At 42.5% G+C, this 125,358-nt stretch overlaps 1 protein-coding gene across 2 annotated transcripts; it reads left to right on the top strand.

The window, feature by feature from the left end:
• The first annotated feature begins 11,754 nt into the window (after positions 1-11,754).
• On the top strand, positions 11,755-112,828 carry PTN (pleiotrophin). Of its 2 annotated transcripts, XM_019452879.2 has the most exons (5): positions 11,755-12,039; positions 87,717-87,832; positions 88,722-88,895; positions 91,451-91,612; positions 111,971-112,828. In XM_019452879.2, exons 2-5 carry the CDS (start codon positions 87,718-87,720, stop codon positions 112,024-112,026), a joined length of 507 nt encoding a protein of 168 aa, XP_019308424.1. In that variant the 5' UTR covers positions 11,755-12,039; position 87,717; the 3' UTR covers positions 112,027-112,828. The 2 variants fall into 2 exon arrangements, with proteins under 2 accessions (XP_019308424.1, XP_019308423.1); XM_019452878.2 differs by lacking the exon at positions 11,755-12,039 and having other exon boundaries at positions 111,974-112,828.
• The last annotated feature ends 12,530 nt before the right edge of the window (positions 112,829-125,358 follow it).

Here is a 125,358-nt window from a genome sequence, read left to right as displayed (position 1 = left end):
GCTGGAGTACGTTATGGCGCGATTCGGAAATGAGACCAAGTTGGGATTAAATGAGGTCGTTCCCAGTTATTTTCATTTGCAATGTTCTAGGCCTCTCTGCACGTACATTGAGCCTAATTCTTAGAAAGTAAGTTGTTTCCAAACCTCTGAAACTGAAAGTGAAGAAGTTACACACCATGAACACTGTGGTTTCAAGAGAAGGCCTCAGAACACGCTGGATGTGAATGGATGCTGAGAGCCAACTACTCAGAAAGGAGCTGATTGGGGCACTCGAGTCCCACTAAATAATTCAGAATCCCTAATGGAAATCAAATCCAGTGTTTCCCCAGTGGAGACACAGCCTTCTCGGTTACCCGGTATCCAGCTAGCTCCTCAAGAGCTTTCGAAACAACAATAAAGTAAGAGGTAAAAAATATTTTAATGGCGTTCATATTCTCCTGGGTGCCTTCTTGGCCTGAAGTTCCCAACTTCCTGACAGCTGCTGCCATGGTGAAGAGACAGGGAGAGAAAGAGAAAGAAATCAATATTTAAATCTGAAACAGCGAGAAAGTTCAATGAGGGGTGCCAGTATTAACTGGTTTGTGTATGTGTTCGGCCTTTCAAAAGCCCCCCGTCTTAAGAGGAGACGAGGTATTCTAAGTAAACAACTCATTAAGAATCACACAGCAACACGTTTAATTTAGGGAAGAATATTCATGTGAGGCTTTGTCTAGAAATTTCAATAGTAGAATGAACTGTTGCATACAGTAATGTCTCCCTCTCTCTCTCCCTCTCTCTCTCTCTCTCTCTCTCTCTCTCCCTTTCTCTCTCTTTCCCTTTCTCTCTCTCTCTCTCTCTCAGAACAGGAAGAGAATGTTGATTTCCCAGTCTTGGCCACCAACACCACGCCTTCTCACTATAAGCATTGAGATGAATGCATTGGTGTCTCCAAAAGCACTAAGCAATCTTCAAGAGAGCACCGCTTTCTAAATAAAAAGCTTTATTATTATTGGGTAGAAATGTTAGAGAGAAAGTTGGAGCTCTTATCAAAGGCTGTTGGTGCCCCGGCATTTGCTGTCAGCTCTGAAAAGGTGGCTGTGAAATTCATTGTATCCAATCCTGGTTGGCTTGGGGCCCAGCATACAGTGGGATTTCTGGCCAATGGCCCCGTACAGTGGGACGGCTGGCGCCCAGCCCAGGGATTAGAGAGCTTTCATTTCTTTGTCTCATTGATATTAGTCACAGAATCTCCCTTTTCATGCACAACCCAAGCCCGTGCGGGGGTGCGGGGGGAGAGGGCAGAAGCAGAAATCGCTGTGGACTCTGAGCTCTGGTACCCCTAGGAGTAAGAAGAAAATTTCCATTTCCAACCCGGTAATGCAACATCTGCATCTGTTTCGTTATGCACATTTAGCAGGAAATGGATGGTCTGGTATGTCCTTGAAAGGAAAATTGCTTTATAGATATAAGACACTGCGGGTTAACCTTGGACAAACAAGGTATTGAGTATCTTAAGGCTTCTTGGGCTTTCTCCCTCTCCAATCAACCAATGGCTTCTGAAATTTCATCTCAAGGAGCAATTTTGGTAAACATAATTTGCGGGCACATTTCGTTCAATTTCTAGATATTTGCGTTCACGCCCACATGCGTGTATAGATTTCCTTCGATTCCTTCTTTGCATGTGCGTGCGTGATCATGTACTTGTGTGCAGGCAGTAGTGTATGCTTTGCAGAACCCATCCGTACTAATAGGTCCTGGAGCCACGTTATACTTGAATCTCTCAGAAAATGTTCTGCTGGATTCCAAAGAATAAACTTTGGTCTCAAATAATAATAATCTTGTCTTAAATATTCATATGCAATGGAAACTGAAAGTCATTTCCAAAATAAAACTAGGACTATGAATTGCTAAACAGCAACTGATCTTAAAATAAACCCACAGAGTCCCAACATATCATAACAAAATGACTCAGGCTCACATCTCTTTGCCTGATCCCCCTGAAAAAAACCTTTGATACAAGAAAGGAAGTATCAAAGTCTTCAGGAAGATCTAAACTGAGTACATGTGCATAGGCTAAACTCCTTTTCATTATATTACAGAACTGTCATTAGTGAGAAATTAATCTCAGATATAAAATATGTATATTTTCTGGAACCGGCTGAGTGGCAGAGGGAGTGAGTGAAGGGTGGGGAGAGAGGGCATATAAATGCCTCTGTGAAAAGCTGTCACCCTCCTCTCTCCTTATTAGCCTATTAAACTTCTGCCCCCCCTCCCAGCTATAAAGTAGTAATAATGACATTCATTCTTACAGGGTTCCTGATGTGTATCAAATGAGAAAATACATGTGGAAGGTTTCATAAAACTTACATTATTCGAAGCGGGGTAGGGTTGCATGGCACTTGAAGATGGCAATACTTAAGGGCTGAAATGAAAAGAAAGTTGGAGGAGAGAAAGGATGCATGGCTCAGTCAGTTAAGCATCCCACGGGTTCGTGAGTTCGAGCCCCAGGTCTGTGCAGACAGCTCAGAACCTGAAACCTGCTTCAGAGTCTCTGCCTCTGTCTCTCTCTCTGCCTCTCCCCCCTTCCCCTTTCTCTCTCTCAAAAATAAATAAACTTTTTTTTTTTTAAATGAAAGAAAGATGGATCTTGTTCCAGTGAGTTATGGCTTTCAAATTCCTAAAATTACAATAAAATGTCTAACCCCATACTCACAGTAGCAGGAATCTTAAAGATTCCTGGTCCTATTGTATTTTAAAGAAAATCAAGGTCAAAAGCCATTAGAGATTTATCCAAAGTCAGAAAATAACCAGCAGCAGATGAAGGGAGTCTCACTCTGTACTTTTCAACCCCATACTCTTGCGTCCGCATTCCTTACAAATGACAACTAGCTGGTTTTACTGTTGTTGTTGTTGTTATTGTTGTTTTGATAAAGGGACTATGACCCCTGAGAGAGGTGGTGATGGGGCAGCTCAGTGTGGCTGTGTAATTCTGGAAAGGCTTCATGGCGTAGGAGGAACTTGACAGAAGGGTAGGGTACAGGTAAATGCAGAGCCGGGAAGACCTTATCGGTGCAGAAAATAGCAAGAACCAATGAGGCACAAAGTGGAACGTTGTATGCAGGGGTCACTGAGGACAGCTCCCTGGCTACACTAGAAAGAACTCATTGGAGACCAGAAGAAAAGAAGTGCATTATCAAAGGCCAAATTTTAGATGATGCCCTTCAAATAAATTTTACACGATTCCGTAAGTCTCGGTTCTTGGATGAGAGATTGACCAGATGACGTGTTCTTAATAGATTTTTCCTTCATTTAGGCGGCCTCCATGCTTTACACATCAGTCTTCCTAAGGATTACCGTGTCACCGTGTCCGTCTGTTTTAGAAGCCCCTGTGTCTCTGTTGTGTCTACAACAAACGCTCATTCCAGATCTCCCACACGTGAGCCTCACTCCAGCTTCGGGTGGCTCCCCTACCTTCGCTTCAGCCAAAGGTGTCCATGAACTATCCCCAGTGTCCTTGCTGGACTTTGTGGGCTCCACCCGCTGGAATCACTGCCATCTCTGACTCTACCCATCACTCTCTTCCAAAACCATTCTTCAAAACCCAGTATAAATCCTTCCATTTCTATTAAGTGTTCTTTCGTAACCTTTGATGTGGATCCTTTTCCCTCTGAACCGAGAAAACCACCTTTTACTGTAAACGCTGATGTTTTTATCAGTCATGCGGTACGCTTCATCTCTTTGGCGACAGGAGGCACGCCTTCAGTGCGGCACTGCCTTTTTATATCCCACGCCACCAATGCCGCCAATGCCTCCCTGAAGCGGGATCTCCGGGGGTGGGCTGGTTGGCCATCGACACACCGCAGACATCCTTCCGGTTAACTATCCACTGAATGTCTATTAACAACAGCAGTTAGCCATCTACCTTAGGAAATAGGCAAAGGAAGATGGTTTTCTTAAAATAAAGGAGTTTATGGGGCGTCTGGGTGGCTCAGGTGGTTAAGCATCCAACTCTTGATTTTGGCTCCGGTCATGATCCCACGGTTCCTGGGATCAAGCCCCGCATCAGGCTCTGCACTGACTATGTGGAGGCTGCTTGGGATTCTCTCCTTCTCTGTCTGCCCCTCCGTCCCTCCCTCTCTCTTTCTCTCAAAATTAAGCAAATAAAAACTTTTAAAAATAATAAAAAATTTAAAAAAAAATAAAGGAGTTTACTTTTGAAAGTCTTAAGATATAGCTTGTTTTTATATGCGTTGATTCCTAATTTAACGCAGTGTCTGGCCCAGAATTTAGTGTGGTGATTTTAAAGATGCTTTGTTAATGTAACAAATGATTGTATGGTGTTTATTAATTAGCGAGTAATGTTCTGAACATGTTAAAATCTTTCAGTTTCTTAGCAAACTTGTAAGGCGGGCACTGTTATTATGCTCACTTCACAAATGGTAAAGCGAGGCCCCGAGTGGTCAGGTAACTCACCAAAGGTCACACAGCCAGTAAGTGAAAGAGCTAAGCTTTGAAAACAGGCAATCGGGCTGGAGCCAATGCGGTTAAACACTATGCCACGCTATCTCTTTATTTTCTTTTATAAATAAACTCTATTGAGGTACATCCAATGATTTTAGTCATATACAATAAAAAATACCCATGGGGCGCCTGGGTGGCTCAGTCGGTTAAGCGTCCGACTTCGGCTCAGGTCACCATCTCGCGGTCCGTGAGCTCGAGCCCCGCGTCGGGCTCTGTGCTGACCGCTCAGAGCCTGGAGCCTCTTTCAGATTCTGTGTCTCCCTCTCTCTCTGCCCCTCCCCCATTCATGCTCTGTCTCTCTCTGTCTCAAACATAAATAAACATTAAAAAAAAATCTTTAAAAAAAATATCCATGTAAGGTATACAGTTCGATGATTCTTGACAAGTGTATATTTCTGTGTAATCACCATGTCAGTAGAATATCTCGTGGTTCTACCCAGCTGTCCAACCTCAACTTTTTTGTCAATGTAGATTCTTTTTCTCTAATGTCATATAATGGAATCACCCAGCATGTGCTCACAAGTGTCTGGCTTGTTTGGCTCAGTGTAATGTCTTTGCAGTTAGTCTATGTTGTTGCAGGTTTCAACATTTATTCTTTTATTTCTGAATAATGTCTCAGTGAATGGGATCTCTCAGAGTTTCTCAACACATTCATCAGTTGACGGATTTCCAGTTTGGGGCTATTCTAGATAAGGACGCTATGTGGACATTTAGGTGCACAAAAGTGTGTGGGACACATATCTGCATTCAACTTGAGTAAATACCCCAAAAGGGAGAAGCCTGGATAGATGGTATATGTAGGTTGAGTTATGAGCAGCTGCTAAACTATTTTCCAAAGTGGTTGTACCGTTTTATATTATACTCCCACCGATACTTGGATTGTCAGTCTATTATTATTAAGGAGAGAGAGAGAGAAAGAGCATGAGTGAGGGAAGGGCAGAGAGAGAGACAGAGAGAGAGGGTCTCAAGCAGTTTCCATGCCCAGTGTGGAGTCTGACACAGGGCTCAAACTCGTGAATGGTGAGATCATGACCTGAGCCGAAATCAAGAGTCAGACACTTAACCGACTGAGCCACCCAGGCTCGCCAGGATTGTCAGTCTTTTTAATTTTAGCTCTTTCAGTAGGTATGCGGTGGTATCTCACTGGGTTTTAGTTTGCATTTCCTTGACAAGGAAAATGATGTGAAGCATTTTTTCAGATGCTGATTGGGACTTATGTATTTTTTTGTTTTTTTGTGAAGTGTCTGTGGAGATCGTTTGACCATTTTTTATTTATTTATTTTTATTTTTAAAATGTTTATCTTTGAGAGAGAGAGAGAGAGAGAGACAGAGTACGAGCAGGGGAGGGGCAGAGAGAGAGAGAGGGAGACACAGAATCCGAAGCAGGCTCCAGGCTCTGAGCTGTCAGCACAGAGCCCCATGCAGGGCTTGAACTCATGAGCCATGAGATCATAATCTGAGCTGAAGTCAAAGGCTTAACTGGCTGAGTCACCCAGGTGCCCCTTGACCATTTTTAAGAATTGCACTGACTTCTGATTAGTTACATGAAATCTTTAATATCCTGGATCACAATCTTTGTCAGATATGTGTTTGAGAATATCTGCATTCCCAGGATTGCCTTAGTATTATTTGCAGTGGTAACTTTCAAAGAATAGACTTTTAATTTTTACGAAATTCGTCGGCATTTTAATAACACTTTGTGCTTTTTATATTTTTTCTAAGAAACCTTTTCCTACCCAAGTTAAAAAGATGTTCTCCTATTATTTTCTCCAAAAATTGTACAGCATTTGCTTTTCCTTTGAGTCCACAATCCATCTTGAGTTTTTTTTTTTTCTCTAGAGTGTAGACATTTGTTTTTTCCACATGAATATTCAGTTCTTTTGGGACCGTTTGTTGGAATGACGATCCTTTCCCCGTGAAATATGTTCGAGTCTATTTGTAAGTTGATGGTTTTGTTCTCCATTGATCTAGAAGTCTGTCTTTACGCCAGGATTGCACAATCATCTTGATTATTTTAGCCTTTTTCTGGGACTCGATATCAAGCAGTGTGAGTCCTCCATCTTTGTTCTTTATTTAAAAAATGGTTTGCCTACTTGAGATCCTTTGCACTGCCATCGAGATTTTGTTACCAGTCTGTCAATATCAATGGGAAAATCTGTTGGGATTCGGTTTGGATTACACTGAATCTGTAGATAAAGATGGAGAGAATTTACATCCTAACAGTTTTTAAGTTTCAGATTGATGAACATAATGAATCTCTCCCATTTATTTCTGTGTTCTATAATTTCCATTGGAAATGTTTGATGTTTTTCAGTGTCTAAGCCTTGGACATGTTTTGTGAAATTTATCTCACTAGTAGTTTATGCTTTTGAGATACATGTGTTAATATTTATTTTTCCACTGATTAATTGCTAGAATATAGAAATAAAATTGACCTTTATAATTTGAACTTGTATCTAGGTAAGGGCACTTAATAGTTCTAGATGCTTTTCTATGAATTACTGACAATTTTCTCTCTCTATATATATCATATATATATGATATATATATACACCTCCTTCCATTATTTTTACTTCTTTTTTTTCTGGCCTCATTTTACTGGCTAATATCTCCAGCACAACATCACATAAAAGTGGTAGGAATGGTAATTTTTGCCTTGTTCTGAGTCTTTGATGGAAAGCATTCACTTTTGCGAGAAAGTGTCACATTAGCTAGGGGTTTTCTGCAGACGTGCCTTACCAGAACAAAGATGTTCAGTTATATTCTTAAGTTGCTGAGAATTTTTATCACGAATGGGTGTTGAGTTCTTTCTAGTGCTTTTCCCTGTATAGGTAAATGTGTTCCTTTTGCTCCTCTAATTATTCTGTTAATATAGTGAATTATGTCGTTTGATTTTCACGTGTAAAACCAAACTTGTGTTCCAGGTACAAACATCCAATCTGACCTACAGTCTTCTATTTTTTTTTTTACACATTACAGGCATTGATTTGATGATATGGGTTAAGGGCTTCTGCATTTATGTCCCTGAGGGAGATAGGTGGGTAGATTTTATTTTCTTGTAATGGGTGCTCAAACTCTTTTGGGTGTTTCAGGCTTGATTTTCTGGGGGAGTGTGAATGAGGCCCAAGGCCAGCTCCTGAGCTTTGTCACTTTAGAACCTTGATATTTTAGCAGCTCTTGATGAGAAGGGCGAGATTGAGGGGCTTACATTCACAACACTTAGATTCAGAACGGCCTGATTGATCAAGGGTGAATTCATAAAATTTACAGGCATGGTGGGTTGCTTCCCAAATCCGTTCTACCCCTTCCTTTTGCTGGCGTGAGCTGTGTGGCCACGTGACTGGGGTCCCCTGGGGTCTGGGCCTTCTTTCCTTTAAGCCAGATACACCTGAAGCTCCTTGAAACCCTATTGAAAAGCCTTGGTTCACGAATTGAAGCGAATTGAACCCACTGCGGAGTCAAAACATGGAAACACCTGGTCCTTGAAGGCTTTGAAACCCTGATTTTACCAACCTGTCTCGTTTGAGGCAAGGTCCCAAAATATTTAAGCCATTTTTAGCTGAGTTTTCTGAAAAACAAAATAGCATAATCCTTACAAAAATTATCAAATAGAGAAGTTGGAATCTAGTCACGGTGATTAAGAAAAAATAAAGTTGTTTTACAAATTACCTTTGGAATAGTTCAGAGACGGGAAGAGAAGTGTGTTAATGGGCCTTCTGTCGCGCTGCGTGAGCCTGCTGGATTCTCCTTTTGCCTTGTAGGCATCTTGCAGCACCCGGCATGGTCATCAAGAGCCTAACCGTCCTGCCAGGCAGGCAAAATCCAAGGGACACTCTGACAAAGTTTTCATCAGGTCCCTTCACATTTTTTCACTCCGTGCTGATCACACTTCTTGTATTCGTCACGGCAAAATCAGTGGCCTCGTTTTCCAAAACACCCTTAGGATATGTTATAATTTCTATGGCTTTCAATTGTCTTGCATTGGCTATCGTGTAGCATTCGTGCGGGGGCTCAGTAACTACACCTGGAAGGGCTGGGCACCGGCAGGGAGCAGGGAGGGGCGGGCCTTACCAAGACGCACTGGGGAGCTTCTGGGGGCAGAGGAAGTGTGAAAGGATGTCTGCGATTAGCCATTCTGCTCAAGAGACATGGAGAAGTTCGGACAGTGGATTACCGCAGTAGCCTCCTCTCTGGGGTCTCTGCTTTCATCCTTACCCACCTGTGGTCTTTTCACCATGGACCATCGTAAATCAATCAGATTTTGTCACTCTCAATGGCTTCCCACCTCACTGAGAGCAAAAGTAGAATTTCTTACGTTAGACCAAGGTCGCGCATGATCTGACCCATTACTTGCCTGGCCTGGATGCCTATCTCTACCCACCAGGTTCCTTCCACAGTGGCCTCCTTCCTGGTCCTCTAACGCACAGGGCAAGGGCAGACCCCAGGGCCTTTGCACTGACCGGTCCCTTTGCCTGGTGATTCTCATCCCAAATATTTATTTGGTCAACTCCCTCAGTTCTTTTAAGTCTTCGCTCAGATTTCACCCCAGGGAGCCTTTCCTCTCCCAAATTGGCAATTTTATCTTCCTTCATTGTCTTATTTTTTTTTCCACGGCACTTCTCACATCTTTTTAAAATGTAATTAATTAACCAAGTGTGTTTATGTAAACAAAAATGTAAACTAAAGCATAGTAGGAATGTTTACCTGTTCTTGTTCATAGCTCTGCTCACTCAAAAACTTGAGTCTTCAAGGGGCACCTGGGTGGCTCAGTCTGTTGAGCATCCAAGTTCAGCTCGGGTCATGGTCTCACAGTTTGTGGGTGTGAGCCTGGCATCGGGCTCTGTGCTGACAGCTCAGAGCCTGGAGCCTGCTTCGGATTCTGTGTCTCCCTCTCTCTCTCTGCCCCTCCCCTGCTCATACTCTGTCTCTCTCTCAAAAATAAATAAACATTTAAAAAAAACTGAAAAAAACCCCAAACAACCCTTGAGTCTTCAAAGAATGTTGACGAAATGAATGGAATGACTTGAAATCTTGAATCAGCAGACCCAATTGATGCGGTAGGTTGGATGTGGAGTGACCACTTGAGAGAGCACTTGAAAATATCTTCTCCTTGAACTTTGGATACCAAAATGGTATCCTCATATGCTATCAGCTGTCCATTGAAGTGGTCCTTGCTATGGGGTGTGGACCCACCTAAAACACAGGTCAGGCATAAAGTTTGGAAAATATCTTCTCCTTGAACTTGAACTTCATATAATATTCCATTATATGAAACAAAATATGATGGTTAGTAATTTAGTTAGGGTTTCTTAATCTCGGCGTTATTAACATCGTGGGACAAATAATTCTCTGCCGTGGGGGCTGTTCTGTGCACCACAAGGTAATGGCCTCTGCCTCCTAGACACCTGTTGCAACCCCCTCTCCCAAGCTGTGACAACCAAAAATGTCTCCAGACATTGTCAGATGTCACCTGGAGGGCAACACTGTTCCTGGTTGAGAACCACTGATGTAAATAACCTTCATATATTCCTAGCTGAATAAAGGGTTGTATTTTGGATTCAATTCATGTAATTGTATCCAAATCGTGGGCATGTCATGTTCACTGTATCAACCCTGCAGAGAGAAGCACTGTCCTAACTGGCAGCAACATGTTACATTTGCAAATGTTTAGATGAAGTTTAGGAAGAAATGGAAGAGGGATGACCCCTTGTTTAAAGGCCCAGAAACTCTCCCTGCCGGAGTGACAGCGAATGTGGAGAAGTCTCTTTCAGAAAAGAGCCTTGGCAAAAATAAAACTAATAAATAACAATGGGCATTCCTTCACGGTTCATGCAGGTGAAACCACACTAAAACCAACACTGCTACATCATTGGGAAAAGGGAATCCTAAAAGGCAGAGGGGCAACATGAAATCTGCATGTGGAGGGAAGACAGCTCCTTATTAATTTATTTTGCTTTAGGATAGTGCATGGCCTGTGTATGAAGAGTTTGGTTACGGGGATAAACAGGAGGCTTACATGTGAATCTCTGATGCCTCCCCTTTTGAAAAAAAATAAATAAATAACTGATTAAAAGGTCTACTTGTAGAGATACCTCTTTGTCCCTAGCCGGCGCCTTCACGGGACGTCTGTCCAGGTAGCAGCCAACGTAAGAGCCCGAAGTTTCTAAGAACTACTTGCCACAAAACAATGCTTCTAATTTAGGGGTTTGGTATGGTTCTAAGCAAATGTCCACGTTAAGAGTTATACGAGTCGCTTAGTAGATATTTATCAGATTGAAGGGACGCAACCTGGGAACTGGGGAAGATGGAAGTATATTTTGCCACCATTCGGGGAGGATGCCATCAAATGATGAGCTTCAAGGCAGTAACGGGAAGCAAGAACCGATGAATACCAGAAAATCTCAAAAGTTCCTTCTTGAAATGTTGGGGGAAATTTGTTTTACACTTCGGAATTAGTAATGCAATACTTTTGTCACATCTGTATCAAAAATATCCATCTATGTGTTATTCAAACAACCCCAGCTGTATTACCTTAGCACCGTTTCTCAATGAAACTTTATGGAAATCTAGAAAGCCGCCCAGCGCAGCCTCTGAGTTTTACAAAGCCCAGAGTTTGAGCTACCTTCAGCCCCCAAAACTCTTGGGTGTCAAAGACATGTCACTAAATAGGTCACTAAAGGCACCAAGGAAGCCCAAGAAGGAAAAGCCCCCTAAAGGAAAGTGAAATTTAATTGGGAACCTTCAGACATCTGTCACTCTTTGTGACAAGCGCAAGAAAGGACTGCTCACATTTGTGACGCGCAGGTGGGACAGGACTGACAGCTGAAGAAACCAGAGCTGGGTGCAGGGGAGGGGTTTTGAGCGTGGGGAGGAATGAGGGTGTCCTTTTGAAGATTGGGCTTTTTCATCCCGAATATCATTAAAAAACAAAACAAACAAAAAGCCTGGGGCCAAAATGGTATCCTCATATGCTATCAGCTGTCCATCGAAGCGGCCCTTGCTATGGGGTGTGCACCCACCGAAAACACAGGTCAGGCATAAAGTTTGGAAAAGAGAGGTCGTGCTAAAACAAAAACAAAACACCTGCTAAAAACAAAACACCGTTTCATCTCCCGGCTCCAACCCGTGCCGGGGAGAGCGCGGCCCCGGAGACTCCTGCCTTTAATGAGCTTCCCAATCAGCTCGCGAGGGAAAGGCGCGCTCCCTCCCTCGCCCAGCCTGCGTCCTCGCCCTGCCCGCTCCGCTCATCCCTCCCCTTCTCCATTTGCCTTCCGTTCCCTCCCCGGCAGGGCGCAGCGCAGGCAGAGGCAGGACCGGCTTCCCCGCCCGCCGGTCCCAAACCCCGCCGAGGGATTCGCAGAGCGGAGGACCCGCCGAAGCGGGGACAGGGAAGCGGGACCCCCGGGGGCGTCACCGTCCGGGAGCGAGGGCGCACGCAGCAGCCGCGCGCGGGCAGCGGCCACCGGCACCGGACCGAGCGCACAGCCTCGCCCCGTTCAACAAAGGCAGCCCGGGCGCGTGCGGCGTTCGCAACTCCAAGTAAGTGGGGAGCCGCGCGGTTCTCCGCGGCGGCCCCGGGCCGCGCGCCTTGACCGTCGCCCACTTGCGCGGGCGCCGGCCGCCGCCGGCGCGGGGAGCGGGGAGAGGCTGCCCGGCGTCTTGGCTGGGGGAGGTGGGGGAGCTGCCTCCAAAACGGATTTGCTCCGGAGGACGCCAGCTGAGGCGCATCCGGGGGGAGCCGGGTCTGGGAGTCCGCGCGCCGTGGGTGAGTGGGAGGAGAGCGGCTTTGGCCGTGGGGTGCGTGCGTCCGGACCGTGTGCCCGCTTCCAGCTGGGGACCGTGCCGGGGCTTCGCGTTCCTGAAACCTGCCTTGGGAGGTGTGTCCGTGGCTGCGAGAGAAGTGAGAGGAAGGGAGGCGCCCGAGCAAGCCGGGCTCGTTTTCCCGGCCTTTCTCCGCTGGCACCTGGGCTTGTCAGCTGCGGGTTCTCCGCTGGCTCTTGTGGGTACGGGCGGGGCTGCTGCGCCCAGCCCGGGGGACCTTTAGAATCTCTCCCCGAGCAGCGACGCTCCTTGTCCTGCCCGCCAGCCCAGGACCGGCCCTAGAAATGGTCAAGTCCAAAGTTTAAAAGGCACACCTTAGACCCGGCTCTCAGTTGAATGCTGACTTTAATAATAACTGCCTTGTTCGCAGGCACTTGAACTTGGTTCACTCCTGTAAAGCTAGGGTGTATTTTATTTTACGAAATTTCCCGGATCCTTACTTTTCGAGTTGATGTTTTCTAATTAACGTTTTGAAAGCAAGAAATGGATTCCACTCCTTCCCTCCCCACTTAACATACAAAACGTAAAACTTCCTCTCTTGAACACACACACACACACCTACCTTTCTCCTCAACGAAACACACACACACACACACACACACACACACACACACACACACACACCTCTATACACATTTTGCTGCTGTTAACTCCTTTCTCTGCTAACAGCTGCTTTGTAAGTTTGGGGATAAGCTGGAAGCATAGCGGGGGCAGGGGGTGGGGAGAGGTGGCGGGAGACAGGCGAAGGGACAGTGGGCTGGTTATCAATTTCCCTTTTAGCATCCTTCATCCTGGTAGGCATTTTGCTTTAGCAGCTTGAGAAAGGTGGTGTGTGTGTGCTGGCGTGACTGGCCTGGGAGGAGATTCGGCAACTGTGGAGAAAAGCTTTCCAACTAATAACATCATGAAGCAACGTCTTGATCCCAGGCCAGCGTGAAGTTGATTCAACAGCAGAACCCGCTTAGCCTAATTGATAGGTGGAGATATTACGAGGTATGGGTAGGGAAACAAAAGAAGGGTCTCCCAACACAGAAAATAAAGCACGTATTTTCCATCGCCCTTGTGTATGTTTGTAAGTAAATTATACACTTTAAAGCTCAAAGCCTTAAAAAACACTTGCAGTCCCGTGAAGTTCAAAGGAAATAAGAGGGGATGTCCGCTCTTTCCCCCTTTTTGTGATATAAGGTACCTTAGAACGGCAATGCTCGTACTCCCTGGTTGAAACTAGAGGATGAGATTTTTTTTTTTCTTATTTTATCGTAAAAACCACCCTTTTATTTTATCGTCTTACTAAATATTTTAATAGCCACCGTGATTCTGTGCTATAAGCAACTTCCGCGCTGTGAGTTCTCTAACTGTACCTTACATCTTCGGAAGGCCAGCTTTCTTCCCCTACTGTTTCCGCACCGCCTTTAGGACCGTTTTCATGTCATCAGTGAAATCTGAGGAACACCCTCCCCCGAAGCCGTAGGGGGCCATAAGGTGCTCTGTTTCAGCTGGTCACTTGTGGAGACAAGTGCCTTGCATTTATGAAGCCAGAGCTGTGTTAATGCCCAGTCAACATCCCGTTACGGTGTAACTCATATTACCTGACATTTAAATGAGGTATTATAGTGAATGAGCGTGATTTAACAGTATGTAGAGTATAACATCTGTATCACATAATAATACATGGTTCTGTGGGTCCCTAGACCTCTTTCCATGATATTTGCAGTAATAAATTTACAAATTTATTGACAGCTTCCACATACCTTATTTGGTCTTTGCATACAGCAATATGTAGCAGGATACTTTTTTTTTTTTTTTTTTTTTTTTGGAGCGCACAAGTAGGGGAGAGGCAGAGAGGGCACAGAGGATCGGATGGGGGCTCTGTGCAGACAGGCTGACAGCAGTGAGCCCTCTGTGGGGCTCGAACTCAGGAACCGTGAGATCATGACCTGAGCTGAAGTCTGAGGCACAAGGGCAACCAAATGAACCCCCCAGGTGCCCCCATACTTTTTTTTAAATGCATTTTTTTCTCACTCTAGTAAAGCCAATGGCTTTGTTTGAATTTTCATGAAACTTGATCATTGGAAATAACCTGAGAGAAATAAGGTCCCCAAATAGTGTAATCGCTCTCATCGTGAAGATCCGTCTTAGAAATGAAATAGTTTAAGTTTAAATGTTTTTCTTTTCCTTTGAAGATACTCTTGCTTTCTCATTTAAGTGACTTCTCACATGGATTCTGATCCCATTTCTGTTTGACATGTGTTTTTTTTTTTTTTTTTTTCTGTTACTCTTGAAAATTTTCTCAGGAGACTGAGTTTATTGACCTGATCACCATGGCATGTGTGGTAAGCTAACGGCTGACTGAGGTCCAGAAGTCAGAATTCAGGTTCTCCAAACGCTCGTGCATTTAATACGGTGGCCTAGGGATAAGGGGAGATGTCCTTGACTTCTCTCCTGAAGGTATTGTCCAAATTGAGAGCACCCAAGGGGACCAGAGAGCAAGCTTGGTCTACACCTGAGCACAGCTCATAGCTTTTTCTGGAGCCTCGGCAGAGTCCAGGCTCTCCAATGATGCTGTTCCGTTGCTGGAAGGCTGAATGAGGCTTCTCTAAAAAGTTAAGGAATATTTTCTCCTTTGACTACACTTCTAATGAATCATCAGAAGAATTTTTGTCTTCTCTTGGCACAAGGCCATGCCATTGCCCTGAGGTAAAATAATATGCAGATATGGATCGTCTCTTTGGGAGCTTTGCCGGCTTTTTTCTCTCCGGAGTCAACTAGCCTGAGCAGAATTTGGACCACAGCCTTACTTTGGAAAGTTGTTTTTCATTCTTGATGTTTATGGCCAATTCAAGTTTCCATCCTTCGAGCCATTTTTCCATGCACCTCGTGCCGTTCTTGTATGTGGCATAGTTTTTGCAGTGTCATACGATCTTTCTAGAATGTCAAATATAACAAGCCTTTTGTTTCAGTTTTAGTATTTGGTTAAAAAAAAAAGTTAAAATTCCTGTGGTTTAAAAGAGTAGCTATAATGTAACATTATCAGAGGGCATTATATATATTTATGGTAACATGTGGATTTGATTATGTAGCTCACATTCACCACAGATCCCATTCTTTTTTTTTTTTTTTTTTTTTTTATATGAGAGAGAGAGAGCATGAGTGAGGGAGGGCAGAGAGAGGGAGACAGAGGATCCGGTGGAGAAGTGGGCTCCACGCTAACAGCAGAGTCCAATGTGGGGCTTGAACTCACCAACATGAGACCTGAGCTGAAGTGGTCAGACGCTTAACCTACTGAGCCACGCAGGCACCCCCACGAGTCCCATTCTTAAGGGTAGGCAAGGAATACAGGGAAGAGTTCATGCCTGAGATATTTTGAGAAATAAAATGTGATTTCTTCTACTGGGATTTATTAGCCATTTCTTCACGGTGGGTTTAGGTAAAGTGACATCTCAAAAAAAAAAAAAAAAAAAAAAAGCCTCCTGATGTGTTTCCTGAAAGCAGAATTCTTAGATTCTTAAACTTCATACTTAGTAAAAAAAAAAAAAAAAAAAAAAAAAAAAAAAAAAAATTGTATATTAATTTAAAAAAAAGTGAGTCCTAGTAACTGACACTGTGCTCTCAATTCTAAGAACTGTGTTTACCACAAACCGAAATGTTACTTCAGAGACAAACAGAATGTTGTATTCCTAACCTGTTGCTTCCACTGCTTCCAACTTTAGCCCTTCCCCTTCCCGCCCCACTCTGGCTCTCACTTCTCCTTTTCTCCTTTTCTCCTTTTCTCCTTTTCTCCTTTTCTCCTTTTCTCCTTTTCTCCTTTTCTCCTTTTCTCCTTTTCTCCTTTTCTCCTTTTCTCCTTTTCATTGATCCTGTTGTCCTCCTTCCCATGCAACAAGCCCCACGATGTCTTGCTCAGTTCCTTGGCCGTGTCTGCGGTGGCATATACCCATTCATGTACCTGTGGATCAGGAAGGGTGGCCCGTATCTCGGGATGCATGGAAAAGCTGGGCGTCGCTGGAGGAAATTTTTACGTTTTTCTGATCTGATTCCCTCAACATTGTTCTCGGGGCCAGTGTGCTCTCTGGGCACTTCTGGGCGCTTTCCGTTTTGACTAAGACCCTGGCTGGGATCCGCGTGTGCTTCCGTCACTGCTCACTAGCAGAGGTGTTGGCTTCATTCTCCTCTCGGCTTCTCCACTTCTGTGGAGCGAGGATTCCTTGATTCCTCGCCTCCCTCCGCCCGGGTCCTGCCTCAACAATGCAGTGTTGACTCGCTCCTCTGGCGAGTCAATTTAACCGTAATAAACAACGTTTTTATATACAGGCTAGATGCCTAATACCGTGCTAGACAACGTAAAATAAACATCACGCAGAGGTTCTTTTTTTTTTCTTTATTTTTTTATGTTTATTTTTTGAGAGGGAGAGCATGAGCAGGGAGGGGCAGAAAGAGAGGGGGACAGAGGATCTGAGGCAGGTTTTGCATTAGCAGACTGACCGCGATAACCCCAATGTGGGGCAGGAACCCACAAACCGAACCTGAGATCGTGACCTGAGCTGAAGCCAGAGGCTGTACTGGCTGAGTCACCCAGGCGCCCCTCCAGAGTTGCTTTTCTTTAGGGCTTACAGTTTTACAATTCCAAACACTTTGTGTATGGAAATGATGGTAATTGATGAAATCCTGTATTACAAATTCGCTTAAAAGAGATGTCAAACAGTGAAAATCCATTATGCGCCCCCCCCCCCCCCCCGCCACCCCCCAACTCCACATCTCTGAGAAAAAGGCTTTACACGTCACAGGTCATTTCATCCAACAAATGGCTTTTTACATTTCTTGCTTTTCCTTAGCGTTGCAGCAACATTGCTTACCCACATTGCCTCCTTATGATTCTCTTTTACAGAAACCTCCTTGGCATATTACCTTAATTTTTTCCCCAACTTCCTTGGCCACTCCTCTCAGGTTTAGTTTTGTGTTGTTTACTTCTTTGCCCCTCAACTTCCAAATGTGGACATTCTTTTGGAAATATTCAGGTTCCTCCCAACCCACCCCCCCCGCCCCCTTCCTCCAAATGCTTCAGTATTGATCATGACCCTTTGAGTTTCTCTTCCAATTTTCATGAGAAAACTCTCAAATCTCTCCATTCTCTATTGAGTTTTGGTGTCATGTTTAAAAAAAATTTTTTTTTAAATGAACACTGAAGGGGATGCTTTGAGCACAACCCTACTTGGGGAAAGAGATTGAAGTAAAGGACTTATTTTATTCTTAACACTAACAGACTTCCATAGATATTGATGGTCCTGTTATATGTCAGGGTTATATAGTTATGTAAGCTTCAAACAGCTTATGGGCTACTCAGTGTATGTGTTAATATCCTTAGAATCAGTATACAACACAAGTTAGAGTAAGATATGTACCACAAATTACTACAACGCAAGTTAGAGTAACATATGGACATACAAAATTTTTGTCCTAGACAGGTCCAGCAACAAAGTGATTTAAAAAACAAAAAGAAAACCCATTTTCTTGAGAAAGAGGGAAGTGTAACTCATAAAAGGCTAAATGGAGAAGGTGATAATATTTATTTCGAAAGCATCGCTGTGTTTTGGTTACTTTAATGTCATTTATCCTGGAAGAGAAATTGAACTCCCGATTCCTTTGTGTTTTCATTTCACATTTGCCACATAATAAATAGAGAAGAAAGGAAGTGACTGAAAGTGACATCTTAGAATTCAGTCTGAGTTATTTAGAATAAATATACTGTTAGAGATTTGACACATCACCCTAGATATTCTCCTTAGGAAAACTTATACCAGACATGAGATGATGGTCCTTCGGTGGAAATATAGACATGGAGGAAAAGAGAGCAAATCCTCTAACTGGGGCTGTGGAATTTTGAGTTTGGACGTCAAAGGCGCCCAGGGAAGGTTTCGAAGGCAAATCTGCCCTCTAGGTGGAGCTCTGCTTTTCCCCTGCTCTATCTTCCACTTCTTCATCACCCCTTCCAGTTACTTGCCTTTCGCAGCAGGGTTGGCCCTGAAAGAGCTCTTCCTTTCTCTATCATAATTACTCACCGTTACCACCAGCGCCACCCCATCCACACCACGCACCCTTGAAGGCCGGGACTCTCGTTCATCTCCAGAACCCTACAGTATCTAGCACAGGACCTTGAAAATGACCAATACCGTCTGGCAAAGGAGTGAGGCAATGAACAAATGACTCTGAATACCATTCTCTGTGCCTCTCCTGCCCTGGTCACCTTGACGATCTGTCCTCTAATGTGCGATCCCTCTAAACATCACCTGGTAGCAATTCCTTATTTAAAGCCGAGCACCTGCATTCTCAGCCCCAAACTGCTACAAGAAGCCTCTGCATCTCTCATTTCTTTACCTCCTTCATTCTAAAAGTCAAATAAGCCTTCTAGTTCTCTGGAGTGTCTTCCTAATCCTACTTCTCCTCGTCCACTTTATGCCCAAACCTCGCATGGTATCTGACTCAGAGCTACCTCCGTAACAGAGATGTCCGGCTTACCTCTTCTTTAACCATAGAATTCAAAGCTACAAGACTGATCACTTGAAGTATTATTTTCATCAGAACTTCGACGTGGCCTTAAAACATTTGCTATTCAGAACTTTATACTTTTATTTTTGCATATGTTTGTAACAGTTCTACTTAGGCTGAGCAGTTTTTTTTTTTAATTGATACAGTTAAGCTTTGAGAGGTCCAGGTGACCCCCATTAAATGCCATACAAGTATTAAAAACCAAAGTCTTAAAATTCCCAATTTGGGCATTTTTTTTTTCTTCTCTAGAATATAATGCCATTTCTTCCTTTGGCTGATCAGTTTTATGTCCCAGGTCCCTCTGATATCAAACCCAAACTCCCATGTAGGTACAGTAAGGGGCCCAGTAACCTAGGGTAGTGGTTCCCTGTCTTTAATGTTTATCAGAATAACTAGAGTCATGTATTAGCGCCCAGATGCCTGGGGCCCGTCCCCATGGATTCTGACCTGAGAGGTAGAATCCAGGAACCTGAGCATGTGACAGGTTGTCAGGATGCAGGTGATGCATTAGAAACGTGAGCCCTAACACTCCGGTATTTGAGCTCTAGGGTCTAGAAAGTGAAGGTAGAAACCACAGTGACACTTATTACTAGCTATGTGATCATCAGCAAATACGATGGATTTTCTTCAATTGCCTTCTCTCTCCTTTTAATGTGAGCACTGATGCTTACCTTGTAAGACTGATATGAGTATTAATCTAGAAAATGAGTGTGACGGACCAAACCCAGAGTCTGACGGCTAGGGAGAGTTTGATGAGGATGGTGAAGGGGTTCATTATGGTGATGCAGTACCAATGACCCTGCCCTCCCCCACCGTTTTTATTTCTCGTGCCCAGCAGGGTTCTCAAACATACAGAGAGAGACCTGGGTGAGACCCTCTCCTTCTTGAAATGTTTCTCCTGTCCACGCTCCCTGATCATTCTCTGTAAATGCAGCTACCAAACCTCTTTCCTCTGAGAAGCAACACGCAGACCATGTGGCCATGCTTAAGGCCTGGAGTCTCCAGATCAGACCGTTGACCTTGACCTTTCTTGCAGTGTCTAGGAGGACACTGTGCATACAGCCCCCAGTCCAGGTGTGGCCACCCCATTGCTGACGCTGGTGGTGGTGCCCATCAGCACGTCCTTTTTGAATCCTCCTGCCACCAAGGAGACATCAGCTCAGAGGAAGGAGTCAAGGTTAAGATGCAGAAGCCCACATCATTTCACTGCAGTTTTGCTTGTTGTTGGGTATAGGATGGTGCATATGTCCCCGAATCTCCTAGAACCTCAGGATTTCTTTTAGCTGTCAGATCGCAGTGAGGACGGTGACGACTTTACCTGCTTTGCCGACCTCACGGGTTGGGGACACAGGTAAATTGTGACGTTGCAACGTTTATACACTGTAAACTGTGACGCTAAATGTGAGCTATTAGTGATAAGATCAGTGGAGCCAGTTCTGTACTTCTCTTTCGCCAATTCTGCTGCTTGTCATTGTCGTTTGCTGAGGACACCTAGACACTGCTTAAGGTACCCGAAGGTAAGTGTGACCCGATGGAGTGAGTGGGAGGAGAGATGTGCGAAGGGTGTGAAAAAAAGAGAATCGGAGTCCTATTAAAAGAAAAAAAAAAAAAAGACAAGAAGACAATCCTAAGAAAGTCTAACCTAAAATGGTTTTGCATTCTTATGCTAAATGTTCTAGTTGTTCCTAAACGTTGTAAAGGAGACATACTGGCCTTTTCAGTTATTTTCCCTAAACTTCGGTCTTTGCAGTTGACTAGCAACACCGTGTTTACATGGTACCAGGTGCTTCTCATGCTTGAACGTGCATTTCAGTCACCTGGAGATCTTGCAGAAATGCAGATTCGGATGTGGTAGGCTTCTCGGAGACTCTTAGAGCCCGCCCTTCTCAGGAGCTCCCCAGCCATAGAGGTGCCGCTGGGCTGGGGACCTCACTTGGAGTGGCCAGCCATCAGAGTCAAGTTCAACAAACTTGGGACAGATCAGAACTCCCCAGTCATGACATCCAGAGCTTAATACAAACGTTGAGGGTCATTGGCCATAACCCTTCTTGCTACGTGCACACCTTTCACTCGTGCCCATGCTTCATGTCCAAATATGTACCTTGTGGTTGTTTATGAAAGAAACTTGCAATCACCATCTGAATTACTCGAGGGAAAGGCCTGTTGGATTCAGAGGCCCCCTGCCAGGTGCATACTAGGGCCTCATTCCCAGTGCTTTCCCTGGAGGAGGGAGAATTGATCCAACTGCTGCCTTCTCAGTTTGCCTGAAAAAGCTAGTGAGAAGTGTTTAGGAAACTTCATTCTTAATATGAAAAGGATATAATGTAATTTGTCTTCTTTGTGCTAGAATATTCTCTGCCTTAGGTTTCGAACATGTATCATTGTCTTTGACCATCCCTTCCCTGCTGGAATGGAAGTTGAGCAGGTGCCAGCCATTCGTGTGACTTCCAAGAAGAACCTGGGCTGCCCAGAGAAGGAGCCAGAGACTTTTGCCTCAGAGCCCAGGTTTAATCACTGAGGATGTTCATATGTCGGTTAACATTCTTAGGCAACAGAAACTCTTCACTCAAGCTAAAAACATACGGAGGCCATACAAAATTTTGAAACGGTGTTTTTGTACTGGCCTCCCTTATTTGCTGATAATACATTTTGTAAACCTCGCCCTGAGACGATCGCTCCCAGTAGCAGAAAATCATCCCCCAGGTTTTGATACGTAGGGGTCTTCGTTTCTGATTGTCAGAACATCGGAGGGGCTCCAGTGGGCATCTGCCAGCTGGTCCTAGGGGGTGTCCCTGGTAAGCCAGAGTAGGATCTTTGGCTTAAAAGAAATACCCAGCCGCTTTGGAGAATAGTATGCGAGGATCCATTCTGTCCTTCAAAAAATATGTTCCACAAAAAAGAGAAAAAAGTTGCCTTGGGTGTGGGATACATTTCTTTAGGTATGGTCCAAGGGGTGTAACTGAGGAAGCCCGAAGCTGCTCTAGGAGGGAAAGCAGGCAGTTTATTAGACAATGTTAACAGGGTTAGGTCCTTTAACTTGAAAACAAAAGACCTTCTTCCTATCCTCTTACTTACAATGTACATTCAACTATTAAATTCAGTGCCTTTGGCAATATTCAGAATCTCAAATACAGCTCAATACATGTCAGATGTGTGAAAAGGTTGATTAATTTTAATTCTGTGGAAAAAAAGTGAAAAGCGTTTTTCAATATTATATTTGTTATTAGAAAAACAGAAATATTTACCTGAAAAAACATCATTTTTTCTCATTCTAGAAAAATGTGTTCATGGTATAAGACAATCACATTTTTAAAAATTATTAAAAAACTCATAGCCTTGCTCAAAATAGATGCTATTAACAGTCTGATATACATGTACAGTTTTACTGAAGTAACTTTAAAATTAGTTGTATGAATAATTGTATATCCTGCTTTTAAATCAACATAATGCACGTTACATATTGTTAAAATTTTTTTTAATATTTATTTATTTTTGAGAGAGAGAGAACACAAGCGTGGAAGGGCAGAGAGAGAGAGGGAAACACAGAATCTGAGGCAGGCTTCAGGCTCCCGAGCTGTCAGCACAGAGCCCAAGGTGGGGCTCAAACCCACGAACTATGAGATCATGCCCTGAGTGGAAGTCAGATCTGCTCAACCAACTGAGCCACCCAGGTGCCCCTTGAGCTACATCTTTGATAGCTTTACGCGCATTACTGTGCATTTGTTTTTACTAAATGGGCCCATTAAGATGGAAATTCAATTTATTTGTCTTGACCTGGATAAATATGAATCCTGAAAAAAAAAAAAGCTTAGTACCAACTAGCATTTAAATTTAAAGAAATGTAAACAAAATAATAAAAGCTGAGTAAATTACTATTACAGACTCTCATAAAAAAGTTGGAAGTAGAAAATTGAAAACAAACAAACATAATCCCTTGAAGCAAACAAAAAAATCTTTGTTCCAGCAAAGGATGTGCCGTTTAGCCTGGAACAAGTAATCCTGTGGAACTTACTGCGTGCCAGTGAAAGGTCAAGCTGAGTAAACAGTATCTTCCAGTCTTACCCTTGAGGACCCTTCCAGATCCATATCCTGGGGAAGGGGGCGGGGGCAAAAGTCTCCGCAGGGACACCACAGCTGCCTGATCCCACCCGGGTCCACTCTAACCCCTTGAGCAGCTCCCAGGAAGCTGGGGGACCTTCTGGGCTGTTCTGGGGCTGAGGCTGGGCCTAAGGCACCGCAGGTGGGCAACATGGCAGGCGTAAACCTTTTGACGCCTATGGCTCTTTGATGCACTGGCACCCAATGGGGAGTTGTTTATTTGCCCTGTTGTCATTGGGAATGACTGATGCACAAATTGACTCTAGTTTCAAGCGAGTCTGATCAAATTTGGGTGTGACAACCGCATTCCCGATTGTAGAGGACGCGCGGTAGTTAAGTGCTTTGATTGTCTTTGCTGGTATTGGGCTTCCCAGCAACTTGAGTCTGAAATGATTTTTTAGCCTTTTTTAAATAGCGGCTTTAGTTCTGACAGCTCCGGATCACAGAGCTTGCCCTCTGATACGTGATATCTGGGGATTTGAAGATGTACTTCAAGGCTGTCGTAAATGAATTTGGTTTGGGGAAAGAGATCAAAAGCAATTCGGCAGGAGTAAGTGGGGAGAGGTGGATTTCTGACCGATTTCTCTCAAAATAGATCCACATTTCCTAAAAGCAGTCTAACTCTGGGTTTCTAACGTCTCACCCCGGGGATGTTCTCTTGCAAGAGGTTAACATGAGAGCGGTTAACTTCAAAGGCAGCAGAACCAACAGACAAAAGAAATGGAAGTGGACTGGATCAGAAACTTTAGGGAAAATGTCCAAAACCTGATGGTCGGAAGTCCTGGACTTGCGGAGAGGAACTTCAGGCTTCCCAAAAAATTCTAGTAGATACATTTGAAGTTTCCTCCACTGTGGAGGAACCACAGATGGGAGGGTCCCATCTGGCTCTGGTGGAGTTTGTTGGGTTTCTCTGGGCTGGATTTGTTTGCTTTTCCAGTCCCCTGGGTTCTAGGTGCCTCTTGGTATAATAATGCCATGAAGTCAGTCCAGCCCTGACTGTGGAGCAACCCTGCCCCCTCCTCGTTCTCCGAGAAGCTTTCGAAGAAAAAAACAGTAGCAGCTCTTCCAGTGAAGAGTTCTTACCGCAGATGGAACCTGAACAATCCTGGGTGCAGGACCGCGAGGTAGACCATTCGGTCGCTGGAACCAACGCCTGCCTAAAGTTGCACATCTCTAACCCACCGTTTCCATCCATTTCTCCTCCCCGCTCAGGGGGGTTCGTGAAAGGGGATCAAGGAGGAGACAGAGAAGCTCGCTTCCACGGGCTGGAGCACAGCAGGATCCGGGCCCAGGGCTTAGCCGTACACATGCCAGTGAGCTGCCTGGATTAGTTTTCTCCCTTGCCTTCCATTCACCAGCTAGAATGTGTGATGTTAAGTATCTTGTTTGAATCAGAAAAAAATTCAGGCTTGGCCCTTCCTATTAAAAAGTCCAATTTTATTTCGAAGGACAGATTATCATCCCCCTGGCTTCTTCCCACCTACATTGACATCGTCCTTACCTGATTACCAAGGCCATATCAAGGTGTAGCTAGGTTTACTATCGTCCATTAGGATGTGAGCAGCATTTGAAAACAAGTACAGAGTAGGGCAAAGGTGGGACTGCTCTTCTTAGGGCAATTTCAGTGTATCTTTGGCGAGGAAGATCAGCCTAAGTATTAGAGGCTGTTTTTCTCAAAAGGGAATGAATTTCATTGCTCATCATCTAGCGTGATAGGGGATCCCCTGCCTCTGTTCTCGGTGTGGTGTAAGCAAAGTCACACTCTGTTCCTTGAGAGTGTTCAATATTTCTGTCTGTTATGACTCCTAGTGCTGCAGTGAGCTTGGGGTGTCCTTTAGGCTTGCAGAGAGGCCAGGAAGCCCTGAACTGGAAGAGGTGACCAGTGTGGCAGTGAGTTGCAGACTAACCAGGAAGGCTTTAAGGAACCTCTAACAACACTCTACCAGCAAGTGGAAATGGAGAAACCATGAGACACTGGCTTATCCGGTAAGTTTGACTCTTTCTAACATAAAGATGACCAAATGCCCAATGAGGAGCACCATGTGAATTGAGGGATATCTGAGGAACATACTAGAAAGAATAAGACCTACAGATGTTGACTGGGGTTTGCTGAGGCACGTCTGCAGATCTTCCGATTTGTTCCACAAGAGAGCATCCAGCTGACGACGTTTCTCTTTGTAGCTCTGCGTATGAAGATGCTTCGGTCGTTCAGTCATTTTGGATCATTGGTCCCTTGTATTGAAAGGAACTCGTTGTAGTCTGAGCATCTGTGGTCATGTGTTAGGTCACTGAATCTCCTTGTTCTGGACTCTACTGCTACCTAGCAGTATCTAGTTCTTTATCAGTGCCAAAATAGCAACTGGCACAGAGCAGGTACTCTGTTCACACTTGTTGCCTAGAATTAAGATAACAGTTTACCTAGTTTCTGCTCTCCCCATCCCTACTACCCTCCCTCCACCAACCCTGGCAAGATTTAATATTACTTGGCTGCCCTGCCCAAAAATTGTGACATGAGCGATTGTTTGGTTCAGCATCTCCAGCTTTTCTTTTCTGCTCTATCCTTCATAGTCAGGGTTATTTCCATTATCAATGTTCAGGCACCCAGCGGCCTGCCTTCTGCTCTTATATGAAGACATCTTGTATCCGGGCTTCATGCTGGCCATTGGCATTCCTAGCTTCCCTTGATGTGCTCTAGGGGCGCATGGCAATCAGTCAAGTTCAGGACCTGCCAGCACCTCTGAGGTGCTATTTCTAGGAACTTCCAGGGCCAGACTTTGTCCCTTGACACCAGCTACTTCTAGAAGCTGCAGACCTTGTTTGCTCTTTGTGCCTTATTTCCTCCCGTGCTTCCTTTCCGAGCACGATCCACCGACTGGAATAACGATGTCTAATGTTTGTTGGGTGCTTTCTGTGTGATGGACACGGTGCTAGGACTCTACATTCAGTTCCAGATACAAGGCTCCCAACAACCCTGTGGGAGAAAGACCATTTTCCTTCTTAGTTTCAAAACGAGGAACCGGAGTCTCACAGTGGTTAAGTGACTTGCTAAAGGTCACAAGCTGGCGAAAGGGAGGACTGATATCGGAGTCCAGATGTTTCCAACTACAAAGCTCTTCAACACCGTGACGTTCTACCTCTTTCCGTCTGTCCTGTGACCAGGGGCCAGTGAGTATCTGAAGAGGTTTTGGTGCGATACTCCCTCTTTCCCCTAGCCGGGGCCCAGAAATGGGCCCGTCCTGTGTAATTTATTTCAACCTCACTACAACCGGGAGCGTACCCTCTCTTGGACAAAGAATTCTGTCATTAGGCTAGACCGCTTTGCGTATGAGAGCGTTTTGGTTCATTCTCCATTGTTTTCACAAGCATCACTTTGCCTGGTTTGGTGGCTTCCCTGGCCCGCGCTGAGGAAGGGGACAGGGTGATCGCGGGCAGGAGGGTGTCTGGGGGATGCTCCGTCTGTCCCTGCGGCGTGCTGTCACCTGACTAAATCGTTTGTTCGACTGCCGCGTTCCGGCCCCGGGGGAGGCCACAATGCCGGGTTTGTTTGTGTTCGAGAGCCTCTGGCTTGGATTAGCAGCTAGCTTCAATGCAGCTGAACATACAATAGGGACCAGAGGATGGGGGAAAAAAAAAAAAAATCCCGCGACAGTTTCCCATTGGAAAGCGTTCACTATCAAACTTGGACGTCCGGCAGTGGGGCACAGGTGGACAGAGGCTGGGAAAGACTGGGGGGTGGATTCTCCCTGCCCCGCAGCCCATTGTGTGCGATGAAGTCCCTCGTCTACGTGGGGCGTTGAGCCCTATTCCTCTGGACGTCGCTAACCATTAAGGTTGGAGACTGGTGTTGATGTGGTTTGACGAGCGGCAAAGCCCGGAAGACTGAAGAGCATGAAGGATCCCCATAGTCATCAGTCCCGGGGTAAAAGCAAAAGCGGGGTGGAAAGGATACACCTTCTTAAAGGGCTAGTCCCACAGTAAGGGAAAAAAGAAAGTTGGTACCTTGGCCTCATGGAAGAGGTAAACAGTAACTGTGACCCTCATTTTCTCACTGGAAGAAGTGGGAAGTGTTTTATTTCATAGCATAGGCAGAGGTAGGGATTTGTGTACCAGAGGCAAACTGATAACAGAATTTTATTTCTTCTCATTAAATTAAACCTTTTAGCCTAAGCGCCCTATTCACTGGTAGCTGAATCAGAAGATATCTGCCCGAATTATAGACCCCTCTCTATCCTTAGAGGAGGATTAATTCGGTGAGAATTTTTAGCCATTAGGATATTCGTCTGAGACCCTGTGCGTGTTTCAGAAGGACACCATCCGTTATCTTAGCCCGTAGGTACCTCTTTTGGGTCCTCGTAAGAGGGACAAAGCACACTTGTAATTAGAAACCCATACAGTATAGCATACGATGAATTGGGAAAAGAGCGGTTCAATCAAGTCATCCAGAGGAAGAAGGCATTCTGAGGTGGAGAGGCAAAGGGAGGCTGCTTGAGGCAGTAGGCTTTGCAAAGCCAGGGTGCTTTTGTAGGTGGCAGAGGACAGGGGGAAGCACTCTAGGTGAGGGGTGGAGAAAGGGGACAGCCAAGCGGATGCCAAAATCAGGATATGGGGGAACAGACTGCAGGTGGGTCTGATTTGTGCAGTAAGGACAGAGAGTAAGAACAGAAAGAAGTGTTTGGTGACCATACCAAGGTGGCTGAATGAAGGCCCACCTGCTTGAAATCTACTGGGTTAGTTAGTAGGGAATCACTGAAGGTTCTCCCCAGGCAAGGAAGGGGAAAAAAGTGGTAGAGTATAACAAAGATGATTTTTGCAGAAGTCCTAGACGAGGGGTGGAGAAACTCAGTTAGGTTTTAAAGAGCAGTCCTCTGTGTTCTACCCCTCAAGCCCTTGATCTTTTCAAATTCTGGCAATCCCATTCACGCTTGAGCGTTTTGTTTAAATACCATCTCCTCCATGAAAATTGTCTTTATTTCCCCCTGTTGAAATGAATACTTCTTTTTCTGTTCCACACCTTTTGTGATTTCTTTTAGAGTTTTCATTCATTCATTCATTCATCCATTCATTCATTCATCCATCCATTCATTCATTCATCCATTCATTCATTCATTCATTCATAATTACGCAAAGAACACGATGTGCTGAACTCTATGGTAAGTACTAGGAATACAGAGATGAATACGACCCATTCTCTGGCTTCACATCCCACAGTGTGGTTGGGGGATAGGCTTGTAAGTCAGGGCAGTGTCGGCGCAGTGATCTGGGTATGCGCTTCTGAAAGTCCAGAGGAGAGACGCCTAATTCAGCTGGGGGTGGATTCAAAGCAGGCTTCTGGGAGCCTCTGGTTTCTGGTTTCTCCTGACTTGTGTTTAAAGCCTAAAGAAGATGAGGGAGAAAGAGGGCGTTTTAGGTAGAGGCAATGGTGTGAATCCTGGCTTCCTTATCTTTAACAGTTACTTTAAGTGACCTGTCTCTTCCCTACTGAACTGTGGATCTCATTCCTCAATGCTTGGGCACAGTACCGAATGAATGAATGAATGAATGAATGAATGAATGAATGAATGCATTTTTGATGCCTTGGTATAACTAGGTACCTAAGAGGGATCCTTTCTGGAGACACTATGAAGGAAAAGAAAGGCCATATGAAGTCTAGATGTTAGGAAGAAGGTGGGCACTTGAAGGGTGATTGGAAAATGCGATGTTGAGCTGACCAGTTTGGGAGAATTCTGGTGCCACGGACAGAACAAAGAGATCTAGGGAAAGAGTTGATTTAGGGGAAGAGGCAGATGTCCTGAGCCTGCAGAAATTGTGGCGAGACGGGATTACCCTCAGAACCAAGCTTGAGCTGGACCCACGTGTCCCAGGTCTCTCTGAACTTTTGCGGGCACGCCCAGTGTCTAGGGAGGCCGTTTGATGAGCATGAGCCCCAGGTGTGTCACATGGGGTCAGTGGTAACCAGGCTCCTTCTTGTACCTTCTATCCCAGGAGATCTTGCAACATATCCTACAATGAGGTAAGACCACGTCAGCAATTTTATTTTCTGGAGAGTATTTTTTCATTACTTGGCTTTTTGTTTTAAATTTTCTGTGGGTGTGTCATTTTTCTAGAAAGCTCTGCACTCAGCTCTAGGCACTTCACACGGAAAGGTTTGAAGCTGCTCTTCTAAAAGAGATCAGTTGGCCTCCGAGAGCCTTCTGTAATTCGAGTGACTGCCTTTGAGGTGCACACCAATCACTCACACCGAGATGCCTGCTCCTTCCCTGAAACTGCTCGTTTTCCTTTGCTCATATGAATGATCGTGTGCCCGTCGTGGGTAGAGTCATTACCGTGCAGCCAGTGGAAAAAGGTAGTTACTCATGAAACGCAACACCAGAGTGACAATGAAAGCCAGATTGTTAGGGCTCCACAAATTTGGATGAGAATATGTGGAGAAAAACAGGAGCTGGGCCCTCAGAGGGAGAAGGGTTCTGTGTTGAAAGGGCTCCTGTCTTGGGAGGATGTTTTGCACGACGACGATGGCTTCTCTGCTGTCCACAGTCGGCACCTCTTCCTCCACACACCCTGCTGGGATATGGAGACTCTCCGTTCCTTTCTGGTATTTTCTTTATCCAACCCCAGGGATCTTCTTCAGCAGAGTGGAGGTAAATGGATCATTTTTTTTCCCCTGCTTTAAAAACTATTTTTTCAGCTTTGCTAAAGGAAAATAAAGCTCAGGAAGTCACAATTGTCTGGTTTCCAATCCAATTTGAGTCAGAAGAGGCAGGAAATGTCCTGGGGATAGAGATTAGAGAAGATATTTTCTAAGAAGGCCTTTTAGCCCGGCATATATTATATTTAAAAGTGTTCCAGATTAGAGGTTAGTCTGCAGATTCTGGTCCAAGTAATCTGGGGCTTATGAGGGGGAAATCTTGTGATTTCATGGAGGTTTTGCCTCCTCTGGTTCCTCTGACCGGTAAGCTCTGTCAGGTTGCGTCGGTTATAATACAATTAGGAATCTTTGATCTGCAGCTTTCCCACTTGATCTTAAAAAAATCACATTCTTTAGGCTTCTCTATCATGGAGCCAACAACTAACATCTAGGTTATATTTTACCCTTTGCAAATTGCTTTCATAGGTCCTGTCGCATTTTGTCCTCAAAACAGGTGTATGAGATCAGGCTGAATATGTTTACCCCTTACACAGATGAGGCAAAGGGAGACTTGTCCAAAGTTTGTCCACGAAGGAAGAATTGGAGTTACCGCACCCACTGCATAGGAGAGCTGGGGGAGTTTTCATATGTGTGGAAGTAGTTTGTGAAATAATTCAAGGAAGTTTGGTATTCTTTTCTTTGCGGTATGTAGATTCTGTGGCTTAAAACACTGGCTCATCCAATGCTTTTTAAAGATGGTTCACCTGCACTCGAATCTAATAGAGCCTCATCCTCCACCTTTGAGGTCAGAACCTTTAGGTGAGGGCTTCGGAATGGGAATTTTTAACCAGGCCAATTCGTAATCAGCAAAGTTGGAGAAAGTGTGTGTGCACGTGCGTGCGTGTTACTTTTCACCATATGTCTGTTGAGAACAGAGTCTATTGGGATGCTGGCTCTCTTCCAGAAATTATTGAAAATAGATTCTAGGTTCTGGACCAGACTCTAAGACTGGCTAACTTTGTGTTTGAATTAAACTACTTGAATTTTGCAGGCTTCCATATCCTTAATTGTAGAATAAGGGGGCTCAACTCAAAGATACCCAGAAGCACGTGGGCTCAGTGTCTGTGTTCTTGCCAGATTTTGGTTCCTGAGCCTTTTCTCGATCTCCATGGAATAGCCTTCTGATGGTGTTTAAGTCAGCGGTTCTTTAAATTGGGGTTCCTCAGGGGTGCCTGGGGGGGGGCTCAGTCGGTGAAGTGTCTCTTGATTTCAGCTCAGGTGATACTCTTAGGGTTCATGAGCTCGAGCCCCGCACATAGGGCTCCGCTCTAACAGCACAGAGCCTGCCTGGGATTCTCTCTCTCTGTCTCTCTTTCTCTGCTCCTCCCCCACACTCACATGTAGGCGTGCTCGCGCGCTCTCTCTCTCTCTCTCTCTCTCTCTCTCTCTCTCTCTCTCTCTCTCTCAAAAGTAAATAAACTTAAAAAATGAAAGATTTATTTAAAAAATTGGGGTCCTTCAGCAGCAAAAGGTTCACCTGGGAGCTTGCTAAAAAGGCACATTCTCAGGTACCAACTCAATCCTACTAACTCAGTAACTCTGAGGGCGGGGGCAGCATGCTGTGGTTTCATAAGCCCTCCAGGTGCTTATAATCGATGATTCAAGTTTGAGAACCGCCAGCTGAAGCGTTTCTGATCCTGGCCAGAAAATGCAAATCTGTAACTTTATAATCACAACATTAGGTTTTTCTAGACCTAGGCTGTGACGGAAAATGAGCTCCTGTCTGTTTCTCAGGAAAAGACAATAAGAAAAAGTATAATCTCTCTTTTATAATCCATGACTTCTGAGAGTAAAAACCCAATTTTCCATGTTTCTAAAGTAGCTTCTCCCATACATACAGGTATGTAGAGGTCATAGGAATACTTGGCAGAGGAATGGGATTTTCCATGATAGGCACTGTTTACTTTGCATGGTTCCAGTACGCATGAATTTTGGGGGCCGCAGGTTAGTGAGTTAACACTAATCTCCCAATAACATGGTTTAAATTTTAGTATATTAACCATCAGTAACTGTATGTGGTACACATTTCATTCTAGCTACTCAGTCCACAAGTGACTGCATAAGGAACATATTTGCTTTATAATTGGTGACCAGTCACATCACTTCTTTGATTGTTCATCCAGATTTGTCACCTTGCACCTGTCACTTGTGTTATGCAAGGACAGTGAAGAGGGTAGCCTTCTAGCCTCCTTGTCTCCCAGCATCAACCCACATGCCATTTTTCAAAAATGGATGATTAGCAGGCACTGGGTGGCTCAGTCGGTTAAGCGTTCCACTTCAGGTCATGATCTCATAGTTCGTGGGGTTGAGCCCCTCAGTGGTCTCTGTGCTCACAGCTCAGAGCCTGGTGCCTGCTTCAGATCCTGTGTCTCCCTCTCTCTCTGTCCTCCCCTTCCCTGCTCATGCTCTCTTGCTCTCTCTTTCTCTCTCTGTTTCAAAAACAAACATTAAAAAAAACAATCTGTAAATAGAACCTTAACTCCAAAGTATGATAATTTTTCTTCCATAACTTAAGTGTTAAGCAATATTTTAGTTTTCTGATTACCTATATTTAAATCTAGGATCGTATGTTTGGATTCCAAAGGCTATGGCTGTACTTCAGCTAAGAAGTGAATAATAAATCGTGTCTGGATGAGAAGAGGAAATCATATTCTGATGTCCATAAGAAAAAAAAGAGCCACTGAAACTTTAGTCAATATCTGGCAAAGATAATATTATGATAGAGAAATTATCAACTCACATCTTTAATATCTTTTATCACCTATCATCTAGGAGCTTGGCATCAGTGAGAAAACATTGATGATGGGAGAAATATTGCTACTATTGCCATATAAATGTGTGTATATATATATATATATAGAGAGAGAGAGAGAGAGAGAGAATATATATATATATAGAGAGAGAGAGAATATATATATATATATAGAGAGAGAGAGAATATACATATATAGAGAGAAAATATATTGAGAATATATATGTATTTTACATATTATAGAGAGAAAGCAAGAGAAATCGATATAAAAAAGCTATATAAAAATATTTGGTTAAAAATTTCTGAAACCAAACCGAAATTCAAAGCATATTTGGATTACAGGATTTTCTTTTTACAAAACAAACATGCCTTTGATCCTTAGCCAAGCTGTGAGCAGGTATGAAGCCTGCCCTGAACCCTGGAGCTGGATGGGGAGACAGCATGGGCAGGGCACTTCTCGGCAGGGTGAGCTGTGCACGTGTCCTATACTTCAGCGCTGGCCACGGCACGGACACAAGGTCGGCGATGGCAAGGGACGCTGGCCAGCTGTGGGATTGTCGCTTGAACTGTCCGTCACTTGGATGCTCTGAACGGGACACCTGTGGACACAAAGTGCATTGCCAAAGACTCATTATGGAGCCACAGCACCTACCGCGCACTGCAAAGCTTGCTTTGAGCCTGTGAAACATCAAGCCAGAAGTGAAAGCACAGAGGGGTCTCCCAATCCCAGCTTGCTCTGCAGGACCAATGGCCACATCAGGACCTCTAAAGAGGAATAACGAGGTCTCCCAGGGGCCAGGTTGGCAATAGGCTGTGGGAACGGAGAAGCCAGGGTGCTATTTTGTGGAAGGCTCTTGCTGTTAGGAATAAAATTCACTTGACAAGCTCATGTCAGAAAATCAAGACAAAGTGTATAATGCAAACTTGAAAACGATCCACAGTGTTAGAAACGTTTGTTTTCTCTATTCAGTGTCCAGTGTCCTATTGGATTCATTTGTGCATTAGCTCTTTATGCCATTTAAACATTTTCCAGGGGTGTTTCCCCCCCTTTCTGTCTCTACTAGAGCTTTAAGTTTGGGATGGAATAAGTGTGTTCATAATCGTCAATAAATATGTATTAAGGCAGAGACAGGTATTAAACTCGGCAAAGAAAATGGCAATATGAAATTCCCTAGATTGTCTGAAGTGACCGGTTGATAATCGACTACAGTGGGTGGGTTAGTTAGGAAATACAGTCCACAGTTTTCGTGGGACAGAAGAACGTTCAAGAAAGATTGTACACACCAGTGTGTGGCTCGTAATTTTCTTTCGGGCAAGTGAGTGAGCGTGAGGAAGGGGGCCGTGGGGCATGGGTCAGTGGCAGCGAATGACGAGTAGAAAAAGAAAAAATAAGACTCTTATTTCTCCATGGCATGGAATAACAACAGCAACAACAATAATAATAAAGTTGAGGGCGCTCAAACATTGTCATTTAAATATGAATCTATAGGTTGGCGTCTTCCAAGTAGGCAAGTGCATATTGAACACATATATGTACGTAGCGTGCAAGGGAATTTCAGAGCTGGAAAGAGGGAGGGATTTGTTTTCTGCCTCTTACAGTATTGTGGGCACAAGGACCTGTGGATTTTTTTTAAGTTTATTTATTTTGAGAGAGAGCGAGTAGGGGAGGGGCAGGGAGAGAGAGGGAGATGGGGTCCCAAGCAGGCTCTACACTGACAGCGCAGAGCCTGAGGTGGGGCTCAAACCCACAAACTGTGGGATCATGACCTGAGCTGACCAAGAGTTGGATGTTTAACCGACTAAGCCACGCAGGCGCCCCAACATGTGGATTTTTAATTGGTGGAATGTGTATCCAGGGGGCCTGTCAAGGAAGCCAGTAGTATTGAGTAGAGACTGAAAAAAATGCCCCAGACCATCTCGGCAGTCCTTTTGACCTCTTGAGGTCGCGGAAGTCCTCCCCTACCTGTAGAAAAACACAATGTCGATGAGTCCCGGCGAATCTGGCGAGGCTGGAGAGCGGCACCGTGCCCTGCCCTCTTCAGTGAGATAGCACAGGCCTTGCGCCCAGCCTCTGGGCCCTGGAGTCTGGGAGGCTTGTCCTTCTCCTCATCTGTGCAGGTTAATGCCCTTTGTGGATGCCAAGAGACAGTCTGAGATCTCAGTCAGATTCTGATAAAATGGCAACAAAGCCCTACAGGGGAGAAATCCTGAGTTTTCCATTTCAGTGACTACGGAGGAAGCTGAACAGCCAAAAAAAAAAAAAAAAAAAAACCAAAAAAAAAAAAACAAACAACTGTGAGCTGTGTGAGGAGGGCCGTTGCTGTCTCGGTGAAATGACAAAGAGATGTTTGCTTTCAGTCCCTTGGAGTGCCTTACCGTAATGTCAAGTTTAAGAAGCGATTCAAGAAAGAGCTCTCAGGTTGTGGGTATTCAAGTCACGCCCTCTTTTGAGGCTTAAGCTTCCAGGGAAATGGAAGGGGGGGGGGGGGTGGAAACTAACCTTTGTAACATCTAACATTTTTCTTTTCTCTTTAAAAAATATTTATTTTGAGAGAGAGTAAGTGTGCGGGGGGAGGGGCAGAGAGAGGGAAGGAGAGAGAATCCCATGCAGGCTCCCTGCTGTCAGCACGGAGCCCAAAGTAGCGCTGGATCCCATGAACTGTGAGATCATGACCCGAGCCGAAATCCAGAGTCAGGTGCTCAACTGACTGAGCTCCCCAGGCACCCCATCGTAATAGCTGCCATTTTTCGAGCCGGGCAATCTGATAAATCCTTTATGTATATGATGTCCCTTAATCCTCACAATAGTTCTCTAAGGTGGGAACTAATTAATCCCACTTCAAAGATGAGAAAGTTGAGGCTGAGAGCTCCTAAGTGAAATGCACACGGTGTTTGGGTTAGTAGGTGAGGTGATGGAAAGTGTGTGTGTGCCTTGCTCCAGAACTCAAGTTGTCAGCAGTCTCCCAATATCCCTACAGTACGTGGCTTAGATACTAGTGGCTGGGGGTCGGGGGGAGGGCTGAGGTAGAGAAATAGAGGAATCGGAAAGATCTCCGTTGAGTAATGTGAAAAGAGAGAGACAAACGGCAGTGGTCACAAATGTGCCAGAGAACAAGCAAGGAGACTTGGGTGCTGGTGGAGGCAGGTTGATGCTGCGCATCGAGTGCCATGCTTCTTTTTTCATGGACCTTATGCGGGGTTGTTAGCCCATTTCATCAATAAGGAAAATGAGGTCTCAGGGCAAGTCGATTTCTCAGTCATCAGCTCGTATTCAGCAAAGGCGAGATTTGAACTCGGGTTGTCTGATTCCCAAACCGGCGCTATGTTTCCAGCCTCCCCGTTGAGTGAAGCAAACCCCCTGAAAGGTAGACGGGGAGCAGCATACCATCCAGAAAAGCCCGTGGCCGTTTGTCCATTGACTTACTCGTTCAGAGCACACACATCTACGTGTTGGGTCTCCGGAAAGGAACGCAAAGTTAAATGGAGCAGAGAGCCTGTCATTTGTTGTCTTAAAATTATATATGATGAGCCCAAAGTATATAAAAATTAATATTTAATGTGAAGTCACATATGATAAAAGGCTACAGAGAAGAATCTGTAGAAGGCTACCCAGCTTCCCTATTCTTTGAAGTGTCTGAAGTTACTACGATCATGGCCAGCATGGGACCAATGAGATGGTGCAATTCTTGGCCCATGGCAGACCTTCATCTCCAGTGGGCTCTCTGCCACTAGATTCCTTCTTGTGAACAAAGGGTCAAGTCCGCATTATCCAGAACATCCTCTTTCAGCCCTCCAGCCAACCCGACCATCCATTCCTCAAGCTCCAGCTGTACTTAACCATGTCAACCCTTCTCAGCATGTGCTTTGTCGCTCACTTTCTCATTTGACACATCTTCTTCCTGCAAAGACTGCCAACTATATGCCGATTGAAAAAAATCTCACTAGAGCACTTACCCTACAGGGCGTCACTACGCACACACTGAGTGCTCTACGTGCAATCATTTCACCGTATTTAATTAAGGTAATCCACCAGGAAGGCTCTGTGGAGCCAGAGACAGAAAGAAAGGAAACATGATTACCTATCATGGCATTCACTGGTGTGGGACTGGAACCTCGTGAAGTTTCCAGGTCGCATGAAAAGGAAGTCGGTGAGTTCTGGAGTCTAGAGGATTTCCCAAAGTTGGGACTTCGGTGTGTCTGTGGCCAGGAGTTTTGGGGTAGGGGGGTTGCCATGTTGGGCACCTCTGGGATTCCCCTTACACCCACCGCTCATTTAGGAAGAATGAAGAAGAAATTGTGATTTCAGGGGCGCCTGGATGTTTATAATCCTGGGTTTTTAAATTTAACCCTCGATAACCACCTGGGGAGAAACCTAAACATCCCATTCCGACCCCTGCACCGAGGATACCAGAGAATGGAAGGACAAAAGTTGTTCAGGTCCAGAGACGAGGGCCAGGAGGAGGGGGCCGGAGCCCGAGTCTGCCTTCCCGGCTCTCTGCTCGCCTCACACTCCGCTGGGGGCTCTTTCATCCAGCCTGACATCCCAAGTGATGGATTCCCTTACACAGCGTCAAGCTCTAGGTGGCTGATGTGATTGCTGATTAAGGTTGCTATGCATGTGGGGACATAAGAAAGAGGAAAAGGGGAAAGAGAGGGAGAAAGAAAGAGAGACACTGATCACCAACCTGAGAGGAACCCCATGTCCAGCAGGGAGGCGGGCTTGGTGACAGACAAAGCAGTTAATTGTGAGCAGTTGCACACAGGGGCCTGGGAAACTCCAGCACACGGGGGCGGCTGTGACCCATTTGGCACAGGCCGCGCCGGCCTTGCATATTTCGGCGGCCTGGATGATCAAACACCTGGGTCACCTCGTGAGTGCAGCCCTGTTCTTAGAGATTTATGATGTTTACCAAATCTGGCAGCCGGTTCCTAGTTCCTACAAACTAGGAAAGGTGATGCTTTGGGAACCCGCTGTCCACCCAGTGCTCCCCGGGAGGCCTTCAGGCTCCTGCTTACTGTTCCTGCTGAATTGCCGGCCAGTTGCTACAGCAAAGAAAGTGCTTTCCGCTCTCCCTGGGGCTCTCTTGTTCCTCCGGCACCTGCCATGGGTCATGTTTGAAATGAGCCCCCTCCTGTTTGAAAGACACGAGGCCCTGTCATTAATGTGAGGTGGCCGTGGCCTGTCTGTATGACGTTTCCTTGCATGCACCATGTTACTTGATGCACGGAGTTGTGGAAAATGCTTCACTCTGAGTTTCTCAGCAACGCTCCCTGTTTGTGCCCCCGAGGGATTTTCTTGGGCGATTTGTGTTCCCTTGCTATGGAGCAGGCCTTTCAAGATGGGGATTCCAGGCACAGAAAGTAGAGGGCAGTACCTTGTTCCAAGGGGACGGAACAAGGGAGCGGGAAGGCTGAGCATCACGCCGAGGGGGTTTGACTTCGGAGCCGTGAGAATTTTCATGTTGACTCAGCCTCCTGGTGCTGTGATGTTGCTGGTCCGAGGGCCTCACTTTAAGAACAGGTACGTTAGACATGGAGAGAAAAATCTCCAAAGTCAGTTACCTGTAGGGCGAGAAGGGTGGGAAGAGATGATTTTATTCAGGAGTTGATCGGATTCAGTAGATACCTCAGGGTTCTGGAGACGTGCCTCAGCATAGCCGCAGTCAGCAAGGGGAGGTTGCCATGTTTTGGTACAAGGTACCAGAGCAGCTGGGTTTGATGTGTTTTATAGGCTGGAGTTTTCTATATGATTTTGTGGCTTGCAACCAAAGTGAAACTACCGTCTAGTCTGGTATTTTCTTTCCAGTATGCAAATGCAGGAATGGAGACCGAGGCTTAGTTCAGATCACAGAAGTGCACAGTGGGCTCACTTAAGATCATGGGTCTTTGTGGTGCATGAGAATACCTCCCATCCTCTGGACAGTGGAGCTGCACAGGGGTTCTGGATACAACGCTCTTGTCGCCCAGCTCCGCACCTACCCTTCTACCCTGTGTCCTAGGACACTGCAGACCACATTTCCGTCGTGCCACTTGGCTGTCAGTGAGGGGTGCTCAAGGGAAACTCAAGAGGAGCTTGGAGGTTCAGGAGCCTGAGTTTTAGCAGAGCCCAGGTAAATGTCACGTTTCCAAATTTCGGGAAATTCTACTCCCCAGACAAGGTCCTGACTTGAACACGAGAGAATTGGTAAAGTTGTAACTTAAACATAAATTGCCATTCTGCCCCTGCGTGCGCGCGCAGCGCGCACACACACACACACACACACACACACGCTTAGATGTTGTGCTTGATTTTCAGGGACAGCAGCCCAGAGTTTCCAAGACATCACAGCCTCTTGTAGTACTGTCACTGCGCTTCGTGATAAGAATTTAGACTTGCGCTCATCCCTTCTTTCTGTAGTCTCTCCAGAAAAGTCAGAAGAATCCAGCCCACACCGGAGTCCTCATAGTTGTCATCAGCGACATAATGGTCAAAGACGGCAGCCATCGGGGGTCTTAAGACACTGTCTCCAGTAGGCACTTGGTCACAGTCAGCCACAGGTGTTCATTTGATTAACTGTGAGGCCACTGTATTGTGTAATTATTAGCGTGCTATTTTTCCATTGGCAGGGAGCCCGTCACTGTCTTCAAACCCCAGGACACAACCAAACCAGTCCTACGTGCTGTCTATGAGGGTCTGATTCCTGATCTCGTGCCTGCTATCAATTTCTGTATCAATTAGGATCAGCCAAGAGATAAACCATACCATTTTTTTTTAACAGAATGAATAGAAATATTAGCTGACTATGTCTAAAGTGAGTAATTAGGTAATTGAAAACAAAAAAGTAAGGAATCAGAGCATCACAAAGCAGTAAAAAGAAGGATGGGCATAGGAGATAAAAATAGGCATAAGGTATATTGTCCATTTGTATATATAATTGCCCTTGATGTCTAAGCCTATTAAGTTTCCTGAAGTAGAGTCTATGCTCACTTGGCTTTGTGCTGTAAATAACTTTATACATGTCTATCTTTCATTAACAGTGGGTACCTCAGTGGTAACTCTTGTCTATGGATGTGGAACCAAGAAAGTCAATAAATGTAGAAAAGAATTGTGGGCCATGATACTACTGAACTTTGCCTTAGTTAACGGACACTCTTCTGGGAAGCACGCCTTGGGTTTCTATCTTTCAGGGTATTATATAGCCTTCTGAAAATTTTGGCTATGTTGTATAGCCGGAAGGTAACCTTCGATGACTCCAAACTAGATATATTCTTCTACCTCCGTAGTGTGATTTCCCAGCTCCTGCTCATTCCCCAGCAGCTGATTAAAGAGACTGAATAACAAACCTACCCATAGCCCAGGCCAGTAACACTGGGCATGATGAACATCCAGTGCTGAGGAGAGTTATACCCCAAGAGGGTAGAGGTTGTTTGAGAAACCTCCATACCGTTTTCCACAGTGGCTGCACTGATTCACATTCCCGCCAACAGTGCACGAGAGTTCCCTTACCGCCGTATCTTCGCCAACACTTGTTATTTCTTACCTTTCTGATAATAGACATGCCGACGGAGGTGAGGTGATATCTCATTGTGGTTTTGATTTGCAACTCCTTGATGACGAGTGATGTTGAGCATCTTTTCATGTGCTTGTTCTGGATGTCTTCTTTGGAAAAATGTCTTTTCAAGCTCTCTGCCCGTTTATTAATCAGGTTGTGGTTTTTTTTCTTTTTTATATTAAGTTATGTAACTACTTGATGTATATTTTTTTGGCTATTAACCCCTTATTGTATCTATTATTTGTAAATATCTTCTCATATACAGTAGGTTGTCTTTTCGTTTTATTGGTGTTTTCCTTCACTGTGCAAAAGCTTTTTAGTTTGATGTAATCCCATTTGTTCATTTTAACTTTTTTGCCATTGTCTCAGAAGACTAGTTCAAAAAAATATTGCTAAGACCAATGTCGAATTGCTTATGGCCTGTCGTCTTTCAGAGTTTTATTGTTTCGGGCCTTCAGTGCCTTTGTTTTGTAGTATGAGTCTGTTTAAAGTTCAATATTTAAATATTTTATAAAAAAATAAGTAGAGTTTTCTAGCCCTTTCCTAACCCTACTTTTTTTTGGGGGGGTACACCTCCCCCCACCCCACCACCCCTAGAGGGACCAGATGTTGAAAATCTCTCTCATTTTAATAGCTTCTATTTTGCATTGGGTGGAGTGTTTTTTTTTTTTTAAAGCAAATTAAATTGAAAAAATCCTTCAAAAGGTAGGTATTGGAATTGCATTTGAAAACTGATATAGAGTGTGGCCCCAAAGGAGCCGAGATGACAGCTGAGCATCAGGTAGAGGAAACCAATGCACAGCACAAACCAAATGTAATGTCAAACCAGGCAACATTTGTCTTCTAGCATCTTCCATTTCTCTTGTTAGTAGGAATCCTGCTGCCTCCTTCCTTATCTCATTTACCCTGCTCCCTGTCATTGGTAGAAAAGCAAGTAAAGTATCTTCAGGTAAGACTCTCCTAAGAAGTGTCCACGGCAGAGACTCCCCAGCGAGAAAGGGGCAGGTTCATTTGGCTGCTTCATTGCTGTACTCCTTCATCTATATTCATTTTCACTGGAGAACAATCACAACAGTGTAATTGAAAAATTGGCGGGGCGCCTGGGTGGCTCAGTTTAAGCGTCCAACTTCGGCTCAGGTCACGATCTCGCGTTCCGCGAGTTTGAGCCCCGCGTCGGGCTCTGTGCTGACGGCTCAGAGCCTGGAGCCTGTTTCAGACTCTGTGTCTCCCTTTCTCTCTGCCCCTCCCCTGTTCATGCTCTGTCTCTCTCTGTCTCAAAAATAAATAAACGTTAAAAAAAAAAAAAAAAAAGAAAAATTGGCTTTGAAACCTGCTGGCACCAAAAAGAGACATTAATCAATAAACCACCCTTCAAATTGGAAGACCTAACACTTCTCCCTTGTTGGCAATGTCTGGTAAGTTTTACAGATTTCTCAGAGCTTCAGAATTGCTACCCTTGTCTTAAAACCAGGTCTATCTGCTTTTGTATGACCTGACCAATCCGTGATACAAACTGGTTTTCTCAGGCCTCCCAACTGTCCATTTCCCCCAAGAGAAATCGTATCCAACTCTCATTCTTCACTTTAGGATGCATTTCAGTGTCTTGTTTGTATCCCATCATCTACTTTCTCTTTCATTCCCAGATTCCTATGACCATTTGCATGGATAGAGTGAATCAACCTCTCAAGTCTAGAAGTAACTTAATTTCCAGCAGATCCTGTTAGGTGGCAAAATACCAATGTCAGACAATGAAGGGTAATCCAGTAAACGCAGGGATTTCCAACTGATTCAATCCCTTCTTGCTTTTCCCTAATCTTTATGACCCCCAGAATAGTGTCTGAGTCCCAGGAAACTTATGGAAAGCCAATGTGCCAGAGAGAGATGGAGAGATGAAATTTAGGTCAGGAGTATCTTATCCTTGGCCCTTCTGTTGGCTGCAAAGATTTGAGTCCTCACCTATTTTAGGACATCAACTGTGTCGTGACCCAGTTACCCCAATGGAGTCCTTGTCAAGTGATATCGTTAACAAATGCCTTACCAGGCTCTGAGCACAAGAACTCAGGTGAGGCTTTGCATCACCTACACTAAAAGAAATGAGGCAGATGGCTAATCTCTCTAGAGATTTCGGTAGGCTTTGGTCAGCTCATTTGAGAATCTCATCACCACTGGTAGGATATATGAGTGTACGTAAGTATGTATGTATTTCTATGAAGTAATGTGAAATAGAAGAATTAGTTCTGTACTGATTTTTTTTTTCTACTTGTAAATCCAATTTTCTTTTATCCCCTCTCTTGAGCAGCTACACAAAACCACAATGCAACCCTCAAGAGGAAGCGGTTATAACAGATCATAAGAGCAAAATTTATGACTTTTGAGTAGCAATCAACTTGAGGCTTTCGAAGCCATGGGGGGCTCAGGGCAGAAACGTCATAGCAGTAACCTGGTTCAGTAAGAGGTAGGTCTCCTTCCCCTTGGATTAGATGAAGATTTTACGGGCTAGAAGAAAAGCCAGTGTGTGGGGGCAGGGTTGCTAAGACGTAGGCGTGTCTCTCAGTAGGGATCTTCAAACTTGAGGGAAAGAGGGCAGAAAACATAGTTTAGAGATTCCATGAACAAAGGAAGCTATTTCTCACTTCCAAAGAACACGGCAAACCTTGCAGCATCCGCTTGTTCCAGCCCCATGGAATAAGCAGAGGTACAAGGCTGTGTGGGGTGTTTTCGAAGCGTGAGCAGTGTTGCAGATCTATTCCGGCCCTGCCTCTGTCCTTCATGGGCCAGTCACTCAGCAGCCCTTTCTGTTGGGCAGTGATGTTGATGTTACCAGGTGGGATGGTGTATGTTAAAGCACACTGCGAATGGTAATCACAGAATTCGAAACCATATTACACACAGAAAACGCCAAACTGGATGACCCACATGAAATACATATTTTAAATACATATTAAATACACACACACACACACACGTACATTAAGTATATATACACCATATATAAAACATATATTCAAATAAGAGAAACTTACAATAGAATCAGGATATGACACGATAGAAAAACAGTTGGCTTCGGTACCCTGAAATAAGGGTTGTGATTTCAGCCCCCCCACAAGCCATATATATGATTGTATGATTTTGAGCAAGAAATGTATCTCCTCTCTCTTAGTCTTGTATCTCTGAAAAACAAATGGGGTAGACCAGATGGTCTCAATAATCTGTTCCATCTCGTCATCACTGTGATTTTGACAGCTTGTGCTTATATGTTTAGTCTGAATTCTTAATCAGGCAACTAATTTTAATGAGTTGGTCAGAAATAAAGATTAGGAAGAATGGATTGTTGGAAAGAAGCGCCAGTTTGAATAAGTGACCCCTCCATCCAATTAGAGGTTTTCTTAAAAACATTTAAGTGGCTTTTCCATACATAAACTTAGGTGACTGAGTGACTTCCAGGTGCCAGGTTTGGGAATCCAGGCAGCTTTCCTGGCCTGCCCTAAAAAGGAACTTAAAATTGTCAGTAATTAAGTAGCTTTCAGCTACTGTACCTCAGTGGATGCAGTGGGACGCTTTGTTGGTGAGTTGGGAACGGAATAGGAACGCACTTGCATGGGGGCCGAGACTATCCATAGAGAAGGTAAAATGTCAACATCAAAGCCCACCAAAGCCCCAGTTTAAAATCTGATCTTCAAAGTAAGTGACATGGACACCCTTGATATCTGGACTGAATTTCAGTTGTTCATCCGAGGGCTGACAACCTTGTGGCCTGTATGGAAATCGAGCAGCACAGATCAAGTGGTGCTCGTTGCTAATGTACGTCAACCCCATTATTTTTGCGTGAGGAATCTGAGGCCTTGGCAAGTGAGGTGATTGCCCAAGATTGCGTGCCAGTGAGCGGCAGAGCCAGAATGAAAGGTTGACATCCCTCTTTCCCGGGACTTGTGTCTTCCCCGCCATAGTTAGCCTTCCTCCCTGACCAATGGCTTATTATCATGGCATCCTAACATAAGCGTGACCTTCCTAAAACAAGCCAGATTTCGTTTTGAGGATGTATTTAGATATCCGAACATCTCAGGAGTTGTCATAGTTAGTGATGCCAAAGTAAAGACCGGTAAATACTAGCGAGGAGGTAAATAAATGCAGGGTACATTTCCAAATCTGCTGGAAGATGAAAACTCAGCTATTTTTGTTTTTCTTGGTCCAGATTTTTCTTTTTCTATTAAAAAAATTTGTGAGTTAAGCTGTATAACCATTGGTTTTGGCATTTTTTCAAAGGGTTTCTTTCATTTTGCAGAAGACCTCATTTATTCCTGGTTCTCCCTTCTCCCCGGGGGTTGGAAACTCAGCCAGGGCATCTGATTTATATAATTAGCCTTTCGTGAGTATGGATGGCCTCTCACTCCAGCATGAAGCGAGGTGAATTTGAGGAAAAACACTCTTCCTTTATCCTCCTACTCACCCTCCCTCCCAATTCTAGCTCTCATTTGTAACCCGATGTACCAGGGAAAGCCATGACTCTACAATCTGATGTGATCTCACCCTGTCAGAGCTTTCAGCCAGAAAGACTTAGAGCCCATCAATTTCATAATAATGGGTGTATAATGACGGTCCCTTTGGTATTGCTCTCACCCAAATCCCCATTTAGAGACGGCGACTGGAAGGACAAAGGCTAGTGTTTCAGGAAGGGTAGATTTAGGGTAGATCAGCCATGGAAATCAGCATTGGCTCACATGTCCAGGACCTAATGAGAATCTGGCAGAGGCCCAAGAGGAATTGAATCCACTTTGTCTCTGCATTCTAGTCCCCGTTTCAGTGCTTTTCATGAGAATCTGCAGAATTGTAAGGGGAGGAGGTAAGGGAACAGCCCAGGGAGGGGTAGCTGCCATGGTATTTGCGGCAGGTTAATCTCTCTCCTCCTTCGTCCGGTGACAGTGCAAAGAGCCTCTGGTTGTTTCTTCAACGAGGGATTCTTCCCAGTCCCATTTTGTGACTTCTGGAGGTGCTCAGGGTCCTTGCCCTTGACAGTGCTGAGTTTGTGGACTTGAAAGACAGGAGCTTTCACTTGATTCGAGCTCATGTGAATCTGCCACTTTTACTTCCAGCCTCATCCTTCTTGTTTCCCCATTGCCATGCATCACCTCCTTCATGCATATTCTCATGCTTAAAAATCTGACGGTGCTGGAAAACGTAGACAGAAAAGTGTCACTAGCGATAAAAATAAAGGCGGCGGGGGGAGTGCAAACAGTTATTTAGGACCACGGCCAAATTTTCTGGCAAAATAGTTTTAGAATTCTATTTGAAAGTAGCCGGAATATGTCAGTGAGGAAGTTGGGAGACTGGTTCCTGCAAACACCGTTCCTATCGAGCGATGATGGTATGACTAATGTCCCTTGGGTGGAGGCGGAATGAACTGAGGGATAATGGAAACATCTTCTTGCCCCAATACTGCGTGTGATGCACATAAAATGGAAGTTTGGGGGGTTATTAATCTCAGAAGTAGCACTCAGATGAGAAAAACAAAACAGCTTGTCACCTAGATGATTAATACATTAGGAAATGTTTACACATCTTATGGGTGGAGGAGAAATATGGTGAGTGCTCCGGAATTATTACACTCTCCCGATATTATCTTGAGAATGACCCGAATTTAATACCGATCCCCCTGCCCCCCTAACATTCTTATGTTGAGAGGAAATGCTCTTTGTTTGCCAACGCCTGTGCTGTTATCAAGTTGGTTGATGGTGGTGAGGCCACTGGCCAGTCTGGCTTTGGTCTGTCTCTTATGTTGTGGTTTGACCTTGGCGCTTCGAACTGCTCAGGGAGGATAGCTGAAATAAAGGTTGACCACGTGTGTAAGCCAAAGAATACATCGGCTGTAACTTGCTTTCTGCCATGTAAAAACTTTTCTTCTGAATAAGCATGGGATTGTGTGTGTGTGTGTGTGGGGGGGGGTCCTTGGTTCCCCACTTTCTGGGTAGGTGTTCTACTTCTGCATCACCCAGCTCCCAGATGGTGCCACCGTGGGACCGTCCCAGAGACTCAGTACTTTCTCCTTTTGGCGCTCCCTGGGGTGCCTCTTTGGTTGTAAGAAGGTGCGATGCAAGGGACAGACACTCATTGGGGAACAGTGGGCCCCTCACAGCTAACCCGGTTTGGGGAAGTGCGCAATGCTGCTATTCATCCGCAGGGTTTTTAATTTTGAGAGCTCATAGCTTGCAATGCACGCTGGTTCCTTACTCGTCTCTCTTTCCTGGCACTCCTCCTTTTTTGCCCTCTGTTTTCTTAGCTCGCTTTTCAGCCAATAAGGCTTTCTTCTTCATCTCCTGCTTATTGATGAATGAGTTTCATTCATCTCTCTCTCTCTCTCTCTCTCTCTCTCTCTCTTTCTTATTTTTTTTGGGGGGGCGTGGGGGAATGGGGTAGTCTGTGAATAGCTATAGACTTTGCCTGCTCCCATTTTTCCACTTGGCCGTTCAGTTCCATGGAGACAGAAAATGGAGGGGAGCAGCAGGGTGGGAGGCACCAGGGTCAGAGGTCAAGAGTGGTCACCTTTTGAATTAAAGCTTCTGATTGCCACTGGGGATAACATATTGTAACCCAAACTAATGGCAAGCCCTTGGCTGTCAGAAGGCTCAAAGCAAAGGGAGGGAGGATAAAAAAAAGGAAAGATCAGAGAGAAGGGGAGGAATGCAGACCCTGGGGTCAGTTAACATTATTTGTAGTGTTTTTGAAGACAGTGTTTGGTGATTCCCCACAAGAGGCCTTATGCTTTGTGCCACTCTGCATATCTTCTCAAGGGTCGGACCTGGCGTATTTTGTGCAGTCTCTATACAGAAGATGACAGCCTTCCTACCTTATAGGCAACTTTATTCAACACTATTTGATTAGGTAGCAAACTCACGTGCTACGTCAAAGCTTTTGGGGAGGCGGGGCTTTATGCTACATATTAAATTGTCACTTTTTAGACACATTGCAAGACCAGCACTCAAGAGCCCGTTTGTGTCCGTCCTGTTGGGTATATGCGCACGCTTAGGTGGACCCATTTTAGTGCCTTAGTGATGTCTCGTGGCTAAACTCCAAGACGTTTTATAGAAGTCGTGGAGTGAATGAGATTTGCTTGGTTTTTCACTCACGGGTGCTGTGTAACACTCCGCATTTAATTTTGATGAGAATTGGATTAACCTCAAAATCAAGCCGTGATTTTCCCACTGACTTTTTAAGGGCTTGGCCTCCCTTCTGCTTGTCTTAAAGCTCATAGCACAGACCTCCGCAGCATTCGATAATTGTGTGTGGAAAGAATAAATGATAAAGAGGGTTTAAGAATTTTTCAGACGTCGTAAACACTTTTTATAAGGTAGGACATGACTTGGTCTGTAGCAGATGGTCCTAGCACAAGTTGAGAGTCCTACTGAGGGAAATTTCCATGCGATGAGGCTTTAGTTTTGTCTGGGGAAAGGTTTTCATTGTGATGATACAATGATAATCAGATGGAATCTTCAAAATACCGTGATTCAACTGAAATCTACACCCAAATAAAAGGCTGCTCCGTAGAACAGTCATTTTAAAATGTGACCAGTCATCAGAATCCCTTGGGGGAAATGGAAAACTTCTTCCTGGGCTCTGTAACTTGTGATTCCAACATGTGACTTGTTTTGTAAACTGCTCTTGGAGCACAGGGAAAGGGAAGAGCGAATGAGTCTTGCAAATAAACTCCCCAAGTCTGAAGCCCTTGGTAGAATCCGGAGCCATATATGACAAATTCCATTACAACAACAACAACAACAACAAATACAAAGAGAATCTTATAAAACAAAGCCATTTCCATGTCTCATGCAGCTGGCCCATAGAAACAGTGCCTTATTGATATGATTACAATAAATACTATACAATGAATAAACATGAACACCAGGTGCTTGTTCTTTGAGGCCATATAAGTAATAGCTATTGTTTCATGAAGGAACTTAATTGTATACATTGACAGAGGGGAGAGCAGAGCTGAACTGATACACTTTCTGAGAAATTACGACGCTATATATTCGAGCTCCCTACCAAGACATTAAAAGGAGATCATTCAAATGGAAACACCTTAAAATGTTATAAGCCCCAAATAAGTATAAGCTGAATTCCACTTTTGCATTCCTCTTGGCACAATTCCATTTCAGTAAGAGCAACAGCAGTATTGGAGACCTCTTGAAATTCCTTATCATCATATTTCAATCTGCTGATCGAACCCGGAAGTGCTTAGAGGGAGCGGGTGCCGTGGTCCAGTAGCCCCAGGCCGTGTCCGCCTTTGGCCAGTGGTAGATTGAACTCCTCTGTATCCATTTCTGCTTTTCATTCTCCTTTGCTTTATCTAGTCTAGTCTTCTGAGTTTTTTTTTTTTCCACTGAATTTCACCTGTTTGCCAGAACTGTTTGTTTTCATTTTACAAGCAACCCAGATTTTCCTGTTACCCCAAACTGCATTGCAACATGGCCGGCCTTCAACCCGTGTGGGTAACTTAAGAACCAGCAGAAGGAGTTTGCTGCCTCTGCCTTGTTTCTAGCTAGCTCTGCCAACTTCCTCATGATACTTAGCTTCTTTGAGGATTAGGTCTCACCTCTGGAAGATGGGGATACTGTAAATCACCCTGCTGGCTTCACAAAATGGTTGAGATCAAATAAAAAATGGACAGCATTCTTTGCAAACCATAAATTGATAAATGCAGGAACTTATTGGGCTTTATTTCTGTTTTATATTGACTTAAATCTCTGAATAATTTGTATTTTACACGGAAAAAATTTATAATACTTATTTCTAAAGAGAATGCCTTTAGGATTTTCCACTTAAAAAAAAGATAAGCGATAGCAAAAATAAAAAAAAATACTAGAACTCTTAAGGGACATTATTAATTATTATTTAATAATAACATTGTGATGTTTACTCTGGATTTTTGACAATCCAGAGTAAAGTATTTAGGGGTTGCTTCTACTTTGTTGAGTCTTGGTCTTCAAATGCCACATAAGTTTTTTAAATTAGGACATTGATTTAAAGAACAAAACAAGGACGGGGCACCTGAGTGGCTTGGTCAGTTGAGCGTCCGACTTCAGCTCAGGTCATGATCTTGCTGTTGGTGAGTTCAAGCCCCACACTGGGCTCTGTGCTGACAGCTCAGAGCCTGGATTTTGTGTCTCCCTCTCTCTCTCTGCTTCTCCTGGGCTCATACTCTGTCTCTATGTCTCAAAAAAACAAAAATAAAAACAGAAACAAAACAAGGGCAAACATACTTCTGATGAGTTCAGAGAACAGATGGTTTGCATATTTGTCTTACTCTGAGTTCCTGGAGGTCTCCCCATTTTGCATCCGCCAGGGAGCTCATCAGCACTTTTCCAGGGGAATCCAAAAATTTAAACTTCTGTGACATGTGGCACTCTGCCCCAGGTGGGCTTGCTGTACAATTCTGGTGACTCTCTGTATGTAATTCTCAGCTGCTCTTGGTGTCCTACAGAGAAACTGTGGGCCCTTCCACTTATGACTTATTTATCAATATGCTCACTATTCCTCTCTCTCTTTAAACATCCAGTCCAGCTTTTATTCAGGCCGGTTTACCCCCAGCACTATGGCAACTCACCGCTCTCTCTCTCTTGTAGGGTCTGTCCTGCCGGCGTTCACAGTGCGGGTCCTGTGGACACCCTGCCCCATCACCCCATCTTCAGCGCCTTTAGACCACCTGTGGCTCCTCACCCTGAGGGCTCTCCCCTTCCTGCTCTCTTGCCCATGTCAGTCTTTAGTGACAGGCATGCTTCAGTGTCACACCTCAGCTCCACTCCCCACGTTGTGTTAGATCATTTCTCTCTAAGGTTCACCTTGTACATCTTCAGGCTATTGTCTAGGAAATTTGAGTTGTGTAAGGCTGTTGATTGCAGGAGCCACGTTTCTGGCAAATACGGTACCATACCCGTAATAATTTGCGTAGAATGTGGGCCTGGCTCCTTTGTCATTGTCCGATCCTCCTTGAAGAGCTTGTTTGCACAGCATTAAAAACGGGGAACAAGTAAGAAGTCAGTTAAATGTGCAGGTGGAAGGATTAAATTATAAAAAGGCTGATCCGTAATAGTGTGGAAAGAATACTATACAAACTTTGTATTGTATTCGGAGTAGGGTTTTGAAAATGGAACCATCAGTGGGGCCAAGTAGTGCTTAGCAATTTAGTTACCTCTTGCAGTTGAAGGGGGACGAATTCAGGGGGAAATCAAAGCCCTGTGGAGGTAACCTGAGACACAGAGAATGCCTGCTATCAGGCTGTCACTGAGATACTCTTCTCCAGCCTCCCCTGGTCCTTCCTTATTAGGAGACCCACTATGCCGAGTAGGTCGGTCAGGTCTCATTGCCTCTGCCATTGGATTAGCTAGTGCTGATGCCTGCCCATTCCTTCCAGGGCAAACCAGGCTTTACTCTCTCGGAGACACCTGCCCTAACTCACCCTTGACCCCCAAGGAAGAGTTCGGTCCTTGTTCTTTTCGGTTGCCATAATGTCCCAATATCCTCTCTCTTTCTGTTGGCTTCTTTGTCTGTTTCCTCAATCAGATTGTAATCTCCATGAGCACAGGTACCATGCTAGGATCTGCTCTGTGCCTCTGTCCTCCAGCACAGTGGCTGACATCTGTGAAGCACTTAGCAACGAATGAATGCATGAAGAGACGCATTGTTGAGTTCATTTGAAATAGCTCATGCATTTTTGTGCTTCTCAAATTAGACTGCCGGGATCAATTACCTGTGTCTTTGGCCCTAAGGCCATTCTCATGATCACAAAATTCTGAGTCAAATGGGGTAGAAGATACAAAAGCATTTAAACAGTAAGCTTTTATGTAATATCAATGTTCGTTTGTTCTGTCCATCCATCCATCCACCCATCCACCCACCCATCCACCCATCCACCCATCCACCCACCCATCCACCCACCCATCCACCCATCCACCCACCCATCCACCCATCCACCCACCCATCCACCCATCCACCCACCCACCCACCCATCCACCCACCCACCCATCCACCCACCCATCCACCCACCCATCCACCCATCCACCCACCCACCCACCCATCCACCCACCCATCCACCCACCCATCCACCCACCCATCCACCCATCCACCCACCCATCCACCCACCCATCCACCCATCCACCCATCCACCCATCCACCCACCCACCCACCCACCCACCCATCCATCCACCCACCCACCCACCCATCCACCCACCCATCCACCCACCCACCCACCCATCCACCCACCCATCCACCCATCCATCCATCCATCCACCCACCCACCCACCCACCCATCCATCCATCCATCCATCCACCCACCCACCCACCCATCCACCCACCCATCCATCCATCCATCCACCCATCCATCCATCCATCCACCCACCCATCCATCCATCCATCCATGTAGCAAGAGGATTCAAGTTTTAGAGAAGAAGTGACACTGTTACCTTGGAGGGGGGCAGTCACCTCACTGGAGATCTTTGGTCCCCACACTGCCTCCACCTAAGATCCAAGACTTAGGATCTTGAGGGACTTTGAGGATTTTGGTAGAATGTGAGGCTTCCCTGGCCTTTTAAATAATGAGTACCTTTCATTTGGAGGCCGCTATGGTTCCAGGGCCAGGACAGGGTCTCTAGCAAAAGAGTCAGAGGTTTGGTTATTTAGGGCTGATTCTGAGGCAGAGAAATTAAAAACAGAAGAGTAGTGTTTCTTGACATCTGACCCTTCCCAAGGGTAGGAACAGGGATGAGGAATCAGGGCTGGTTGTCTAAGGTTAAAGGTTAACCTCCATATTTGGTGATCTCCTCAAGAATGCTTACTTTGTGCTGCACCCTGCTGTTATGTGTCCCTCTGAGGGCCCTCAGGTGACTGGGAGGGTGCAGTTGGCCCTGGATGGTACAGCACTTCCTCGTTGGAGCCCTAGCTCCGTTCCTTAAGAAGTCTGCCAGATGACTTGCCAAATAAACTCCGCTTTCTCGCTGGTAAAATAGGGTTAACAGTGATGGCCAATGGATTGTGGTAAGGACTAATGAGATAAAAGCACGCAGAGCATTTAGTACTGAGCCCAGAACCAAAAAGAAACAACAACAACAACAACAAATAACAGTTAAAGTTAACTACTAGAGCTGGAAGCAGTCCCATCCACGCACCGGGATGCCCGAGTAACGTGGCCTCAGAAGCTACCAGAGGTTGGACGTAGGGCTAGACGCACTGAATACTTGTAGTATTCTGGCTGTGCATGCCCCCTGGTGAGTAGCATGGACCCATAGAGGAAGCAGGTAGGAAGGCTCAGTGCAACTTTTTTGTTAAATCCCAAGGGGCAACGGACGGGCTGCCCTTCGTTCTCCGTAAGAACTCTCTTGCGTTCCCCAGTTGTTTCTGATTAGTCAGAGGATCGCTAAGCGTCACCTGGAACTGATTCCCACGGTGAATCTGGAAAAAAGCAGGGCTGCTGTCTTGGCACTCACTCGGTGTGATTAACCAGGCCTGGAGCCGTGTCATTTCTCTAAACCCCTGGATATATTACAGATCTTGCTTCATTTCTTTGCTCATGGGCTAAGTTCTGGATAAGCAACCAAAACTGAGTTAGCTTTTTTTTTGAAATTCTTGGCAGTGAACCCTAACCCCTGTGGAGAGGTGATGCCATGAGCAAAGTGGGTTGAAAGAGTTGGATGCTTCCTGCTCTTTTGGGCAGGAAGGCAGGAAATAGTCCTGCTTGACAATAATTATGGGCACCAGGGCTGGGAATAAAGCAGGGTTTCTATTAAAACAATCTGTTCTTAATACACTGTGTGTGCTGAGCCACCAAGAGTATGCACACAATTTTTACTGGGTCTCATAGGGTCTCACTGACCAGCCACCCAGTGGCCATGTATTATTTATTAGCATGAATGATAATAAGAGGTCTGTAACTCTTTAATTACCAACATTGTTCGGTTAAAACCCGTGGAAGGATCAGAAAATTTGAAAAAAAAATTCTCCCCAAAGAATCTCCTAGGTTAAATGACTAGGATACTTTTCTCTGTTTAATATCTACTCATACTCAATAAGCTTTTCGACAGTTCAGATCAATATCTGGCCACGTGAGGAAAAAGACAATCCAAAGCATATTTACTCAGCTAATGAATAGAGTTTAGGATTAGTTCAATCAAAATTTAATCAAAATGGGGATTAACCCAAATCTCAGGATTATAGAAAGCCCAAGATTGGAAGCAATAATGTTTTCATATCTATGAATTCTTATTGTATTCCTAAAGTTGCACATGACTTATTTCTTGTTCATCCTGGCTCCTTAATCCTTGATGGGGGTATTTCATTTTGAACGCCCATAGAATAGCTACCTGTACCGTTTCTTTGCTATCTGCAGCATGAGCTACCTCTTGGGGACAATAGGAGGCTGATTCGGAGCCAGCTTGTGACGGGATTGGGTAGACAGGAAACAGACATTTCCCTCATTCCTGCCTGCCACAGGGAAGCTTCTAGCCCCATGATGTCCTCTTGATCTAACTCATCATTCAGCTCTCTGGGATATGTTCCCTCTGCCCCTCCAGGTCCTCTCTCCAATCTTTTCCATTCTCCTCTAAATACAGGAGGCTGACCTTCATGGAAAACCAGATTCCTTTGCCATCTGGCTTTGGTTGGCTTTGGCCAACAGAGGCACTGTCAAGGGCTCATAAAAAGGGGAAAGAATGAGTCTAGGCTGTTTCTTTCTTTGCCTCCTTCTCTGCTCATTTGTGAGTTTCCAGAGGCAGATCGACTTTGGCGTGTCCCCTCCTGCAGCTCGTTTGAGGCTCTGACAATTATCCCTTCTGCTTTCCGTCTAGACCCGATGGTGGTAAACCTTTCTTGTTGTTGGTCATCCCGGTCTGTTTCAGCATCTCCCTTGGTTTTGCTTAACTCTCCTCGCATCATTTTGAATAATGAATTCATTAAACTCACCTCTCTATGCGATGACCTGAAACCTTCATTCCTTCTGACGGGTTTGCTCACCGAGTCTTAAACTCTCTGTGGCCTTTCCACCTCCACGTGTGTGGTGTCCCAAGCCCTCTCATGCCACAGAAGCACACTAAACCCAAGCTTATCCATGCCCCCCTGCTGGCCATCCCAGAGGAAAGTGGTGGTCCAGATTCTTTGGAAAAAATGGTTACGTGCTGTTTTATAACATGGCATACTTACAAAAATAATACTCGACATTCTCTGTTCATGCCTTTTGGAAGCTTCTTTAGGAAAAGTCAGTTTCTTTCAGTTCCATACATTTCCCCATGATATCAGCCTCTTTGTCATACACACTGGAAAATGTGTTACTGAATTAAATTGGCTCTGGTTTGGAATACTTTTTGAATCTATTGTGCAGGCAGATAGGCATAAAACAGCTCAGGGTTGTTGTTGTTTTTTTGTTGTTGTTGTTTTTTTTTTTTTTTTAAAGCTTCCCAGACTGCAACAAGCCCAGCCAAAGTAGGATTTCTGAAGGGGTTGGATCTGCCTTGATTTTGAGGGTTTGATGGAGACCAGGAATGTTGGGAACAGCTCAGATGCCTGGAAAAATCATCACATCTGTGTTTCACTCATGTGCAATTACGGACTAAGCGTTGTGGTGCCTGGCATTGCTAAGCCAGAGGTTGTACAGAGTGGCCTCTGTTTCAACAGGCTTCATCTTACACAGTGTGAAACCAGAGGCCAATTGCCCACCTTTGTTACTGCACAAATACTCGTGCAGTTGACCACAGTATAACTACGGTGAATTCGTTTTGTTTTAATCGGTAGTATATTAGCATTGTCATTTGAAATGCAAGTAATATCAAAGCAATCTCTTAGAATTGGACAGTGGATACAGATGTGAGCTCTGAAACCAAATCATCCCCACCTCTTGGACATGTTTCCACTCAAGGTCCGCACCTCTTTTACTCACCTGTTCTCTCATTTAACCTTACTACCGAACTATTAGTATTTTAATACTTGTATTTGAATTTTTGTCGTTTTTGAAAATTTCCCCCCAAGTAAAGTATTTTAATCTTCTGTATCTCAAAAATTTTTCTTGATTGCTTACGCAAGTATTTGTTATGATTATTATAAATGACGATAATGGCATTATGGTTTATAGTTTATTGGGTGGTTTCCATGCGTTTATCTCCCTGACTACGATTCTATCTGAAATAGGACAGATTTTTAACCTATTTATACCTAAAGAGCTGGAAATTCTTAAAGATCTCTTGATTTGCTCTTGGTTTTACAGTAAGGAAGAGCTCTGAGACCAGAGGAATCATTTTTCTAATAAACTGATCATTTATCATATCTTGGTTGCCTCATGCTGCCTTCATTAATCACTCCAGGTACAAGGGATTCTCAAACAGAAAAGGGAGAACTGAGGTAGCTTAGAGCACCCTAGTTAGGGATAAGTTTCTCTATCAGTGGTTTCCCAGCTACTCTGGGGGGCAAAAGCTCCAGTTGGGATGGTTATTTCCACTGGTGGAGTGGAAAAAAAATCAGTATAGAGAAGTGCTTGCCAATACAAAGATTACATAAGGGGCGCCTGGATGGCTCATTGGGTTGAGTGTCTGACTCTTGATTTCAGCTCGGGTCATGATCCCAGCGTTGTGAGATCGTGCCCTGCATCTGGCTCCACACTGAGTGTGGAGCCTGCTTAGGATTCTCTCTCCCCCTCTGCTCCTCCCCATACTCAAGCGCTCTCTCTCTACGAACAAAACCAAATATTACGTAAGCCACATACGTTATCTCAATCTTTCTTGTAACCACATTTTAAAAAGTGAAAAACAGGTAAGGTTCATTTTCATAATCCCTTTTATTTATTCCACTGTATACAAAATATTATCATTTAATCCCGTCATCAATATGAAATAGGAAGGAAATACTTCATGTTCATTTTTTCATACTGTCTTTGAAATCCAGTGCGTGCATATCCAACTGCAGACTAGTTACATTTGAAGTGTTCACATGGGTTGAGTGGCTCTTTCTTTGAACAGTGAGAAATGGCACCTTTCCTGGGTGCCTGGTGGTAATGCACTCCTGGGACACATGTCTGCTTTTGACATAGCAGCAGGACTACGGTGGTGTTGGCTTTGAGAACATCAGAAGTGTAGACAATAGTATTCATGAGAGTGGCCAACCCGTAAGGGAAGAAATTCTTCAATGTCCTCTATCAGCCTTGGAGCATCATAAAGGCCACGACTGGGCTGGTCTTATTTCTTGCTCTGTATTCAATGACTTTTACAGTGCCTGACCCTTACATGAAAGAACCATTGCGGAAATGAATGAGAACACTGTGTTTTTCCTTCAGACCAAGTCTTCAAATTCTCGTGGTCATTTCACACTGACAGCACCAAGTCTGAATTCACACTACCCACACTTTGTGTGCTCAGCAGCCACATGTGGCTAGTGGCTCTGGGGCTCGATCGCGTAGGTATATGTTGTTGGGATATAAGACTGACTCTGTCAACAGGTGTAGGACCCGGGGCAAGTTCTTCTCTGTCTTTGCCGGCTCTCTGGAAGCATGAATTTCAACTTAAAACTGAGTCCCTTCATAAAAGAGGAAACAGCAGACACACCAGATTCCCACACTCACTTGACCAAAGCAACTACTATTACCTTCAACAACCCAAATAATTTGGCTCATGAAGATGACACACATTTTAATTTGCCCCCCTCTCCTCTAAAATGTACGCATGTACAATACCACTGGGGCACATAACTAGAAGCATTGAGAGGCTACGCTAAGACCCGATAGGTAACAGGCTTTTCAGTAACCCCAACTTGGTCTGTTTTCTGCTGGCCAGGGTGGATGGCAGAGAAACTTGTGAACAGGCCAGCCTCTCTCGGTGGGGCGTGAGATGTCCCGGTGGGGAGCAAGTGATCCTAATTTGGCTGGTGACTAGACACTCGGCTGCCAAGCAAAGCAGCCAGAGACTAAGTTAAAACAAAGAAGAAGGGCAAAAACCCCCAAGTGTTCAGGACCAGGACTATTCCACATCAGGCGACACGATGCAAAATTGTGCTCTGCACAAGGATGCCCAACCCAGGGGGAGAGTGGGTAGCAAAATGCCTACCCAGTATAAGAAATGCAAGATAGGCAAGATGTATATGCAAGATATACATGAAATGCTCCGTCAACATTTTTGCTTGGGTGGTGTGCCAACATTTTCTTTTCCTTAAGTATTTTAAAGCAAATCCGAGGGGCGTCTGTGTACCTCAGTTGTTTAGGTGACAGACTCTTGATTTCGGCTCAGGTCACGATCTCGCAGTCAGTGAGATTGAGCCCCACGTCGGGCTCCATGTTGACAGTGTGTAGTCGGCTTGGGATCCTCTCTCTGTCTTTCTCTTTCTCTCTCTGCCCCCCCCCCCCCCCGGTGCTCTCTCTCTCTCCCTCAAAATAAATAAGCTTGAAAAAAGTAAAGCAAATCCTAAACACGTTATGATTTCATCTGAAATTGCCAAAATAAACGCTTTTTTAAAAATCATAAGCGCAATACCAGTATCACACCTAATACAAAAGAAAAAACACTCAAGACTCCTTGTTCTACCCTTTCTTAATGTGATGTCTATTTCCATATCAAACCATTCAGTTCAGAAAGTAAGGTCAGAACATCACTTGGCCATGTTCACAGTGCTGGGTGAAGTAGAATCATTCAGAGCTTCACTTCCCGAGAGAAACTACTTCCATCTTCGGTTGGCACCCTGCATGATGAATTGCACCCTTAATTACGAGCATGTCAGACACGCTAGCCCCAAACCTTTATCAACTGCATGATGAATGGCTTGTAAATGTATTTAGGAGGGCTGGCGTTGTGCTTTCACCCCAGTAAATAGTTGTACCGCTTCGGAGGTGGGAGAATGCCAGCCCCCTATCAGCACAGACCAGTATCAATGACTTACTTCTGGTCCCGTGCGTCACGAAGGAGGGTTCCACGCCATCTCTTTATGGCTTCTGGTTTTGCTCTCTCTTATCTCCTGACTTTGCTGTTAAGCAGTTTTAGGCCTAAACTGTCACCAGCTCCATCACACAGCCCCAGCTTAGGTTCACTGGGAATAGTTCAGGAAAGCAAAGTGACCCTGAGAGTGACGTGAGCAAGAGCTGGTCTGAGACGAGAGGGCTGCGTCAACGGGCTTCGCTCCCTGATGTCCAGGTGAGAATCTTCGTATTTGGTGACCCAGGGAAAAACGATCGGCATCGCAAACTGTGGCACATCTGCTTGGTGGGAATTATGCAGCCATTACCAAGAGAAGTTCAGATATTACAGAGAAGCATGGAGAGAGTCATACAGCTTGTTAGCTATTGAGAATGGAGCACAATTGGGAGTATCCCGAGATTGGCAGGTGTGTGAAAGTAAACGCAGAGGTGAATGAGGTATTAGCGAGAATTAAAAATTAAAATAATTTGGGTAGCGTGTTAGGACAAAGGATTCAGGTTTCATCCTTTTCCACATTTAAAAGTATTGTCTGAGTGCACATTTTGATGATTTATTTTTCCCATTTTGAAGACGACCCTATACCTAGATGCCAAAACTCACCCCCTCGGCCCTAAGTGGCATATTTTCCAGGGGCATGTAAATTTTCATCACTTTGGAGCCGGCTGAAGACTCCAGATCTTCATGCTTTGGTCGAATTGTTGTTTTGTTCTTCTGACACCAGGGGACACAGGAGGTGAATGATGTCAGGTCATTAGAGGAGGGTGCCAGAGGACACGGTCCCAGTGCGAGTGGGCGGTTGAAACCCTGGCCAAGTTACACCTCCTTTTTTAAGTGTGTCGAAAGAACTTGGTGTCATTTTTATCCCACTGCCTTTGGCTACAAATTTATAGGTTTCGGCAACTCTCATTGAAGCCCCATTTAAGGAGCCTGGCATGTCACAGCCCATGAAGGAGAGAGCGAAGGAAGAAAAGTCCCCTCAACTTAGCTCAGTTGGAGACTTGAAGAAATGGAGTCTGGAGGACGAGTTCCCGCGGGCTCACCATCTCGCTCAGGGCTCCTGGCCAGATCCCTGGTGCCTTTGGCCGTGTTGACCGGTTCTTGCTACTCAGTCAACGCTGGTGGCCACACACACAGCTGTAGATGCTGAGCTTGGGGCATAGGGGACACGCCCAGTTACCCTCATGGGAACCAAGTGAGCTGTTGGAGATGTAAGCCGAACTCTATTTAATTCTTGGCCTTCATACAGATTTTCGGATAGTTTACGATAACCCTGTTACTTTGATACAACTAGACAAGAGAGTTTCAATCAAATGATGTTGTAAAATGAAAAGGAAGTCAGGTTTTTTTTAGATGATAAAAACACACCATAAAATGCAGTACTGATAAAGAAATGTAGAAAATTTAGAAACGAGTTAAAATGCCCCCATTCCACAGATGACCTCTGTCAAAAATTTGGTATGTGTATGTATCAGTGTGTGGGTATGTGCCTACGTTTTGTTTTTTGTTTTGTTTTGTTTTGTTTACAAAATAGGATTATAGTGTAGAAAAGGAATCAGCAACTTCTGTGAATATATGCCATTTTTTGTATGGATAATTATAGATCTCATTTTAATGGAAACATTGAGTTCATTTTATAGACACATCAATGAATCCCATATTGGCTACTGAAAGCTCCATTGTCGTACTACTTTAGTCATTTTGAACGTTAGTTCAAACTTTTACAAAATCAGTTTGAATGTGTTTTTTTTTTAAACAGTCCAAAAATTTTTTTAAGCCAAAGTGTTTTCTAACATAAAAATAAATGTATAAAAAATGTTCTTTAATAGCCTGCATCGTGTGAAGGGTAGGAAATTTGATGTGGGAAGAAAAGCACTTATTCCAAATATAAAATTATCCAGGTTTTCTTCTATTTCTTGAAACAGAGGAATGTAACTCCCAAATATTTGTTTTGCCAAAATATTTCAGTCAGTCCTGAGAATAAAACGTAGTTTTGAGAGAAACCAGAAGACCTCGATTGTCACCTATTGGCCACAGCATTGCACCCCCAAATTCCTGTGGTTGATCTTAAGTCAGTCACTTGCCTCATTTCTTGTGCTATAAGGAGGAATATAATTATTATTATTTGTCTGCTCTAGTGAGTTATAATAAGGCTCAAATGATATGTGAATGTGGAAGTAAACTGAATAGTCCAAAGCATTATTTCCATATTATTAATACATCACTACTCTTATTATCATTTATAAGCTCACATGGTTAGATGCGAGGAATTTGATGGACCTACAACTTATTTATACACCAGTGCTGTTTTCTTGTAATTGTGTTTGTACAAAATTGATTACACCACTTATAGGTCAGGCAAGGCTTATTTTCAAACTAATCCAAAGTGCTCATTCAAGTTCTAATCACAGGTCAACACTCTAGCTTTTATACAAGTGTTTAGTCCTCTGTTTCTGTTTTCCACTGCCATGTGACAAATTACTATAAACTTGGTGGTTTTAAACAACACCCATTTATTAGCTCACAGTCTGCAAGCATGATGTGATCGAGTTCTCTGGTCAGGGTCTTGAGGCTGAAATCAAGGTGTTGGTTGGGCTGGGTTTATTTGGGGAGATCTTGGCAAAGAACCTGCTTCCAAAGTAATCAGATCGTTAGCTACCTTCAGTTCCTTGCAGTTGCAGGACTGAGCCCCGGCGCCCCCCCTTTTTCTTGGTGGCCCTCCACAGGGGGCCGCTGTCAGCTCCTAGAAGCCATCTACTTTCTGGCCACATGACCCTCAAAGCCAGCAGGAGAATGTCCCTTGTGTCAAATCCTTGTCAAACTTCCTGTGTCTCTGACTGCATGGCCCTAATTTAGTGGCCTCGTGTGATTAGGTAAGACCCACCCAAGTAGTCTCCTTACATTAAGCTCAATTGATTTGGGACCTAATTGCATCTGTGAGATCCCTTTACAGTACATCTTCATATTCTACCTAGCACATTCCCAAAATCCAAGGTTCTTCTCTTCCAGTGATTCAAAGGACTGCTCTTGTTCTCTGAACAAAGAGACCCCCCCCAGTGCAAAAGGCATTAGTGGGTCTAAGTTCTAGAAAGCTGGGGGATGACAGTTCATTACTGAGGTTCTAACGTCATGGTGACAGGCATGCTAACCTCCTCTTAACAGGCCCAAGAGAACACGCTTAGATATCAGATGTACAGGGGCGCCTGGGTGGCTCAGTCGGTTAACTGTCTGCCTCTTGGTTTCGGCTCACGTCATGATCTCACAGTTCGTGAGTTCGAGCCACTGTCGGTGCAGAGCCTGCTTGGGGTTCTGTCTCCCTCTCTCTCTGCCCCTCCCCTGCTCATTCTCCAGCTCGCTCGCTCTCAAAAATAAATAAACATTAAAAAAAAAAAACATGTACAAAGTTCAAATCCTATTTCTCCCACAAACTGTACGTGTTGGGTAACGTGTAACCTTTTTGATTCTGTTGTTTTTCTACCTATAAGATGGTGAATGCTACCTGTTTTGCAAGGGCATCGCATCTGAAATAAGAATGCATGTGTAAAAGGCTTTAGCACAGCACCTGCATTTAAGTGCAGAATGAATAATAATCTCAGTGTTGCTTTAGTGGGGAGGAAAACAAAGAAAATGCAGATTTAGGTTATTTTCTTCTCTTGGACTTTTTAAATTAAATCCACCATCAGCAGAAGGGCTGATTCTGCCTTTTTACTGCTTTAACTGAAAGTGATATCCCATAATAATGCCATTTTTAATGAATACATTATTTATATTTTTAGCTTTCTTGAGGAACACTAGGTCCAAACTTTGCAAAGTGCACATGAAGATCTTATTTTTCCCAAATAAATGTTTCTTGCCACCTCTATGCAAAGAAATGTGTAAACACAACACTAAATTAAAAACTGGAAAAAAAATTGGCTTTCAATAACATAAAATGTATTTGATAATAAACACATGTGCTCTTTTCATCAGAGGCCCCTGGAATGTGGTTGAATAGCCTTTAAAGTACAAACAATAATAACAGGTCATATTTTACATATAAGTAAAGATGGGAAGTGGGGAAAAAATAGAATGAAGCCATGTAGAGGTCCTGAAAGCTACTATATCCAAATACACAGTTTAATCACCAGAGCAAACTGCTCTCCTACTAGACCAAAAGATTGCTTTCCTGGGTAAGCAGTTTGCTTATTAAACAACTGTTCACTTATCGAAACTCCCCCAATCCTGGCCAATTCCCTGCCTTGGAAAATTCTGCTTCAGCCACTTGAGACCAGACCCTAAAGCCCCACGAATATCCTCCTGGACCTGCTCTTCCTGAGACACTGAGGCACAGTTAAGGATATGTTCTTCCTTACCCTTGTAGGTTTAGTGAAGTTAGCTTTGCTTAGTCAATAGCTCTGTTTGGTCTTCCGGGGAGGGGGGGAGTCCACCGTTGATAATAATGATACTATCCCGTTTTTATAATTTGGAAAATTTTATTAAAGAAAAGAAGTCCTCTAATAGATATCCCTGGCTGCCCTGTGTTTCAAGAAACACATGCAGTATAAGCTTTTAATTCTATGGGACGTCTTGTCATATTGAGCAAAGGAGCTACGCTTTTTTCATGAAAACCTTCAAGTCTTAGTTTAAGTTTTTTATGGCTAAAGGTCACATATTTATTTTTATGTCCACAGGGTCTTGTATATTTCAGCACTAAATAAATTGTCCTTGATGGATTAGTAGCTGAAGGATCAATTGAAGGTCACTGCTCTTTCTAAAATTCTCTGAAAAAAAAATTACACATTTTATTTGTACTTAGATCACATCCTAAGGGACCCCTAGTAGAAAAGAACTCTATGGCATTCCCAAAATAGCTGACAAGCTTTATGTACACATAACGCAGGGACCTGGTAATTCATAAGCTACTTTTTATAAGCACTCTGGAAGCCTTAGTGATTTAAAAGAAGCACCATAAGCAGTGATTACAGTGAATTCGTTCACAACTTGTGCATGTGTAATGCCAAGAGAGGAGGAAGAGAAACTTTACTAGCAAAACAGCAAATAATCCACCATTTGGGGAACAAGGCTTGTTTATTCAATATGCTTTATTGTAAACCTAACGCCAGAGTGAGATTTCAATCTATGAAATGGGACAGCTAATGATTTCCTATCATAAAACATGAATGACACTTATTACATAACAAATAGAATAATTAATTAGGACTCAAATCAAGTTAACTTCTTATCTGGTTTCACCACTAACTAGCTGTGTGGTTTGAGGTACGTTAGGCAATCTATGAAATCTTCAATTTCATAGTCTATTAACTGCAGATTAACAATGCCTGCCATCGTTAATTTCACAGTGATTTTGGGGGAATGGACCAAGATAGAATCACATCATTTTGGGGTTGAAAAGTAGTTAATGGTTAGTCTGATTAGAGCTTTAAAAGGAAAAGTGCTCTAAAGAAAAAAAATTACCATATATGGTATTTTAAACCTCTCAGACCATCTGATTTTTGACTCATTCTGAGCTACCCCTCCAAGTATTCATGTGTTTGTTTTCCCAACAGAGTTGTCTTATCTCTACAGTTGCATCACCCAGCCTGGTGCCTGGTGTTTAGTACACATCCACATCATTAATTCATTGAGTCTAAAATCTTTACCTTTGAGGAGTAGACCGCCCTCATTTTCTCCTGATTTACTTTCTTTTGTGTTACTTTGGCTTGCATGTCTAGAAATTGCATGTAATGTCCTCATTCTACCACCCTGAGCTGTTATGATAATTGAGGTGCAAATAAGAATTGCTGGAAGATAATACCAGAAGTTGCTAGGGAGGTTTTTGAGAAGTGTAACAAAACCGAAGCTGTCGAGATCTCAGACAAAGCAAGCGACCACAAAACGGTGGAGTCTGGGGAGAATTGTTAGCGAGCCGAGGGTTTATGCCTTTACGTACTGATTTCTTCAACCAATCAACCTTGTGTGTGTAGTCTTGTAAAACTGTTTTGTGCATACTTTCCTATATTGCTGATCGCCTCATGCCTTATAAACAAACATAAGTGTACCTTGATGATCTCAACTGTCTTATAGATGCAGTACTGTGATGTCTGTGGGGGCTCTAATCAGGGAAAACGGAGTTGTTGGGGGTTATTTGACTCTACCTTAAATGACTCATAGGTGCCTAAGAATTTTAAAAAATAAATGTTGCATATTTTCCTTTATTTTTTTGCTGATACCAATATACTTGATGATAGCCTTTCTTTTTCTTCCTTCTAATTTACTGTAGCCCTGAAAACCATTAGCCCAGGCTGCAGAATTTCATGTAGAATTCAAAAGATAGTGATTAATACCCTACAGGAATCCACTACCTTCTATTGTTTCATTAGGTTTGGCTGGTCAGTCTTTTAAATTTTATTCATTCATTCATTAGGTACATATTTACCAAGTACTTAGGTACTTTAATAAACATGGGAGTAGAAAGATGTACAGGATGTAATCTTTTAGAAAAATGAAACGGCTGGATTTATATGCCAATAAAATAAGATATTGTAGGGTTTTTAAGGAAATCAATGCGATCCAAGTTAGCAACTACTTAAGATCTAGTTAAAATTTGCAACGACAAGGTAATAATCTCTAATCCATGGGAGTGGCTTCTTCCCCTGCTGGCATGGTCACATTTAGACATATTATAATCAGAGTTAATGTCGTATACTGTTGTCTATGTGTGAGTTACCAGTAATTCAGCCTCGTTCCTCTCCCAGAAAAATGCAATGAAATTGACAGTGAATAGATCCCAGCTCTGTATAAGGAAAACTTTTTAACAATTGGAGCTTGTCAAAAATGGAATGCACTGATTTGCTGGCTAGCTTCATTTTTACACCCATATTTACCACTTAAATATGTCACTTTCAATTTAATTAAATGTGGTTCAGTAAAAACCTTCATGGTATCCCGTGAACCACTGTGAAGCAAGTTTTCTGTGATTGCTTAAGTTATTGATTTAAATACATTCCAATGCAGGACTTCACAGTTTTCACTGTTACGGTTTAATTAACTTATTTCGAGTCAATAGTGTGGCCCATTGAGAATATAATCTTGATTTCTGTCATCAACATAATTTCGTATTTGCTCAAATTTAAAGCAGGCTGTACATTTAACTAGAATCCCTTTGATGTTTTTTATTTCACTTATTCATACAATGTTTTACAGAACAAGCTTCGGTGAATTTCTTACCGGAGGCACCTCTCCAAGTTGACTTCTCCAGAGTGGTAGTTACCTAACAGTGTATCCACCTTATAACAGTACCGTCCAATTTGAACTTCATTATCTTACTTAAAGGTGTGTTCTCAGAATATGTGTCAAGTATTGCCTGAAACCAAGATACTCTGTGGCTGTGAGATCACTATCATTAGCCACTTTCTCACACAACTAAATAAGATTTATTTGGCATGACTGAACCATTTTGATCTCTTAGTTAGTGACTCTTTTTTTTTTTTTTTTTTATAAATTGCATTGGTAGTCTTATCCCTTAGGCTAATTATTTCTAGGAAGCAGGGGGCTTTCAATGAGTGGGGCATTTGATGCTCCCAAAGAAAGGAAGGATAAAATTAAGCAACCTCCTTTTTTGGTTTGGAAGCCATGCGGGCACACTTCAGAGGATCTCCGAAGGGGAAGGAAGCGATGGATTCTCACACACCCCTATGAGATACGATGCTGCTGTTCTCATTCATTTCAACATTGTGCACAGAGAATCATCAGGTGCAAGGAAAATGAGTGGGACTGTGTGTGTGAGAGAGAAGGGTGGTGGAAAGGCTGTCGAATGACCACGCAAGTGGAAAAAAGGAAGTGGGCTTTTAGAGGACAAAGTGAGCGAGCAGAATCACAATCTCTGATTTTTGTGTTTCTAATTTCTGGGGGTTTTTAAGTGTTTATTTTTGAGAGAATGAGAGAACATGAGCAGGGGAAAGGCAGAGAGAGAGAGGGAGACAGAATCCCAAGCAGGCTCTGCACTGTCAGCATAGAGCCCATTGTGGAGCCTGAATTCACGAACCATGAGATCATGACCTGAGCTGAAATCAAGAGTTGGACCCTTAACCAACTGAGCCACCCAGGCACCCCTAGTGTTGCTAATTTCTAGTAAGTCACATTCCTTTCAGCTTATTATTTAGTAGCAAACTTTTTACCGTTGATAAAAGTATGATGAACACAATGAACCAGAGAGAATGAATGGGGATGGGGTATCCCTACAAAAACTACAAGGTCATTTGATGTTTTAAACTAACCTGATGTAATGTTCTGGTTTTAGAAGATGTCAGTAGGTCCCTAATGAAGTGAGTTTGCCAGCCTTCTAACAAGATTTTCCCCTTTCCCAAAGCAACTCTCTGCATAATCAATTAAGCTTTTCCTTGATTTCTTTTCTTGTGTGTAGTTTTTTTTTTTTTTTCCGTTCTTCTTTATTTTTTTAGTCAATGAGCTCAGCCCCAAATGAAAGCTGGAGTTGTATGAACTGAATTGGCTGGAACTAGTAGCTGAAAGGCGTGCAAATCAAAGCTGGCAAGTTTTAGCTCTTCCGTTCTTGAAGGAGAGGCTAACTTCAATCCAAATGGCTTCCTGGGCAATTGTTCGATTATCCTAGGGCTTTGTTCATGGTATGGAAGCAGACATTAATAACCCAGCTTTTGCAAGCTAAACCGAGAAAATACACATCACATCTTTACCTTGCAGTGTCTTAGTACCCATCTGGACACTTCCTAGTTGTGTGGGAACTGTGTAGGAAGTGATTGGACTTCACTCATGGGGTGGGAGGGAAGGACGGGTAGCTTTCACATTCTTTGATATTTCTCGTTCCGTCCCAGCTTAGTACAGGCCCTAAACTACAGACAGAGGAGAGAGAAGGAGATCTGGAAATCAGGGAGCCTCATTTATTTTGGTACCTTTATGAAGGGGAGGGACTTCTAATACCTTCACAGGATATATGTATATTCACAGGAGATAAAACATAATATGTAATAAATATATGTGTATATTTATTTCCATATACACACACATTTTGGGGAGAGGGGCAACATGTTTTGTAATTTTGATTTAGAAAATTATTTTCCTGCAAGTAATTCATTTCCAGACTACATATACCCAAGAATTCCTATAGTGAGAAAATCTAATCTGAAGATGGTTTCCAAGTGTAGTGGATTTTTTCATTGCTAAACATTATACTTTATGAAGTTGACATAATGCTTTATTGTAGCCATTATTAAACACTAACATCAGTTTTTACTTTTTTCTTGTTTTAGAGACATTGTTTTCAAATCTCAAACGTATTTGAGGACCTCCAAAAAGCCTAGGGGGCTAGACTCTGGCCAATGGATAAGATGGCCTTGAATGAGAGGGATTAGTTCCTGACCCTGTCTTCTGCTTCTCTTCTGCCACTTGCCATGCACTTATTTTCTAGTTCGGAATAATGAATTATCAGTCATGCATTTAAACGTTGTACACGATTTTCCTATAATCTTGAAAATTCCTCTGGATATATTTTATATACATATTAGCTAAGAAATAGGATCTTAAATGAGTATACATTTTGGCTTGTTGAGGTTTTGCATAATTCACATTTTTATAAAGATGTGTAGCCCCTCTAAAAAAAATAGTGTACTCTCCTGCCACACAAATTACATTTTGATGGAGAATTAAATACAGACTCTATGCATGTTGTTCTTATAGTCTCTTCACATCAGCTTCTAGAAAGTGTAGGGCTGAAAGAGTAAATTGTTAGCACTTGGAATAAAGAATATGTAACAGGTGTTTTGTATTTTAACTTTACTCTCAACTTGGTGGTTAAGAGCACACGTCTTATTTGGTTTCAGCTGGTCTAGGTCCAACCCTGCTTTTCAGACTTTGGGATCTAGGGACTTAGGGCAAGTTATCTGAATTTTCTCACTTTTTGTCTCACCTGTATAACTGGAATAATACTGACTGCCTTCTAAAGGATGCCTTCTTTCATCCTTCTAAAAGTTAGATAAAGCTCTTAGTACCGGGCAAAGCTTTTACTCCATGGTGGCTGTTATCTTTCCCTACATTGAGTTTTCTTTTTGCCTTTTTCCTTACTTTTTAATCTTTCTGGAATGTATACCTCTTTAAAACCTACCTTAAACTTATTGGAAGAATCTGGACTATAAATAATCAAGTAATTAGTAAACATTCAATTTTGTTATTTATAAATTAGGGTTTAGGAAGAAGCGTGTCTTAAACTTCCATGTAGATAGGATTTCACCTGAGGATCTCAACTTGTTAAAATGTGGATTCTAGGGGCGCCTGGGGGTTCAGTGAAGCCAGGTCCGACTTCGGTTCAGGTCGTCATCTCACGGTTCGTGGGTTTGAGCCCTGTGTTGTTGGGCTCTCAGCACAGAGTCCGGAGTCTGCTTCGGATTCTGTGTCCCCCTTTATCTTTGCTCTTCCCCCACTTGCGCGTGCGCTCTCTCTTTTTCTCTCTCTCTCTCTCAAAAATGAACATTAAAAAAAAAAGATTTAAAAAATGTGGATTCTAGTTTAGAAGTTGTGGGATGGGGCTTGAGAATCTGAATTTCTAACATGCTCCCAGGTGAGGCAGAGGCTGCCTGGCCCTAGGGTAGCACTTTGTGCGATAAGGGTTTCAGGAGAGAGGTACGGATGTCATCTTTAGAGCTTTATCAAAACACAAAGTCTCCAGACCGAAGGCTCCTTCAATCACAAGCAAAAGCAATGAGATGGTCTCTTGTTTCTTTCCTTCTTTCATGAGTCAAAGCATCCTGTCTCTAAGCAAAATTACCTGAAAGGGTCCCACTGGATTCTGTTTCTAACAAGAGTCATTGTTTTTGCCATCCTTTTGGGTCACACCGACCCCTTTTGCTAATGGGGCATTTTGGTCCCTTGACTCGTGGACAGTCTTTTCCATTTGTACCAGTTCTCAAAGCCTTTCATTAGGTCCCATTGAATATTTATTAGGCTCTTCTAACATAATAACTTGGCAAAGTCACACAGGACATTCAACTGGCCAGAAACAGTCTCTAAACTAATGTTAATGTTATCTTAACTTTTATAACGTCACAGTTACACTGAAACGTATCTCTGTAAGATGACTAGTGACTTCTTATCGCTAATTCCTGTGGGCACCTATCTGTAGACTTTGTCCCCATTCATCATTTTTTACTTCTTAAAACTTCCCCTTTGCTCAGTTGCCATTATTCGACTCCCTTTGCGTACTCATTTCGCCCTTACCCCTCTGCCATTACCCCTAATTCACTTAAATAAAACCTAGAATTCTCCCGTTTCGCCTACCTCCTCAGTTCTTTCTCTGGGTCTTCTTATTGTCTGGTCTCTTTGGACAGTCTCAGGGCTTCCCACTCATTCAAATAGCCTATGTTGACGCTGCTTGACGTTTGATCACCAGACCAGAGCTCTCTTCCAGATCCATAACTACAACTGATGTCAACTCAGATGTCCCGCTGACACCTCAAACTCAACATGTCCAAACGTATCTTTACTACTTTTCTCAGCCTTAGTCACTTAACGTCTCTAAGGCTCAGTTACTGATCTGAAAAGTAATCTGAAAGCAATCATATCTGCTGAGAATTACATCGCACTGAATACATGCCGGATGCTTAGAAGACTGTCCTCAGAACAGATCACAGTACGTATTGCTTACGAAGCGGTTTCTGAGCCCCTGTTCTCTCCATTGACACCTGTCTCTGGATTGAAGATCAGAATTCGGGAGATATATCCGAGATTTCTCTGTTCAGAGTAGATTGAATTAATTTGACAAATCCAATGAATTTTCTCTCGTAAATAACTTTGCTTTTTTTCTTATCTCCACTTCCACGCCTTTTTCCATGTCGCAGTTTTCGGTCCTTGTCACCTGGAATAGGTCAGGTGGCCCGCTCTCGGCCTCCCTGACTCTAGCTCCCTGTCCTCCATTCGCTCTGCTGACCGCTTGCTTTCAGGGTGTCCTCAGAAATTCACAGCTGATCGTGGTCCCTTGTGCTCCCCATTCTTGATAGCTTGGTGTCTCCTCCTAAAGTAAAACTGTCACTGCAGTCCTCACGGGAGCCTCACCTACAAGCAAGAAACTTTGCTTCCCTCAGCTCCTCTTGCGCATCTTTTCTCACCAAGACTCCAGCAGTCTTTCACTAATTGTTGATTCCTGAAATACATCACACTCACTCCAATCGACAGGCCTGTGCCTGAATGTTCTTCCTTCTCTCCCCTCCTCTGTTTTTTGGGACTAAACTCAAAATGAGTTGCCCCTGGAAGCATTTCTTAAAATCTCTGGACATACTTAGGTAATTGTTTTATGCCCATAAAAAAAAAAATGATTACAGCAGTTTTTGGATTTTAGTGCATCATAATTTTCTACACATAAACAGTGTTGGATTTGATTCCGTTCTTTCCTGGCATCTGTCGAAATGATCCTGTGACTTTTCTTTATCATTCTGGTACCCTGTTAATGCAGTGAAATGCATTAGCATTCAATTGTTAAAACTGCCTTTTGAGGGTTGCTGGAGGGCTTGTGGGAAGGGGGATGGGCTAAGTGGGTAAGGGGCTTTAAGGAATCTCCTGAAATCATTGTTTCAGTATATGCTAACTAATTTGGATGTAAATTTTAAAAAATAAAAAGAAAATAAAAAAAAATAAATAAGGATTTATATATAAATAAATGAGGATTTGTTAGCTTGTAAATATCTGATGTATAGATCTGATTTACTAGTATTTAAAAAATATTTTTTATGTTTATATTCATTAGGAACATTGGTGTATACTTGAACGTCCTTGTCAGGTTTTGGTATCCAGTAAAGTTCATTTATACTGGGGTTTTTCCTATTTATTTCAATTAATCAGAGATTTTAAAAACCTCAGATTCTGATTCTGGCTTGGTCTATTTCTTTCTTTAGTTTTATCAGTGAGCAATTCATGTTTTTTGAAAATTTTTTTAGGTATAAGCCCATTTGGTATTATCTCGACATAATACCAAATGGGTTTATACCTAACAAAATTTCATATATATAATTATAAAATATCTCTCTTATTTTGTTACTTGTCCCTGTCTCAAAGTCTGTATTGACTAATACGACTATACACACACCAGCCTTTTTATGATCACTGATTTGTTGGAATATCTTTCCCCATCTTTTTACTTTCAACCTTTTTAAAAATATATATATTTAAAATGTGTCTCCTATGGATAGCATACTGTTCAGTACTGCTTGTTTTTCTAGTCTGACTATCTGTGGGTTTTGGTTCATATATTTAGTGTCTTTGTATTTAATGCAAGTATTCATTGTGTGGGTTTAAATATACTGTCTTGCTATTCCTTTTTATTCCATCTGTTCTTTGCTCCTTTGTTTCTCCCTTCCTGATGGGTTTGGGTTGATCACAATATGTAATCTTTCACATATAACTTTGTATTTAAAGTGAACATTGGGGCAGCTGGGTGGCTCAGTCAGTTAGGTGTCTGACTTCAGCTGATCTGACAGTGCGTGAGTTTGAGCCCCGGGTCAGACTCTAGGCTGACAGCTCAGAGCCTGGAGCCTGCTTCGGATTCTCTCTCTCTCTCTCTCTCTCTCTCTCTCTCTCTCTCTGCCCCTCCCCCACTCATGCTCTGTCTCTGTCTCTCAACAATAAATAAATGTTAAAAATTAAATAATTAAATGAACATTATATCACTTTATGTAAAATGCGAAAGTCCTTAAAACCGTATAATTGCATTTTCCTTCATTTTTATTTAATTGTAGTTATACATTTTACTTCTGCGTGTGCTATAAAGCCTACAACAATGTATTTACAATACATAATATTTATAATGTTATATGTATATAATATATATGGATATAATTATCTGTAACATATATTTGAACATCAATAATACATACACAGCCATAGACCGTTCCCTTCAATTTGAACAACTACGTTTAGAGTTCATTATAAAGAAAAATTGTCCGCATCTAATTCTTTCAGCTTTTTTCCTGAGAATGTATTTATTTGCCCTCTGTTTTCAAATATATGAATTACAGTTTGCGATTTTTTTTCTCTGTCAGATGTTGTTCCACTGTCTTTTGCTTCCTTTCTTTAAATCAAGGGAAGCCATCCTTGTTCTAGTCTAGGTAATGTACTTCTCTCCCCAGTTGCTTGTAAGGTTTTTTTGTTTTGTTTCTTTACATATTCTTTTCAATGGTTTGACTATGAAGCACCAACGTGAGGCATATTTTATTTATTTTTAAAATTTTTTTAACATTTATTGCTGAGAGAGACAGAGACAGAGCATGAGCAGGGGAAGGGCAGAGAGGGAGGGAGACACAGAATCTGAAGCAGGCTCCAGGCTCTGAGCTGTCAGCACAGAGCCCGATGCGTGGCTCAAATCCCCTGCGAGATCATGACCTGAGCCAAAGTCCGACGCTTAACCGATTGAGCCAGCCAGGCACTCCAAGCATATCTTATTTTTATGAGGCTTGGGGTTTGCTAAACTTCTTGGTTCTGTGGGTTGATGTTTTAATCAAACTATAGAAGTTTTCAATTATCATTTCTTCAAATACTTTTGGTGCCACATTATTTTTCTTCTCTACTTCTGGGACTCCTTAACTGCCATGTGTAGACTGTTTAATACTGCCTCGCAGGACACTGAAGCACTATTCATTGTTTTTTAATTTACTCCTCTATTTTTTAGTTCAGATGATTTATTTTGGTCTATTTTCAAGTTAAGTGAATCTCTCTTGTGCTATATCTGATCTTTTATTAACTCATCCAGTAAACATTCCATAAGTATTTTTTTTTAGTTCTGTAATGTCTATTCGATCCTTTTTTTTTTTTTTTTTTTTTTTTTTACAGTTTTCATCTTTCTCCTAAGATTCTTCATTTATTATTGTGGTGTTTCCATCTTCTCATGGAATTGACAATATTTATCAAATCTGCAGTGTTCTTTTCAGTTAATCCCAACATTTATGTCATCTTGGAATCTATTTCTGTTGACTGCAGTTTCTCTTGATTATGCCCTGCTTCATAATTCTTTGATATGTACTATTTTAAAGCTTTATTGAATTTAACTGATGTATCACAAACTGCACAAATTTAATCCCTTCATTTGATGATTTTTGATATGTGTATACTTATGAAACTGTCACCACAATCAAGATAATATGTCCATCACTTCCCAAAAATTCCTGGTGCCTCTTTATAATCTTCCTATCATGATCCTCCCAATGTCCCCAAATTCTATATCTAAGTAATCTGTTTTTTGTTTTTGTTTTTTTTTTTTTTTTTAATTTTTTTTTTTTCAACGTTTTTTATTTATTTTTGGGACAGAGAGAGACAGAGCATGAACGGGGGAGGGGCAGAGAGAGAGGGAGACACAGAATCAGAAACAGGCTCCAGGCTCCGAGCCATCAGCCCAGAGCCTGACGTGGGGCTCGAACTCACGGACCGCGAGATCATGACCTGGCTGAAGTCGGACGCTTAACCAACTGCGCCACCCAGGCGCCCCAATGATCTGTTTTTTGAATTGCACTTTCTAGAATTCTATAAAGGAGAATTGTACAGTACATAATTACTTTTTTGAGTAACTTACTTTACTCAGCACAATTATTTTGAAATTCATACATGTTGCATATGTCAATTATTTGTTTATTTGTTTGTGTGTTTATGCTTACTAGGATAACCTATGGGTATACCAATCATTGGTGGACATTTGGGTTGCTTCCTGTTTGGGCTATTATAAATAAACTAAGCTTCTATGAATATTTGTGGACAAGTCTTTGTGTAGCCCTAAGTTTTAATTTCTCTTGGGAAAATGCCTAATTAGTAGAGTAGTTGGTTTGTATGACAGGTGTATGTTTAAATTCTTAAGAAACTGCCAAAATGATTTCCAAAGTGGTTATCATCAGAAGACTATGAGAGTTAAATTACTCAGCATTTTGCCAACACTTGCTATGGTCAGTCTTTAAGTGACTTGAGTGAGTATGTAGGATTGGGGGTTTCCTGATAATGTTAAACATCTTTCATGTGTTTATTTGCCATTTATAGATCTTCTTTGAAAACTGTTTGGTTCTTTTGCCCACATTTTTATTGCATTTTCTTACTGAGTTGTAAATATTCTTTATGTATTCTAGATAAAAATCCTTTGATAGACACATATTTTGCAAAGTTATATCATTAATATTTGTATATTGATCTGGTATCCTGCAACATTAATGAACTCAACATATTAGTTGAATAGAATCTTATTGCTTGCAGGTTCTTTGGTAATCCTAGGTTCTTGAGTTGAGAAACCTGGAATAGCCTCTGAGATACAATGAAGATTTACTGGGTAAAGATTTTCTGTCATTTCTTTGCAATCAAAACCAATAATTGGTTCCTTTTCTGATAGTCTGTGACAGACTGATCAACAAATTGAGGTCGCTCTTCAAAAGTCTCACTTCCCAGGTGGGCACTTTCATTAGGTGTTTGACTTATGTAGCAAATGTAGATGAGCTTCTTTGAGTTGGTGCTAAATGCTGCCCTGAGAATTCTCTTCATCACACAGCCATACAATATTTATTCTTTACCTCCCAGTAATACATAGTGATATGCGATAACCTTCATTTGCTTAGCAGTATATTAGTGAATGTGAAAATCTGCCTGCTGTTCTGTTAATTACGTTTTTAATCGAGTCTCTTCATTTGAACAGATAAAGCCACCAGTTATTAGAGATCCCATCTGAACTCAGTAGTTAATAAAGCTGTACTGACCTGTTTAGAAGAGTGTGAAAAGGTGGTAGGGATCTTGAGAGAAATACTTTTTTATTTGAAGCTGAGGTTTATACTTGTTTGTTTTCTTCTTCTTAATTTGTCATGTGGTTGATGCTTGATTTTTGACTGTTAAGCCCGCCTTGCATTTTGGGGAACAAACCCAGCATGGTAATTCCTGATTGATTTTTGGTGGCATTTTGTTTAGGGGATTTGTCATCTCTGTTCATCAGAAGGGCCTTCTCTTTTACTTCCTCATTTTTCTGGTCTGGTTTTGACACGATGGTTACACTGCCACATGAGTTAATGAATATTCTTTATTTTTCTTACTTGCTGGGAAAGTTGTGTAAGGTTGGAATTAACTGGTCTTGGCTTTGTCGATAATTGCTTTTTTGTTTCACCTAAAGAGGCTTTATACTCCTTTATTTATAAAGTAACATGAAAGTTGAAATACATTTCTGCATCTGTGTGGGCCCATGAAGCCACTGCTCAGCCTAAGGTAGAGGACCTGTGGCGCTTGCTGAGCTAGGCTGAATGAGTATGGGTTTGTGTTCATAGTCGCCATGGGTCATTTATTGATGACTTGTTAATACTGTTGAGTCTTGCTTTGAGAAACGAACTCAGTGTGTCAATACAGATGACTTTCTTTTGATTTTTACTGCCCCAAATTGAGAAATGTCCCTACAACTATTCAGAAGAGATTTTGGAGAGAACATTAGGCACTCTTCTTTTATCATAAACACATTTGCTTTCAGTGACAGCATTTTTTTTTAAATTTTTTTTTTTTAACGTTTATTTTTGAGACAGAGAGAGACAGAGCATGAATGGGGGAGGGTCAGAGAGAGGGAGACACAGAATCTGAAACAGGCTCCAGGCTCTGAGCCGTCAGCACAGAGCCCGACGCGGGGCTCGAACCCATGGACAGTGAGATCGTGACCTGAGCCAAAGTCGGACGCCTAGCCGACTGAGCCACCCAGGCGCCCCAGTGACAGCATTTTTATAGCTCACACAAAACATGGTGTGTATTTTGTTGCCTTGGTGTCGGTAATGAGTTAGTGATCTTACAGGGTTCCTGGGATCAGTATAATTCACATGTGCGTCTCCCTGGTGGCCTACCCTATCATCTTGCATATAGTAAGTGGTCACTAAATATCTACTAATAATGTTTCAAAGCTCCGCCCGCTATGACTGCAGCTTGTCCACTCTACAGTTTCTTCTTACTACCAAACTATAGTTTACTTGCAGTTAAGTCTCTTGCTGGCTCACCTAAGATTTGGGTTAATTCCATTTCTCCCACTGGCATGCTTTTCATTCCAGATTTACTTATCGAAATCCAAACCATCTTAAACGGTCATATTGCCACCCTGTCCTTGATATCCTTTCACAAAGATACACTCTGTCCCACCCCCTTATCTTCCTCTAAGAACCGCAGGAGCTGCCGGGGATGGAGCACCTGAGATGCCAGGCATATTTTATCTGTTATCTCATTGTAATCTCCAAACAGATTGTAAGCCTGCAGAATAAGTTTCCATAGAGGGAGGATAAAAGTTTCCATTGGGAATAAAGGACGGATTACTTTGTCCAGATCACAGATGTAATAAGTGATGGAGTCAATGTGGAGGAAATCTTGCTGCCCAAAGCCTCTTCTCTTTCCATAGTAGTAAAACAAAATTTTTAATGCCTCGTGATTTTCTGTTGTATTAGCATCGTAATTATGATCGTACTTATTAGACTATATGTGTTCGACTTTTGATAAGAGGATAAAATCATGTCACCTTCTTATAAAGTTTGGAATAGTTGAAATATACAGTTGTAAAATTCCTATTTTTACATATAGGAATTATGTAAATTCCCATTAATACCACAAGCAAGGTATTTTGGATAATAAAAATATATTTCATGTTTTTAAAAATGTTTATGGGGCGCTGGGTGGCTCAGTTGGTTAAGCGTCTGACTTCGGCTCAGGTCACGATCTCACGGTTTGTGAGTTTGAGCCCCGTGTCGGGCTCTGTGCTGACAGCTCAGAGCCTGGAGCCTGCTTCAGATTCTGGGTCTCCCTCTCTCTCTGCACTTCACCCACCTGTGCTCTGTCTCTCTCTCAAAAATAAATAAACTGTAAAAAAAAAATTTTTAATGTTTATGTTGTGAGAGAGGGAGAGAGAGAGAATGCGAGCAGAGGGAGGGGCAGAGAGAGAGGAGGGAGAGAATCCCAAGTAGGCCCAGCACTGTCAGTACAGAGCCCGACACAGAGCTCAGTCCCATGAATCGTGAGACCACGACCTGAGAGGAAATCAAGAGTCAGATGCTTGACTGACTGAATGTTCCTAACGAATATAAACATAAAAATATTTTTAGATACTAGTAAATCAAATCCATGTGTCAAATATTTCATATTTACACCATCAACCTTGAGACATCTGTCCAGTTCCACTTTTTAAACAAATAGTTTTGTATTATTGTCATATCCCATCCAGTACAGACTTGAGATTGGCCAGACCAGTGACTATTAAATTATTTTTCATTTTTGACCAATGAAACTTACACAGAAACAAGTAAGGAAAGTAGGTAAAGCAGAGCTGCTCTAACCAAAGCAGAGATAAAGGTGAGGGACACGGGAGGCTTTCGACAAACCTGCCCAGGACCCCCTTAATGCCCTGCAGCAGCCCTTGATGGCTCCCTGTGGAAACACCAGTGCTCTAAAAATCACTGCTGTAGCCCAACTTTGTTTTTCTAATGAAAACCAGAGGGGTGTAGTGTGTGTGTGTGTGTGTGTGTGTGTGTGTGTGTGTGTGTGAAGTCTTTGAGTCTTAGTTCTTAACTCTTAGTACCTTTGTAATAAACACCCCACAGTGAACTAAAGTCCCTAAAATTTTCTATAAACTGATACAACAGCAACAAACACAGCCAAGAGGAATCACGTCAAGAGTATCTGGATGAACGGTTGAGAGCAGTGCCTGACCCCTGGTGGTAACCTACAGTTTTAGCCACGTTTGTACAACAAGCAACCTTTCCTTTTCTCCCTGATCTTCCCTTGCTTCTCTTCTCCAGAATGAATGACTCTCTGTCTTCCTCTCTCCCGGCTCCCAAGATGTACTCATTTTCTCACCCTCCTTTTGAGGCCCATCTTTGTTGCTTTCTACCCTATACTCTACATTCTAGTTACTTTTTGCCACTGAATGTATTACACACATCTTCACACATTTTGCTTGTGTGGTTTCTTCTGCCTGAAGTTCCCTTCTTTCCCTCCTTTCTTAAGAGGCTTCAACTTTCTTTTTTTTTTCAAGAAACAGACAAAAATGCCCTACCTCTTCTAACTCATTCTGACTTGCTGAGCAAAATTACCCCTTGGGCATGTGCACTCAGATAACACTGTGTGTGTAATTTTTCCATAATATTTACCACAGAGAATCTTTGCACTCATTTATCTCTCTTTTCTCCCATTAGAGCTCTTTGAGAGGGAGGCCTGTATCATGTTCGTTTTCCGTTTTCCCGTGCCCAGCAGAGACCTGGCCCTTAGCAGGTGCTTTACAAATTGGTGAATAGATGTCTAAGGAAAATGTCCTTAAATATCACACTTCTCCAGTAGGTGCCACCACGCCATAAAAATATTTGGGCCTGACGTTTCCCTATATTAGAGGCATTGAGTTATACAAAATTAAATGAATGCCCTACTTTATCAACCTGATAGGCACTTAGTTAAAATCAAAGGTGGGATGCTGTTGAATTTATTTCTGTGCCGTGAACAGAGTATACCTGAGGTTATGCCTGCATGTGCTTGGGACACAATCTTTACAAGGCTTAGTGTTTAAATAAGGCAGCTTAACATGGCCAAAATGAAGGGCTGATTTGGTAACAGATTTCATTATAAGCATAATGCCTATTTATGTGAGACTTTAGGAATCTGAGGCCGTGATCAAACCATTCGAGAATAAATCAATAGGATGATTTTGGAAGAGTTAGTGAAAATAAGGAAAAGGAACCTATAAGTAAGGAAAAATAAAATTAAAACTACTAAATTCCCCATAGAAACAAATAGCTCGCAAATGTAGAAGATAGAAGAAATGACCATGATTAAGTAAATGCATAATGTGGAAAGATAAAATTACAGTGGCATATTTGTCGAACTGACCGTTTGTAACCTTAGAAGAAAACTACCTCTCTAAATACTCAGCATTTCGTGAGCAAGGCGGAGCAAGCTGACTTAAATTAAAAATAATGAACTCCAAAATCAAGGGTCTTTAGCTCTTTAAAAAAAATACCTGAATTAAAATGTATTTTAGTTACCCTTGCATCTACATAACACCCAGCGCTCAGCACGTCCCCCCGGGGATGACTTTCCGTTTCTGTCTGCTTTCCCACTTCCAGTCTTCAATATGATTTTTTCAAAAACTGAATTCAAGTTAGCATACAGTGTAGTATTGGTTTCAGACGTAGAATTTAGTGATTCATCACTTACATGTAACACCCAGGGCTCAATCCCAACAAGGGCCCTCCTTAATGCCCATCACCCACTTTCCCCACCCCCATCAACCCTCAGTTTTCTGTATTTAAGAGTTTCTTAGGGTTTGTCTCCCTGTTTTTACCTTATTTTTCCTTCCCTTCCCCTAAGTTCATCTGTTGTGTTTCTCCAATTCCACATATGAGTGAAATCATGTATCTTTCTCTGACTGACTTATTTCAGTTAGCATAATACCCTCTAGTTCCATCCATGATGTTGCAAAAGGCAAGATTTCATTCTTTTTCATCACCCAGTAGTACTCCATTGTATATGTATACACACACACACACATATATATACGTATATATATATACACATATATATACGTATATATACGTATATATATATATATATATATATACGTATATATACGTATATATATACACAACACATCTTCTTTATCCATTCATCATTTGGCGGACATTTGGGTTCTTTCCGTAATTTGGCTATTGTCGATAGGCACTGCTATAAACACTGGGGTGCATGTGACCCTTCAAGTCAGCATTTTATATCCTTTGGGTAAATACCCAGTAGTTCAGTTGCTGGGTCATAGGGTGGTTCTATTTGTAATTTTTTTGAGGAACCTCCATACTGTTTTCCACAGTGGCTGCACCAGTTTGCATTCCCACCAACAGTACAAGAGGGTTCCCTTCTCTCCTCATCCTTGCCAATATCTGTTGTTTCCCAAGTTGTTAATTTTAGCCATTCTGGCAGGTGTGAGGTGGTATCTCATTGTGGTTTCTAATAGGACCTCAAAAGGCTCATGGCTTGTATTGTTGGCAGCTTTCTGAAGATGAGAATTTACTTCCTGGCTGGTGTTTGGGAGCCAGTCAACTAGCTAGTTAGGAACCTTAGGAACCCCTGTTGACTCTTAGTGTCTGCCTTTCAGGGCAGTTTTTTATTCTCTACTTGGCTCTGTGTGTTACAATTATAATGTATGTTTTTACTTTGTTTTGTTTTTTTAAGAAAGAACTATAAGAGAGAGTCGGTGGCTAGTAATGGTAACAAAAGAAGAGAAATCAAAGGCCTTAAAAATGATTGGTTACTAAATATAATGGTGTAGTGGGCACATGTTATTTTTTCAGTTTTATGTGCTACAGTTTATAGAGTCGGTAATATGCCGCTATATTCAGGGGGTGCAAATGAGTAGAGTCTACCGAATGGATGTAGCACAGGAAACTCCAACAATAAAGAAGATAATGTTGCCTCAACAAAGTCTTCATTGAAGGTGAAATCCCTTATGCTAAACCTTGGGAGGTGATAAGAGTTTGCCAGGTAGAGAGATTTGGGGAAGAACTTCCATTTGCAATGGGATAGCATGAGCAAAAGATCAGTTGATTGGAACACAATGTTCCTGAGTTCAGAGAGTTATAAGTACTTGTTCCTGGCTAAAGACACGTGGCACTTTTCACGCATAATCACTAATCTCAAACATGGTGGGACAGACTTTATATCCATGTCTGCAGCTAAAGAAAATAAGTTCCAGAGAAATTAAATGTATTGCTTCATTACCTAGCCCAAGTTGGGATTCAGCCTCAGGTCTGACCTACTGTAAAACTCTTACTTGTTCCTTTATGTCAAGTTGCAACAGATACAAAAAAAAATTAAGAGGAAACTAGAGCATTTTAAAATTCTAAAAGTCGATCTCCCAGCTTGTAACATTTCATTTGATTGTAACAAATGAAAGCAGTAAAGGAATAACACAACCAACCCGAGTCCCTTTTGAACTCATGTGGCTCCACAAAATAATTGAATAAACACACCTTCACATCACTATCATATTGTAAAGCGTACCCAAACTGGTTTCCATTGAATACTTGCTTCAGTTGATTTCTTTTTTCCGTTCTCATTTCTGAATGTTTTTGTGTATGTAGATTTGAATTTGAAGTAGAAAGCCATTTTCTTTTTTTTTTTAATGTTTATTTTTGAGACAGAGAGAGACAGAGCATGAACGGGGGAGGGTCAGAGAGAGAGGAAGACACAGAATCCGAAGCAGGCTCCAGGCTCTGAGCTGTCAGCACAGAGCCCGACGCGGGGCTCTAACTCACGGACCGCGAGATCATGACCTGAGCTGAAGTCGGACGTTTAACTGATTGAGCCACCCAGGCGCCCCTAGAAAGCCATTTTCAAGAAGCCTACACATCCTTGTAAACATTAATAGGAGTCAGAGGTGAAAGGGCTACATGGTTTTAGTCAAAATGGGTTTCCTACTATATTACCAAGTCAGAACACATGAGCAAAGAACACTATGGGATATCATGTTTAAATTAAATAATCAGTGGTCATTATTTTTCTTGGGAAATGTAAATATTCCTTAAAGCTATGATTTGGGGGGCACCTGGTTGGCTCAGTCGGTTAAGCATCCAACTTCGGCTCAGCTCAGGGTCTCGTGGTTCGTGAGTTCAAGCCCCATGTGGGGCTCTGTGATGACAGCTCAGAGCCTGGAGCCTGCTTCACATTCTGTCTCTCTTTCTCTCCCTCTCCCCTGCTGATGCCCTGTCTCTCTCAAGAATAAATAAATAAATCTTTAAAAATTAAAAAAAACCCTATGATTTGGTTTTATTTTTTAATTATGAGACTAGATATTAACACAGATTATAAGACTGTAAGATTTCAGGTTTGACTGGGCTGATGACTAGCAAGTCAATAGGAGGGAGAAACTGTTGGTTGTTGGTCAGACCTTATGCGGATCCAGAGATTGTAGCAGAGTGGAGAGAACGAGGTCGACTGGGAGGAGTGGATGGCTAATTATTGAATTCCAGAAGAATTATAAAAGTTTGGAGGTGAAAAGAAGACAATTCCATGTCAGAAGACAAGAGGCATAGTCAAAGTGCTATGGAGGGGGCCATGAGGCAAAATATTTATCAATAAGAGATACAATATTCCTCTGGTTCTTTTTCAGTCATACGGAAGAAGCCATCTGTAACCACCCTGCCTCTTCAACTTACTCTTTGTCCCGTCACCTTTTCACTTTGTTCATAAAATTGACTGTGTCAGAAATTATCTTATTTATGAATTTATTTACTTAGCTGTTTATTTGTTATTCTGTGACTTTGCCCGCTAAATGTAAGCACCACGCGGTCAGCACTCTAGTTCATGTTAACTTCTTGTCCCCGCCCCCCCCCCCCCCCCGACACCACATGGAACACTTCATGCTACAAAGGATGCAACTCTTATATACACAGTTTGTGAATAATTGAGTATGTTAATACACCATTTGTGACATTTCAAATATTAATATTAACATTAGTCAATATTTATAAAGTACTTAAAACAGGTCCTTGCATATAGTACAATAAATGTTTGTTATCTAAGTGAATATCTTCCTAATATGAACTAACCAATCTCCCTGAAACTAAATTAAAATCCCTTCTGATAAATAAGATAGACATTGAATTTTATATTCAGATCATCAGGTCCACGATTAATAGTTAATGCTCCTTAGCAGAATTCCTGACCGTAAGTGGTTTTGTTTGATTTTAGGGAACTTATGGGAAATTAAGTCTTTGGCCTTAACTGAATCCCTGTCTTTAGTTTATACCCAAGAAAGAGAAATGCAAAATAGTTGTCTTTCCCTTATACTTCGTGACGTATTGTTATTCTTTTTTTTTCCTAATGTTTATTTATTTATTTTGAGAAAGAGAAAGAGCGCACACATGGCAGAGAGAGAGGGAGAGAGAATCCCAGGAGGCTTGGTGCTGCAGAGCCTGACGCGGGGCTTGATCTCACAGACGATGAGATGATGACCTGAGCCGAAATCAAGAGCCAGGTGCTCAAGTGAGCCACCCAGGCACCTCGCTCAACATTTTGTAGTTCTTGTCAGAACATATTGAACTATAATTGGCTGTTTGACAGCGTAAACCTTCTTGGAGCGCAGGCTTCGTGAGAACGAGCAACAGCTTCTCACTGGTCGTTGTTATATACTGAGAATTCAGCACAGTGGCTGGCGTAAGGTAGGTGTCCCAAAATGTTTAATGAAATACTGTGCTAATGGGGAGAGGAAGGAGGCATACTTTTAGAATCCATCTGAATCCTCACATCAAGACAGATCGGGCGGCTTGATAGATGCCAAAACTACAACCTATGGACAAGGTTGAAATGCCCGGTTCTTGTAAAAAGTGAAAAGCAAGAAAAGGAAACAGGGGCTGGAGGAGAATCCTATATAATGAAAGCAATTTAAAAGACATCAGTTTTTAAAAGTAGACGTGCCTAAGGAAGCTCGCTTGAATAAAACCCTCAAGAAATGCAAAGACGGAATTACTGTATGTTAGCATTGGTACGGAGCCGTCGTGGGGACGGGGAACATGGTAGAAAGCCTTTGGGTATGAGTGGAAAATTAATTTATCTTATAATTCACTAAGTTGTATACTGTGTGTAGTTGTCTGTATCTTCTGTTTTATTTTACAATAAAAAGGTCAAAAAATTACCATGTCACAGGAGCTTAGGCAAATAGATCACAAAACGTCTAGAAAAGTCTAGTGATACATAATATGTGCTGCAGAAGCATTACAAATCATCCACTGATTACTCTCGTACGTATGACGCTGCTCTAGATTCTGGCTGTTGTCTCCAGCCCGATTTCTTCAGTAAATCTCAGATCCCCTGGCTTTGACAGAGGACTGAGAAATCTGTTTAGCATGAATATTAATTCCTCTCTTGGATGCCATGTTTTGGTGATATTTTTCACCAGCAAACTGTTTACAGTGTGGCTCCTGTGGGTTGGGGCCCTAGCCTAGGTGTTTGAAACAAAAAGAGGGGGTTGGAATGATTCCTCTGCACAAAGGGCATATAAAGTATAGTTACAAAGTGAGACCCCCCCCCCCCCATTTCATACACGTTAAATTTCATTGACACGTTCCTTAATTCTCAACATGGAACCTTTGGACTTCCACAAACTTCAAAAAAAAATATTTTACGGGGCATAAATGTCTTTGAATGTATTTTAACCTAAGAAGTCCAAAGGCAGAATGAATTTGTGCCCTGATAATGCTGAACAAGTCTTTAGTTGACATTAATCAAATCGTGTCGGTCTCTTTTTTTTGTTTTTGTTTTTGTTTTTTTTTGGTCTTTTGCTTTTGAATAATATTAGATAAAGTGTGATACCTGTTATTTCTCAATAAAAAGAAATACTGTTTTGCAATGTATACAAATAGGGAATCAGTATGTTATACATCTAAAACTAATATAATGCTATATGTCCATATCCCTCAGTTGAAAAAGTTAGAAGTATTTCCTTGTAGTAAGTAGTAAGAGTGTAGGGGTGAATTAACTTTACTGAGCAACTAATAAGCCATTTCTTAATGTTGTGGGGTTAGCTCTAGGTCTACATCTTGCATTTTCATGGCAAGCCTCTCAAGTAGTTGCTATGTTGTTCCAGTGGTTGGGATTTGCCCGAGAACATTCCCAAAATTAGGTGGTGGAGCTGAAGTGTGAGCCAGAGCTTCTGTCTCCAGGTCCCACGTTGGTCCTTCCAACCAGGTCACTAAGGGGCAGATTCCAGCATCCTTGTCTTGTGTTTACACCAGACATCGATAGCCTTTTAAAATTCTAGATCCTATTAAAATGCTAATGGAGGAGGAGCCCTCTTTTTCATTCTCATCAGCTCTTTCTCTAGGGAAGAGCTGAGGATTTAATAAACTAACACCTTTCCTTTGAGTTGGTTTCTTTAACTTTCATTTCCTTTCATCTCTGAGCTTTAGATGTATTAGTGATTGAGATTAACTCAACAATAATTTCCAGACATCACCATCCCTCTATGGCAGTCTTTCACTTTACCATTAAACCCTATGAAATTAAATCTGTCTGGGTAAGTCCAACGAAAGATGGCAGTAAGAGAAGGTGAAAATAAGGAAAAGATTCAAAAGAACGGCTGATTTAGCAATCTGCCGCCTTCCATTGTTTTATTTCCCCCAGAGCAAAAAAAAAAAAAAAAAAAAAGCTATGATCAATGCCCTTGCCTCTGCCCAGCTAGCACCTTGCTGGAGAGCAGATGGGGTTAAACATATACAGGGAGAACTTTTGCCTTTGCTTGATGCTAAGGACAAATCATCAGCCGTGCAAATACCACAAGCAGGGGAACTGTTAGCCATACATGTACTAATTACTCAAGTACTGACTACAGCAGCAGGCGGCAGCATGCTAATTGGGTATTGTTTGGGAACACTTGAATTTGGGGATCACTTTAATCCTTTCCTAAACCCCCTTACTCTCTTAAATAATCTTTACTCATTTTCTCTGGCCAGAAAAAATTTAAGCTATCAAAATATAGGCTCAGGCAGCATAGTAAGCAAAACAGGAGGAGGAGGGGAAGTGAGAAGAAGAAAGATATTTTCCAACTCAAACCTAGTGCTGATCACATTTCCTGTACACAGGTCATTTCCTGTACACATGGACTTGTGTGCATTTTTCCTTCGTGCACCTAAGAAAGCTGAGATTCACCATTTACCCCTTTCTTAAGATTCTGAATTGTCCTGAATTAATATCAGAAGCAGAGAGGGTACATTTCCATTTTAAGTCTGCAGCTCTCATCCGGTTCCTAACTCTCCTTCCTTCCTCTCAGCCCATACAACGGGTGAGCCAACTAAGACCCCTGGTGACTCAAAACAATCTTACAGTTAGGAAATTCTGGTCTGTGTGGGACTTTTGCCCTTGAAATTAAGTGATTTAACCTGCGGAAGAGAAAGCTTTTTGAAAATAAATATAAAAGTAAGAACTTAGCAATGTAAAACTAGGAATGCCAAGGTTACAATTAGCCAGTATCAGCACCTTTCTATTAATAACTGTCTGCCTGTGTTAGTCATGGAAGGAAGCATCCTTTCTATTTCTGCCAGCTGGCCATGGTTCTTCAGGGGGTTCCTAAGACTCCTGTCCTCTCCTCCTGCTGTATGTATTACAAGGCTATACAACGATCAGCCCATTGTGTGGCCAGAAAGCTCACTCGTGAACTGTGCTTTCTCAGTGGGAATTTCTGAATTTTCGCGTGACTCTAATTCACAGTCTAAATGCTTCAGGTATCTGTAGATTATCGTTGAACATAAAGGCAAATTGGAAAGAAGTACATCAAAAGTTCTGAAGGTAAAAGTTAATTTACCCTCTAAGAAAACTCCAATGAAATCTCTCTGCGTCCAAAGTGGCGAAGTCACTGTGAGCAGGTTCTCGCACAGCCTTTGGAGAAAACAACAGAAGACCTCCACTTTGATTCACTTTGCACCTAACAACTTTACGTGATATTCAAATATATGATAATGTATAGCATCATGGATGCACAGGGCAGTCAACTCCAGGAAGCCTTGCCAGCCACTAAGTCTAGACTGGCTCTTCAAGTCATTCGTGCCCAACGGAAGGCACAGGAAAAGTCTCAGAATCAATAGGAACATTTCTGAGTGACCAGCAGTGAGGTATAGTTATAAAAATTTAGCATTAGGAGGATGAACAAAGCATCTAGGACTAGATTTTAGTAAGTGATGAGGATGGCGAGTAGCTAATTAGGAGTTAAGAGTCAGTGAAAGGACCAAATGATCAAACTGTTCATTTTAATTGGTAAATGAAATAAGCTTCATTCATACGATAGAGTCCCAAGTCATCGATTGAAAAAGAAATACTAATAAAGGGTAGCATTCCAATATCACAGAAAGGGAGACAGATTCACTGACAAGGATATCATCTCACAGATGATTTTGAATGAGAAATTGCAGAACAGAACGATCTCAATTCTGTGTGTGTGTGTGTGTGTGTGTGTGTGTGTGTGTGTGTGTATAGGTTTTATTGTTCACACTCAAAGAAATGTAAAAATCACTCTTCTAGAAAAACAAAATGCTCAGAGCTAATAACCACGGGTGACCATGTTGACAATTGGCTGTCACAAGTGACTTCAAGTTCCAGGGGAGCCTTTCTAATGTTGTTCTGAGATTTTTGATTCATACCAAATGTGGAGAATTTCAAATTACAACCAGTGTAATCCCTTCATTAAATCCTAGAATTTAGATGACTTTTCGATTTTATGTGAGCTTGTAAGTGTGTTTGAAATGAACCAAAGTATGCTGGCTCTACCTCTGTCTTGTGCTGCACTCTTCGGTAGACCAATGAATAATGGAACAGCGATGATGAAATAATCATGGGAAACTAAAAAATAAGATATTGCTCATTATGACACATACCCATCTAAAGATAAAGGCAAACCATATACTGGCACAGATAATCCGTTGTGTCCATTCAGATTACCCATGTGGACTACAACACCATGGTTGTTTCTAGGAATCCTGCGTAGTTATGAAGAAGACTATAGTTACTGGCATTACCATGTGTCACCATCAGCGAGATTCATTGCGAGAGTCTAGTCAAAAACATGCCATGAAAATTCTTTGGCTTCCGTAATTCTCGAGTCGTACTTAGCAAATGATTGGGTGTGAAGTTCTTACGTGGAGAAGTGTTGTTATTTTTATCAGTGGATACCTGACTAATTGCAGAAGAACACTTCGTTGACTGACGGAGGGAAAAGATAGAATTTTGCCCAAGAGCAATGATGCAAATCTCCCTAAAATCTAACATCCTAGAAATGGAAAATGGAGCCCTGCAGTAAGGAGTTCCACAAACCTTTCTCTCTGCCTTAGGTTGACACCACCTTCTTCTGTGTCTCTGTTTATTCCTAGAATGCAGTCCCAACAGTACCTGCAGCAGCGTCGAAAATTTGCAGCTGCCTTCCTGGCATTCATTTTCATTCTGGCAGCCGTGGACACGGCTGAAGCGGGGAAGAAAGAGAAACCAGGTAAGCAGTAGGGTTATGAAGGCAAGACTGTTTATGGATTAACATCCATCTGATCCAACTTCCTGGTTTTTGTCCTCCCTCCCTCCCTCCCTCCCTCCCTCCCTCCCTCCCTCCCTTCCTTCTTTCCAAGTATTTAGAAGAATCTAAGGGACACCCCCACCCCCATCGATTTCCCCTCCACCAGTCCTAAAATATAGATGATGATTATTAACATAATGATCATATTAGTAGCTACTCTGTACGGAACACTGACCAGCAAGTAGGTGTTTTATTTGTGTTGCCTCTCTCCCTCAAAGAGAGTCCTGCAAGGAATTTTTGTTGTATGTTATCTTAATAAAGGGGGAAACTGAAGCTCAGAGCAGTATAGCACCTTTTCTATGTCACTTCCAGTGTCAAAAATAGCAGGCTGTAGGGCTGGGAGTCTGTTTAGGTCTGTGATCCACCTCATTCATCTTACATTATTCCATCTCTACGACAGAGAAAGGAACATTGACTTGCCTTACAAGTCATTGACTAGCCTTACAAATGGCTAATCTGACAGCCATTACTTCTAACAGAATGTTTCCTGATTTTTTCGTTTCGCTGTTTTTGACCATCCTTTACAGAAGTGTTTGCTTCTAAAAGGAGCTGTCATTAAATCACTTGCACAGTCCCTAGCACATGGTAAGAGTTCAGTTAACGTTCTGTCTCCTTCAGTTTTCCTTGTCCCTTCTCTGGATCATTCGTTGAGCCAATCATCTGGCTAAGATGTATCAAGTTGCCAGTATTTACTGGACAGCGAAGAAGGAGGTAGAAAGCACAGACCTCACAACCTCACGCCCTGGAATGAGCTTTGTTAGAGGAATCAGGGTTTTCCAGGTGTTGACTGTTCTTCCTTCCTTCCTTCCAGAAAAAAAAGTGAAGAAGTCTGACTGTGGAGAATGGCAGTGGAGTGTGTGTGTGCCCACCAGCGGGGACTGTGGGCTGGGCACCCGAGAGGGCACCCGGACTGGAGCTGAGTGTAAGCAAACCATGAAGACCCAGAGATGTAAGATCCCCTGCAACTGGAAAAAGCAATTTGGAGGTAAGTCCCGCTCCTGTTGTCCTGTTGGTTAAATCATATGCTCTGCGATAATGCTGTTGTCCTGTTGGTTAAATCATATGCTCTGCGATAATGCTTGCATTTTTTCCCTCAGATATTTTTTGGGTTTGTTTTTTTTTGTTTTTTTTGTTTTTTTTTTTTTTTGAGGTTGACTGCTATTTATTTATTTATTTATTTATTTATTTATTTATTTATTTCGAGTAGCACTCCCCACCTCCATCACCTGTGACAACTAAAAATGTCTCAGGTATTGCCAGATGACCCTTGGGGTCAAAACAGTCCCAGATCAAGAACCACTGCTGTACCAGTCAGGACGTAAACTATATACCCTTGACCCCTCCTAAGGGTGCATCGATCTCTCTTCTTTCCTCTTCTTCTTTGATTTCTCATTCTTTTTTCCTTCCTTCCCACTTCTCTTGTTTATTCTCTTCCTTCTCCAGACCACTTTCTGTGACTTTCAGGCCTCCTCTCCGTTTCCATCTTTCTCCACCATCCACAGTGATTAATAGACTGACTTCTCAATTCCAGCAAGACTGTTTATAGCCACTTTTCACAGACTTTTCTCTCATTGACTATTGCCATGCTCCTGCTGGCCTCATCTGCCTATTTGGGAAGGAGTCCTTCAATACTTCCAACCTTTTTTGTTTGTTTGTTTTAGAGATCATGAGCAGGGGAGAGGGGCAGGAGGGAGAGAGGAGAGAGGACAGAGAGAGAGAGACACTTAAGCAGGCCCCAAGCTCAGCACGGTGCTAAAGCAGGGCTCAATCCCACGACCCTGACATCGTGACCTGAGCCAAAATCAAGAGTCGGACGCTCAACTGACTGAGCCACCCAGGCACCCCAACACTTCCAACTTTTAAACCCACTATTGAACATCCAGATTACCTGTTTCTTCCACATTCCAGACTTTCTGTCTCTCTTGGCCATGGTAGTTCACAATGCCCCAATCGTTCTTACTGTTTGCGGAAATGTATTCTGACCTGTAAGTCAGTGAAGAAGGACAATGGGTATACTCACTGTATTTTTTTTCTTTCTCTATAACCTTTGGGGTACTTTTTATGAATGGTGGTAACTTCTATAAGGGCACTGTGAAATTCAGATACATTTGGTCTTACATATACATGGGTCCCCTAAAGACCCTACGGAAAGTTTTTAAAAGTATGTCTTAAAGAACGTATACCTAGACTTTATAAAGAACTCTCAAAACTAAGAATCCAATTAGAAGGTGGGTAAAAGATAGGGACAAACATTTTACCACAGGCAAAATACAGGTGGCAAATAAACAACTGAAAAAAGTGTTGAACTTCTTTTCCCTGTTAGGGAAAAGGAAGTGAAAACCAGTGAGATGTCACTGTATACTACGCATCCATCAGAATAACTAAAATTACAAATAACACCAAAGGCTAGAGAGGATGTAGGGAAACTAGATCACTCATACTTTGCCGATGGAAATGTAAAACGGTATAGCCACATTAAAAAAAAAAAAAAAAGAGGATGGCAGTCTTGTTGTAAGACCAAACATCTGTTTACCATACAATGCAGGCTTCACTTTTGGCCATTTACCCTAGAAGAATGAAAACTTCCATTGCTATAAAACTCTGTACACGGATAGTAAAGAGCAGCTTTATTTATGACAGCTAAAACCTGGAAACAACCCAGATTTCCTTCAATGGGTGAGTGCTGAAACCGTAATACATTCCCATCCCACCATGGGATACTACCCGGCAATAAAGAGAAACTCACTGTTGAAACACACAACTTGGATGGACACCCAGGAAATTATGCTGCGTGAAAAAAGCCAATCTCAAAAGGTTACCTACTGTATGATTCTATTTACATAACATGTGTTTGTTTGTTTGTTTAGAGTGAGAGGCAGGGCAGAGGGGAGGAGGGGGAGAGAGGAAATTTTAAGCGGGCTCCATGCTCAGTGCAGAGTCTGACAGGAGGCTCGATCCTACAACCCTGGGAACATGACCTGAGCCGAAATCAAGTCGGACGCTCAACCAACTGAGCCACCCAGGCGCCCCTACGTAACGTTCTTAACATGACAAAATTATAGAGATGGAGAATGGATGAGTGATTGCCAGGGGTTAAGGAGATCGAGAAGGGAGGAAGATGCCTAGGCTAAGGCTAGGAAAGGTTTCACCCGAAGGACTCCTGTGTTGGAGATCTTTTGTATGTTAATGGTATTGATATTCACTCATATCTGCACATGTGGCCAAGTCGCAGGGAACTAAATGTGTGCACACATGCATATACACAAATGAGTGCGCCTGAAATTGGCAGGGCCTGAATAACTTTTGTGGAATGTATCCCTGTTCATTTCCTGGTTGCGCCAGCGGGCTCTGGTTATGTAAGATCATCACAATTGAGGGAAATTGGCTGAAGGATCTAGGGATCTTTCTATATTACTTCTTACAACTGCATGTGAATCTATAATCCTCTCACTGCAGAAAGTGAAAAACAAAAGTGTGCCTACTTCTCTGGCACTCCTAGAGGAGCTCAAAGATTTCTGTTTGGTCCTACCCTGCCTTTAGCGGAGTGCAAATACCAGTTCCAGGCCTGGGGAGAATGTGACCTGAATACCGCCTTGAAGACCAGGACCGGAAGTCTGAAGCGAGCCCTCCACAATGCCGACTGCCAGAAGACAGTCACTATCTCCAAGCCCTGTGGCAAGCTGACTAAGCCCAAACCTCAAGGTAGGTCCCTGTCGTCATGCCCTACTTGTCATAGGCACACACTGATAGACTCCGGCAGGATCCTCAGATGTGGTAACTCCGATTTTCGAAAGGGGGATCTTAGGCGAATTACCTTCGTAGAGAGATTGAAAACACGCTGTATTTGGAGCGTCACGCCAGTGCTTTTCAGGAGGCAGCTGAGTTCAAATTGGAGTCCTTTGCACAGAAGGGGAGTGGGGGCTGGGATGGGAACAGGCTCCCAGCACAAATCAACAACTTAGCAGAATGGGCCAATTAAGACAGTTGTCATATGGTGACTATATATTCCAAGCCCTAAACTGGGGCTGCCTCCTGACAAGTATGAACACATTTATGAAGATCATGAAGCAGAAAATTTAAAATCAGATCTCTCCTAGATTATGCAACATACAGAGTTTTCATGAAGTCAGCTACTTTATTTTACATTTTTCCTTTCTCTGCTGCATAAGTTGATAGGTCCCATATTTCTTATCCTTCGTTCAGAGCCTTTATATTTTTTTTAGTTGGATGTTTACCACCTTACATTTATCATGGAATTTTTAAATTATGTAGAACCGTCTTCCTGTTTGCTCCCAGAAAGTTACACTCTGCTCCCATGCCGGGGAAGGTAAACCAAAACAAATATCCCAGGCGTGGTTTCGTACAAATAGAATCCCAGCTGAGGGGGGACAAGGAGGTGTTAAACTCTCATTTCACTATGGGCTGAGCTATGCCCCTCCCTCGTCAATTCAAATGTTCACGTTCTAACCCTCAGTACCCCAGAATGTGACTGTGTTAGGAGACCAGGCCTTTAAAGAGGTAAAGTTAAATGGAGATGTATGAGTGGGCCCCAGCCCAATCTGGCATACAGAAAAAGGAGATTAGGACACAGACACATACAGAGGGAAAACCATACAAAGACATAGGGAAGAGATGGCCATCTACGAGCCAACGAGACACGTCTCGGAATAAATGAACACTGCTGACAGTCGATCTCCGACCTCTGGCCTGTAGAACTCTGAGAAAATTCTCTTGTTGAAGCCACCCACTCGGTGGTACGAGGCATGGCAGCCTTCACAAATAAACACAGCATGTCTCAGGGAACTCTCAACTGTCTCCTTGGCCTCTGCCCACATTTGAGCTCTAAATGGACCTGCAGATACACACTGGTCAGATTAAATGCAAGGAGACACTCAGAAAAATGAACACGAAACCCTCATAAATGAAAATAGAAGAAAAAATGTCTCCGGAAGTCAGGATTGACTAGCTAGCTGCTAATAGGCAGAAAGGACTCATGTTATAGGCCTTTGGTCTCTGATGGAGTTGTCCATGGACATGGTTACCCACAACTGCGGGGTGGCTGGAATCTAGGATTCAGGATGCCCCCTTTCCAGATCATGGGAATCTGCTGGTCGCGGTGAAAGGCATGATGTGGGGCTGGAGTCAGTGTCCGAGTGTGGGTGCCAACTTTGTAAGTGTTGCTTGTCTGGAGACAACTACACAGATCTGATGAAAATTGGTGGCCATATCTATCCAGTGAGACATTTCCAAAACCAGAAGAACTCAGAGATACAGTTTTCAAATTAATTTATTTGTAAGCCAGTCAGAGAGGGGCGCCTAGGTGGCTCAGGCGCTTAAGTGTCCAACTTCCGCTCAGGTCATGATCTCACACTTCATGAGTTGGAGCCCCATGTCAGGCTCTGTGCTGACAGCTCAGAGTCTGGAGCCTGCTTCAGATTCTCTGTCTCCCTCTCTCTCTTTCTACCCTCCCCTGTTTGTGCTCTCTCCCTCTCTCTGTCTCAAAAATAAGTAAGCATTAAAAAAAAAAGCCAGAGAACCCAAATACTCAGCATAAGTAGAGAGTGGGAAGGAAAAGGAATTAAAGAAGTCTCCATACTACACCACAGTGGTTCTCCATCTGGCCTGAGCATTAGAATTTTCTCTGAGAACTTATAAAAATCCCAGTGCCCAGGCATAACCCAGACCAACCAGATCAGCATCACTACCTTTGAAAATTAAGATGCTCCTAAAAAGATTTCATTATCAGCCGCAATGTAGAAATACTGCGCTAATATGAAGTTCATAGAGACCACACATAGGCATGTACACAATCTGTTTTTGTTTTTTCCTCTGGGTGAGAGAAACTTCAGTTTAATAAATAGGGGAAGAAAAAATGAGAGAAGGATTAGGTGGTAGGTGGTGGGGGGCGGTGCTGGGTAGATATGGAAAATGTTGAAAAGTTTGGAATAAATAGGACAAAGTGGGGACATGATTCACAAAGACCCTTCAGGACATTTGGTAATTCACTAGGTGAGGACTTCTTTTGGCTGGTGGATAGTTGACCTTTTATATTTTTACATTTTCTCATCTAGTGATACCTAATGAAGGTTAAAAGTTTGGCTCAGGCTTTCACTTTGAAAACTGGCGGTGAAAATATTTCAAGTTGGTAAACATTTAATTTGTTGACCTATCAAAAATTAAGCTATATGATTAATTGAAAATGGGATTAGCCTGAGTGAGTTATATATTTCACAGTACTATGTAAAGCCCAACACTGATGTGCAAAGGTGACTCGCAAATGGAAGAATACACGTGCTAGAGCATGATTTCTTCTTCCTATAATTTTGATTCCAGTTCAGTTAATATACCATGTTCTGTTAGTTTCGGGTGTACCGTATAGTGATTCAACACTTCCATACATTACCCAATGCTCATGTAATCGCACTCCTTAATCCCCATCGCCTGTGTCACCTTCCCCACACCCCCCCCCCCCCCACCCTCACCCTCACCTTCCTCTCTGGTACATTTCAGAGTGGTTTTTGGTTTGTCTCTTTTGTTTCTTTGCTTGTTTTCTTTCTTAAAGTCCACATATAAGTGAAATCATATGGCATTTGTCTTTTCTCTGACTTCTTTTGCTTAGCATAATGCTCTCTGGCTCCATCTTGCAAATAGCAAGATTCCATTCTTTTTTTATGGCAGAAAAATAATCCCCTGTGTATATTCACCACCTCTTTTTTTTTTATCTACTCATCAATCGATGGACATTGGTTTGCTTCCATATCTTGGCTATTGTAGATAATGCTACTATATACACGTAGGGGTGCGTATATCCCTTTAAACCAGTGTTTTTGTACTCTGGGTAAATACCTAGTAGTGTAATTACTGGATCAAAGGGTAATTGTATTTGTAAGTTTTTGAGGAATCTCCATATTGTTTTCCACAGTGGCTGCACCAGTTTGCATTCCCACCAAGAGTGCAAAAGGGTTCCTTCTTCACGTCCTCACCAACACTTGTTATTTCTTGTGTTTTTGATTTTAGCCATTCTGACAGGTGTGAGGTGATGAGGACTCATTGTGGTTTTGATTTGCACTTCCCCGAAGATGAGTGGTGTTGAGCATTTTTCATGTGTCTGTTGGCCATTTGTATGTCTTCTTTGGAGACATGTCTGTTCATGGGTTCTGTCCATTTTTAATTGGATTATTTGTTTTTTGGGTGTTGAGTTGTGTAAGTTCCTTTTTGGATACTAACCCTTTATTGGATATGTCATTGACAAATATCTTCTGCCATTCAGTGGGTTGTCTTTTAGTCTTGTTGACTGTTTCCTTTACTGTGCAAAAGCTTTTCATTTTGATGTCGTCCCACTAGTGTATTTTTGCTTTTGTGTCCCTTGCCTCCGGAGACGTATCTAGAAAAATGTTGTTACGGCTGATGTCAGAGAAATGACTGGGCTCTCTAGAACATTATTTCTGTAACTGTTCTGGTACACATCTACCAGAGTATAACTTTCAGGAGGACAGGGACCTGACCGGTTTTGTTCTCCACTGTATCCCTTTTGCCTAGAACAAGGGGTAGGACATAATAGGTGCTGATTAAATGCGTGTATAACAGATAAATGCTAGAAGGAAAAAAAAAAGGTTTCACACATTAAACTTACAAATGTGGAAGCTGCAGTAGTTATTTACGTGATATTTTCATTAAGTTATACAATTATAAATTATGTTCTTCCTTTCTTGAGGAAAGAATAACCCATCAGGGCTTCCTGCTATTTTAGCTCAGGACATGAACAGGAAAGAGGGAGATAGCGAACCCACTCGTTTTGAGTCAGGCACTGTGATAGGTACTTCTCATTTCAGCTTCAAAGCTGTTCTGGGCAGTGCATTGTATTTATCCTACTTTAGATCTGAGAACGCACACGCCCAGAGAGGTTAAGCCACTTGCCTCACGTTTCACAGCTTCTAAGTGGTGATTCAAATTTAAAGTCAGACTGACACCAAAGACCCAGTGCCTTTTCAACTGCACCATGCTTCCCCTGGGTATTATAAATTCATGAAACTTTGGTCACGTTAGATAAATCCCAATGTCTAGGATCATTACCTTGTCTGTCATCTGATGTAACCCTGATAGAATAAGTGAGGACAGAAAACCTCAGTGATTCTTCTAAATCCACTCTGTTGTTTAGGAATAGAATCAGCTCCATGTTTCCTTCTTTTGTGACTCTATTTTCCTCCTTTGTAGCCCGGTCACTGAACTCATAGCCAGAAAGTACTTTTTTCCCACCACTGTCTTTCTCATCAAACACATCATCGGGTTCTGGTCTTTTGTCTGCTTTTTTTTCCCCCATTGTTTTTTAAACATTTATTTATTTTTTGAGGGACAGAGACAGAGTACGAGCAGAGGAGGGGCTCCAGGCTCTGAACTGTCAGCACAGAGCCCGATGCCAGGGCTTGAACCCACGAACCATGAGATCGTGACCTGAGCCAAAGTCAGACGCTTAACTGACTAAGCCACCCAGGAGCCCCTGTCTGCTTTTTTAAAAAATCTGTTTGTTTCATAAAACTTCTTGGTTGGATTTCTGTCCTCTTCTGTTTTGGAAAATGGTAGTGGCTTAATATGCAAACTGCGTGACTTTCAGTGTGGAAAACATGTTCTTTAAATTTCAGAATGGAACATAAAGGTATTGGTAAGGCTGTGATTACCAGGCATTAAACTGAGGAAACTGGAGGGTATTGTTGTGACTTGATTCCTAATAAGGCCAAAAATTTAGAAGACTTGCTGGGGAGAGAGGGCCCTTAACATCGAGAAGTGGTACCTTGAACTCTAGGAAATTACTAAATATCCCACTTGGTTTGGTTAAAAATTGCCTTAAAATTCACCACACTCCAGTCTATTGGATAGAAGTGGTTCTTCCTTTTGCTATGTCAGTATCATACAAACTCCACACTCTGGCCTTGGGACAATTTCAGTGATACTAGATATGAAGTTAGAAACCCTTATCAAAAGATTCTCTTGTGTTGGAGCCCCACTTAATCCGAGGAGAGGTTTTCGTCATCCACTTCTGTATTTTATACCCAGAAGGAGAGAGAATATCGATATTCTTGTGTAGACATAAGAATTGAAAGGTGCATGACCAGAGTATAGCTTTCTTGGGGATGGGGACAGGACTGCTCTGGGGAGGTCACTGAGTGAAAGATTATAACTGGAATCTTCTGAATTGCGGTCAGAGTCGGCCAGGGATAAATTGGCGAGCAATTGTGTTGGGCACTTGAGATTTTAATTTCTTAGGAAAAGAGGTTGAGAGTATTAATTACAATTACTAATTCAAGAAACCCTGTATCTGTGAGGGTTTTTAGCTGCAGCAAGATCACTACTGTAGCTAGTTAAGCAGAAAGGGGGTTATTCAAGGGTATTATATAGCTCACTAGAATTTCCAGAAGGGCCAGAAGATTTGAGTTGGATCCAATAATATTACAGCAGAAGGCAACAGAACTAAGAGAAATGTCTAATCATGCCAAACGTGACTGATGTAGCAGAAACCCTGCTGCTAAAATTACCCACAGTTCAGCACACGTGCTAAGAACTGAACACTGGAAACACCATACCTGTGCCCTCAAAACTAGTTACGTCTGCTCCTTTCTTGCCCAAATACCCAATCTCCCCACATTTGGCCCCTTTTTTTCTGGTTGCTGACCGCTACCTCTAAGACTCAAAACGTGCCTGCTTGATGGAAACTGGGCCACATATAAAATCCTCCTGCAAGGGACTCTGGGAAATATGTCTTTAACTTTCAAAACTCTGCCTGTAAGTGTGAGAAGAGCAGCTGAAGGGGTCTTGAGTTGGTATTGAGTGAGCAGTCGGCCAGGGAGTGTGCGGGAATGTTGGAATGTGTTGAAGTATGCGACCAAACCGAACCTAACCCTCACTCGTATTGATGACATTTCTTGGAGAAGTAGCTAAGAGTATCCTCTATTGGTGTAAAGAGAGTTGGGTCTCTCCTTGTCGGAACCACCAGGAGGTGTTTTTTGTTGAGTCATTACACTCTTTTCAGTTTGAACAAAATCTGCGGGGATGACTGAGCTGTGGACAAGTAATAAAAAAGTAGGAACCATGGCCAGTCTGTGCTGACAGTGCTGCTTACCTGATCAGAGCAGAGAAGCCTTCAGAGGGCAAATAACCTGTCTCTAAACCACAGTGTTTCTCAGTAGTCCCCTTGGAGAACGGGCTTACTATAGAATTAGAAGGTGGCCACCTGTGAGAGAGCTGTGGCCCTATGGGCAGACCTGTGTGTGTGAGCAGGTGCAGCCCAGTGGAGTAGGCTTCTGGTGGTTATCACTGGAGTGCAGAGGCTAAGCTGAGGCTGAGTAGGGGCTTGTGCAGAAGGCTTTCATACAAGCTGAGATTTTCCTAGGGACTGCTGCAGCTGATGTGGCCTAGTGATTATCTTAGAACATTCTAGAATCTTGACCTGTTGAAATGGAAATTATTAGCTGTTCCTATTTAAACAAGACACGTGAATAAAGGATATTGTGGGGTACCTGGGTGACTCAGCTAAGCGTCTGTTGATTTGGGTCATGATTTCATGGTTCGTGGGATTGAGCCCAATGTTGGGATCTAAGCCCTGCTTGGGATTCTCTGTCTCTCAAAAAAAAATGGGGGTATTGTGAACCCTTTTTTTTTTATATTGACAGGCCAGATGACATTTGTGTCAGCCTCCAAGTTTGCCTGGCAGAAGGGTACTGTGGGACAGGCAGAGGTGGGAGCACATGAGTGGGTGTCTGTGCTACAGGTTGGTCAGGGAACACTGTCAGTCCTCCTGCTGTCCTGTCCACCAGTTCATGCTCTGCTGTTACCAGATCCTCCTTAAATTCCCCTGCTCATGAGAACCCCAGTTCCTTTTTTTTCCTTCCTAGCTATTTCTAAAAGTTTTGCCATCTCGCTCCTCTTTTTTTGGACAGTTGCCTGGCTCTCTCTTAGGTCTGACAATTTGTCTTTAAAGATCAAAAGAACGGCAACTGTTTAAGTGCAAGACTCAGCTGTGTGCAGGGCATAGCACTTGGCAGACGATTGAAAGGGGCTCAGTAAAGGGATATTCCCAGCGTTCTCAACTCCCCCAGTGCTAAATAGATTTTTCTGTTACTGAAACTCCCAACAATTCTTTCTGGATTCTGGGCTCCGACATCCCTTAGCAATGAACATGCCCACACTCTGTGGATGAGTTTTGCTCGGCTGAGAGACTCTGTGCTATGTTAAGAGAGGTGAAAGGGAGTCTGGGACCCGCTCCCTTCTTCCTGAGACCCTGACAGGGCTCGTGGTTGCTGCCCTTGCATTTTTCCAGAAAGAGAAGCCTGGGGAACTTTGCAGGGATTTTGTTCTTCTGGATCAGAGGGAAACACTCTGATGTGGTTAGGTCTTAAGGTTTGATTTCTTCTTTATTCTGCTGTGGAAGAGTCTATCAACATCTGTATTTCCCATTCATGATACTGTCATCGAAGGGAGAAAGTCTAATTCTGCCCCTTTCTTATTAGAAGAACAGTTTTGTCTTCTGTAAATGAGAGTCTACAATGAATACCTCAATTAATGACAGGAAGATGTAAAAATGCTGAATAAATGTGCAGTGATTTTAAGACTGTTTCCTTCCTTCCAAATGAAATTTTGAGGTGGGTGTTTCCCTCACTGCCTTTCTGGGCAAAAGAACTATGGTGATAACAGCAGTAGTAATTATAATTAATATTTTTGGGGAGACTGATATGTTTTGAATACATGTTAGTACATTGCATATACCTTGTGTCATTGAATAATCACAGAAATTCTGTGAAATAGTTACTATCGTCATTCCTAATATTACATATGAGGAAACTGAGCACAGAGACGTTAGATGCTTAGCGTGAGGTTGTACAGCCAATAAGCAGAGGGGCCAGGCTTAAAAACAAGGCAGTCCTGCCTCTAGACCTCCAGCATTATGCGCAACAACCCCTTTTCCTGTATCTCCTCCATACAGGTACCTCGGTTCCTTATCTAAGAAGGAATGAATTTCAGACCCAGTCCCAAAATCCCTCTTTTATCATAGCTTTCCATCAGCAACAGACTCAGATCCTGGGTCTTTCGCAAGACATCTTGCGCAGGCATCATCTGGCTTCCCTCTTGCCTGATCCCTGCTCCAGACATTGCCCATAATATCCACCCAAGTCACTCCACACCCTGGAGATGGACGGCTGAGTGGCCCATGCATTCTTACATATCCACCTCTCTGCACCTGTGGTTTGAGAAACCTGAAACCTCCTCTCCTTCTGTACTTCATACATTTCATTCTGTAAAATTTGGCGTGTTCATTTGGCAAGTATTTATTGAGTGGGTACTATGCGCTCGAGTTAGCACCAGGGATAAGCTAGTGACCTATGTGGACCCATAGTGTGGTGGGAAAAGCAGAAGGATAAATCCTAAGGTACTGCCGAGAGTGACAGATGTTATGAAAGAGAGAAGTATACAGTCCTCTGGCATTATTTCCTCTTATTCATTTATTTATAAGAGCTATGAAGAGCCTGCAGTGGAGCAGGCCATATGTCAGGTGCTGGTGATATTAATCAAGTTTCCTCCTCTCCTATTATTAGGTTCCAGTGGTGGTGGAGGGTAGGCAATAGTGACAAAAACAATTCAGAGCTAAAATAATGACTACATATTGGAGTAAACGGTCTTAACTAAAGAACCAAGTGGTAGAGCAGCTGGGGTCTGGCGGGGGGACTAAGTAAGGTAGAGAAACCAGGGAAAGCTTCTTGGAGAGGTCAGTTTTTGAACTTGGTCTTGAATATAGAGCAGGAGCTAGCCATGCTAGTTTCTACATAAAACAAGGGCAAGTGCAAAGTCCCTGGGGCCAAAAAGAGCTTGTTTTATTCAAGGACTAGAAAAGAGATCAGTGTGAACATTTGCTAGACTTCCCTTGCCAAGCATTAGGTTGTTGCCTGCCTGCAGGACTGGCTCCTCGGGTAAGACACCGTTCCTCTGTAGTGAGTGAGTCTTTGCCTCTCTCGACGCTGAGCCTCTTGAGGGCAGGAGCCACATCTCATCCACCTTTTAAGGGGCTACGTCTCATAGTTCCTAGTCCATGAGAGGAATTCAGTGAATAGTGCTGATGTGAAGGAATGAATCAATGCTGCATTGTCCTGGTCTGGCTCACATCATTTATTCACTCCCTTCAAGGGTAGAGAAATCACTATCGAGGCACAGTTCACACACCTGGAAGAGGAGTCATGGAGGTGGTTTACTCCCTTCCTTAGGGAAGAAATCTTCGTCTTTATTGCTGGGACAGGTGGGAGAACCAGGAACTATAAATATTTGCAGGGTGTATTTCACACTGTGGGTCTGGTTTCATCTCCCTTGGTAAACTCCGCACACAGAGCCTCATTAGTTGTGCACACACAAAACAGCTATATAATAATTAGTATTAAGGAAGGGTGAATAATAGAACTGTTCACACAAATTAGTTACTGGGTTGAGGGACCTTCTTTTTTTTTTATGCCCCTGAAGCTTTTTTTTTTTTTTGCATTTCTCCCTTCTAACTTCTGGACTCAGAATTTCTGCTTCGTGTTTTAAGTTGTGGCTTTCGTCATCAACGTTTTTGAGCAACTTAAAACTAGTTCCTATTTATTAAGTATTTATAAGGCGATGGGCATTGCGCTGAGCTCTTGGTGTGCCATGTCTCACTTCGTCCCCGCAGCAGCCCCAGAGAGTTCTCGCATTTTACAAACGGGGCGCTAAGGTGGCAATTTGCAGCAGGTCCCCCAGCCCGTGAGGGGTCAGGTTTGAACTTGAACTCAGTCCTTTGGCCGAGTTCTATCATAGTAGAGCTTCCCATCCGAGTGCTCCCTCTGGCATCTCTTGGGATATTCCGAACGAAACTAGTAATTTTGGAGTGTGTTTCTACGGGAACCCTACAACATTACCAGAAGCATGTTTGGGGTCATTTATGATTGAGTCGTGTCAGGTAGTTTTTGGCTCAAGCCTGTCTCTGTGTAGTAAGTGCGCTTAAGCAAAGAACGGGCTTCGTGCTCCATTTCACAGGCTGGGGGTCCTCCAAAGCGGTTCCCTTCCTCTAGAGTTAGACCTAGCAGTCCAGTGGAGCCCGTTAGCCAGCGGCCTCCCAGGCCGGACCCCGAGCTGGATTCGGGATTGCCTCCTTGTCCCTGTGAGTCACAGTGACGCTGGTGTCTCAGCACAAGGATCTGAGGCACTGCTGTCCGGTAATCAGTGAGGCCACTTCCCACACTCAGTGACTCCAGCCGGCTTTGCGCGGATGCAAGGCCTCTGGGAACCCGCAGGGAAATCAAAGTGGTCTGGCTGTTCCTCAGCACAGGAGGCAGGGAAAAGGCGAAAGGAAAGGCTTTTCCCAGAGGGGTAAACAAAATTTGTACAAGAGCTCATCAGAAATGCAAAGAGCAAAAAGCGGGTAAAAATGTTCCCAGTGTCCCACTTCTCAGGCACACAGGGGACGAGACCTGGAGCGGTTGACTGTAGGTTGCCATATTCATTGGCTTGTGCAAGGCTTTCGATTATTATTATCATTAATAGAAACGCCTATTTTCAGATCTTTACCCAGACACACAAAAGCATTAAGTTAAACTGCTGTGCAGGCTTCTTTCTAAAAAGAAGTTTGGGGGCACCTCTTCAGGTCTGACCTTTGCTGCTGCTAGAGTCAGAGCACTGGGTACATGGGGGCGAGAGGAATCAGGCAGCAGAGAAATCTGGAAGACACGTATGGAGATGGGCGAACTGGTAACTGCAGGGAGCGTGTGCAAAACTAACAATGGGCATAAAATCCTGATTTCATACTACCAAAGTCACATACTTAAATGATACGTATTTAAAATTCTGGACGACTCGTTTAGGACACCAAAAAACTCACATGCGTTTTGACCTCTGTGACTAATGAGGGCGCTCTGAAAGCTATACAAAAATGAAAACGAGATATCCAGTTCACTGATGTATGCGTTACCTGGCACTCGTGTAACAAAGTACCTCAGCCTGTGTGACTTCAACAACAGAAATTTATCTTTGCACGGTTCTGTAAGCCAGAAGTCTGAGATCAAGGTTTCTGTGGGGTTGATTTCTTTCCAAAGGTCATGTGGAAAGGATCTGTTCGGGCCTCTTTTTTCGACTCATAGATGGTTGTCTTGTCCCTGTCTTCCCATAGTCTTTTCTCTATGTGTGTCTGTTCAAATTTCTTCTTCTTCTGAGGACACCAGTTATATCCGGTTAGGGCCCACCCTCATGACCTCATTTTAGCTTGATTACCTCTGTAAGGACTGTCTCTCCAAATATGTTCACATTCTGAGGTGTGAAGGTCAGGCATTCAATATGAAATTTTGAGGGGGACGTGATTTGGCCCCTAACAACTGATTCATAACACCTGACATGTAGAAGCTGTTGGAGCCTAGAAGAAAAATCTATGGGGAAGCAAATAAGAAATGATCGATGGAGCCTTCCCTACTGAAATTTTAAATGTTTCAGACTTGAAACTTCCCCCCCTTTGACAGAAACCAAAATCTGATCTTCCAGTAGCACTGGTAATGTAATGTTAAACATCAGCAAATCCTGGTGTGCTAAGTGGGAACTACTTATTATTGGTTATAATAATATACTTCATTTCTGGCCTAGGCTACCAATACAATTGATAAGACTTGATCATATGATAAATTTTCTATCTGTGCCCTCATTACCGCAGAAACAAGCTTTGGAACATTTACATATCATCTCAAGAATAAATGTTCTTCTTTCCGGTCTCTGACGTAGGCCTCAGAAATGCATGCTCTTGGGGCGCCTGGGTGGCTCAGTCGGTTAAGCATCCGACTTCGGCTCAGGTCATGATCTCATGGTCCATGAGTTCGAGCCCCGCGTCGGGCTCTGTGTTGACTGCTCAGAGTCTGGAGCCTGCTTCAGATTCTGTGTCTCCCTCTCTCTCTGACCCTCCCCCGTTCATGCTCTGTCTCTCTCTGTCTCAAAAATAAATAAACATTAAAAAAAAAAGGAAAAAAAAAAAAAAGAAATGCATGCTCTTGCATGTACAAACACACATTCTCAAAGCTACCTATACAAAATCATATTTTCTTTGCAGTTTCCCTTGCATTAGTTATATTTGATATTTGCCTTGCTTCAATTTTATTCCGTTTCGCCAAAGGTGAAAAGGACAAAATTTAGCGGCTCAATAGCGAATTCACACACGTACCCACAGCTTTTGTTTTCTTTCTGTAACTGTACACGAGTGAGAACATCCTGGATTAAAGGCCTTACAGATGAAGCAGCTCTGATCCCCTTCCTCACTACTCTTCTCTCCTGTGACTCAGAGGGAAAATCCCCACCCGTGTTTAGCGGTTGTGACACTTGCACACAAATGAGTAGATGTAGCTAATACATGAGGGTGATGTAGACGTGTTGAACTAAAAATAGGGGTTGCAGTTGAGGATTCTCTACCTGGTATCACGTACATATAGTATGGTCAGATCAGAGAGTGACCTTGACACACTCATGACTCTACCAAACAAAGAAAGTGCATCCTCAATCTTGGGTTGGGGAAGCCAATGGGTATCTCAGTTGCTTCCTTATTTAAAGAAAGCAGAATGGACAGACAGAAGGGAAAAGTGGCTGCAAAGGCTGTAGAGAGGAGTCTTGGGGTGAAGGGAGAAGGTTTATTCTACCCATACTGGGTGAGTTGCTTTGGAAAGTAATCGACCCATTTAGTGCCTTTCATTAAGCTTCTTCTGTACGGTTGAAGAAATCATTTCCTCATCTCCTCCATTAAGCATTCAATTAAATCTACATGGCTCACCGGTGTTTTCATAGTTGAACTTTCTATTGTGAGGAGGTGCAGTTCACTGCAGAGTCTCCTCTCACAGTAAGTGGGGGCAAGACAGAGATTCCTCGCAGGGGCCAGACATGTTTGGTTGGTATGTAGACGGAAGCCATACTGTCTTTTATAGATCACATAGTGTCACATCTACTTGATGGCAGAAAGCACATGTGTAGGAGGACAGATGGTTGAGACGGAGTGGGAGGGTACGAGTGACGAGTGAAAAGGAATGTGGACAGTGAGGTAAAGAGCAGGGATCAGCATGTGGGAGCATCAACGAGCAGTTGTTTGTATGTGTGTATTCCATTCACAGTCCTAGAAGTAAGTGCCCTGAGTCGATAAAAGAGGAAATAAAGTGGTATTTAAAAAAAAAAAAGAAATCAAAGGAGAAACAACAAAATTATTGCACAGACTTCGGACTAAACAGATCTGATTTTTAAATAGAATTTTTTTTCCTATATTGTCAACATAATCTGTGCTGCCCCAATTTAAACTGAAATGTGGGGAATTTAATGAAGGAGGCCGAGCCAAGTAGGACCTGGATTCTAGGCGGATCACCGAGTTGTACAGTCATGATTCAACAAGCCTTATTATTGGTCCTGAGCAACAGCTAGTTGATGTGAGGGATCACCTATTTCGGGTGAACTGGGCAGCTAAACCTTGAAGCACAGGCAAGTTCCTTTAAATAGGTTTATGAGACATTGAGAGGATGGTGGTGATATCCAGCCCTGTGGACCTATTTACATTGTGCCTGTACGGTTTGACAGTGATAGGGTCCTTTCCCCTCCCTCAGTTCCCATGATGTATTGAGCGAGTCTCCAAAGGTTAGCCTCTGCAGTCTGTCTCACATGCCTCCAGCCGGCCTCCTGCTCTCTGCACCTGCGGTGTCCATTTCTGACTGCCCATAGCTTCCTCCTATATGAATTCTACCTGTTAGAAGGTGAAAATCTCTTTTTTTCTATTCCAACCGACAATTCCTCCTATTGGCTTAATGGCCCAAAGCTACTTTATTTAAGTCAGTAGCAAACAGAGTTTAACTCACTGTAGTTAAAATCTGAGCTCTGCTCAACCATTTCATCTCTCCATTCCTTTTTATCTGTTCTGTATGCTCAGCAGGCCCTCTGAAAAAAGGGAATCAGAGCAAAGCATTTTGATAAGAAAATGAGATAAGCTTATTCCAGAATTCTCAACCCTTCTGCCTCTTTGAATAACTTCTCCCCTCAAGTTCACTGAAAACCTTTACATGGATTTCTTTTAAGACCTACTCCCCCACCGCTTTTCCTCTCAGATTTCCTGACTATTGAAAAAGGGAGGGAGTGTTTACTCATACTAGCTTCATGGCAATCCTGTTCCTAGAAGGGTTTGTGATAGGCAGAAAAGAGATGATGCATGCTGTTTGATTATTTGCTTTTTAAGAACAAATTTGCTGTGATGGGGTCCAACATAAGTCACTGACGAGAATGTAAGGGAGTACTGCCTTTCAGGAAAGAGAGATGTCAGTACATATCTGGAGCTTTCCAAGTGCCCTGCCCTTTGGTCCATTAGATCCTCTTTAAAAATCCTTACTAAGGTAAAACTTTGTAATATAATGATTTGTCTACCAAAAACATGCGCGCATCATTATTGTAACAAAAAGTGAGTACAAACTAACTGACCAACAAAAAAGGGAAGATCACGAAACATACGGGATGGGATGTCAAAGGAATACTACATTGTCATGTTTCAAAGTACATGCAATGGTATGGGAATTAACAGTAGGAGGCTTAGTATAAAGTACTTTATCAACTGTCAATATATTCCTACTAAAAGTATACATATGTTCATTGAAAGAAAACGTAAATAGAACCCGCTGTGAAAAGTGCTATTTCTGTATTGTGAAACTATGGGTAATTTCTGTTAACACATATATGTTTCTTTACTTTCTATTTAACAGTGGGGTGACTGGGTGGCTCAGTCATTTGAGTGTGCCATTCTTGATTTTTCCTCAGGTTATGACTCCAGGGTTGTGGATCCCAGCATGTGGGAACTCACATGCTCCCTCTCTAAAATTTAAAAAAAAAAAAAAAAAAAAGTAAAAGTTTTTAAGAAGAAACTCTTTGATCTTCAGGCTAGGTGTTCTATAGACATTATTTTTTCCCCTAGTAATTAATTCTCCCTCTGGATACTCTTTTACATCATATGCATCTACAATGTCATAATAAACTACGAGGAAGAGAAGTAGGCACTGAAGCCATAAAAATAGCTCCCACATACTCATGACTTTTAAAATAAATGTGTACCTGTAGAGTACTTTACGATTTTGAAAGACACTCACATAAAGCAATCTTGAAATCTATGAGAAACTCTATGAGAGCAGAATTTTGTCTTGTTTGCCATTATATCCCAGGATGTAGAATGGTGTCAGGGATATACTGGATATAGGGTATATAGGGTGTATATTTGCTAGGTTAACAGATGAATGCTGTTTGAACAGTGACGGTCAAGTAGGATCTTAGCGATTGTCATCTCACATGATATTCATGATGGCCCTCTGACGAGCGTATCCTCGATTCTCTGAGGACTTGGTTCTTAGTATGATTTTAATGGTACTTCATTGTTTCCTCATTGCCCTACTAAACAAATGGCCATGATGCCACTTATTACTTGAGGATTTGTTTTTGGTTTTGTTTTGTTTTGTTGTGTGTGTGTAGAGAGCATGAGGAGGGAGAGGGACAAAGGGAGAGTGAGGGAAGGTGAGAGTCTTAGCACAGAGCACAATGTGGGGCTCAATCCCAAAACCTTGGGATCATGACCGGAGCTGAAATCAAGAGTCAGATGCTCAACTGACTGAGCCACGCAGGTGTCCCTTACTTGAGGATTTTGTTTTCTATCGGAAGTTTTTAACTGTGTATGTTCAGAATTTATTGTCCCATGACTCCTTAATTGCTGTGTGTTCCTACTGCCTCTTTTCTCTGCTGTCGGTACTTGCTATGTGTTGTGGGAATCTTCTCGACTAGATCTTGAGGTTTCTAGATAGAATACGGTCAAGATGGCACTCCAGGTGCTGAGATTCATAGCAATAAGAGGAGCCTGGATCTTTTCTAGAGTATTTCTTAAAGTCTTCAGACTTTCTGAACACTGTCAAATATATCTTAAAATAGCCTGTTTCTTTTCAAATTATACACCTACCAGGAGAGAATGATGAGTACTATCCTCCATCACCTCAAAAACTGGCCAGAGCAAGAATGAAAGTTAAAACACACCAAGGGCATCACTGTGGGTTTTCAATGCAATGGTGTCCCGGTGGGGATCATCCAAGGGAACAAAACAAGTCACTTTTTCAGGCAGGTGCCCTTTGTGTTCGCATTTCCACAATGGCTCCTTTCCTGTTTGTATCCACTTCAGCTTCACAGCCTCAGTTCAGGTGGGGTGGAGTGACATGTAGCCTGGGGTCTTATTTGATGTGTGGCCTGTATGTACTTCTTTCCCTTGACCTGGCTCTTTTCACTGTGAACTAAGGTTCCCTACTGTTCGACATCAGGGCACTGATCGCATTGGCTCTTCAAACCTTTGAGAGTAGCTGCTACGTGACTCTGTTACAAGTGCGTGCTTTACCCTGCTGTAGCCCTGCCCCAGGCCTATTCACAACCCTCATTCTCAGCAGATTTCTCTCCCCGTCCCCTTGATAGGCTACTAAAACGGGACTTAACTTTTACTCGCAGAGTTAAATCAGTCTTCTCTTTTAAAGACAAGAAAAAGGGTGGAGAAATTGGGGTAACTCTCACATATATATGTTTGTAATTTTATTCTTCATAAACTAAGATTTTGATCGAATCCACACTCCTTCCTTCCCTTGAGAAACAGTCCTTTCCTATAGGCTAATTGACTCTTTGTTTCCCATCCAAGTGGTCATTTCTTCACTTTGATGCAGCGCGTATTTCAGGAGCACTGTGTCCATCAGGACACAGATGGAAGAGACAGACTTGGTCTCCTCCCTCACAGGAAGGGGGAAAGGCATATCGAATAATTAGATACAAAATTAATAGTTCAATTCTCATTTTGGAATAGCAGTGAGAGGCACATGGAAGTATCCAACCCACAGGTAGATGGAACCTGCTTAGTTTGGGAGTTCTGGGAAGGCTTCCTTGAAGTGAGAACGAGTAGATGTTGGCTAAGCCGAGTTGAGGTGACAGGAAGAAAAATAGGAAGGGAGAAGGCAATGTGTAAAGGCTGAGGTGAAAATAAGCAAGGAAAACTCAAGGAAGTGCCACCAGGAAGATGAGGGCAGGGTGAGCCAGTGAGGCACGTGTTGTTGCCACGTTAGAGATTTATGCCCTTCACTGAAGAGTTGCATGTGCTAGGCACTGTGCGAGGGGCTAGGAAAGTAACTGTGAGTTGGGATTCTGCCCTTGCACAGCTTGTGCTTAGGGGCAATTACAGGATCAGTGATGAGTGCTCTGAGAGAGGAAATCAAGAGAAAACGTTTCTCTGAAGGCCAAAGACTAGGGGAGAAAAAGAATGGTGTGCTCCAGGAAGTGAAATAAGCACAAGTGTAGAGACTCTGTTCAAGGGAGGTGACCGAATTAATGGTCCAGAGACAAACAAAAATAAAACCAATTCCATTTGCTACACATGTGATGATCATTGGAGGCAGTGCTGTGTTGTGTGAGGAGGTCCAGGAGTTGGAGAAGGACCCCTCATCTGATCTATAGCTGGATCACTGTGGACCTGGACAAATGACTGATACTCCTTGGTGTCTATTTCTTCATCAACTACATAGGAAAGTTGGACCAGGTACCTTCCAGATTGTAGATTCCATGATCCTATAGAAAAACCCTCATGTACAGTGGGTAAAGCCTGAGAGGTTGTTCCTAAGCTTTTGAGGTCACAGAGATGAGTAGGTAACAACATTCATTTAGTCTGTCATTAAAATGTACACAAAAGTCACCCCAGAACTGCGTTTGTTTGGAAGCAGTATCACCAACCTAACTTTCTTCTTTATTCTCAAAAATTTGAGTACGTTTTTAGGTGAGAAACCAAGCTGACCCTCTGCAGATAGAAATTTGTCTTTCTTGCCCTTATTTTTTACTGCGGTCTCCTCCCTTTTCTACTTGGACTTGAACTTAAGGTGTGCAGTGTGTCAAAGCAGTGCCATGGTGACTTGCCAATGACGTCAAAAACATGGCTTTGGTTGGCCTTGTGCAGATTACATGGGCAAGTGGTCGATTTCTTTGTATTTAGCAAGTTGTCAGTTAATGAATATAAAATGCCGGCCTTCACCAGTAAGGAATTGGGAGAAATTGAGAAAATGGAAACTAAACCTGGATCCCAGCTGACACCCTAGATTGTTCTCTGAGGATACCTTTCTAACAGAAAGCTGTTGTTTAAAATGTCGACCAAAGACTGGGAATTATTAAACATTGAGACGCGATCTGTTTGGACATTAAACAGAAAACCTTCTTGGACTTTATAGATATCTTTGAACATGGAGGTTCTGGTCATCTTACCTTTCATGGGTCAAAAGGAGAAGACATTTACAATGACAAGCAAAAACAGAGTGAAAGTTCAAAGTCTCTTCAGTTTAGGTGGAAAGCTGAGGATAGGCATGGACAAATGAATATTTGTGAGCAGCAATTTAGCGGGATTTTAGCAACTCCTGACATAATTGTGTATGGCACCCCTTACAGCTTGAGTAAAGGGAGCTTAGGACAATTACCTTGTACCTTACGCTACCTCACCTAGTATATGATGGACTTGAGAACTTATCAGAAGAAGTGGTGAGGATAAAAATAGAAAAGGTTCAAGCTCCAAGTTTTACAATATGTGATTGGTATTATGTCCCCTCTCATTATAAGCCTTACGCCCCTCTCATACACAGGCCTTGTGATCCAGTAAATAGTCCCTGTTGGCCATCGTGCGTGTCCCAGTATTCCTCTGCTGTTTAGCACATTCGATGACCTCAGCCAATGGGTCTTGGGGATGATTAATTATACGGAGAAATTACCTCTTGTTTTTAGCAGGTTTCATTAGTGTGGTAATAGACCAACCTTAATTGAGCACAGGCTATTATGCCATCTTCTGTTCTTAGGGGATTTTAGTCAACTCATTTAATTTGGATATTGACCCTGCATATGCCCATTCGCAAGTGAGGAATCTGAGACACATGCATGAATTAACTTTCAGGGAGTCTCAGAGTCACTTAGTGATGGACCAAAGACTTAGACTCCAGCAGTGTGACTCCAGAGCCTGTACCTAACCCCTGTGTTTCTACTGCTACTGTGGACCAAACAGGGAGAGAATCTTAAAAACATTTAGCAATAGCCTTTCACTTGCTAGTGATCTGACCATTCTCATTTGTGGAGCCAAAGCTGTCATGTCCTATTCTAGGCTCCTAGGCCTAGGAAGAGGGAGACAGCAAGATGATTGAATGGAAAAGGATGGAGTATTTTGATTTCAGTCCTCATGGTTTTACTTCCGTGGGTTAGCCCAGGTTGGTACATTCCATTTGCTTCATCCACAACTAGGATACTCTGTAGAGTCAAAGCTCCATATAGTTCTTCATGTATGAGTAGCTGGCAGATATATAAGCAAAGGCCAAATCAGGAGAGGAAGCTATCAGGCCAAATGCTTATCAACAGCCCCATGGAAAGGGCATGTGGAGAGTGAGGGGCCGAGCAGAGCTTTTGTAGCTCTCCACTGAGCAGTGTCCTGGTACATTCTCCCAGGGAGGTCTGCTGTGTTTCTGTTTTCTAAGTAGGACCCTAAGATAGTATTTGGTGTATCAAATGGGGGCAACTAATAAGATGACGGGTATTTGCAGGTGTTTACATGAAGGCAGGCTGTATTACTCTTGCCTGTTCTCCTAGGCACTCTCACACACCGTACCTTCTCTACCCATCCAATCCTTTCATTTCTGGACAATTATAGTTGACTCATGACCAATAAGGGTCCATTTAGAGGTGATTTTTTTAAAGAATACTGTAAGTGTGTTCTATCAATAACATTTTTTTCTGTAGCTTGCTTTGATGTAAGCATATAGAATATAGCATATATAACGTATACAATATGTGTAAATTGACTGTTTATGTTATTGGTAAGGCTTCCAGTCAACAGGTAAATTTGGGGGGAAGTCCAAAGTTTTATGTGCATTTGCAACTACATGGGGGTTTGGTGCCCCTGACCCTAGCATTGTTCAAGGGTCACCTGTATAAGAAAAGTGCCCCCCTTGTTTGCTAACGTGATGCTTTTTTCTCTGTTTTTAATCACAGCAGAATCTAAGAAGAAGAAAAAGGAAGGCAAGAAACAGGAGAAGATGCTGGACTAATGCCATCTTCTTGGACCATGAAAAGGACATCAGCAAAAAGGAGGAGTTAACTATTGCATTTATACCCACGTAGGCTTTGTATTCAAAAATTATCTATAGCTAAGTACACAATAGGCAGAAACAAAAAGAAAAGAAAAATTTTGTAGTAGCATTTTGTAAAATGTATACCATAGTACCACTAGGGGCTTATAATAAAGGACTGTAATCCTATTTAGAAAGTTGACTTGTAGTACATGATAAATGGTAGAAAACTGAGGTAAGTTTTTTGAAGTTATGTGATATTTTACATTTAAAATCTTCTTTTTTTACCTTTTTTTCTTTTGGCAGCAATTTATGTGTTATGACCATGTAAACTACTTTTCTCGTTAGATAAATTTTTCACCTAGACTTTTTTTCCCAATTGAGAAAAATATATACTAAACAAAGCAGCAGTAAAATATAATCATCCTATCTGAGGAAAATATCTTCTGCCAATGGATCTTTTAAAACAAACTTTAGTCCACAAAATGGAGGGAGGGGGCAGAGCATGCCCTACTTCAATGTTGACTTTTTTTTTTTTAAAAGAAATGCATGAAAAGAAATTCGCTTTGGCAGGAACATTTGTTTTCTTAATGAAATTATTTTTCCTTCTGAGGAAAAAAAAGACTAGGAAAATAAATCAAGGTGATTCTGGAAAAAGTTGCTTTTGTGTGCAATCATTTGATATTGTAACCCTCCTGCTTTGTCCCCCACACTCCCCCCAGTCAACCTGTTAGCAGTGAGAATTTATCATACAAACTAATTAAATTCCTCTTGGGCACAATTTTATAGAGGATTTTTGTATATGTAGTATAGATGTAGATCTGTAGAGTTTAACTATCAGTTTTTGGTACTGCGGAATTGAATAAAAGTCCCAAAATAATCTAGGGTTGGATGGAACAGAAAAAACCCTTCTCTTACATACAATATGCATGGGCTGCACAATCCAAATCAGGAACAGAGTAACATATGCAAAATAGTAGAGTCTATACACGAAGAATTCCTCCTCTATTATCTGCCGTATGTACCAAGATATCCACCAAGGATTACTTGTACAACTCCCTTATCTGCTGGGTTCCGAGTACAGTCTTTAAGTAAACAAGTCAATGCTTCTATTATCCAGGGTGATGACACCTCAGAAATCCGCGGGGATTAGCTTCAACGTATTACTCTTGAAAAAGCCACCTCTACTTTTCAAGGGGCAAGTTTATCGCTTTACACCTGCCTACCAAGCTAACTCCAGGTCCGCTTCCAGAAATAATGGTTTCAACATACCTTAGGGTAGCCGTAAAATAATCACAAACTGGTCTAATGATGCCACTAAAGAGTCTTCAAAGCTAAACTGGCCTGCCATCTGGTCGAAGACTCCACTTGAGCTAGAAATGTCGAGGGGGTTCCTATCTCCTAAGGCAAAGCCCAATGCCACTGGGGAGGAGAAGAAGAACACGTTATGGACCGGTGCTTAATAAAAGAGTATCTTGTAAAGAGCAAAGGACAGAAACGTGAATGCAGTCCTTTTACAAGAGGCCTTTAATAGGAAAAAATTCTCCTGGGGATGGATGGAGGAGAAGAAAAGGCATTATTTTGAGTGGGTTGTGTTTTTTTTTATAACAAGTCCCATAAGGATAGAGATATGGAAGAGTCTGCAGCAAATTTTGTTAGCCTCTCACCTCATATTGCTCCTCTGTCACCCTTGAGCCGAAACAGCAGCTCATGAATCAGCAATGAGCTCAGGTAACCTCGAACAAAATCTCCCCAAGGAAAAGCAGCCCCGTAAGTGATCGCGGCATCCCCTTCATTCACAGGGTGTGGAGGATGCATTCCTAACAAACTCTACAATAATATTCCAAGAGTTGGAATGCTAACTACCATTGCACAGGCTGTGAAGTTCAACTTCCTCTAAGTCTTGAGAATTACTCTACCCCAGCCCCCAGCTTAAAACATCTTGCCGAATCTCGCTGAAGTACGGAACACATAAATACAAAAGGACAAGCTCCCAAAGTCACTGATGCTCACCAACTGAAGCAAACAGACCATGGTCAGTGACTTCATAGGGTATCCCAGCAAGCTCTCTTCCCAAATGTTCTGAGTTTTAGCCACTTTACCCCAAAGTTTACTTAGCCTTGAGGCAGGAAGGCGAAATATAAAATCAGCTGCAAAAGAAAAAGAGGCTTGGGAAGATGGCAGAGTGAGAGGGCCCCAAGTTCACCTCATCCCACATTTACAACTAGATATCATTCGTATCCAAGTAAGTAAACCAGAGAGCAATCAAAGACTGGCAGAATAAACCCTGCAACTAAATGTAGAGAAGAAGCCACACTGGAGAGGTTAGGAAGGCCAGCAGCAGTGGCTGGGAGCTGACTGCAGGACATAGGGAGCTGTGGGCAGAGAGAGGAAAACAAGGAAGCCCACGAAGGGAAAGTGAATCCCCTTAACATCCGGCCTTGACAACCAGAGGGGTTGAATTCTAGGAGTTTATATAACCAGTGGGACTTGGGAGTCTGGAGCTTTAAGAGCTGACTTACTAGGTGAGCCAGGAGTGATAGCCAGGTCCCCGTCCCTAGAGACACAGCAGCCAAGGAGAGGCCACAGAGAAGCCACCGTTTGCACAGCAGGAGGGAGATGTGTTTATACTAATTTCGAGAATGTTGGGGGGGGACTTCTCTGGGAACAAAGGAGCTGGCAGGCACCATTTTCCTTCCCTATCCCCCCAGCATAAACAGAGTCACCTGGGGGAGATGGCAGTGCACAGAAACTTGCTACCTAGCCCTCTAGCAGTATGCCCTGCCCTTGAGTTCTCCTGAGGACTCACCCACTCCAAATGTGCTGGCCTGGGCTCTGAGCTCGAGCAGCAGCGGTGCCTGGGGGATACGGCCCGGACCATCAGCTCAGTGCAAATTTTGCTAACACCACTGCCCTGCCCTGAGGCCCTTTTGTGGTCCTGCCTCCTCAGAACCTGCTTCCTTCACTCTCCCTAACGTCACAAAGAGCAAGCACAGCCCACAACAGAGAGTCTGTGCAGATGTGTGGACTGAAAGGAAAAGGGACTCAGGACACAATGGCAGGACACAAGCAGTATAGATAGGAGGCTCCTCCCAAGTCCCAGGTTCTGGTGAATGGGATACAATGCACGGCCTAGCACTACAGGACCTCGTCATCGTAAAGCCACTACTTGTGAGAGCAGACAACATAGCTGACTTCCTAACACACAGGAAAAACAGACATGAACAAGATGAGGAGACAGAGAATTATGTCCCAAAAGAAAGAAAAGGACAAAATAAGGGCAGAAGGTGTATGTACACAAAATGGAAATAAGTAACATGCCTGATACAGAATGTAAAGTAATGATCATAAAGATATTCACTGGACTTGGAAAAGGGTGGAAGATATCACTGAGACCCTGACAGATAAAAAAATAACCTATCAGAGATGAAGAACTCAATACATGAAATTAAAAATATAATCGATGGAATAACTAGTAGACTACAGGAAGCAGAGAAACCCATCCGTGACCTGGAGGATAGAGTAATGGAATCGATCTGAAGAGAAGAGAAACAAATACTGCATAATGAGATTAGACGTAGAGAACTCAGTGTAATAATATTCACATTATACAGATGCCAGAAGAAGAGAGGGAAGGGGTGGGGGTGGGGGAACAGTAAAATGTTTTTGAAGAAATAATAGCTGAAAAGTGAAGCAAAAAATAAAAGGATGTAAAATATGATACCAAATATCTGAAATGTGGAGGGGAGAGTAATACAGAATGAGTTCAAAATTAAGTGACCATCAGCTTAATATAGACTGCTATATGCAGAAGATGTTATATATAAACCAAAAGGTAACTACAAGTAAAAAAAAAAAAAGTGATACGCAAAACTAGGAAGGAATCCAAGTATATCAATAAAACCAGCAAACCATGAAAGAGAGAAAAAGGATCAGAGAAAAACTGCAAAAACAAGTAACAAAATGGCAATAAATACATATCTATCAATAATTATTTTGAATGTGGGGTGCCTGGGTGGCTCCGTTGATTAAGCATCCAACTCTTGATTTCGGCTCAGGTCATGATCTCATGGTTTCTGAATTCCAGCCCTGTGTCGGGCTCTGCATTGACAGTGCATAGCCTGCTTGGGATTCTGTCTCCCTCTCTCTCTGCCCCTCTCCTGCTGTTGCTCTCTTCCTCTCTCTCTCTCTCTCTCTCTCAAAAATAAATAAAAATTTAAAAGTAATTATTTTGAATGTAAACTGACTAAATGCTCCCATCAAAAGATATAGGGTGACAGAATAGATTTTAAAAAAAGCAAGATTCATCTATATGCTGCCTACAAGAGACTTATTTCAGAGCTAAAGACATCTACAGATTGAAAGTGAGGGGATGGAGAATCATGCAAATGGATGTCAAAAGCTAGAGTAGCAAAATTTCTATCAGAAAAAATAGCCTTTTAAAACAAAGTCTGTAAAGAGAGACAAAGAAGGACACTATATAATAATAAAAGGGAACAATCCGACAAGAAGATATAACAATTGTAAATATCTATGCACCCAAATACATAAAGCAGCTAATAACAAACATAAAGGAGCTGACCAATAGTATTACAATAATAGTAGGCGACTTTTACACCCCACTTACATTGATGGACAGGTCATCCAAACAGAACATCAACAAGGAAACATGGCTTTGAATGCACACTGGATTCGATGGAGTTAACAAATATATTCAGAATATTCCATCTTAAAACAGTGGGATACACATTCTTTCAAGTGCACGTGGAACATTTTCCAGAATAGATCACATACGAAGCCACAAACAAGTCAATAAATTCAAAAAGGTCAAAGTCATATACCATCCATCTTTTCTGACCACAACATTATGGAACTAGAAATCAACCACAAGAACAAACCTGGAAAGAAAACAAATACATGAAGGTTAAATAACATGCTGCTAAACACTGAATGGGTCAACCAAGAAATTAAAAAAGAAATCAAGAAGTACATGAAAAAAAAAGAAAACGCAATGGCCCAAAACATTTGGGATGCAGCAAAAGGTGCTTCTAAGAGGGAAGTTGACAGCAGTACAGGCATACCTCAGGAACCAAGAGAAGTCTCAAATAAACAACCTCACCCTACACCTAAAGGAACTAGAAAAAGAACAAGAAATGAAGCCTAAATCTAGCAGAAGGAAGTAAATAATAAAGAATAGAGCATAAATAAATGATAAAAAAACAAAAATAAAAAATTGAACAGATCAATGAAACCAGAAGCTCCTTTCTGAAATAATCAACAAAATTGATAAGCCTCTAGACAGACTCACCAAAAGAGAGAGAGAGAGAGAGCAAGGACTCAAACAAAATCACAAATGAAAGAGGAGAAATAACTAACACCACAGAAATACAAACAATTGTAGGAGAATATTATGAAAGACTATATGTCAATAAATTAGACAACCTAGAAGAAATGGATACATTCCTAGAAACATAACCTACCAACACTGAATCAGGAAGAAATAGAAAATTTGAACAGACTGATTACTAGCAAGGAGATTAAATCAGTAATCAAAAAACTCCCAAGAAAAATTAAGTCCAGGACCCAACAGCTTCACAGGTGAATTCTACCTAAAATTTAAAGAAGAGTTAACATCAATCCTATTCAAACTATTCCAAACAAAAGAAGAAGTAAAACTTCCAAATTCATTCTACAAAGTAAATACCGCCCTGATACCAAAACCGGATAAAGACACCACAAACAAACAATTACCAGACACTATGTCTGATGGACATAGATGAAAAATCTTCAACAAAATACTATCAAACTGAATCCAGCAATGCATTAAAAAAAAATCATTCACACAACACCCAGTGCTCATCCCAACAAGTGCTCTCCTCAATGCCCATCCAGTTTGACAATAAATTATAACAAATAAATTAATAAATTAATTAAAAAATCACTCACCACAATCAAATGGGATTTATTCCCAGGATGCAGCGTGGTTCAGTATCTGCAAATCAATCAATGTGATCTATCACATCAATAAAAGAAAGGATAAAAACCATATGATAATTTCAATAGATGCAGAAAAAGCATTTGACAATGTACAGCATCTATTCATGATAAAAGCCCTCATCAAAGTGAGTTTAGAGAGAACATACCTCAACATAATAAAGGCCATATGTGAAAAACCCACATATGTATGAAAAACTCACTCATATATTATGAAAACAACCCATAGATACGAAAAACTAACATCATCCTTAAAGGGGAAAAACTGAGAGCTTTCTCCCTAAGGTCAGGAACAAAACAAGGAGGTTTATTTACTCTCACCGCTTTTATTCAGCATAGTACCGGAAGTCCTAGCCCCAGCAATTGAACAACAAAAACAAATGGAAGACATCCAAATTGGAAAGGAAGAAGGAAAACTTTCACTATTGGCAGATGACATGATACCGCATGTAGGAAATCCAAGACGCCACCAAAAAACTACTAGAGCTGCTAAACGAATTCAGTAAAGTCACCTGATACAACAATAAATGTGCAGAAACACGTTTTATTTCTATACTAATAATGGGCCAGAAGAAAGGGAAAGAAAATAATACCATTTACAACTGCAGCAAAAATAATACAATACCTGGTAATAAATCTAACCAAAGAGGTGAAAGACGTCTAGTCTGAAAACTATACAACACTGATGAAAGAAATTGAAGATGACACATAGAAATGGAAGGACACTCCAGGCTCACAGATTGGAAGAACAAGTATGGTTAAAATGTCTATACCACCCAAAGCAATCTACAGATTTAATGTAATCCCTACGAAAGTACCAACAGCATTTTTCATAGAAGTAAAACAAACAAACAAACAATCCTGAAATTTGTATGGAATCCCAAATGGCCCCAAATAGCCAAGTTAATTTTTTTTTTAATTTTTTTTAATGTTTATTTATTTTTGAGACAGAGAGACACAGAGCATGAACGGGGGAGGGTCAGAGAGAGGGAGACACAGAATCTGAAACAGGGTCCAGGCTCTGAGCTGTCAGCACAGAGCCCGACGCGGGGCTCGAACCCATGGACCGTGAGATCATGACCTGAGCCGAAGTCAGACGCTTAACCGACTGAGCCACCCAGGCACCCCTAGCCAAGTTAATTTTTAAAAAAGAAAAGCAAAGCTGGTGGTATCATAATTCCAGACTTCAAGTTATATTACAAAGCTGTACTGATCAAAACAGTATGGTACTGGCACAAAAACAAACAAATTGATCATTGGAATAGATAAGAAAACCCAGAAATAAACCCACAATTATAGGGTCAATTAATCTTTGGCAAAACAGTAAAGAATATCCAGTGGGAGAAGACAAGGCTCCAACAAATGGTTCTGGGAAAACTGGTCAGCTACATGCAAAAGGAGGAAACTGGACTGTTTTCTTACACCATACACAAAAATAAACTCTAAATGGATTAAAGACCCAAATGTGAGACATGAAACCATAAAAACTCTGGAAGAGAACACAGGCAGTAATGTCCTAACATCAGTAGCGACATTTTTCTAGATCTATCTCCTGAAGCAAGGGAAATCAAAGGAAAAGTAAACTATTAGAACTACATCAAAATAAAAAGCTTCTGCACAGCAAAGGAAACAATCAACAAAACTAAAAGGCAACCTACAGAATGGGAGAAGATATTGCAAATGACGTATCCAATAAAGGGTTAGTATCCAAAATACATAAGGAACTTATAGAACTCAACACCCAAAAACCAAATAATCCAATTAAAAAATGGGCAGAAGACGGGAACGGACAGGTCTCCAAAGAAGACGTACACATAGCCAACAGACACACGAAAATATGTTCAACATCACTTATCATCAGGGAAATGCCAATCAAAATCACAATGAGATGTCACCTCATACCTGTCAGAATGGCTAAAATCAAGAACACAACAAACAACAAATGTTGGCGAGGATGTAAAGTAAAAGGAACCCTCGTGCACTGCTGGTGGGAATGCAAACTGCTGTAGCCACTGTGGACAAGAGTATGGGAGTTCCTCAAAAAGTTAAAAGCAGAACTACTCTAAGATCCAGCAATTACACTACTGGGCATTTACCCCAAGAATACAAAAACAGTAACCCAGAGGGATACATGCACCCCTATGTATATTGCAGCATTATATACAATAGCCAAATTATGGGAACAGTCCAAGTTTCCATTGATAGATGAGTGGATAAAGGAGAGGTGAGGTATGTGTGTGTGTGTGTGTGTGTGTGTGTGTGTAATAGAACATTACTCAGCCATAAAAAGAATGAAATCCTGCCATGTGCTACAACATACAGAGGATGTTGTACACGGTGTACATGTATGTATAACATACAACATGGATGGAGCTGGAGAGTATAATGCTAAACAAAGTCAGTCAGGGAAAGACAAATACCGTATGATTTCACTCATATGTAGAATTTAAGAAACAAAACAAACGAGCAAAGGAAAGAAAAAGCGAGAGAGGGAGGCAAACCGGGAAACAGACCCTTACGGAGAACAAACCGGTGGTGACCAGAAGGGTGACATAGGTGATGGGGACTGGGAAGGGCACTTGCCACGATGAACACTGGGTGACATGTGAAAGTGCTGAATCTCCATATTGTACACCTGAAACTAATATAATAGATATGCTAACTGTAGTAGTATTAAAATGAGATGAAAATCTGAAAAAGGAAAAACAGTCGCAATCCCTTAAGTGGCCTTATAGTGAAGACAAGCTTTCCTTCCAGTGATGAGGTGGGCGCAAAGCAGCGTATCCAAAACCCTCGTGAAAATATTCCTTCGGTGACCAGAATGCGTCCTTACTCAGCTCAGTGACTGCATCCTCTGTGCTTGTACTCTTGGCAGACTTTCTGATTTATCCTGAATATGTGATGCTGTCGCATTCATTTCATATCGACAAAGAGGATCTTGGATAAAGACATTTAAATTTTATTCATTCCTGGAATGACACCCTAACTTGTTAACTCTGTAGCAATGGAACTCGAAACACAATTTCATGCTCTTAAATAGCTGCTAAGTAAAGTTCTACTAAATAGTAGTGGTGGGGACATGTGGGATAAAAAACATTAATTTCATTTTTGGTTCCTTATTTGAGGAAAGAAACGCTACATTTCCATCCACCAAGAAGACAGCTATTTCTGGAGGAATAAGAGACACATACTTTCTTTTCATAATATGTAACTTGACTCCATATTCCTGAAAGTCTTCAATTGTTTTCTAACTTCTTTAAATGAAAACCGGAGGTAAATATGCTTTAGGAAGCACTGAATGAGGCAATAGAAAATACTATCTTTCACGAATTAAATTGTTTAAAAATAGTTCTCAAACATAAAGGTTAGAACATTATCAACCTTTAGTCATGAGATTTTCCAATGGAGTATAAAGCAAAGGGCTTTCTTTCCATTAACCTTCTTAAAAAAAAAAAAGCAGATCAACATCTCTGGATGTGGAAAATTCTCTCCATGTCTTTCCCTACATCACCACGTTTTTCTCCTGTGTGCGCCCATTAAATCTTGGCTGCCACAATCAGGCAGACAGGATGCAAAAGGAAACGTTAGCATTTTTTCCTGCATTTGGAAACGTTAGCAGCCGTCAGTAACTGCTCCAAGTCTGTCAAATAAATGCATTTTCAGTCTACTTTTCAAAGAAGATATAGAGTCTTAGAATACATTTACATCAAGAGAAAGGGGCATAATGTTATTCTGAGCAGCCAGCAATTAATGCCTGCCTCAAACTTATGTAGACTCGAATTTCCCCGGAAATAAAAGATATGGAACATCTTAATCAGAGAAAAATGTATCTCAGTCTTCACAGTCCATCCCTTGCCCTAGTTTCTGTTCTTCTCAGTCTTTCAGTCTTTAAACAAGGCACCCAAAATAAAGTAAAAATGCTCATCCTATTAGGGTCACAAATAAAATAATGTACTGCAAGGACATTGTGTTTGTACACAAGGAAATGCAGACCTACAGTTTATTTTTTTAATTTGAAAAGAAAAATAAAAGCCAAGTAGCTCTCAATATCTGATTTCAGTACAGCGATTTTTTAAGGGGCAAAACCTTAACAAGTAGAGCATTGTTTGCTGTATTTGCTACGCATATAACTGTTGTAACGTCTGTATTAAGTTACCCATGGGGTTGGCTAAGGTGCTTCTGTGTCTAGATTATCACCACATATTTTCTTTTGTTTTCTGAAAACGTGCATGGAGGCCTACACTTTACATTAGGGAATGAAAATGAAAAATCTTGGCATCATATCCCTAAACTCCTGGAAATGGAGGGATTCTCCTAGAGACTACGCAACAGATATAGTGATTGTACCCATTTATTACTTTCCCTTAGTAACAAAGGTCACATAAAATAACCACAGACAATTATTTTTTTCTTCTTTCTTTTGATTGTCAGATCTGTCAAACAGAGGATAAAGTAATTTTCTTTGAGAATTCCACACGTTTACTATAGTTACTATGAATGACCAACAAATTAAGATGCTCACAATTAGTCATATGAATCTTTGACTTTTTTTTTTTAATTTTTTTGTTAACATTTATTTATTTTTGAGACAGAGAGAGGCAAAGCATGAACAGGGGAGGGTCAGAGAGAGGGAGACACAGAATCTGAAACAGGCTCCGGGCTCTGAGCTGTCAGCACAGAGCCTGATGCGGGGCTCGAACTCACGGACCCCGAGATCATGACCTGAGCCGAAGTCGGCCGCTCAACCGACTGAGCCACACAGGCGCCCCATGAATCTTTGACTTCTAAATCCAAAAGCTGTATGCTTTTAAGACAGTCATAGCTAATAATTAAAACTCTTACCAATTTCTTTAGAGATTTACCAACTCCTGTCTGGTACCAAGGATAAAGGGAGAAATGACAGGGACCTATTCTGGGTTGTGGCCCAGAGGAGAATGGGCAAGATGTGTATAAATGCTCTCATCAAGCATTTCTGAAACCTCTAAATTCCTTCCCCTCTATATTAAGCAAAAAGATACTTGGCCATCTAAGGTCACTTTCTTTGGGGGAGCATTTGGTTTAGGTGTGTATTAATTAAACTTGGAAACTTGACCAGTGTTGGGAACATTGAATGAAGACTTTCTGGTGAATGCATCTTTATCAAGAAATTTAACCATATCCAAAATCAGATTCCATTCTCCTATGAAATGCATCTCCTAAATCTGTTTGAAGAAATGGTATTCTATATAACTTATATAGATTAAAATAGATTAGTTAATTCCTGAAAATCTCTTTGGGTATGTCCCCTTTTAAATTCTGATTATACATTTCACCCCATAGGTATGACTAATTTATTTTTTTTAACATTTATTTTTCAGAGAGAGAGAAAGGGCGAGAGAGAGCGAGAAAGCAAGTGGGGGAGGGCCAAAAAGAGGGAGACAGAAGATCTAAAGATCAGAAGCTGGCTCTGTGCGGTGAGGACACAGCCTAATGCGGGCCTCGAACTCATGAAACATGAGACTGAGCCAACCAAACACCCCAAGCTATGAGTAATTTAGATTAATGAGTTTAGGCATTCATTCATTAAACATGTTTATTAAGTGCCCAGCTCTGTTATAGGTGCTAAGGATGTAGCAAAGAACAAACTGGACCCCCTGAACCCCTATTTTCATGGAATTTATACTCTTGTTGAGGATCCAGACCATGAATACAATGAGTAATGTTTTGGTTTTATATTGCTCCATAACAAACCACCTTGTGGCTTAAAACAACAGTTACTTTATCATCTCATGACCCTTCCATTAGGCTGACTTGGACACATCTGCGTGGTTCTTTTGCTCCCTGTGATATCAGCTTGAGGGGCTAGGATGTCCATTGTGGCTCCCTTTCAGGTCTGGCTTCTTTGCAAAAATAGCTGACAAACTGGATTCAACTGGGACACTTGGATGGGTAGGCCTCTTCTTTTCTCCATGTAGCCTCAAGGGCCCACTCTTTCTACCTGGCACTGTCTGCCTCCATAGGGTCTACTCAGCATAGCAACCAGCCTTTGCACCTGGCAGCACAGAATTCTCCAAGGCACAAAGTTGGAAGCCTCCAAGCTTTCTTAAAGTTTAGGCCTGGAACTGGCCCAGCATCATTGCTTTGCAAAGTCTTCCCTTGACCCGATCTAATTTAACAAGCTGAATGACCCATCTCTGAGTTGGGTTTTTTTTTTTTTTAATGTGTATTTATTTTTGAGAGAAAGAGAGAGACAGAGCGCAAGCAGGGGAGGGGGCAGAGAGAGAGAGGGAAACACAGAATCCGAAGCAGGCTCCAGGTTCTGAGCTCTCAGCACGGAGCCCGACGTGGGGCTTGAACTCACGAACCACGAGATCATGACCTGATCTGAAGTCAGGCACTTAACTGCTTAACAGACTAAGTCACCCAGGCGCCCCTTTGGTTTTTATCAATCCTAGTACTATGACAGTTAGTAACGAGAGATGTTTTGTGCCAGGAAGACTCTGGATTTCAGAGTCTTCAACCCAATATGTCTTCAACACAAAAATGTTAACTTTTGAGCTCATCATTTCCTCAGTTTCATTTAACCAGGTCTACTGCAAAAGCCACCTGTCCCTGAAAGTCTCAGTTTTCTAAAAGTATCCCTGCATCCCACCAATAACCTCATTTGCCAGCTTTTCTCTATGTATCATGGGCCCTTCATTTCCCAGCTTAGAATGGTAAGGTCAATCTCATTGCTTTTTATGACATTTCAGCCTGATAACTGATTCCATACACTTCCATAACCTCTGGGGGTCTGCGCCCTATTCTGTACCTAGTAGCCTCCCCTGTGCTCCTGTACTCAATTTCTGCATCATTCGGTGTTCTTGGGTTGCAAGCAACAGAAACTGCTGTTCTTAAATGGAAGTGCGTGTGCAAAGAAATTTTGTGAAAGGATAGTCAGTGGCTCAAAGAACTGAGTAGGAGAGGCTAGGGAAGCATAGAGGATCAGAGCGACATCAAAAAAAAAAAAAAAAAACAAACCATAAAAGACACAAATATTCTGAGCATCTGAGCAGCCTAAGAACGCCTCACGTGACTCATTTCCAATCATTGTTGGTCCCTCTGTGATCTTGCATTCATAGGACATTCCTCCTGGGAAACGGACCCTGGTTGGCCTACCTTGGGCCACACGGCACTCGTCTTGTCAAAAGTCCATAGTGTTTAGATTGGCAGCCTCCCGGATTCACACTAAAATGAACTAGAGCCATTCTTCCAAGAAGGGCATACTTGTCAAAAATAGAAAAAAATATTAAAAATGAAGCATTTAAGTGGTGCCTGGGTGGCTCAGTTGGTTGAGCA

Source organism: Panthera pardus, unplaced genomic scaffold, assembly GCF_024362965.1.
Source record: "Panthera pardus isolate Hobbes unplaced genomic scaffold, ASM2436296v1 HiC_scaffold_8, whole genome shotgun sequence".
In the NCBI taxonomy this organism is placed as follows: domain Eukaryota; kingdom Metazoa; phylum Chordata; class Mammalia; order Carnivora; family Felidae; genus Panthera; species Panthera pardus.
Note: the sequence above shows the minus strand (reverse complement) of the source record. Positions and strands in the feature narration are given on the sequence as shown.

What these genes read in the sequence shown, in the direction of transcription:
- PTN (XM_019452879.2), top strand. Translation starts at nt 87,718, where the DNA reads ATGCAGTCCCAACAGTACCTGCAGCAGCGTCGAAAATTTGCAGCTGCC. An exon ending in GGGGAAGAAAGAGAAACCAG is followed by an intron (nt 87,833 to 88,721) that starts GTAAGCAGTAGG and finishes CCTTCCTTCCAG; the next exon opens with AAAAAAAAGTGAAGAAGTCT. An exon ending in GACTAAGCCCAAACCTCAAG is followed by an intron (nt 91,613 to 111,970) that starts GTAGGTCCCTGT and finishes TTTTAATCACAG; the next exon opens with CAGAATCTAAGAAGAAGAAA.